At 42.2% G+C, this 144179-nt stretch overlaps 1 protein-coding gene across 1 annotated transcript; it reads right to left on the bottom strand.

Annotated features, from left to right (window-relative positions):
• Positions 1 to 24572: 24572 nt before the first annotated feature.
• Positions 24573 to 141597, bottom strand: LOC126336416 (allergen Cr-PI-like). Its single transcript, XM_050000107.1, has 10 exons — positions 141298 to 141597; positions 123516 to 123649; positions 123274 to 123432; positions 115578 to 115755; positions 103098 to 103408; positions 91966 to 92124; positions 73944 to 74105; positions 73726 to 73854; positions 44359 to 44674; positions 24573 to 25672 (listed from the first exon to the last, which is right to left on the bottom strand). The coding sequence occupies exons 1-10, from the start codon at positions 141539 to 141541 to the stop codon at positions 25269 to 25271; spliced, it is 2196 nt and encodes a 731-aa protein (XP_049856064.1). The 5' UTR covers positions 141542 to 141597; the 3' UTR covers positions 24573 to 25268.
• Positions 141598 to 144179: the final 2582 nt, after the last annotated feature.

The raw sequence follows: 144179 nt of genomic DNA, 5'->3' as shown, positions 1-144179 counted from the left end.
TTGAATATTGTTCGTCAGTCTTCGATCTGTACCATGTAGGTTGCATAGAGGAAATAGAGATGTTACAAACAAAAGCAGCGTGTTTCGATACAGACTCCCCTAACAAGTGCGAAAGCGTCACGGAGTCTCCAGTGGCAGATGCTAACAGGGAGGTGTGGTTTACTTTCTAGAAGAGTCAACTAATATATTGTTTCCTCCAACGTATATCTCACGAAACAACCGTGGAGGTGGAATTAGACAGGTATGGGTTCACACAGAGACTCTTCCTGTGAACCATTGGCGACTGGAGTAGAAATTTGGGAAAGTGACACTGTTAAATGAGGTACCCTCCGCCACACGCCTTAAGGGAGCTAGTGGAATTTAGAAATAAATGTAGATGTAGATGGAGGTACTTAAAAATAACCCCATGTCTTCTACATTGTCCAATCACATTAATGAAACCTCCTGTCAAAAGCCTCAACAGCCAACTTTTGCTGTGTGGACCAATGTGAGGCGGACAGAAAAAGACCCGTTGAGGTTCCAGAAGATACTGGAACAGATGTGGAGACATATTGACTCCAGTGCCGTGTCCAGCTGCGCTTGGTTTCTCAGGTGAGGATCCATTGCGCGAACAGCCCGACCGAGGTGGTGCCACCGATTCTCGACTGGGTTTAAATCCGTGAAGTTTGGTGACGTGTGTAGTGCGATGATTTTATCGTGGCATTCTTCGAACCACGCACGTTCACTGCGAATAGTTTGAAACGTTTCATTGTCCTACTGGTAGATGCTATTTTGCCGAGGAAAAACAAACAGCATGTGCTACGGCGTAAAGTGAAGCACCGGCTTGCCAATCGAAACGTGGGAGCGGACAGGGCTGTGAAGAAGACGTCAGCCAACCGCACGCTGACTGACCTCTCTCCAGGACGACAACGCGACGGTAGCGGCCTCTATACGAACAGGGCACAATCGCAACGCCGATTGGTCGCGGACCAGTTCTACAGCAGCGTCAAGACTAGGAAGTAGGACAGAAGCGTCGATAATCGTTACTTTGTTTGTACATTCTATGTAGCTCGAACATGGAAATGTTATACTGAAGAACCTTGCTTATTTTTTCTGCCGCCCTTTCTTGCGACACATCTGTTTAACACAAAGTATTTTTTATTGTTGTAATAGAACTCATTAATAGGGTTTTCTTGAATGTTGTCTAACGATCTGGGAAAGTGGGTTTCCTAGATTTCCAATAGTTGACGACTAGGCAGTATTCAACAGCCTGTAGTGGCAGTCAAGAAATGCAGGAATATATAAATGCGTGTGTCGATGCATTTAGCCTTCCAGAATGACGTGATCACACAGAAAATGCTACGAAAACATCCCTGAGACCATAGCGCTCCACATACGACTTGAACCGTGAAACGTCCCCTTAGAAAATTAAGAATGACAGTGCTGGAAAAACACTTACATTATTTGATTTTCAAACAGCTGAAAAAAACTCGACGTACTCAGACAGTTTTCTCTTTACTTGATCCAATGACTGGGCTGAAAATAGTCCTCACACTACAGTTGAAAGGGCTGTGAATTTGCTTGGTGTAAATGTGTGGTGTGGTTTGTCTGCAAGGGGACTCATTGGGCCTTTCCAGTTTAAAGGTACTGTTACTGGACACTTTGCCAGCTAGTGAAGGCACTAAATACTGATAGGCATAGTCGGTACATGAAAGATTTTGATATAGAAAAAACAATGTATTTACCTTAATAGTGTTCAAAAGTCATTATACATATAGGTTGCGTCAAAAAATGTATAAACACTTTGAACTGTCACACAATATATTTCCCTTTCTACAATGTTAAATATCTGTGAAAAAGTAATGTTTTGTTTCTTCAACAGGTGGCAGCAGTGGCAAGGAAGTAACATGGCGGACGTGCGTTTGAGCTTTGAAGCGCGGAAGCAGATAATTAAGTAGTACTGGAAGTTTGAGAATGTAGCTGCGGTTCGAAGACAGTGGAGAAGTGAGTATGGTGCAGAACTACCTTCAAGGTTGACAGTTACACGTCTACGAGGCAAATTCGAAATTCATGGAACACTGTGTGATGTGCATGAAGGTCGGTCAGGGCAACCTCGTACAGCTACAAGTGATGATTCCACAACTGCGGTCTTGGAACTGTTTCAGCGTTCGCCTCAAAAATCTTCAAGGCAAGCGGCACGTGAGAGTAACGTCAGTGGTTGCAGTGTGCTACGCATTCCAAAGAAAGGCAAGTTTCGTGTGTACATTCCAAGGCTGGTGCAACAGCTAAGTGACGATGATCCAGATCAAAGGTTACAATTTTGTGAATGGGTTCAGGAGATGGTGAGACGTGAACCAGGATTTACGGATAGCATAATTTGGCCGGCTGAAGCCCAATTCAAACTCACTGGAATTGTCAATAGGCACAATTGTGTGTGCTGGGCTGAAAATAGTCCTCACATTACAGTTGAAAAGGCTGTGAATTTGCCTGCTGTAAATGTGTGGTGTGGTTTGTCTGCAAGGCAACTCGTTGGGTCTTTCCAATTTGAAGGTACTATTACTGGACAAACGTACCTAACAATGCTTTCTGTCTCCATATTCCCTGCCATTTGTGCATTATACGGTAATGACGAGTTCTATTTCCAACAAGATGGCGCCCCGCCGCACTATCATAGGGACGTACGAGCATACCTGGATCACAATATGCCAGGCCAGTGGATAGGACGCAGGGGTCAATCGAGTTTACTGCACGCTCTCTAGACCTCACGCCGTTGGATTTCTTCATATGGGGCACAGATAAAGATGAGGTGTAAAAAACGTAAACCACGTAACCTGGGCACCCTTTGAAATGAGATTCAGGTGGTGTGCGCTGAACTCTCATTGGACACTTTGGTACGATGTACGGGATCAGTGGTGACTCGTACTCAGAAATGTATTGATGCTGAAGGCCACCAGTTTGAACATTAATCACATTTGCAAAGTACATTTATTTTTCCAATTGGACTTTACGCTTTCCATTTCCAGAAATTTGACATTGTATAACGGGAAATAAATTTTCTATGACGCTTCAGAGTGTGTATACATATGTTTGACGCACCATATATATATATATTGTGAAATCCAATTAAACAAATTTCCTTTTTGTGACGGACACACGTCCAGATAGTCCGCTCATAGTAACCTGGCATCTCTCTCCCCACATCCACCACTGCTGGCGGCTCACCTGCAACTGCCCAGCGCTCGCTACGCTAGCGAATATTCCAACAATGAGTCCAACCAGCCAAAGACTACACACAGCGCAGTCAGCGATTTTCATACAGAGCACCATGTGGCGTTACCAACATAAAAACTAAACAGCCTACTTACATCCTAATGATGATTGTTGCAGGCGGTATGCTTTCAGATGTTTCAGGCCACACATGCCAACGGCCATCTTTGCGATGGAGCCTCAAATGAGATCACCTGAAAATAAGAAGGAGAAAAGGAAAACACCTGTCGCCATCCAGTGGACGTTCAGTTACGGTACTGGCGTGTGGAATCCATTCTTCGCCTCTGATGAACAGCAGTCACCGTTAGTGTATGAGCGAGGTGCCTGCTGCCGAGGCCAGTACGCACCAACATTCGCTGACCGGTCGTTGAGGAATGCTGTTGGTGTCTCCTAGGTACACTACTGGCCATTACAATTGCTACACCACGAAGATGACGTGCTACAGGCGGGAAACTTAACCGACAGGGAAAAGATGCTGTGATATGCAAATTATTAGCTTTTCAGAGCATTCACACAAGGTTGGCGCGGGTGGCGACATCTACAACGTGCTGACATGAGGAAAGTTTCCAACCGATTTCTCATACACAAACAGCACTTGACCAGCGTTGCCTGGTGAAACGTTGTTTGATGACTCGTGTAAGGTGGAGAAATGGGTACCATCACGTTTCCGTCTCTGATAAAGGTCCCATTGTAGCCTACCGCGATTGCGATTTATCGTATCGCGACATTGCTGCTCGCGTTGGTCGAGATCCAATGAGTGTTAGCAGAATATGGAATCAGTGGGTTCAGGAGGGTAATACGGAACGCCGTGCTGGATCACAACGGCCTCGTATCACTAGCAGTCGAGATGACAGGCATCTTATCCACGTGGTTGTAACGGATCGTGCAGCCACGTCTCGATCCCTCAGTCAACAGATGAAGACGTTTGCAAGACAATAACCATCTGCACGAATAGTTCGACGACGTTTGCAGCAGCATGGACTATCAGCTCGGTGACCATGGCTGCGGTTACGACCCGTGGCTCTACCCTTCTTTCGATCCCTGCGAAACCCTACATTTCAGCAGGATAATGGACGACCGCATGTTGTAGGTCCGGTACGGGCCTTTCTGGATAAAGAAAATGTTCGATTGCTGCCCTGGCCTACACATTCTCAGATTTCTCACCAACTGAAAACGACTGGTCAATGGTGGCGGAACAACTGGTTCGTCACAATACGCCTGTCACTGCTCTTGATGGACTGTGGTATCGTGTTGAAGCTGCATGGGCAGCTGTGCCTGTACACGCCATCGAGGCTGTGTTTGACTCAATGCCCAGGCGTATCAAGGCCGTTATCACGGCCAGTGGTGATTGTTCTGTGTACTGATTTCTGAGGATCTATGCACCCAAATTGCGTGAAAAAGTAATCACATTTCAGTTATAGTATAATATACTTGCCCAATGAATACCCGTTTGTCATCTGCATTTCCTCTTGGTGTAGCAATTTTAATGACCAGTAGTGTACATCTGGGCAGTCAGTTGCTGAAGAAATTGCACGTTTATTCGCCAACACACATCCCTGCAGTCGTCATTCACCACTGCCATCTATGGCTAGTGGTGCACCAAAGTTGTCTCGGTGCTGATTTTAGTTGGCGCCCTTTTCCCTGCACAGTATACTTTACCTACGGTGACTCGTGAACAGTTTAGAAGCTTAGCCGTTTCTGAAGTGCTTTACACTTTGCCCTTCTGTACGTCAGATCAATTTCTCCGCATTACAAGGACTGCACTGTTTTCTGCATCACCCGAGACGCTTTATTTACCCTCCACTGCTGGTGCTGATTTTACCTGCCGTCTGTGAGTGGTTGCTGCACACTGACGTCAACATAAGTGGTGGTCAAATTAATGTGACACGACCGTGTATGTCTTGATGGAGAAGGCCTAGTTAGGTAGGCGCATCTACGTCTTTCAACGCATTTGAGAGGGAAAGCCAATAGTTTCTACCTTCCGCTACTTTGTAATTAATTTCTATTTTGTAGACACATAATACAAAGTTACCTCTAGATGCTGCTGTTGTACCGAACAGAGAGTCTCTTCATAGAAATCTACTCTGTAAGAATCAGCATGGGTTTCGAAAGAGACGATCGTGTGAAACTCAGATCGTGCTATTCGTCCACGAGACTCAGAGGGCCATACACACGGGTTCCTAGGTAGATGCCGAGTTTCTTGACTTCTGCAAGGCGTTCGATACAGTTCCCCACAGTCGTTTAATGAACAAAGTAAGAGGATATGGACTATCAGACCAATTGTGTGATTGGATTGAAGAGTTCCTAGATAACATAACGCAGCATGTCATGCTCAATGGAGAGAGGTCTTCCGAAGTAAGAGTCATTTCAGGTGTGCCGCAGGGGAGTGTCATAGGACCGTTGCTATTCACAATATACATAAATGACCTTGTGGATGACATCGGAAGTTCTGTGAGGCTTTTTGCAGATGATGCTGTGGTATATCGAGAGGTTGTAACAATGGAAAACGGTACTGAAATTCAGGAGGATATGCAGTGAATTGACGCATGGTGCAGGGAATGGCAATTGAATCTCAATGTAGACAAGCGTAATGTGCTGCGAATACATAGAAATAAAGATCCCCTATTATTTAGCTACAATATAGCAGGTCAGCCACTGGAAGTAGTTAATTCCATAAATTATCTGGGGGTAGGCATTATGAGTGATTTAAAATGGAATGATCATATAAAGTTGATCGTCGGTAAAGCAGATGCCAAACTGAGATCCATTGGAAGAATCCTAAAGAAATGCAATCCGAAAACAAAGGAAGTAGGTTCCAGTACGCTTGTTCACGCAGTGCTTGAATACTGCTCAGCAATGTGGGATCCGTACCAAATAGGGTTGATAGAAGAGAGAGAGAAGATCCAACGGAGAGCAGCGCGCTTCGTTACAGGATCATTTAGTCATCGCGAAAGCGTTACGGAGATGATAGATAAACTCCAGTGGAAGACTCTGCAGGACAGACGCTCAGTAGCTCGGTACGGGCTTTTGTTGAAGTTTCGAGAACATACCTTCACCGAAGAGTCAAGCAGTATATTGCTCCCTACTACGAATATCTCGCGAAGACACAATGAGGATAAAATCAGAGAGATTAGAGCCCACACAGAGGCTTACCGACAATCCTACTTTCCACGAACAATACGAGACTGGAATACAAGGGAGAACCGATAGAGGTACTCAAGGTACCCTCCGCCACAGACCGTCAGGTGGCTTGATGAGAATGGATGTAGATGTAGATCCAGATCTACAGTGACGTATGAAATTGGCTTCTTTGCCTTACTGTATTTCACGTGTGTTACGTGAAGTAACATAATCATTCCCCACTTATCTTCGACTGCTGGCACCTCTCTGTCTGACAATAGTGCTTCTAACCTTACCGTTGTAGTCTTTAAGTAATAGCTTTAGTTTCTTATTAGCTATATTTAAGTAACAGCTTCAATTTCTTATTAGCTGTATCTTGGATTATTAGTAGCTGGGAGCTGAGTCGAATTTGTCACTTCTTCTATGCGATTAGATTGCACATTATCTGTAGGCGTCTGTTTTACGTCTATATCACGTTGATCACTCCAAACTGTGTACCATAAATGGGTGTAAACTTTAAAAAGCAGAATTCAGCCGAAGTTTTCGAGTGACATCTGTTTCCAGAGGAAGCAAAGATTACTGGGTAACGTTAGCGAGAGGTGTCTTACGAATGCATCCAGGTGACGACGCATGAGTTCAGACGGCGACTTCCGCAATAAAGTTTAACGGAAGCGGCAGTGTGATGAAGGGTGGATATAAAAAGAAGGCTGACTCCGTATCCAGCAGCGAAGTGCTAAACCTGCCGCAGCCCCGTTCTTGCGAAACGCCGGGGGAAGAACCGCAGAATTTCATTAAAGGGTTCGGCCATCCGGAAACCTGCAGCCAGCAAAAACGCTGACGCTCCCATCCGAACCTCGCTGTCTCTCAGTTGTCACGGAGACGGGTTCCCGGAGAAGGGAGATGTCTGCACAGCTCCAGACTGGCAGGCGAAGAACCGCCTGGGTAAGCACCGCCCCGGGCACAGCGGTAATTGAGACTGGCGGTTTCTCAGAAATGAGTAGGTTGCAGAACTGCAGAAGGAAATGTAAAGACTATGCGACGCCTAGGCTACTGTTGGCAGCATTTTTAAGACTTCTGAAATTACATTGTCGAGTAGATTGGTACTTTAAGGGTGCTCTCATACAAAGAATTCAGCACTGAAATTATTCTCGGAAGGAAAATCAGTCTGTACGGACCCAGTGTCAACTATGCCTCATGAAATTCGTATCATACACTGAGAGGTCAAAGTCATGGGCCAGCGATATGCACATATAGAGACAGTGGTAGTATCGCGTACAGAAGGTATGAAAGTTCAGTGCACTAGCGAAACTGCCATTTGTTCTCAGATGATATCTGTCAAGAGGTTTCCGACGCTTTTACTGTCGCACGGCTGGAATTAAGAGACTTTCAGCGCGGACTGTAAGACGCATGGGACATTCCCCGCTATCAACAGTGCCAAGAGCGTGCCAACAATACCACATTTCAGGAATTACCTCCCACCCTGGAGAACGCAGTGGCTGACGGCCTTCACTTAACTCACGAGAGCAGCGGCGTTTGCGTATGTTTGTCAGTGCTAACAGACAAGCAAGACTGTGTGAAATAACCGTAGAAATTTGGTGTTAATGAGCTATGGCAGCAGATGACCAACACCTGCAGTGCCTCGCCATGGCTCGTAACCATATCGGTTGGATCCTACACGACTAGAAAACCTCCACGTATTCGGACGAGTCTCGATCTTGGCTGGTAAGAGCTGACGGTAAGGTATGAGTGTGGCACACATAACACGAAGCCATGGACCCAAGTCGTCAACAAGGCACTGTGCAAGCTGCTGGTGGTTCCATAATGGTGTGGACTGTGTTTACACCATAGACTGGGTCCTCTGATACAACTGAACCGATCATTAACTGGAAATGGTTATGTTCGGCTACTTGGATACCATTTGCACCCATTCGCGAACTTCTACATCTACATCTACATCTACATTTACACTCCGCAAGCCACCCAACGGTGTGTGGCGGAGGGCACTTTACATGTCACTGTCATTACCTCCATTTCCTCTTCCAGTCGCGTATGGTTCGCGGGAAGAACGACTGCCGGAAAGCCTCCGGCGCTCTCGAATCTCTCTGATTTTACATTCGTGATCTCCTCGGGAGGTATAAATAGGCGGAAGCAGTATATTCGATACCTCATCCAGAAACGCACCCTCTCGAAACCTGGACAGCAAGCTGCACGGCGATGCAGAGCGCCTCTCTTGCAGAGTCTGCCACTTGAGTTTGCTAAACATCTCCGTAGCGCTATCGCGCTTACCAAATAATCCTGTGACGAAACGCGCTGCTCTTCTTTGGATCTTCTCTATCTCCTCTGTTAACGCGACATGGTACGGATCCCTAACTGATGAGCAATACTCAAGTATAGGTTGAACGACTGTTTTCTAAGCCACCTCCATTGTTCATGGGGTTCGATTCCCGGCGGGGTCAGGGATTTTCTCTGCCTCGTGATGGCTGGGTGTTGTGTGTTGTCCTTACGTTAGTTAGGTTTAAGTAGTTCTAAGTTCTAGGGGACTGATGACCATAGATGTTAAGTCCCATAGTGCTCAGAGCCATTTGAGCCTCCTTTGTTCATGGACTACAGTTTCTAATGACTCTCCCAATGAATCTCAAACTGCCACCCACCTTACCAACAATTAATTTTATATGATCATTCCACTTCAAGTTACCAAACAACGTGCGATATGTCACTGGGCTGCAATTGGCCAAGACTGGTTTGATGAACTTTCTGGACAATTCTAGTGAATGATTTGGCCACCCCAATCGCCCGACATGAATCCCACTGAACATTTACGGGACATAATCAAGTGGTCAGTTCGTGCCAATCATCCTGCACCGGCAACACTTTTGGAATTAAGGGCGGCTAAAGCGGAAGCATGGCTGAATATTTCTGCAGGGAACTTCCGACGACTTGTTGGGTCCACGCCAAGCCGAGGTGCTACACGACGTCGCTAAAAGGTGGTATCCAGTGGTATATTAGGTGGTATCCCATGAATGTTGTTACCTTAGTGTATAGCAGTGTTCCCCTAATCCACGGATGTACCACGTGATAACGTCCATGATATGTTCTGCTGACGCCCTTCGTAAACAAATTTCCTTCATAAACGGTTTCTAATATTAAATCTAGTTGTTTCTTCACACATTTTTACAACATTTTTGATATATGAGCTGATTTACACATTGGCGCCACAAGCTTTCCTACGCTTCTGTGCACTGTGTAGCAGACAGTTTGTTTACCCTGTCACTATCGTACCTTTTCTGTTCGTAGTCATTTCCATACTGCTTTTCGCCCAAAACATCCTTGAATTTGCGAAAAAGATGATAATCACCAGCAGTTAAGTCCGGGGTATGCGGCGTATACTCTAACATTTCCGACTTTAGCTTCCGAAGAGAAGTACTTCATCAACGCAGGAGAATGCGGACAGGCGTTATCATGAAGGAGCATAATGCCAATAGGTAAAATTCTACGCTGTTTGTTTTGAAAGTGCGGAGTAGTAGACGAAGGGTCCGAAGATGGACCGCTGTATTCATGGTACTGCTCTAGGAGCTAAGTCGATGGTCAGGATACCCTTTCTACATCAAAAGACTGTGTCCATAACCGTTTTGGTACTCAGAATTTGTTTGGATTTTTTGATTTTGTTGCGAATCGTCAATAATGCCATTCCACTGATTGGTTCTTTGTTCGTGCACTTTTGTCAGAATCCCGTGTCTCGTCACCAGCAAGAATTTGTTTCAAACTCTTCTCGCCATTCATGACATATCGAATCACTTGTCAAAAGTCGAGGAACCCACTCGTTTTCTATAACGCATACCATCGCCAACAATTTGATAAACAGCAGTTTGTGAAATTTCAGGAAAACAGATGCTCTGTATATCAATAGTCAATCCCTATTTTGCCGAATTTTTCTCCTGAGTCCTCGATTTTAGTGTGTCTGTCACAGTTGAACAGTGAAAATGGAAAACTTTCAAAGTGCAATTTTTTCACAAAACACTTTTTCCGTGCTACTGCTCTATCGTACGTCCCTAGATTTGATATTCTTACCAACAATGGAGAATGTCTTTCAAACATGCGTTTGTAAGTGGCTAATAGACTTTGTGCCGAGCTGTACTGTCCTATATAGGTCCAAAGTTTTAAATAAATGATAACTGGTTTTTGTTGACTTTAATTCTACCAGTAAAAAATTTAGTGCAGTATTTCTGTACTTGCACTGTCACAAAGGAAAAGTAGTACCTTAATGTTAATGGTACTTGGAACACATACTTCCTTCCCGCTGTTGGGTCTACAACTGACATTACTGAGAACGTGGCTGTGTACAAAATACAAGTTGATGCCTACTAAGACGAAAACAACAAACAGCGTCGTTACCGGTTTCGAACACACGCGCATGTTATCAGGCGGCTGTTTACTTTTTAACTACACCTGTTCTTGTTTACGTTAGTTGTTGCACAAAAAGCAGTCAACAACTAGTCTAAAAAATAACAAATGTAACATAAGCGTTATAATACATTAAATTATGTCGCTTATTTAAATAATGTAATAAAAATTTTGTATATCATTGAACTCAAAATACTAAAGTCGGTGTAGCATTTTCGATCTTCTTTTGTAAAAATACTCAAGAATGCTCACTGAAAGTCCTTCTTCTTTTTCAGTTTCAACATCTTGTTGACAGGGAACCTGCCAGTTTATTAAATTTATTAATGCGTTTGCTAACGAACCTGTCAACAGTTGTACTGATGTTCGGCGACTAGTTTCGAAACTCACAGGTTCATTTTCAAGCTTGGCCTACTGAGTCTGATCTGACAGTGCCGTATCTCAATAATAAACATACTTTACAACACATACTTTACAAACGTTTTCTGAATGAGTGCCACTATCCACACGTGACTCATAGCAAGTAAAAATCACATTTGTGAAGCATGTGTTACCACTTTGACGTTTGTTATTAAGATTAGGCACTCTCAGTAGAGCCTCAGTAAACCCGGCTTCAAAATGAACCCGTGAGGGTCGAAAATATTCAAGTAAATACTGTAACTGTTGACAGAATCATCCTTCTGGTATCTAGACGCCTATAAGAGAAACATATTTGTAATTTTAAGTTAATTGTGGATAATGAATTTTCTGATGCATTAATGACGTATTGTTTGTTAAATATTTTCTTTATATATCACTAATTGTATGTACAAGCTTTTTACGTGTTTCGGCCGCAAAATTTCGCTGGGAAGCAAAAGTTTGGTGATGTGACGATTACGCACCATTTGCGATTTACCAGAGACGTATTTGCGTCCTCTCTTTCGAGATCTGCATTAGTCTAAGTGTTGGGCACTACGACGTATTTCATCCCATTGTATTACATTTTAACAACATACTTACTCCTCCCCTACAGTGCCCGTGTTTCACCAGAACGGAAAGATCTAAGGGACCACTGAGCATATTTCGGCAATGTGAGAAGTTTGATTTGAATCTCCCATTAACTTTGAATTAAGTTTGACCATTTTTAATCCCACTGTGGCGCTTGTGATAAGTCCTGTCTCAAAATAATTAACGTTTTATTTCGACTCTAGAACTGACTTTAGGCGAAGAATCACAACGTAAACAGCCGTCTGAAGGTGAATAAGCCCGTTATAAATCGGTATTGGCGCTATTTGTGTAAATAATTCGCATTATTAACAGTGGGTGGCTGGTTTCTGTTTTCTGCTTTGCAAGAATAAACTAGTGAAACCTTTCTCATTATTACTTACAATCAGTCAGTTTCCTGATAAGGCATTTAGAAAATTCTGAATGAGGAACTTATTTTCTAATTTGCCGCTCCACTTTTGGCGGTGGTGCGCTGGAAAGCATAATTCTGTGGTATCGGAATACTTTTTCAGTTTTTTGGATACAAATGACCTTTGTACAAATAGAGATACGTTGGTTTTTCATTCTTCTGACAAATATCGGATATCCACTTAGACTGTTTACAGTTCCCACTCTTCAACATTGAAGTTCATCCTAATAGTTCATCATCTTTATTTAAACCATTAAACATGATACACCATTTTCAAACTGGATCTTAATTCATCAGATTTCCATAAACTGTGAACGTCGACAGTGTGGACTTCAGAAACACTAATACAATACGAACCTAACACATGGCGGGATAGTTAAATTTGTCATAAATTTTAAAATCACACAAATAAACAGTAAACGACCATTCCTGACCGCTGTTACCGTCATACCGGCGCTAACGATTTGAAAGATTTGCGACACTATGACAGCTCGTCAGTTCAAAGCGTTCCTGTCTTTGGGGTAACCCTCGTAAATGACCTTTCACTTAATATTGAGTCATAGGGAACCACAATTCGTCCACAAGTTTTGATAATAAAGACTAGGTCCACAGACAGGCAGATGAACCTCAATAACGCCAACCGGAAAAAAATGTTTCACGATCAAGATCATCTGGGTTGTGGTTTACCTTTTCCTTTCTCCGATCTTACCTGTGCATTGGTAAATGTGTCTCTGTAGTGTGACGGGGCATCGTGAAGTATAGCGTTTTGACTGCGTCTTGTCGATGTGTTTGGTACTGAATAAAAGATACTCCTTAGGAACAGCATCAGGTATCTCCGACTTAAACGACTGTTGTTTTATCCTAGGACACTGGACCGAAGTGTTACGACGGGAAGCGGAACGCAGCTACAGTTTGTTTCGCCGATCACGTCCATTACAGTCAGACGAACAGCTAGTCTGTTAATATAAAACCTATAACAAATTAAACTCGCGCTGCTCTATCCCTGCACGTGTGAACTGGTTACGAGGGCCATGGTACTTAGCCCGATTGAAATGAAATGTGCCTTGGATCTTTGCACGTGTATTGTCGATTAAAATGGTACTTAACCCCTTTTATATCCAAGGCTTCAATTATACCTCCTCTAGCTTAAGTTTATTGAGAATCTCTCACTCTCACGGGATATACGTGACCTCGAGCTTACAATAATATTAAACATATAGTTTAATGAACAAGACTGTTTTTAAACAAATAAAAATGCTCAGCATGTTAATGAGCATCTAATACATTTTTTTTAATTTTAATCTAATCCGTTTGAACTTAAATAGTTTATTAGACACATTTTTTTCGCAGCAACTCCTGTGGGTGGTACGATTGTACCTTTACTAATACACAGATTGGCATTCATTTCCACACCCCCAAGCTCGATACCAAGAAGTAGTTTGCTTTCAAAAAGGGGTGTTAGGTTGCAAAGTGCCTGAAGAACTGAAGATTTACAACTCAATTCAACAATGAGAGTATTGATACACCAATAGATATCGGTCAGTTATGCATTATTCTGAAACAGTTTCTTAAGGAACATATTTTCCAAATTTGTGTTTTAGTGTGAGAAAAGGCATCATTCCACAACAAGAATATGTAGTAACGCCTGTAGTGGTACACATTTGCTGGTACGCTTGATGTTAGGCACTACGTCGCTCAAGATTCTAGTTATGAGCGTTACGTGCTGATGATCAGACAGTCATCGCTGAATGACATATAGCTTCGTCACACTGTACCAAAGCCATCAAGTGGATAACAGCCGCCACCCTGTTATGGTGCCGTGTTATGCAAGCACTCTGACATCTACTAGTTGCTCGTTTTCAAACCTCTGATCATGCATTCGCGTGTAATGAAATGTACTACGACAATAGAGCCAATGCCAAATTAATACCATGAATTGGTATTATTTTGTTTTAATTTTAGTGTGTGACGGAAAGATAATACTTGATTTCGTTTAAACTCTTCAGAGCAAGTAATTAAGCAGTTCTTCTAAGGGTAAATGAACCATTTTAGGTGTGGTAATTAGATAAATGGTTCAAATGGCTCTGAGCACTATGGGACTTAACTGCTGTCGTCATCAGTCCCCTAGAACTTAGAACTACTAAAAACCTTACTAACCTAAGGACGTCACACACATCCATGCCCGAGGCAGGATTTGAATCTGCGACCGTAGCGGTCACGCGGTTCCAGACTGTAGCGCCTAGAACCGCACGGCCAAAAGGCCGGCTGTCATTAGATAAATTTGCTTGCCAGTGTTAGCTGGTTAGCTGTATCTCTCATGGATAATTTGGTTTGAATTAGTAATAATGTGGAATGGGTCATTTAACATTCATATCAAAAATTCATTTGTAAATATAGCTACATGCTGAATTGTTATTATTGTGAAGAATACAAATGTGAGTTTGTAATTCCTGCTCAGCACCTTTTACACTTTACAATGCAAGAAACTCTTCTAAGGAATTAAATGAGTTGATAAGAAGAAACTCTTTTAGTTTTTTATTTTACTTTTGGTGCCTGTCATACATTTTATACTACTGGATGCGTGATCATAAATTTTAGCTGCAATACTGTGCACCCTTCTTTGTGCTGATGTCAAACTTAATGTGGATTGATCAATGCCATTTTTCCTTCAAATATTTTTTGTGTACGTCGTTGTTCCTTACAAACAGCAGTCGATTATTTGCAATAAAGTTCATCAGGGGAAAAAAATGTGCTCTGAAGCAGTGCTGAGAAGGCCCAACTCCTTAAACATATTTCGACAAGACGATTTTGAGTGAGCACCACATATGGTTCTTCCAGCACATTCTTGGGCAATGAAAACTGCCGTTCTTAAAAATGAGGTGCCCCAGAATATCATTCGACATAGTATTACTGAATGAATCTGTGCAAAATATGTCAGCTTGATGATTTCTCTTTCCCCAAGATTTGCAGTGATTCTAAGAGCAAATGTGGCTCATCTAAGTTGTTTTAGGAGTTCCAAAGTGTGCCCTTTCCGGCCTAAATTCTCATCAACATGGACAGCTAAAACGTTTGAAGTTTTCCACCCTGTTTATTATTTCCTCACCGTGTGATCATTTATCATTTGTATAGTATCTTTACATGTGCAGAACTGATTATGTTATGTCGTTTTAAAACGGAAAATAACATCATTCGCAGCAAACCAGTCAATGTCACTGGAAAGAAGATCGTTTACCATTTCTTCTGTTGCTGCATGTGTGCTTGCATTACAATAGTAGCCTCATCCGCAGTTTGAGACTAACAAAGAAAGATGACTGTGTTCTGCATATAGTTTATGTGTAAGACAGTTAGACAGCATTACTCGTTATATTTTTATTTGCAGGGCTGGTGAGAGTAATATAACTCCTACCTAAAACTCTGCTAATACAGCATTTTACCTTCCACATTTACATCTACATGTGTACTGCCGTTGGGCGTGTAAGCGAGGGTGATAATTGTACAGCGAGCACATTATGTTCGTCCCTTCCTATTCCATTTGCGGAAGGTATACCGGAACGAAATTATTTTTTCCCTGATGTATGATACTGAATTTCTATATTTTTCGTGTCGTGGTCAGAACGCGATACCCCTTGTAATACAAAGTTGGTATTCTCATGTTCCTGGACTCATTTTTCTACATGGACTCTTGTAATTTTGTGACTAAAGGTCTCATCGTTGCACAGGCACAACACCTTTCTTGTAATGTGTGTCACCATAGCTCACTGCGAATTTCTGTTACATACCATCTGACCTAACAAACCGAAAACTAATATCACTTCCTCTGCCATATATATTGAGAGCATGTACGAAGAAACTGGAAAGATCGTAATGTATTTCTGTTGGCTGACACACTGCGTTAAAGGTAAATGACTTCTTCAATAGGTAAAGGCCAACATGTTTTGAAAAAGTCTCGTTTCTTAGTTCCTTAACGGAAGTCATGTTTGGATGCTCGATTGATTGTCCAAACTTCAGTCTATTCAAACAAATTCTCATTCTTATACATAGTGTTCGTGCAGAATTCTTGTAAACGACTTTTTTTCGTGTATCTCATAACTTTTTTCTTCTTTCGTGCGAAACGGAAGTAATCTGAAATACGTATGCCATTGTAAAGTATATGACAGGTTATTTAAAATTTTGTGAATATTGAAAACGCTGAAAGCCACATAAACGGGATATAGTTATGAAAATGATATCTGTGTTATAAGAATGTTTTATCTGTGATAAAAACAAAAGAGGTGATATCAGTTCACAACTTAGAAGCGAAAACGGAAATCGCACTATTACAGAAGTCAGGGAGGTGCCAAAACTGACGCGATTCCAGGTAAAAGAAGTTCTTTAACTAACCATATTCATGTAAGCGACAGCTACAGGTACATCTTCCAAAACTGTACCATCTGTGGCCATCACAGTTGCCTGCCATTGGACTTAAATGTGCGAGAAAATAAAACATCAGCCAATTTCATGAGACTGAATCAGTGTATAGACTCCCTGCACGTTTATAAATTTCAGGTTTTTTATGTTTTATTAATTAAGTGTGGATCTGATGAAATGAATAGCATGGAACGTTATAGGGACTCTTAAACTGGGCAACGTTTTAAGCCACATGCTGCAGTGTAAGAATCTTAGATTTTCATTGTATGATGATATAGTGTAACGTTCCGCATAATTAATTATAAAGTACTTGAACGAAACTTAAAAATCAATATCGTCCGACACAGTTGATCCAGTCACGAGGTATGGTGGTCGACGGGGTTTTAACACTTCGTTATCGTAATTGCTTTACGGAAAAAAACGATACACTGAATCCTTGTAAATGACCTATTGTAGACTGTCGACTCAAATTCGACAAATATTTGACATGAACCAACTTAGAAATTTTCTCGTAGTTAGATTTCAGTTGGCGAGATTTAATTACATGTTGTGATTGAAAATCGGCAGTTATTTATCAGTAATAATGAGTATTCAAAACAACACGGACAATTGTTCTGTTGATTAATGTGTATATAATATCAATCCGATATCTGATTCTAAAGCAGCGTTCATCAAAACATAGTCACCTAGGATTATAAGTACAGAAGTAAGTATGACATTGAAAGAGCATTTTGTCAGTTCATTTCGTGAAATTTAATTCGCATTTGGACAATGACGGAAAACTGTCACATAAATAATGGTGTTGGTGTGTAGTACATGGAGAACAGTAGTGAATTCCGTAGAATTAGCAACGTAGAGCATAACAAAAGTAGAAATCACAACATGTATTCATTTAAAATTGCAGAAAACTTTCAGTCTCATCAGTGCAACTGTATGGTAATTCTGTTTATGTTTCTGAAGATAACGGTGGAAGGTGTTTGAGATTTGTTCCTGGAGCCCACATCCACTTGTCGAATGAGAGATATTGAATGTAAGTTATTGAAATTGGCTATAATTGATGGAACTGCTTAACAACAGCCACACGTGACTAGATCAGGAAGTCATTGGAAACCTACGTAATTTGAACACCTATAAAATAGACAGATTAAAAGGATATTGAATTTACATGTTTTCGATTTTTTCGATACTGAGTTTATTTTTTTTTAATTCTCTTCTCAGGCTGTGCCACGATGGTTTCTATGTTTTTGTTGTAGTCTATCCACATGTTATTTATATCGTCTAATGGAATGTGCTCTAGTTTTATATGCGTGACCATTGGGTGTTTTAGCGTTATTCTCGACTGCACTTCAATTATTCTGTGTTTTCTTAATTGTAGTGACCTTATAGAACCTGTATTCCCAAGTGTATCCCTGATGTAGTCATTTATTTTTACTCTGGTTGTAGCACCGTATCTGATGCGGTTTGTACAAAAAATGGACGTATTTGAGAAAATATGGCTATATTTATTACTGAAGCGTTTTCGTAATTGTCTTCAAATGCTATTATGCATTTCGTCATGTGGTGCAGGTACGTAGACATTGTTGCAGTCAATTAAACTGGCCAAGGGGCTTCAGACACAGTCTTTTACTGACTAACTACCATGAAATGTAGCATTTTATGTTTGTTTGGATGGCTGACCGCCATTTATGTGGTAGTTACTTTTCTGTGTACGTTTGTCATTTCGCTGTTACACTTATGGGATTCAGTGCCAGAAAAATGAACTGCGCTCTTAGCCTCATCACCAAACGTGACTGTTACCTAAAGCATTTTTTCCAATACTCCTGTATACATGTGTAATTTCTCTTATGAACAATGAAATGAAGCCGAGATCCAATTACACATATCTTACTATAAATATTGATCTATCAGCTATCTACTGTTTCTAAATAATTTCTATTTCGATTTGTTGATACATATGTTGGCTGAAGTCACCCTTTCATGAAGCACTATGTTCCTGCATGTAAATTGTGTTTTCGTAACTCTATGACATCTATGTGTGTAATTTGTGCTCAGTTGTAGCAATTGTGTCATTTATTGGCATAAGCTATTCTCTTGAAATGGTGTTATGCTGGTTACACGTACTACCTAAATGTCTTATGAAAGTAGAAAACTCATAGCTGTCGTATCAGAAATTTTCTGAACATTTGCATTAAATTTTGATAGAAATTAAGTTAATTTAGTGTTATTTCTTGAAGAATTTTGAAGGCTTCTTTCATCTCCACTCTGAATCATTATGATAATGACACGTGCCTGGTCTCAGTACTACCTCATTACTTTATTTGATTGCCATATTGTCAAAGAAAACCTATAAACGAAATATATTCACTGAAGTTATAATCTTTGGGCCATTAGGCCGTGTCACATTTCCTCTAAAATAATCAACGTTGTGAAGTGTTCTAGCAGTAGTGGACACCGGAAGATCCTCAACAAGATCTCAGGAGATGGGTCGAAACGTCGATTGTCTTAGAGGGAATATGACACAGCCTAACAACCCAGATTTTAGCTTGAGTGACAACTGCCAAGAAAGCCTGCAGACTTACATAAATGTATTCAGACTATATGATATTGGTGCTTTGTGACAGTACAGATAACGCCAGTAATAATGTTTTTCCTCCCCTCTTTCTTATCGTAATCAGAATTTAGAAGAATATGACACATTAGTCTAAGATATTCATTTGTGACTGCATGTCGTGCCGGTAACACTTGTAAAAAAATTGTATTATTAAATAAGGATGAAACAAAGAAAGCTGGGGTTCAACGTGTGGTCCACGGAAAGCTCATTACAAACAGAACACAAGTTCGGGTAGAACAAAGATCAAGGAAATCGTTCTTGTATTTCTCATAGGAACCGTCTCGACATTCCTTTCCGTCGATTCAGAAAATTCAGGAAAAACATTACATTGGATGGCTAGACCAGAATGTGGACATTATCCTCTCGACCGGGAGACCAGGCTGATAACCACATAAAAATGCTGTTCTTCAGATGACTAGTCATCGCACTGCCAGCCAAATAACAAACCTTAAATCAGCAAATTTTCATTTCGATGGGTGTATAAATTTGTTGATTTGTAGAAGTACGAAGCTAATTAACTGTTTACACTTACACTTATTGGCGTCCAATGAAATATCCTGGGAATATCGCAAGGAAAGTGGATAAATTATTTATTTAGCAAAAGTGACACGTTTTTTTGCTCTAAATAAAGGAGTAATAAGTCTTCCAGACGCATTCTCAAAAATCTCGAAATTCTTATAGCACTTTCAAATACTCTCACTACTGTGGCTAACGATAAAACTCAGTGTTAGATGATTGTAACGTACGCTGTTTCACTTCACAATACGAAAACTTCAGTGAAGAGTACATAATAGGATGTCACAGTGTAGGAAGTAGTATGGTACTGGTTACAATAATGTATAAGGGGCGATCAGAAAGTTTCAGTTTGAGGGCATTGCTGCAGCGTACATGCAGCATAGCGCGACTACGATGCGGGTATGTAAGCATCGACATGTAGGCAAGGGAATAGTGTGATACTCGCGTCTTTCCGGCAAGCGTGCGGTAAGCGCAGAAATGTTAACAATGGCGACGTCATTACCAGATGCTTCCCTACATGACCAATGTGCTGTTACTCTTTTCTTGACAGTCGAAGGACAAACAGTGGTAGGCATCCATAGGAGAATGAAGAAATTGTATGGAGCAGCATGTCTGTCTGTCGAAGATGACCGTTGCGGAATGGTGCGTGATAAGGGGAGCTGCTGCATCGTGGTATCGCGCGCGAATGTCAAACCGCAGAAGGTACGCCAAGTCAAGTCGGATGCTGATCTCTCCCCAGGTGATTATCACGCCATCCGTCCCTTAGAGAAGACCTTGAATGGTCGATGATTCCTGTCGGACGAGGATGTGAAAAAGACAGTTATGGAGTTTTCACTCAGCAGCATGCCGCTTTTTACCAGAGGCTTGTTTTCAACTTGGTGCGTCGGTGATATGATTCCCTCAGTGGTCACAGCGATCTTGCCTGATCGGCATATCGATTGTAGCCTGTACGGGCACAGAACGCAAGATTTTTGAGATTTTTGATCGCCCCTTACATAATATACCACTAGTAGCCGATATGTAGGTTAACTGGTAGTAATAATTTGTGTGAAAATGAAAACAGCTTGTATTTTGAATTATGTATAACAGGCTATAATGTTATAAATAAATAAAATAAACAGTAGGGGCCTGTACGTCCTCACAACAGACTGTAACAAGGTAGCTACAAACATAGTCCAAAAAGGTAATGGCACTAATTTCAAGATAATTTTTCGAGATATGAATGCTGAAATAGGAAAAGAAGATGAATATCAGTACTTTCAACATTGCAGTCCAGTCAGCAATCGTGATAATGTAATATGTAAGACTGCAGTAATGAAACCCACCTTAACCTACGTTTCAGCCCAAATAATTGAGCCTCCTTCAGAAGATATACCTGAATCTATAATTTGTGTAATAGGGCATGATCTAGAAGTAAATCTAAAACAGCCTGAATAGGCGAACTCACATTTTAAAAATGAGATACATAAGTACTAAGTCAACACCAAGAATTAAGCTCTTCCGTGCCCCTCGTCTCCAAGGACGCCGTAAGGTAGGCCTCGAGAGCTCACGTGAAACTCCCGGGGCCGACCGCACGGCGTCCATGGAGACGAGGCCCACTCCAGAGCTTAAGTCTTGGTGTTGACTTAGTAGTTATGTACTCCATTTTTAAAATGTGAGTACTCATATTCACGCTGTTTCAGTTTTATTTCTAGACGATGCCCTCTTAGACAAATTACATATTCAGGTATATCTTCTCAAGAAGGCTCTATTATTTGGGCTGAAATCTAGGTAAAGGTTGGTTTCGTTACCGCAATTGAGGCTGATACTTTCTTACATATGAATATGAGTCTTGCATTGGAAAATACAGCCTGCATGATGACTCATATGACAATGGGATTAGATTTGTCCATTGTGCTTTTCAAGAAATATGGTAGTGGGTAGTACAACTTTTAACCACAATGATATACATAAATGATACAGAAATCTTCAAATGTGAATACTTTTAATCAAACTTATCATCTCCTAATAGATCCAAGACATCTATACAATTTAATGTCTGTTAGAGGTTATAGGCGTGCTAATTTTGGTTCTGACCATTACCGCGTAATAGCAATAGCCAGATGTCGAATACATCAGAAGTCGAATATCTAATCCAAGGAAGGTACGTGGATTTCATGCAAGAAAATTCCTTGTTGATAAGGTCAAGAAGTCTGAGTCTGCTAAAAGATTCTCTGACTTACTCAAGGAAGAGTGGACCACTTTTCTGACACTGAGAGTAATGAGGAAGTATGGAAGAACCTAAAAGACGCCCTTACAAAAGCTACCGATGAAGGTGTAGAAAGAATGGATAGGACCATACACAATGGCTGATTTGAGGAAGAGTGTACACTAGTAACAGGAACTAAAAATGAAGCCTACAGAATAATACGTCAAATGAACCATACCCAAAGATCTATAAAAGATTATAGAAGAGCAGGAAGAGATAAAAAGAGACTGTACAAAAATAAAAAAAGAGAGCATGAAAGGAAAACACTGGAAGAAATGGAACAACTGAAACGGATGAATGAGGTAAGAACTTTTTACCAGAAGTGAAATAAGAGTCGGAAGTATTTCCAGCCAAAGATGAATTTATGTAGTTATACAGATGGTTCAGTTCTGAGTAATGATGAAGCAATATGTAGAAGATGGGCTCACCACTTTGATGAACTTTTGAATGATGGTACAGTTGGGAACTAAGGATCCTTGCCCTCTATAAATACAAGCAACTCGGATACAGAGAAAACCAGTACCAACTTAAAAAGAACCGGAGGCAACCATCAGGAAGCTGAAAGATAATAAGGCGCCAGAACTCATTAAAATGGCGGGAAAAGGAATTTGTCAAACATTTAAACAAGTATGTAGTTAAGGTATGGAAAGATGAAAGTATCACTGATGATTGCAACGCAGGTTTCATATGCCCGATGCAGAAGAACGGCGATAATGTGGAGTGCTCTATCTACAGGGGAGTTTGCATATTACCTATAGAACATAAAATATTCTCCAACATCCTTTTTAACAGGTTTACACCCTTTGTTGAAAATGCTGTTGGTGACTATCAGTGGTGATTTCGTGAGGGAAGATCTACCGTTGATCAGATCTTCACAATACGGCAACTACTAGAAAAATGCAAAGAATTTGGGATTGACACAAATCACCTCTTTATAGTCTTCAGATCAGTCTACTACGATATTGACAGATGGGAACTGTATAGAGAAATTGAAGAGATAGACATTCCTAATAAACTAATTGCCTTAGTGAAAGCTACTATGGTAAATACCGTGGAGGCAAATTAAAACACTGGATATGTTATTAGATTCTGTGATTACAAAAAATGGAGTAAGGCAGAGAGACGCATTACCTGTTTTTTGTTTAATGCAGCCGTGAAAAAGGTTATAAGAGATGTGGGCACCAGTGCAAGAGGGACTGTCCTGTATAAATCGCTTCAGATGGTGGTATATGCAGATGATATTAATATAATTGTAAGAACACTAAGAGCAATGAGAAAAGCTGCTAGAAACATGAATCTACAAATAAATGAAGGGAACTCTAAGTACATACCTGTAAATACAAAAATTATCCAAATGAGCCCCCAACTATAGATATTGGTTAATATAAGTTTGAAGTCGTGCTTAGTTTCACTTACCTCGGATCAGACGTAAGAACAGTATCAGCTCTGAAATTCGAAAACGGATATTGTCCACCAAAAAGCGCTACCATACCCTCAGAAAATATTTTAAACCTAAGGTGCTCTTCAAGAAAACTAAAGTTATTATGTATAAAGTGATACCAAATGATGCTAGAACGTGGACATTAACAAAGTTTTATGAAAGGCAACGGCAACTTTGAAAGAAAGATCTTCACACACATTCTTTCGCCAGTGGAAGAAAATCGTACCTGGAGGAGGAAATTCGACTATGGACTATATAATCCGTATACTGAACCAGACATTGTCGGGTAGGCCGGCCGCGGTGGCCGAGCGGTTCTAGGCGCTTCAGTCTGGTACTGCGCGACCGCTACTGTCGCAGGTTCGAATCCTGCCTCGGGCATGGATGTGTGGGATGTTCTTAGGTTAGTTAGGTTCAAGCATTTCCAAGTTCTAGGTGACTGATGACCTCATATGTTAAGTCCCATAGTGCTCAGAGCCATTTGAACCATTTGGAATTGTCGGGTAAATTACTATTGTAAGGATGGAATGGGTAGGACATGAACTGAGAGGAAACGACAGATAGATTAAGAAGATATTCAGCACATTGGTTGAAGGAATCAGAGGAGATAAGATAAATTGTAACTCAAAATTGGAGGACTTCAGCACTAAACAGGAAAGAATGGAATAAACTTCTACAGAAGGCCAAGGCTCACAGAGGGGTGGTGCCAATGATGATGGTGACTCCTTCCAAATTATTAAGTAATGTAATATCTTACTACACAGTCTGCCTTCTGATTATCTGATTACCAGCAGTGATATTATTATTATTACTACTATTTGTAGCACGATGAGTATAATGATTATTGTAAAAATGTGTCCAATTTTGTATCTTGCACTCAGGTATTATCCTTTGGCAGTTATCAGCCTCTTTTACAAACATGAAGTAAGTTTTAGCAGCTAAATAGCAGCTACATAGTTTTAAGTAGAGCAGGATTTTTATTTTTATTTTAATGTTATTGACACTCTGAACTACTCGTATTTAGCCTTCATAAGCACAAAGACAAACAACACTAGGTCATTGCACATCAAGCTGAGATACTGGCCGCTAATTGTCTCTGTGGATCCTTTAGGTTTTTCAATCGCTTTAGTTGTGTACTGAAAGCAGTACGTTAATTGTTATTAGCAAGAGAGATGATAATGAAAATAAGAAACACTAAGACACACAATATTGTTTATTTTTCAGGCTTGATAAAAAAATTGGTATATAAAATTTATTTTCGCTCAAATACAGTGAATGAATGCCAGTGAGACGAAAACCGTAGGAATACTGTAAATTCCATTTAAAAATGTAAAGAAAATAATAACAAACTTCTTTGTATTGTGATTATGAGTTGCGACAGAAGTTACAATGTGAGAAACTTTACTCGGTAAAGACTTTACGTACAGGGATTGGCTAGTAAAAAAATGTTCTAAACCAGCTAGCCAGTACGCTCGGTTGTGGATCCCATCGCTGCTAAACTTTGTTTCGGGAGGGGTTGAAACTGAACTGCGCAAAACAGTTTATGTAAACAGTGCCGGCCACAGCTCGGCCAAGTGAAGTGTGGGGTCACAGTGACAACGGTGCACTAGTCAACTGTGCTGAACAACCGCCGCACGTAAAGGATTAAAATTTTTTTGAATAAATTGCTGTATCGAATATTTGTTACTCCTTTCACATGCTGTTTGAAGGAGCGTAATGTCGACTGTGTTAGGTTTCGTTAGCGATTCGTGTCTTGGTCAGTACTTGGAAACCCCCCTCTGGTTATGGCACACGGGATACTGCAAGCCTCTCGAGTACTTACTCGAGAAGGTTGCTGTGCTGTACGTAGAATTGGTGCCTCGAATAATCTCGGGATGTACCGGTGTCGGCCCTACTTCTCCGCGCTCTTGCCGTCCTTGGTGGGGCGGTGGAATACGGTGACGGGCTCGAAGTGCGCGTTGGGGACGGTCTTGAGCTCCCAGAAGGGGACCCTCCTGTCGAAGGGGAAGAAGGGGTCGCGGCCGTCGCTGAAGACCTGCCCGGGCCACGCGGGCTCGCGGGCGTCGCTGAGGACGACGAAGAGGTGGAGCGGCAGGCCGGAGGGCCGGCCGCGCGGCAGCAGCAGGCGGTTCGGGTAGCCGTCGAGGCGCAGCCGCTCCTCGGTCGCCGACAGCCGCTCGCCGCCCCCGAGCGCCGCCTCCACACGCTGGTAAAGCTCCCGGAAGCCCGACGGGTCGCTGGACACGCTCAGCATCTCCCGCGACTTCCGCACGATCGTGTTGTCTCCGGGCTTCACTGCAAACAAAACGTCAGGTGTAGGGGATCACCATCACCCATACAAACTGAAGTCATATCAGGTGTTCCCCAGGGAAGCGTCCTGGGACCAATGCTGTTCCTGATCTACATAAATGACCTCGGTGACAATCTGAGCAGTTCTCTTAGGTTGTTCGCAGATGATGCTGTAATTTACCGTCTAGTAAGGTCATCCAAAGACCAGTATCAGTTGCAAAGCGATTTAGATAAGATTGCTGTATGGTGTGGCAGGTGGCAGCTGACGCTAAATAACGAAACGTCTGAGGTGATCCACATGAGTTCCAAAAGAAATCAGTTGGAATTCGATTACTCCATAAATAGTACAATTCTCAAGGCTGTCAATTCAACTAAGTACCTGGGTGTTAAAATTACAAACAACTTCAGTTGGAAAGACCACATAGATATTATTGTGGGGAAGGCGAGCCAAAGGTTACGTTTCATTGGCAGGACACTTATAAGATGCAACAAGTCCACTAAAGAGACAGCTTACACTACACTCGTGCGTCCTCTGTTAGAATATTGCTTCGCGGTGTGGGATCCTTACCAGGTGGGATTGACTGAGGACATCGAAAGGGTGCAAAAAATGGCAGCTCGTTTAGTATTATCACGTAATAGGGGAGAGAGTGTGGCAGATATGATACGCGAATTGGGATGGAAGTCATTACAGCAAAGACGTTTTTCGTCGCGGCGAGATCTTTTTACAGAATTTCAGTCACCAACTTTCCCTTCGAAGGCGAAAATATTTTGTTGAGTCCAACCTACATAGGTTGATTATGCATGCATAACGACGCATGCAAAACGAGGATATTGGAATGCAGTCGAATTAAGTCTGGTGATGCTGAGGTAAATAGATTAGGAAATGAGACACTTAAAGTGGTAAAGGAGGTTTGCTATTTTGGGAGCAAATAACTGATGATGGTCGAAGTAGAGAGGATATAAAATGTGGACTGGCAATGGCAAGGAAAGCGTTTCTGAAGAAGAGAAATTTGTTAACATCGAGTGTAGATTTAAGTGTTAGGAAGTCGTTTTTGAAAGTATTTGTATGGAGTGTAGCCATGTGCGGAACTGAAACATGGACGATAAATAGTTTGGACAGGAATAGAATAGAAGCTTTCGAAATGTGGTGTTACAGAAGAATGCTGAAGATTAGATTAGTAGATCACATAACTAATGAGGAGGTATTAAAAAGAATTGGGGAGAAGACGAGTTTGTGGCACAACTTGACCAGAAGAAGGGACGGGTTGGTAGGACATGTTCGGAGGCATCAAGGGATCACAAATTTAGCATTGGAGGGCAGCATGAAGAGTAAAAATCGTAGAGGGAGACCAAGAGATGAATACACTAAGCAGATTCAGAAGGACGTAGGTTGCAGTAAGTACTGGGAGATGAAGAAGCTTGCACAGGATAGAGTAGCATGAAGAGCTGCATCAAACCAGTCTCAGGGCTGAAGACAACAACAACATGCCTATACCAGTTTTTTATTTTTTATTTTGACGCTTCAGTGTAAAATTCAGTGAGACGAGAGTTTTGTAAAGGACATTGTGTGTGTGTGCAATCTTATGGGAATTTATATAACTCCTTAAGGTCATCGGTCTCTAAGCTTACACACTACATAACCTAAATTATCGTAGAACCCCTGCTGGGACCAGCCGCACAGTCCACGACTACAGCGAAAGGACATCGTATTATCAAGCTCACATGTATGGAGAAGTAATATAAATTATTGAACACGATGACAGTTGTAACAGAAAAGAAGAAAATTTGTAATCAGAAAAAATATGGATGTCGATTTTGTGCCACAATCGATTTTTAAATAGAGAATGATGACGCCATGAAAAGATAGTCATAGAGTCGATATAAGTGCAAGAGCCCTTAAGCCTTAATGACAGTACCCATTTTACCTCGGAAGATGTCTCCCGCAGTTGAAAAGTAGGGAAGCAGAAGAGGTAGAAAAATTAGCCAACCAGTTGCAATTACGGGTTTGTTAGCCCCTGACCGACAAATTTGTAAAAATTTGGTCTTCAGAAGTAGTGGCCTTATTGCATGACACTAAGGCTTAAGAGATCTTCCACTTATATCGATTCTATGGCTATCTTTGTATGGCGTCGTCATTCTCCATTAAAAATAATCGATTGTAGTGCCAAATCGACATTCATATTTAGTCTAATTTCAAATTTTCTTCTTTTCTGTTAAAACTGTCATGCTGTTCAATAATTTCTATTACATCTCCATATATGCGAGCACGATACAATACTGACCATTAAAATTGCTACAGCAAGAAGAAATGTAGATGATAAAAAGGTATTCATTGGACAAATATGTTATACTGGAACTGACAGATGATTACGTGTTCACCCAATTTGGGTGCATAGATCCTGAGAAACCTTTACCCAGAACAACCGCCTCTGGCCGTAATAACGGCCTTGATATGACTGCGCATTGAGTCAAACACAGCTTGGATGGCGTGTGCAGGCACAGCTGCCCACGCTGCTTCAAAACGATACCACAGTTCATCAAGAGTAGTGACTGGAATGTTGTGAAGAGAAAGTTGCTCGGTCACCATTGATCAGACGTTTTCAGTTGGTGAGAGATCTGGAGAATGTGCTGGCCAGTATCCAGAAAAGTCCGTCCAGGACCTGCAACATTCGGTCCTCCATGATCCTGCTGAAATGTAGGGTTTTGCAGGGATCGAATGAAGGGTAGAGCCACGGGTCGTAAGACATGTGAAATGTAACGTCCATTGTTCAAAGTGCCGTCAATGCGAACAAGAGGTGACCGAGACGTGTAACCAATGGCACCTCATACCATCACGCCGGGTGATACGCCAGTATGGCGATGACGAATAGACGCTTCCAATGTGCGTTCACCGTGATGTCACCAAACGCGGATGCGACCATCACGATGCTGTAAACAGAACCTAGATTCATCCGAAAAAATGCCGTTTTGCCATTCGTGCACCCAAGTTCGTCGTTACGTACACCATCGCACGCGCTCCTGCCTGTGATGCAGCGTCAAGGGTAACCACAGCCATGGTCTCCGAGCTGATAGTCCATGCTGCTACAAACGTCGTCGAACTGTTCATGCAGGTGGTTGTTATCTTGCAAACGTTCCCATCTGTTGACTCGGGGATCGAGGCGTGGCTGCACGATCCGTTACAGCCATGCGGATAAGATGCCTGTCATCTCGACTGCATGGCGTTCCGCATTACGCTCATGTACCCACCTATTCCATATTCTGCTAACAGTCATTGGATCTCGACCAATGCGAGCGGCAATGTCGCGATACGATAAACCTCAATCGCGATAGGCTACAATCCGACGTTTATCAAAGTCGGATACGTTATGGTACGCAGTTCTCCTCCTTACACGATGCATCACAACAACGTTTAACCAGGCAACGCCGGTCAACTGCGGTTTGTGTATGAGAAATCGGTTGGAAACCTTCCTCGTCTTAGCACGTTGTAGGTGCCAACCTTGTGTGAATGGTCTGAAAAGCTAATCATTTGCATATCACAGCATCTTCTTCCTGTCGGTTAAATTTCGCGTCTGTAGCACGTCATCTTCGTGGAGTAGCTATTTTAATGGCCAGTAGTGAACGATGCACCTGAGGACAAACAATGAGTGCTGCCTGAGTCAATCTACTTCTGCTGTTTACCTTACCTGGAAGTCGAGTGCAGTTCGTTTCCTAACAGGATTTTATTTCGTCTTCTGCTACTGTCTGTTCCCAGTTTTTACAAACTCGACATCTCAGTCTTAGTTGTGTGTCATTTACATAGCGGATGACTTCCCGTCAGTTACTATGAACTGTGACATTTGCGAAAGAAAACCGTGAATCCAGTAAGGTAGCTGAGCCGATACTCCAAGAGCACACTATCTGATTAGAAGCCTCTTCCGAGTAACGGAGCCAAAACCTCTTTGTAACTCTAGATATGTCTAATAATCCTGAGATCCGCTCCGATATCACTCATTTGATGTTATACCGGATTCCTGATATTCATGTTACACTCCTGAAATGGTCGTACGGGAAAATCTCCACTTCATCTCTAACTCACAGGTGCTGTGTCTCATCGCTCGTGAGCTGACTATAGCACCGCGTTCAGACTCACTTCTACTAAAAGCTTCCCAGATTTCCCAAGAAAGACAATACTATTATCGCAGATTTTCACTGCCACCTATTACACACACATCTATATTCCTGTTCTGAAAGACCGTTCTTCGCTGTACGATTGAAATAGGTGACACACTCGCTGTTTAGTAATATTATTTGGTAATCCGATGTCGACTGCCTACATTTTCAATTTCTCCATTTCCATTTCCTTTATATTTATATATTTTTCCAGTCATTCTTCTGTATTTACATGCCACAAAAATTAATCTTCATTGTATTGGATTTTGGACTAGTTAGTTCATTTTCGCTAAATTGTGTTGGAGTGTGCATGTACATATGAGTAGAATTTAGAGTCCAATGTATAGGGTGTATCAAAAAGAATCATCCGATTTGGCACGCCTTTATTTCTGATACTAAAAAACATATACAAGGAATTTTTTGTTTTTTGAACGGGAACTCAAAAAAGCTTTTTTTCATACTTTTTCATAGGATTTTAATATGCCCCCCTTGAGATGCACGGCATATGTATGTCAATGTGGTATTCAAAATGTTCCCGCCCTGCAGCGAGCACGTTTTGATTTATAGCTTCCACATCTGCTGTTATGCGATGTCCCCCCCAAGAAATAACCATGTACAGTCAGGACTGGTGACCTTGGAGACTGGTATTAGTAAAGCCGAACCATTTGGCCCAGTGCCACCTATCCATCGTTCAGTAATCCTTTGATTTAACGATTCCAGCACTTTCAGATGCCAGTGTGGCGGTGCTGCATCCTGTTGGTAAATGCAGTCGTTCGAATCAGTCTCCAACTGTGGGAAAAGGAAGTTCTCAAGCATATCGAGATATCTGCTTCATGTAGCAGTGTTCTCGACAAAGAAAAATGGACCATACACCTTTTCCCGTTATATTGTACAAAACACATTGAATTTTGGAGAGTCCGTTTCATGTTGTACAACTTCATGCGGTTGTTCCATATCCCATAATCTCACGTTATGACGGCTGACCTTTCCATTTACATGGAATGTTGCCTCGTCACTAAACACTAAGCGCGGGAGAAAACTGTCATGTCCCACCTTGCCAAGAACGAAATTACAGAACTCCACACGTTGTTGTTTGTCACCTTCACGAAGAGCTTGAGTAAAATATTTTTTGCATTATTGATTAATATTAATTATTTGCTATTTTGACATATTAATGCGTTGAATTTAGAATTCATTTGTGCAGATTTTTCTACAGATCTTGACGTAACACACGTCAGACGGACCTCGTAGGAGTGTTGGGCTGTGAACTGCACGACGAACGAATTTCTGCGAACTTCTTGTGAAACTATAGCGAAAGCGTTCGACGTCTGTGTCAGACACTCGGGAACTGCCTTGTGATTTGCCTTTGCACGAACAACCTATTTCTCGAAATTGTTGTGGCCATCGTCTAATGCTCTGTGCTCTAGGAGGATCCACACCGAACCTAGTACGAAAGTCGCGCTGAAAGGTTATTACTGACCCGCACTGCAGGAAACGTAGAACCCAAAATGCTTTCTGATGTCCAGACACCATTCTAACTAGTACTGCACTGGGCGCACACTGCTGTTACCTAGTGGAAACCATGTAAAACTCGAGTGTGTGCTATTTCCAACAGTGCGTCGTTCACGCACATACCTCATATAACATAATAATCGGATGGTTCTTCTTGATGCACCCTGTATGTCCTTAACATCAACATCATCATCGTAGTCTTCAACGATTAGACACTTGGCCTGTTCTGTCTCAGAAATATTCACGCCATTTGTTTAAGGGACGTCCAAAGTTCTTCGTTAACATACGTCTCATTTTATATGCAGACTTAAGCAACGAAAGAAAATTTGTGCTAAGGCTGGGATTCGAACCCGGGTCTCATGCTCACTAAGGACATGCGCTAACCACTACGCCACCACGACTGCAAGGAGTACCCTCCCCTGTACAAACTTCCATTGACGCCTCATCCAGCCGGCCGCGGTGGTCTCGCGGTTCTAGACGCGCAGTCCGGAACCGTGCGACTGCTACGGTCGCAGGTTCGAATCCTGCCTCGGGCATGGATGTGTGTGATGTCCTTAGGTTAGTTAGGTTTAAGTAGTTCTAAGTTCTACGGGACTGATAACCACAGCAGTTGAGTCCCATAGTGCTCAGAGCCATTTGAACCATTTTGAACGCCTCAGCCCAATGATACACCCCCTAAACTAGGACATCATCGCAGAGCCTCTCCAGCTGCACTGGAACAGAACGTCAGCACCGGCCTTGGTACAAAATTTCATTTGCCGCTTCAGTCTGTATATGTGCAGCACAGGTATTTGAGACTTGAAAAGGTCTCTCGAACCGTATACTTTCATTTGATTAACACGTTGAAGAGTCTCTGCAATGCTGTTACAGTTTAGGGGGAATACCATGTGGACAGAGGTGTGAATGGGAGCTTCGATTGAGGAGGGAGGTGTGCTGTGGTGGTGCGTCCAGTTTTGCACGACCACTGTGCCAGATTGGAGTAGTCGTTAGCGCACTTCCCTAGTAAGTAGCAGACACAGGCTGTTCAAATCCTAGTCTTGGTAAAAACTTTCATTCATCGTTTCAATCTGCATATATACATCATATAGATGTCTGAGACTTGAGAAGGTCTCTCGAATCCGGGAATCATATAGTTTCATTTGATATGTCTCATTACTGGAGTTATCTTATAGTTTACCTTATCTTACCTTATTTTACGCATGTTGTGACTAGTTGAAACACATCATTTATCTAGAAAACGGTTTTTCTCTTAATGAATGTAAGATTAAACTATGAACTCAGAAATTTTTATATCTGCCGTACAACTGGAGAAAATATGTCATTATCATGGGAGAACCTACAAGTATTGGTCAGTTCCAGTACTGACCGCGAAGACGAAACTGCACGAAAAACAAGCCGGCCGTTGTGCCAGAGAGGTTCTAGGCGCTCCAGTCCGGAACCGTGCTGCTCCTTCGGCCGCAGGTTCGAATCCTGCCTTGGACATCTACATCTACATCTACATGATTACTCTGCAATTCACATTTAAGTGCTTGGCAGGTGCATCTAACCACAATCATACTATCTCCCTACCATTCCACTCCCGAACAGTGCGCGGGAAAAACGAACACTAAAGCCTTTCTGTTCGAGTTCTGATTTCTCTTATTTTATTTTGATGATCGTTCCTACCGATGTAGGTTGGGCTCAACAAAATATTTTCGCATTCGAAAGAGAAAGTTGGTGATTGAAATTTCGTAAATAGATCTCGCTGCGACGAAAAACGTCTTTGCTTTAATGACTCCCATCCCAACTCGCGTATCATGTGTGCCACACTCTCTCCCCTATTACGTGATAATACAAAACGAGCTGCCCATTTTTGCACCCTTTCGATGTCCTCAGTCAGTCCCACCTGGTAAGGATCCCACACAGCGCAGCAATATTCTAACAGAGGGAGAACGAGTGTAATGTAAGCTGTCTCCATAGTGAGCTTGTTGCATCTTCTAAGTGTGCTGCCAATGAAACGCAACCTTTGGCTCGCCTTCCCTACAATAATATCTATGTGGTCTTTCCAGCTGAAGTTGGTCGTAATTTTTACACCCAGGTACTTAATTGAATTAACAGCCTTGAGAATTGTGCTATTCATCGAGTAATCGAATTCCAACGGATTTCTTTTGGAACGCATGTGGATCACCTCACACTTTTCGTTATTTAGCGTCAACTTCCACCTGCCACACCATACAGCAATCTTTTCTAAATCGCTTTTCAACTGATACTGGTCTTCGGATGACCTTACTAGATGGTATATTACAGTATCGATGTGTGTGATGTCCTTAAGTTAGTTCGGTTTAAGAAGTTCTAAGTCTAGGGCGCTGACGACCTCATATGCTAAGTCCCACAGTGCTCAGTGCCATTTGAAGCATTTTGCACGGGAAACAACTGCTTCAGAGGCATATAAGCAGTTATTTTTGTCCGTCCGTGATTAGCACAAGAACAAATCTTAAGTTTTGGTACAATGAAAAGCTGCCTTTATCATCAGCTTTATACTCGTGAATGTATGAATGTGGATGTAGATTCCGATTTCACATGGCTATCATTAGTGCATTAATTTCTCAATTCTCTCCACAAATTGTGATTACTTTTCAATTGTCCTTCAACAATAGAGCGTGTGAATCTTCTCTTCAGTGGTTGATGTCAACTTTGATCAGACCTGTTTAGGTAATAAGGGATTTTGTTCTACATACTGTCTCACTCTATTGTACGATGTCCGTCACTCCTGACTTTAACATATTTCTTTTATCGAATTTTGAAGCAGCTTAGTAAGTAAAAGTCTATGCTTTAAGCCAGAATTCCTGTCCAGTAAACAGGTTACATTGACTATAAAGCGCCTTACTTCTCACTGTTCTTCATTTTCATTTAGGTGAAGTCGAGCGGAGCGTTTATTACTTTAGTGCCGTAGGGAATTCGTACAAGTGTTCATGATAAAATGACAAATTTATCAACCGAACAGAACGGAGAACAGACGGTAAAAACGAATGTGGCACTGGAATACTCGAACGCAGGTTCTCAAAGGACCCGCCTGCGTAGCTTTGTGAAGAACTCACGTCCCACACTAGAAACCGAGTACAATTCCTGGTACTGGCAAAGACTTTTCCGAACTTGATGTGCGCCATTGCCCGTGCATCACGAAGCAAACTGATTTCAACAGTGATAATAACTCTTTCGCTTTATCTCTCAAACGTTACTTCGTCTCTTCTTCCTTGTTGAACTATCGCGAGTCAAATGTGTTCGAATGTTTCAGTGGTAGAGCATAGCCAGTAAAACGCACTAACTTAGCTTAGAACCATTGGATTATTAGACAGTTTTACATTCTGCCCACGTTCCACTGCAGGCCAAAAATTTCAGAATGGAACTAATCTTAGTGCTGTGTCTGAGCCACTCTTCGTCATCCTTTCATTCCTAGAGTGTTGAAAATCTCATTTGTCCCATTTTCTTGGTGTCGTGGTAACGTCACCGTTACTTTAAAGCGGAGATCGTGGGCTAGACTCGTTCTTATGGGCATCGTTGTGTGTTTTAAATGTGACGCTGCTGCGTTGCATAGAATGCGATAGATGGGTACCACTACAGCCACAGGTGCGATAACTATATTGTCAAGTAGCCAAAGGTACATACTTGTTCAAAGAATCTGATTTTTTTAAATCTCCATACGTTTTGTGTTGCCATATTACAAATTCATGCTGTTACTGCAGTAACCATAGAGTTCTCTGCGTCTGTAGATTCGTTTCCTTACATCCTGCAAGAGATAGCCCCATGATGATCGCCTCTACATAGTGGGAGTTGTATGTTGTACGTAGTGGCCGGTTAATATACCAATGATCGTTCGTAAATTACAAAACTGTATTAAGCAAAATATCATCCCTGTATGCACTAAATGGTACACTATTTATTACAGTGCGCTTTTTTATGGACGTTCTTAGTTGTTTGAGATACGCCAAAGTCATATCTTCGCAGTTACACATTCAGTTACATGTAGCTGTTGATCTTTTAAATGACTGACATCATACTTTTTCTGTGTATGCAATTGACTTAGTAAAATACCAGAAGAAGAAGTCTAGAGGTGTAAGGTCGGGCTTAGCGCAGGTCATGACACAAGAGCATACCGTCCGGTGTCATTTGAAGTTTCAAGCAAAGATATGGAGAAGTGCGGGTGAAACTGGTCTTGTATTAAAGCACCCTAATCTCCTGTGACAGCTTTAAATCTCCTATCCATGGAAAAACATGTTTTGCCAGAAAAATCGAGATACAAGTTGATTATGGTGTTTGCTAGAGAGGAAAGACATAACAACGTCATTGTAGAGCAGACTGAGTTTCCAATTTGTGGAAGCAACGGATGGGTAACGTTGGTTTCTCTGATCCAAAAATGCGGCAATTATGTCAACAGGCACACCTATTAATACTAAAAGTCTCGTCGGTTGCGGAAAGAATACGTTGTGTAAAGTTTTTCTCATCAGTTTTCACCAGCAACCAACTTACAATAAGCAAAAAAAATCAGAATGCTGTCCAAAGACAAATTTGATATGTAGCCTGTATAGGTGGCAATGAACATTGATCACAGCTTCATCATGCTTCAGGTTCTATTTCGGCCTTCAGCAGACGGAATACCTACTGAAGCAAAAATACTCTCTCACTCTCGATATTTCTGGATCGGGAAACTTAATGCGAGCAAGAAACACATGCGACTTGGTTAATATACACTCCTGGAAATTGAAATAAGAACACCGTGAATTCATTGTACCAGGAAGGGGAAACTTTATTGACATATTCCTGGGGTCTGATACATCACATGATCACACTGACAGAACCACAGGCACACAGACACAGGCAACAGAACATGCACAATGTCGGCACTAGTACAGTGTATATCCACCTTTCGCAGCAATGCAGGCTGCTATTCTCCCATGGAGACGATCGTAGAGATGCTGGATGTAGTCCTGTGGAACGGCTTGCCATGCCATTTCCACCTGGCGCCTCAGTTGGACCAGCGTTCGTGCTGGACGTGCAGACCGCGTGAGACGACGCTTCATCCAGGCCCAAACATGCTCAATGGGGGACAGATCCGGAGATCTTGCTGGCCACGGTAGTTGACTTACACCTTCTAGAGCACGTTGGGTGGCACGGGATACATGCGGACGTGCATTGTCCTGTTGGAACAGCAAGTTCCCTTTCCGGTCTAGGAATGGTAGAACGATGGGTTCGATGACGGTTTGGATGTACCGTGCACTATTCAGTGTCCCCTCGACGATCACCAGAGGTGTACGGCCAGTGTAGGAGATCGCTCCCCACACCATGATGCCGGGTGTTGGCCCTGTGTGCCTCGGTCGTATGCAGTCCTGATTGTGGCGCTCACCTTCACGGCACCAAACACGCATACGACCATCATTGGCACCAAGGCAGAAGCGACTCTCATCGCTGAAGACGACACGTCTCCATTCGTCCCTCCATTCACGCCTGTCGCGACACCACTGGAGGCGGGCTGCACGATGTTGTGGCGTGAGCGGAAGACGGCCTAACGGTGTGCGGGACCGTAGCCCAGCTTCATGGAGACGGTTGCGAATGGTCCTCGCCGATACCCCAGGAGCAACAGTGTCCCTAATTTGCTGGGAAGTGGCGGTGCGGTCCCCTACGGCACTGCGTAGGATCCTACGGTCTTGGCGTGCATCCGTGCGTCGCTGGGGTCCGGTCCCAGGTCGACGGGCACGTGCACCTTCCGCCGACCACTGGCGACAACATCGATGTACTGTGGAGACCTCACGCCCCACGCGTTGAGCAATTCGGCGGTACGTCCACCCGGCCTCCCGCATGCCCACTATACGCCCTCGCTCAAAGTCCGTCAACTGCACATACGGTTCACGTCCACGCTGTCGCGGCATGCTACCAGTGTTAAAGACTGCGATGGAGCTCCGTATGCCACGGCAAACTGGCTGACACTGACGGCGGCGGTGCACAAATGCTGCGCAGCTAGCGCCATTCGACGGCCAACACCGCGGTTCCTGGTGTGTCCGTTGTGCCGTGCGTGTGATCATTGCTTGTACAGACCTCTCGCAGTGTCCGGAGCAAGTATGGTGGGTCTGACACACCGGTGTCAATGTGTTCTTTTTTCCATTTCCAGGAGCGTATTTACAGAATATTCGCAAACTTCCGGTTGCGAGGGAACGACGATATAATTCTTTGAGCCAGCCTTTACTTCCCTCCAGAACGTGGGAAACAGAGGAGCTATACCAGAAGGACTGCAGTGCAAGCTGTGGGTATCGAAACCTACGTTATTCTTATACATGTTTTGACAAAGGTTTTTTATTAGAGTTCTCAGTCAAAATTAAGGTAACAGTCTAGTCGTATTACAGTTCAGAATTTCGATTAGTGGGTTACGGGAATGTTAATGTACACACATAAAAAAAAATTTCCATCACGTAGGTTCCGAGAGTTCCGGAACCTGTGCAGCAATCTGGATTAGAGACCAACATAAACATCAAAATGTTCAAATGTGTGTGAATTCCTAAGGGACCAAACTGCTTAGGTCATTGGTCCCTAGAATTACACACTACTGAAACTAAATTACGCTAAGAACAATACAAACACCCGTGCCTGAGGGAGGACTCGAACCTCCAGCGGAAGTGGCCCACAAACATCATTTCGGCACATTTCATTGCTCATGAAAACCACACATTCCATGTTGTACCACCATACAGCGAGACCTACAGATGTAGTGGTCCAGATTTCTGTACACACCGGTGTCTCTAATAGTTAGTAGCACCTGATTCAAATGGTTCAAATAGCTCTGAGCACTATGGGACTTAAAATCGGAGATCATCAGTCCCCTATAAATTAGAACTACTTAAACCTAACTAACCTAAGGACATGACACACATTCATGCCGAGGCAGGATTCGCACCTGCGACCATAGCAGTAGCGCGGTTCCGGACTGTAGCGCCTAGAACCGCTCGGCCACAGAGCTGGCCAGTAGCACGTACTGTGCCATTGACGCATTCCTGTATTCCTGTATTTGTCGTGGCATACTATCCAAAAGTTCATCAAGACACTGTTGGTCCAGATTCTCCCACTCCTCAACGGCGATTCGGCGTAGATCCCTCAGAGTGGTTGGTAACTCACATCGTTCATAAGCAACCCTTTTCAATCTATCTCAGGCATGTTCGATAGGATTCATGTCTGGAGAACATTGTGGCCACTCTAGTCGACCAGTCATTATCCTTAAGGAACTCATTCACAAAATGTGCATGATGGGGGCGCAAACTATCGTTTATGGAGAATGGCTCACAAATATGTTGCCAATATGGTTGCATTGTTGGTCGAAGGATGGCTTTCACAAATGGTCCAGCAGTTACAGAGCCTTCCATGACCACCAGCGGCTTACGTCGGCCTCACATAATGCCAGCCCAAAACAGTAGGGAACCTCATCCTAGCTGTACTCGCTCGACAGTGTGTCTAAGGCGTTCAGCCTGACCGAGTTGCCTCCAAATACTCTCCGACCATTGTCTGGTTGAAGGCATATGCGGCACTCATCTGTGAAGAGGACGTGCTGCCAATCCTGAGCGGTCCAGGTGGTATGTTGTTGGGCCCATCTGTACCGCGCCGCATGGTGTCGTGGTTGCAAAGATGGACCTCGCCATGGAGGTCGCGCGGTTTCAGACTGAAGCGCCTAGGACCGCTCGGCCACACCGGCCGGGAGGTCGGGAGTGAAGTTGCGCATCGTCCAGCCTATTGCGCACAGTTTGATTCGTAACACGATGTCATGTGGCTGCACGAAAAGCATTATTCAACATGGTGTCGTTGCTGTCAGGGTTCCTCCGAGCCATAATCCGTAGGTAGCGGTCATCCACTGCAGTATTAGCCCTTGGGCGGCCTGGGCGAGGCGTGTCACCGACAGTTCCTGTGTCTCCGTATCTCCTCCATGTCCGAACAACATCGATATGGTTCACACCGAGACGCCTGGACACTTCCCTTGTTGAGAGGTCTTCCTGGCACAAATTAACAATTCGGACGTGATCTAAGCGCGGTATTAACCGTTTAGGTGTGATCGAACAACAGACAACACGAGCTGTGTACCTTCTTCCTGGTGGAATGACTGGAACTGATAGGCTGTCGGACCCCCTCCGTCTAATAGGCGCTGCTCATGCATGGTTATTTACATCTTTGGGCGGGTTTAATATCGTCTCTGAACAGTCGAATGAACAGTGTCTGTGATATAATATACATAGTCAATGTCTATCTTCAGGAGTTCTGGAACCGGGGTTATGCACACCTTTTTTAGTTGTGTGTGCATAACGGCCAAATGGTAACTTAACACGATTTCTATATCACATAGAAATTGTTACTTACAATATTCTTTCTTTATATTCTCTAATGCAATCCTCAATGAATTGTTCACTGCTTTTTTATAACCATAATAATTGTATGAGTTCGTGAGACTTGCACTTTTACGCTAAAGCGTTGTACACTGAAGAACCAAAGAAACTGGTACACTTGCCGAATATCGTATAGGGCCCAAGCGAGCACCCAGAAGTGCCGCAAGACGACGTGGCATGGACTCGACTAATGTCTGAAGCAGTGCTGGAGAGAACTGACACCATGAATCCGTAAACCTGTAGGAGTACGAGGGGGTGGATGTCTCTTCGGAAGAGCACGTTGCAAAGGATCCCAGATATGCTTACTAATGTCCATGTCTGGGAAGTTTGGTGGCCAGTGGAAGTGTTTAAACTCAAAAGTGTTTCCTGGAGGCATTCTGTATCAATTACGGACGTATGGGGTGTCGCTTTTTCGTTTTGGAGTTGCCCAACGGACATGAATGGATGCAAGTGATCAGACAGGATGATTAGGTACGTGTCACCCGTCAGAGTCGTATCTAGACGTATCAGGGATCCCATATCACTCGAACATCACACGCCCCACACCGTTACATAGCCTGCAGCAGCTTGAACAGTCCCCTGCTGACATGCAGGGTCTATGGATTCATAAGGCTGTCTCCGTACCAGTACACGTCCATTCTCTCGATACAATTTGAAACAGACTCGTCCGACCAGGCAACATGTTTCCAATCATCGACAGTTCATTGTCGGTGTTGACGGGCCCAGGAGAGGCTTGAAGACTTTTTTCGTGCAGTCATCAAGGGTACACGACTGGGCCTTTTGCTCCGAAAGCCAATGTCGTTGATGTTTCGTTGAATGGTACGCACGCTGACACTTGTTAATGGCCCAGCATTGAAATGTGCAGCAATCCTCGGGAAGGGTTACACTTCTGTCACGTTGAACGAGTCTCTTCCGTCGTAGTTGGTCCCGTTCTTGTAGAGTCTTTCCACGGCCTCAGCGATTTCGGAGATTTGATGTTTTACGGGATCCCTGATATTCACAGTACACTGGTGAAGTGGTTGTACGGTAAAATCCCCACTTCATCTCTACCTCTGAGATGCAGTGTCCCATCGCTCGTGCGCCGACTATAACAGCACGTTCTAACACATCTGAAACTTAATAAGCTGTCATGTAGCAGTAGTAACCGATCTAACTATTGCACCAGATACTTGCTGTCTTGTAAAGGCATTGCCGATCGGAGCCCCGTATTCTGCCTGTTCACGTATATCTGTATCTCAATATACACTCCTGGAAATGGAAAAAAGAACACATTGACACCGGTGTGTCAGACCCACCATACTTGCTCCGGACACTGCGAGAGGTCTGTACAAGCAACGATCACACGCACGGCACAGCGGACACACCAGGAACCGCGGTGTTGGCCGTCGAATGGCGCTAGCTGCGCAGCATTTGTGCACCGCCGCCGTCAGTGTCAGCCAGTTTGCCGAGGCATACGGAGCTCCATCGCAGTCATTAACACTGGTAGCATGCCGCGACAGCGTGGACGTGAACCGTATGTGTAGTTGACAGACATTGAGCGAGGGCGTATAGTGGGCATGCGGGAGGCCGGGTGGACGTACCGCCGAATTGCTCAACACGTGGGGCGTGAGGTCTCCACAGTGCATCGATGTTTTCGCCAGTGGTCGGCGGAAGGTGCACGTGCCCGTCGACCTGGCACCGGACCGCAGCGACGCACGGATGCACGCCAAGACCGTAGGATCCTACGCAGTGCCGTAGGGGACCGCACCGCCACTTCCCAGCAAATTAGGGACACTGTTGCTCCTGGGGTATCGGCGAGGACCATTCGCAACCGTCTCCATGAAGCTGGGCTACGGTCCCACACATCGTTAGGCCGTCTTCCGCTCACGCCCCAACATCGTGCAGCCCGCCTCCAGTGGTGTCGCGACAGGCGTGAATGGAGGGACGAATGGAGACGTGTCGTCTTCAGCGATGAGAGTCGCTTCTGCCTTGGTGCCAATGATGGTAGTATGCGTGTTTGGCGCCGTGCAGGTGAGCGTCACAATCAGGACTGCATACGACCGAGGCACACAGGGCCAACACTCGGCATCATGGTGTGGGGAGCCATCTCCTACACTGGCCGTACACCTCTGGTGATCGTCGAGGGGACACTGAATAGTGCACAGTACATCCAAACCGTCATCGAACCCATCGTTCTACCATTCGTAGACCGGAAAGGGAACTTGCTGTTCCAACAGGACAATGCACGTCCGCATGTATCCCGTGCCACCCAACGTGCTCTAGAAGGTGTAAGTCAACTACCCTGGCCAGCAAGATCTCCGCATCTGTCCCCCATTGAGCATGTTTGGGACTGGATGAAGCGTCGTCTCACGCGGTCTGCACGTCCAGCACGAACGCTGGTCCAACTGAGGCGCCAGGTGGAAATGGCATGGCAAGCCGTTCCGCAGGACTACATCCAGCATCTCTACGATCGTCTCCATGGGAGAATAGCAGCCTGCATTGCTGTGAAAGGTGGATATATACTGTACTAGTGGCGACATTGTGCATGCTCTGTTGCCTGTGTCTATGTGCCTGTGGTTCTGCCAGTGTGATCATGTGATGTATCTGACCCCAGGAATGTGTCAATAAAGTTTCCCCTTCCTGGGACAATGAATTCACGGTGTCCTTATTTCAATTTCCAGGAGTGTAGTTTCTTTGGAGCTTCAGTGTAGAACACGGTGTGCCTTTAGTATTACGCGACGTGTATGCTTACACTGAGATGTCACGAGTGACGGATGTGGCAGTAAAAAATAATGCGAAGGCCGTCTTGACAGTAGAGATTGGTTTAAATGACTCTAAACATTGTGGGACTTAACATCTGAGGTCATCAGTCCCCTAGACTCAGAACTACGTAAACCTAACTAACCTAAGGACATCAGACACATCCATGCTCGAGGCAGGACTTGAACCTGAGACCGTGGCAGCCACGTGGTTCCGGAGTGAAGCTCCGAGAAGCACTCGACCACAGCGGCCGGCTGGCAGTAGAGAGTAACAGCAAAAAGGGCCAATCATGAGATCCGATTAACTTAAAAAGTGCACTATACTTTGGATGTCACCTGAATAACAAATCCGCCAGTGGCATTTCAACCCTTCTAAAGCTTCACAAGTCAGCTGTTTATAGTGTGATTGTCCAACACGATAGATTAACCACAACCACAGCTAAATCAATTCAAGGCAGACTTCGTGTTCTGACGGACAGGAACTGTCGAACATTGAGGAGGGTTGCTGTACGAAACTGCATGAAAGCTGCGGGAGGAATCACTACTGAGTTATAAAGTTTTACAACAGTCCAGATAACATAAAAATTGTGCCTTGGAAGCTAAAAAGAAGGGGTTAGAAAGGTGAACAGCTCCTCATAAGTCAAACATTTGTGCAGTCCACGCTAAGCGACACTCGAGGTGGTACAAAGACCGATGCCACTTTATGGTGCATAGCTGGAAATGAGTGATTGGGAGTGATGAATCTCGCTAGATACTGCGTTGATCTGATGAAAGGATTTGGATCAGGCGACTGCTTAAATAACTTTACCTACCACCGCATGGTGTTTCAACGCTGAATTACGGTGATGTGTTATGGGTATGAGTGTGTTTTTAATCATTAGGGTGTCTGCTTCCTATTGTGATTCAGAGAACTTTAATTGCGGAAGGGTATGAAAAAATTTCTCAACACTTACAGTAAAGGAAAAGTCCGGAGACGATAATTTTATCAGACTCTCAGTGCACCCTGCCATAAAGCATCGTCTGTGACTGTGGACAGTAACATTTCTGAAATGGACTTAACTGACCATAGTCGAAGCCCAAAAACAATGGAGCAACGCTGAGATGATTTAGAACGTCGACTTCGCCCCAGACCGTGGAGTCCAAATCACCACATTCTCTGGTTTCAGCGCTTGAGGAAGAATGCATTACCATTTCTATGTGGGTTACCATTACTACACAGACATTGTGGCATCTCATTAAAAGTGTTCTCAGCAGAGCTCAAGTCGTGATAAAGGGGCACTTCACACTTCCCATAATAATGGCCATTGATAGCCACCCAGATATTTTTGATCTGATAGTATACAGGTAGACTGGCAATGGCGAGTACAGCGTTTCTGAAGAAGAGAAATTTGTTAACTTCGAGTATAGATATAAACGTCAGGAAGCCGTTTCTGAAAGTATTTCTATGGAGTGTAGCCATGTACAGAAGTGAAACATGGACAAGAAGAGAATAGAACATTTCGAAATGTGGTGCAATAGAAGAATGCTGAAGATTAGATGGGTGGGTCACATAACTAACGATGAGGTATTGAATAGAACTGGGAAGAAGATAAAATTGTGGCGCAACTTGACTAGAAGAAGGGATCGGTTGGTAGGACTTGTTCTGAGGTACCAAGGGATCACCAATTTAGTATTGGAGGGCGGAGTGGAGGGTAAAAATCGTAGAGGGAGACGAAGAGATGAATACACTAAGCAGATTCAGAAGGATGTAGGTTGCAGTAGGTACTGGGAGATGAAGAAGCTTGCACACGATAGAGTAGCATGGAGAGCTGCATCAAACCAGTCTCTGGACTGAAGACCACAACCACAACAACAGTGTACAAGTGAGAAACAAGAGTGCGGCGAGCCCAAGTGTACTCACGCTTGATGTGGAAGCCGTCGATGACGAGGAACTGGTGGCGCATGTCGTCCAGCGACAGCGAGTCGCCCTCCCACGCCCCGGAGGGCCCCAGGAAGACCCGCAGCAGGCCCAGCTGCTCCTTGTCGCTGGACACCTTCAGGGAGTACGAGAAGGGCTTGTGGTTGAGCCGGTGCTGGCGCGCCACCACATTCGTCTTCCTGATGTCCTCGATCTTCGCCACGTCAATGGCGTTGTCCAGTCGGATGTCGAAATCGTCGAAGAATGTGACCAATTTCTCCACCTTCACTTCCGTTATTTTCACTCCTTCCCATGTCAGCTGAAAACGTGAAAAGCGGATTAGTAGAGCCTTATGATTTAAAATACATCCGCAAGTAAACACGTTTCAACCGTAACAAGAGTCATATTATCAATAAGGTATCCTGAAGTTTTCATGAAACTGCTTCATTTGCAGATACATGTCAGCAACAGGAGATAATATAATATTTAAATTTAAGTGATTAGCTGACAGTGGCAGTAATTCACAGAAAATCGTCTGGTGACATACAAGTGACATCTGGTGTTCCTAAGTGAAGTGTTATAGTATCTCTGTTCTTCTTAATCGATATAAAATGCCAAAACGATTTGTAAAACGATTCAGGTAAGGTATATGTGTGGTGGACAAACGGTTATTGACTCTAGATAATAAAAATTACGTGATTCTCCACATGAGCGCTTAAAAATTCAATAAATTTTGTGTACAAGAGAAATCATACAAATTTAAAGATAATCGCTTCAACTAATCACCTAGGGTATAGAAGTACAGTCATTTTATTTTGGGACGATCACAAAGAAAATTTTGTGCAGGAAGGAGAATCAAAGTTTGTGTTCATAAGCAATACACTTAGATATGCACGACTATGCTATTAAAGAGACTGTCTACTCTAAAATTGTTCAAACCTCTTTTGCAGGATTCCTTTTCGATATGGGATTCTTACTATATAGGATTGATGGAGTTCACTGAAAAAGTACAAGGAAAGGCAGCGTGTTTTATATTATCGTGACACACGTTGGCTTCATATACATATCATACATATCAAACTTTTTCATGAGCACAAGCAGTGTCTGTACGCTCAGCTATTATGTATATAAAATATTATGAAATACAGCAGTCATACCGGCTCTTTTCAGTGTTCCATGTATCCAGAAATGCAATTAGAATCGAACAAAGTGTATTAAACAAGCCAAAAGATCGGAAATTTTAAGGAAACATAAACTCTGAATATTGCTAACAACTACGAATTTAGTAGCAACTTTGTGACACATATGACATATAACTGTCCGCTTGTCTACATGTATGATCAGAGGCACTCATGCGATGGCATCATGCCGCACGCCTCTGCCTCTCCCCTCCACCTCGTCCCACCACACATCCCCCTCCCTTTCCCACCCCTCCCCTCCCCTCTTGTAAGTCACACCCACATACATTTTGCTCACACACATACACATTTTGTTCTCCCAATCTCATCCCATTATTTTAATGGACATTACTCTGAAACAGCAACTCACAGCACACCATTTTCCGGCCACCCAGAGTTGGCCATCTTCTTCTCTGTATCACACTTGGTAGCAACCAGATTCAATCTTTGTACCCCATATTGTTCAAGGCACGATGGACTATCAAATGTTATTTTCACAACGTTATCCCCACTTCTAAATAGTCTGTTATCTTTAAAAACAGTACAAAACATAAATGGCTCACTTTATTGAAAGTACTGATGTAACTTACGGTGAAAGTAAACTTAAAACAGGACTGTGCACTCCACGTTGATATTTCCGGGTAGAAATTGCTTGTGTTAATGCTCTGTAACCCTACAAAGCACATATGTATATAAGAAAATAAAATGCAAAACATGCAAGACAGAGATAGCGAACAGTTCCTCTTAGTCCTACTTGAGACTATCGGTAGAACTATAGATAGAACTTTCATCAGCTAACGTTTTCAGAAGTTTTTCACCCCATCAAAATCTTTGGGAGCAAGAAATTAATAGATCATGCTCTACATTGTTGTTGTTGTGGTCATGAGTCCGAGTACTGTTTTGATGTAGATCTCCATGCCATACAGTAGAGCTGCTTGCCCTCGAGAAAAATTACGACTGTAGTTTCTCCTTGCTTTCAGCCATTCGCCGTACCAGCACAGCAAGGCCGTTTTGGTTGATGTTACAAGGCCAGACCAGTCAATGATATAGACCGTTGCCCCTGCAGCTACTTAAATGGCTGCTGGCCTCCTCTAGCACCACCTGTTTGTCTGGCCTCTGAACAGATGTCTGTACTGGTGAGGGACAAAAGTCACTCCACCGACAGCAAGGTCCAAGGGGCAAGAAAGATGTTTCTACACTAGGAAAGTATAATTGCTGTTTCTGACTGGCTGCCATAGCTTTTTCATTATTTCAGATCTTAGGCCTACTTGAGAATACGTCTCACTGGTAGGAATGAAACAAACTGCGACATTTACTGCTTTGAACTATGGTACCAACGCTCTCTAAAGAGCTTGCTATCTCCTTTCCTTTCCTCTTCAAAGGCAACTACTAAATAATACCAATAGCTAATTCCAAGATAAGGTCTACAGGATATTTGGCGTCTGGCGCGCATTCTCCGACACTTAATCACAATCAGCTCTACTAACGATTACGTGTTTCGGACAGATCTTTTACATAGTGCATTACTTGAACTGAATGTTTCCATAATACCTATTTATGACTATATAAAACACCATATTCGACAATATAGCTCTCTCACCAGTACAGACAGCTGTTCAGAGGCCAGACAAACGGGTGGTGCTTGCAGAGGCCAGCAGCCATTTCAGTAGCTGCCGGGGCAACAGTCTATACCACTCACTCTTAGATCAACACGATTTCTGTTCGGTTTCCTTGAAAAGAGTAGCTATCAAGTGTATTCATCCCTTTAGACAATGTTCCATTCAATGAAAAGTTCGATCTGTGGTCGTGGACGAAAATTCGATCTTTCCGTAGAATAGTGAGTAGCACATTAAAGAAACAAAAAATGCTTGTGTTTTTTTTAGAAATATGAAATGATTTCTTCTGTAACAGTACCAAACATGCAATGGTCGCTTATTGGGATTACTGTCGACGACTGACTTTTGATGCCGTTTGAATAGTAAAAATGGCAGTATAAAGTCTTTGAACAAGATTCTGAATGTGGGCTTTCCACGACAGCTTATTATCTATCTGGACACCTCGAAATCTGAACTGTTCAGTTTCACTAATCATATGACCGTTCTGAGAAATTGCAATTGTGAAACTGAATTGTGTGTTAGGAACCGCAAAAACTGAGTCTTAATGTGATTTAGAGTTAGTTTATTTTCTACAAGCCATGAACTTAGGTCATGTACTGCACTATTTGAAACCGAGCGAATGTTGCACGCAACATTCTTTACTACCAAGCTAGTGTCATCAGCAAACAGAAATATTTTGGAGTTACCCGTTGTAGTTTATATAAATAAGGAACAGGAGTGGCCCCAACACTGACCCCTGGGGCACCCACCACTTGACAGTAGCCTATTCAGACCCCACATCACAGCCGTTATCAACATTATGAATAATAACCTTTTGCTGCCTCTTGCTAAAGTAAGAGGTGAACCAATTGCCAGCCACTCCCCATATTCCATAATGATCCAACTTCTGGAGCAATATTTTGTGATCAACACAATCAAATGCCTTAGTTAAATCAAAAAATATACCAAGCATTCGAAACCTTTTGATTAGCCCATCCATTACCTGACAGAGAAAAGAGAATATAATTTCAGTTGTTAAACGAATTCTAAAGCCGAACTTTACATTTGATATAAAATGATCAATCATCCTTACATACACAGCCTTTTCAATAACATTAGCAAACACTGATGGCTTAGAAATAGGTCTAAAATTATCGACATTATCCCTTCCTCACTTTTTATGAATCGGCTTTACCACTGAGTACTTTAATCGCTCAGGAAGCTGACCATTCCTAAAGGAAAAATTACAGATATGGCTAAATACAGGGCTAGGATGCGGAGCAGAGTACATGAACATCCTGCTAGACACTTCATAATAACCACGAGAGTCCTTCTGGAACAGCAACAACGCTGTACTATTCTACAAATAAGTAACTATTTTTCTTCTGATTTTTCGAAAAACTTGTGTAATTAATGTTCTGCTTTCATTTCTTTTTTGTTTCACGCCATTATGTTTAGAAAACTGTAAACGAGTTTCAACGTGAAAATTAATGTTTATGTCAAATGTCAAGCAATATTGTAATAGAATTGAAATGTAACAAATGTTGAAACTGTTGTAAGATGTTTAAAATTTTAACTGTGCGTCTGGTCCATAAGTAGGCAACGTAGTAGGATATGTAGAATGCAAAACCTCGGGTGGATACCCTGTCTGTAAGGGAGCGGTAAAAGGTGGATGGCAGGCGAGCGCGGGAAAAAGCGCACCGGCACTGCACGGCACAACGGACTCAGAAGCAGTAGTTGGAGTCTGGCACTGGTTTGAGCAGCACGTTCTGGAGCGGGGAGGTTCTCCTGGAAGACGTAGCTTCACAGAGCCTCGGGTATGCCGTTCCAACGCCCACACAGCATGGCAAAAGTCCATAGGCACTAAATGGAAAAGTACTGCGACGCTAAGAAGAATTAAAGTGCCGATACGTCAAGAGCCATAGCTGTGGTTGTATGTGTGCTCTGTGCCTATCCATCTCGCCGCTCGCCAACCGCCGCATCGATACAAGCAGGTTGAAACTTTTAGTACTGTATTCGTATTTACCATAGAGTGAACTGTTCAATAATAACCTAAATTTTACCAGAACTTTCCCATCATTTAATTATCTTCACAACTAACCTAGACAGGGCCCTTTCCAAATGATGTGCAATCCGAGTGTCCCGACATGAAAAATTAAATTTGGTGTTACCAATAATTACTTGCAGACCTAGTTATGTTAGAATGTTGTTTAAAGAACTGTTTTGTTAATGAACCAGTAAATGAATAACGAAGGTCTATCGAAGTTGAAATATAACATTAATTTTGATATAGTAATGAAGTTTAATTATTTCGAGACAGATATAAAGGTATTTAAATGAGAAGTAAATAAGATAAAAAGAGTAGTAACTCATATACTGGAGATCTTGGACGCATGATAATTTTAGTAATCAATTTTATTAATATAGTGATCACAACAGTTTCAGCCCCCCCCCCCCCCCCTTTTTATTCATTTGAATTCTGAAGTGTTCCACATTTGTTTGACCAGCAAAACTTAAAGTCAATATATAAGTCAAAATTTATCAGTGTTTTATATTTATCAAAATTGACATTTTGTGTGTGGCTCAAAAGTGCTATTTCTAGGGTAACCTGTGCCCAATTTTAATTAGATCAATAGACAATACGAAGTTTTGTAGTATACATTATAGTGTAGTGTTATGTATTCATGGTTTTTCCATATCAGTACAGAGCGTGAAACATCAGTTCAATAGATTTTCTGGTTCTAAAATTTTCCTATATTATGCAGTGTTACTACGTGTTGTTTTGCATTAATATACACCAACTTGTACAGGGAAGAAACTCAGTTAATGCCTAATTAGGCTGGCGACCGTATTATTATTAAATTGGTAGCATCTTCAGTGTTGCTTTGGTCCATCCTGACGTGTAGTTGCATTTTTAACTTACTTGACGGATCATTGTTATTACAGAGTGGGTGTAAGTCTGATTTGACACCATTCAGGTACACGCGGTCGATGACTATATGAAAATCCTGTCTCATAAGGTGAATCCCACTCACTTAGCATAGTACAGGCTTTAATGAATATTGTGTGCCCCACGCGCACGTTACACTTAGTCTTCAGTGATTTAATTATTGACTCAATCTTCCTCTTGTCTGTATCACAGAGGAGTATTTCAGACATCAATCTCGGAAAGGCATTTGCCAAGAACGTTATATGATTTCCTTTACAAACTAAATTTTGTTTTTCATTCACCAGCAATACTCTCTATATCTGATTTATCAGTAACAGAAATATTTTTACTGCGAACTGACTTTATATCGTCAGGCTTGTGCTGCTGACCAGACACTTCCTTCACAACTGACCATACGGTTTTAATTTTATCCTCTGAATTAACTATCTATTTGCATACCAAATACTCTTTGCCTTCCCAATAACATTTTTAAGTACCTTACAAAACTGTTTGTAATGGCCTACTGTAACTTCATTGTGACTACTTCTAACATTTTGATATAATTCCCGCTTTTTTCTACAAGATGTCCTTAACCCACTAGTCAGCCACCCAGGCTGTCTATTACTGCTAGTACCCCGTTTACAACGTCTTAATGAAAAGCAACTCTCAAAGAGCATGAAAAATGTGTGAAGGATAAGCATTGTATTTATCGTGTATGTTATAAGCACTGTAAACATTATGCCACTCTTATTCCTTGACAAGGTTTAAAAAACTCTCTAATGCTGTTGGAGTAACTTTCCTACATAGTTTTTAATTAAATATGACACTGGTTTGAGTATAGAAGCTTTTTAGTGTTAAAATATGTGCATCATGGTCTGAAAGGCGATCCACGCTTTCACCAACAGAATGCCCATCTAGTAATGAAGAATGAATAAAAATATGGTCTATGGCTGTGCTACTATCCCCTTGCACGCTTGTTGGAAGAACCACAGTCTGCATCAGATCATATGAATTTAGGAGATCTACCATCATCCTTTTTCTTGCACCATAATATACAAAATTTATACTGAAGTCACCGCATATAGCTAGTTTCTGTTACATCTTACAAAGTGAATCAAGGACCCCCTCTAGCTTGAGCAGAAATGCTCTGATGTCGCAGTTAGGTTAACTATAAACAACAACAATTAGAAGTTTAGTTTCATTAAATTCAACTGACCGTGCCCAGCATTCAAATATCTGTTCAGTGCAGTCTCATGATATGTCTATGGACTCAATGGAATACTGTTTTTTACATACATAGCCCATAGCCCCCCCCTCCCCCCCGTGAACCACGAACCTTGCCCTTGCCGTTGGTGGGGAGGCTTACGTGCATCAGTGATACAGATGGATGTACCGTAGGTGCAACCACAACGGAAGGGGTATCTGTTGAGAGGCCAGACAAATGCGTGTTCATGAATAGGGGCAGCAGCCTTTTCAGTAGTTGCAGGGGCAACAGCCTGGATGATAGACTGACCTGGCCTTGTAACACTAACCAAAACGGCCTTGCTGTGCTGGTACCGCGAACGGCTAAAAGCAAGCTGAAACTACAGCCATAATTTTTTCCGAGGATATGCAGCTTTACAGTATCGTTTAATGATGATGGAGACCTCTTGGGTAAAATATTCTGGAGGTAAAATAGTCCCCCATTCGGATCTCCGGGCGGGAACTACTCAAGAGGCCGTCGTTATCAGGAAAAAGAAAACTGGCGTTCTACGGATCGGAGCGAGAAATGTCAGATCCCTTAATTGGGCAGGTAGGTTAGAAAATTTAAAAAGGGAAATGGATAGGTTAAGGTTAGATATAGTGGGAATTAGTGAAGTTCGGTGGCAGGAGGAGCAAGACTTTTGGTCGGGCGAGTAAAGGATTATAAATACAAAATCTAATAGGGGTAATGCAGGAGTAGATTTATAATGAAAAAGAAAACAGTAGGAGTCCGGGTAATCTACTACAAACAGAATGTTGAACGCATTATTGTGGCCAAGATAGACACGAAGCCCACGCCTGCTACAGCAGTACAAGTTTATACGCCAACTAGCTCTGCAGATGACGAAGAAATTGAAGAAATGTATGATGAAATTAAAGAAATTATTGAGATAGTGAAGGGAAATGAAAATTTTATAGTCATGGCTGACTGGAATTCGGTAGTAGGAAAAGGAAGAGAAGGAAACGCAGTAGGTGAATATGGATTGGAGCTAAGAAATGAAAGAGGAACCCGGCTGGTAGATTTTTGCACAGAGCACAACATGATCATAGCTAACACTTGGTTCAAGAATCATAAAAGAAGGCTGTATACATGGAAGGAGCCTGGAGATACTGACAGGTTTCAGATTTCATAATGCTAAGATAGATATTTAGGAACCACATTTTAAATTGTAAAACATTTCCAGGGGCAGATGTGGACTCTGACCACAATCTATTGGTTATGAACTATAGATTAAAACTGAAGAAACTGCAAAAACGTGGGACTTTAAGGAGATGGGACCTGGATAAACTGACGAAACCACAGGTTGTACAGAGTTTCAGGGAGAGCATCAGGGAATAATTGACAGGAATGGGGGCACGAAATTCAGTAGAAGATGAATTGGTAGCTTTGAGGGATGAAGTAGTGAAAGCAGCAGAGGATCAAGTAGGTAAAAGATGAGGGCTAGTAGAACTCCTTGGGTAACAGAAGAAACACTGAATGTAATTGATGAAAGGAGAAAATATAAAAATGCAGTAAATGAAGCAGGCAAAAAGGAAGACAAACGTTTCAAAATTGAGATCGACAGGAAGTGCGAAATGGCTAAGCAGGGATGGCTAGAGGACAAATGTAAGGATGTAGAGGCTTATCTCACTAGGGTAAGATAGATACTGCCTACAGGAAAAGAGAACCATTTGTATGAATATCAAGAGCTTTATGGAAACCCAGTTCCAAGCAAAGAAGGGAAAGCAGAAAGGTGCAAGGAGTATACAGAGGGTCTATACAAGGGTGATGTACTTGAAGACACTATTATGGAAATGGAAAAGGATGTAGATGAAGATGAAATGGGAGATATGATACTGCTTGAAGAGTTTGACAAAGCACTGAAAGACCTGAGTCGAAACAAGGCCCCCGGAGTAGACGATATTCCATTGGAACTACTGAAGGCCTTGGGAGAGCCAGTATTGACAAAGTTTTACCATCGGGTGAGCAAGATGTATGAGACAGGCCAAATACCCTCAGACTTCAGGAAGAATATAATAATTCCATTCCCAAAGAAAGCAAGTGTTGACAGATGTGAAAATAACGAAACAATCAGTTTAATAAGCTACAGCTGCAAAATACTAATGCGAATTCTTTACAGACAAATGGAAAAACTAGTTGAAGCCGACCTCAGGGAAAATCAGTTTCGATTCCGTAGCAATATTGGAACATGTGAGGCAATACTGACCCTACGAATTATCTTAGAAGCTAGATTAAGGAAAACAAACCAACGTTTCTAGCATTTGTAGACTTAGAGAAAGCTATTGACAGTGTTGACTGGAATACCCTCTTTCACATTCTAAAGGTGGTAGGTGAAAAATGCAGGGGGCGAATGGCTATTTACAATTTGTACAGAAACCAGATGGCACATATAAGAGTCGAGGGGCATGAAAGGGAAGCAGTGGTTGGGAAGGGAGTGAGACAGGATTGTAGCCTGTCTCCACTGTTATTCAATCTGTATATTGAGCAGGCAGTGAAGGAAACAAAAGAAAAAGTAGGTATAGGTATTAAAATCCATGGAGAAGAAATAAAAACTTTGAGGTTTGCCGATGACATTGTAATTCTGTCAGTGACAGCAAAGGACTTGGGAGAACAGTTGAATGGAATGGACAGTGTCTTGAAAGGAGGATTTAAGATGAACATCAACAAAAGCAAAACGAGGATAATGGAATGTAGTCGAATTAAGTCGGGTGATGCTGAAGGAATTAGATTAGGAAATGAGACACTTAAATTCGTAAAGGAATTTTGCTATTTGGGGAGCTAAATAACTGATGATGGTCGAAGTAGAGAGGATATAAAATGTAGACTGGCAATGGTAAATAAAGCGTTTCTGAAGAAGAGAAATTTGTTAACATCGAGTATAGATTTAAGTGTCAGGAAGTCATCTCTGAAAGTATTAGTATGGAGTGTAGCCATGTATGGAAGTGAAACATGGACGATAAATAGTTTGGACAAGAAGACAATAGAAGCTTTGGAAATGTGGTGCTACAGAAGAATGCTGAAGATTAGATGGGTAGATCACATAACTAATGAGGAGATATTGAATATGATTGGGGAGAAGAGAAGTTTGTGGCACAACTTGACTAGAAGTCGAGATCGGTTGGTAGGACATGTTCTGAGGCATCAAGCGATCACCAATTTAGTATTGGAGGGCAGCGTAGAGGGTAAAAATCGTAGAGGGAGATGAATACACTAAGCAGATTCAGAAATATGTAGGTTGCAGTAGGTACTGGGAGATGAAGAAGCTTGAACAGGATAAAGTAGCATGGAAAGCTGCATCAAACCAGTCTCAGGACTGAAGACCACAACAAAAACAGTAACGTACATAGCCACTCCCCAACCTGCAAGGAACTACTTGAGAAACAGTCACCTAACCTGTATCCTGGTAAAGGAAGTCCCTGAATTAACAAATTATTTATATGGAGCTCTTATATACCAATAATTTCAGAATCAACATCTATAGGCAGTTCACTAACTTTATCTCTAATACCTCTTTTATTTTGATGATATATCCTAATCCCTTCTCTACTTGGAAACATTACATCCTCAGAAGGTGAGCCCTTAGTTAGAGGGACTTCCTTTAATCAGCTATACCTCTCAGCTGACTTCAATCTAAAAAAGGTGCAGCTCTTACACCAACTACATCAGGAATTTTTCGATTAGGGACTCTACCACCACGACTACGAACCACTACACTGTCACCTATAAGCTTAGCCAGCCTCCCCATCCCATACCTATTGGGGTGCAGGGACCCTATCCTACGGTATGATGTTGCAGTATAAAACGTTTGTCATCTTCTGCTGATAATATTTACTTATGCTATTGCACAGTGGTTCAAATGGCGCTGAGCACGATGGGACTTAACATCTTAGGTCATCAGTCCCCTAGAACTTAGAACTACTTAAACCTAACTAACCTAAGGACATCACACACATCCATGCCCGAGACAGGATTCGAACCTGCGACCGTAGCAGTCCCGCAGTTCCGGACTGCAGCGCCTAGAACCGCACGGCCACTGCGGCCGGCTGTGGCACAGTGGATGTAGGTTGGGGAGTGGCTATGTACGTTGTTGTTGTTGTGGTCTTCAGTCCTGAGACTGGTTTGATGCAGCTCTCAATGCTACTCTAGCCTGTGCAAGCTTCTTCATCTCCTGGTACCTATTGCCACCTGCATCCTTTTGATCCTGCTCAGTGTATTCGTGAGTAGTGGATTGCGGTGTGAGACCTGTTCGAAGTATTTTCACTGGGGGGAATGCAGCGGGGAAGCCAGTGGGCATTCTGGTGAGATCCTCTTCTGGAACTGCAGGTAATGCAGCAAGAGTAAGTTGATAGAGGAGCAGGAGTGTAAGATCTGTGCTCTTCAGGTGGAGTTGAAAAGCGCACAAGAGGAGCTTAATAGGATGAGGAGCGAGAAGGGAGTTGGGGAATGGGAGCTGGCTGTTGGCAAGAGATCTTCGAGGAGAATAATATTTTCAGATAGTTTTACTATTGGTGTTTACAATAGATATGACCAACTGTCAGAGTCTAGTGGAGAGGAATCTCTAGTAGCTGTAGATGTAGGAAGTATGCAGCAGACCTCAGTAGTTATGGTGGCGAGAACAGTTGCCAACTGGAAGAGGAAGAAGAAGGCTCTGCTGTTGGGTAGTTCTCATGGCAGAGGTGTAGGCCAGCAGTTGCAGTAAGTGCTGGCGAGTGAGTACCAGGTCACCAGCATTGTCAAGCCCAATGCAGGATTGGCTCAGGTGACTGTTAACATAGGGGGGTTATGTAGGGGTTTTACTAAAGAGGATCAGTTAGTGATTGTTGGTGGGGCTGGTAATAGTATTGATAGGGATGGGGAGTATGACATGGATGGTGACCTGGAAACGATAGCCAATCAGACTGGCAACACGAATGTGCATTTCATGGAACTGTTTCAGCGTCACGATCGGCCTCATCTTAATACAGCCGTCAGGCGTAATAACATGAGACTTGGGGGTCCGCTGATGACGGAAAGCATGGGTCACATTTCAGTGGTGTCGTTGGAATCTATCAGCAGGACGGGTTTCACTAGACATGGCATGCACCTCAACAGGTATAGGAAGGGGAGGTTGGCAAAGCTTATAGATGACAGCATAGGTGGGGTTGGTGTGATCACTCATGGGAATATTCCAGCAGTAGTGGGTGTTAGAGCTACACCTTTTTTAGGTTGAAGTCAGCTGATAGGTATTCTTGCTTAAAGGAAGTCTCTCTAGCAAAGGAACCACTTTTGACAAAGCTTAGGTATCCGAGTAATGAGGGAATTAGTATATTTCATCAAAATACACAAGCTATTAGAGATAAAGTTAGTGAACTGCTTATAGATGTTGACTCTGAAATTATTGGTATATCTGAACACTTCATAAACAAGGAGATAATTCAGAGGATTCCTTTACCAGGATACAGGTTGGCTGGCAGCTTTTAGAGGAACTCTTTGCGGTGTGGGGGAGTAGCCATGTATGTGAAAAACGGCATCCTGTTTCTGTCAATTGATGTTTCGAAGTACTGCACTGAAAAGGTGTTTCAATGTTGTGCAGGTGTGGTTAAATTTAATGGAGCTAAACACTCCGATTTCACAACAATGTTGCTCAAGCTAGAGGAGGTTCTTGGTTCACTTTATAGGAAATACAAAAAGTTAGTTATATGTGGTGACTTCAATATTAATTGTATAAGTGATTGTGCAAGAAAGAGGATGCTGGTAGACCTCCATAATTCATATAATCTTATGCAAACCGTATTCTTTCCAACGAGAGTGCAAGGCAACAGTTGAACAACCATAGACAACATTTTTGTTCATTGCTCATTACTAGAAGAGCATTCTGTTAGCAAAAAGGTGAAGTGGCCTTTCAGATCATGATGCACTAATTACAACTCTAAAAGATTTTTGTGCTGCAGCACGTGTTAAATATAGTCACCAGCTGTTTAGGAAAGATGATCCAGTTGCTGTAGAGACCTTTGTAAACCTTATCAAGGAACAAGAGTGGCAAGATATTTATAGCGCTGATACAGTAGACGATAAATATAATGTTTTTCTCAAGACTTTTCTCGTGCTCTTTGAATGTTGCTTTCCTTTAGAACGCTCAAAACAGGGTACTAGCACAAACAGGCAGCCTGGGTAGCTGACTAGAGGGATAAGAATATCTTGTAGAACAAAGCGGCAATTATATCAAAACGTTAGAAACAGTCAAAATCTAAATGCCGGAGCCCATTACAAACAATATTGTAAGGTGCTTAAAAATGTTATTAGGAAGGCAAAAAGTATGTGGTATGCAGATGGAATAGCTAAGTGTAGGGATAAAATTAAAACCATATGGTCAGTTGTAAAGGAAGTGACTGGTCTGCTGAGACAGGTCGTGCGTAGTGGGAATGTCCGTGTTACTGATAGTCGCATATATGTACAATATTTAAAAATCACTTTCTGAATATAGCAGGCGAACTAAATAGAAACCTAGTCCCAACAGGGAATCATATGGCGCTCTTAGAAAAATGTGTTCCGAGACTGTTACCTGAAATACTCCTCCATGATACTGACAAGAGGGAGATTGAGTTAATAATTAATTCACTAATGACGAAGAACTCTAATGGATATGACGGGTATCTAGCAGAATACTGAAGTATTGTTCTATTTATGTTAGCCCAGTACTTAACCATATCTGTAACTTTACTTTGCGAGTGGTCGGTTTCCTGACCGATTGAAGTTCTTGGTAGTGAAGCCACTTTATAAAAAGGGTGACATTGATAATGTTGACAATTTTAGACCTATATCTATGCCATCGGTGTTTGATAAAGTTATCGAGAAGGTTGTTCAAATGGTTCAAATGGCTCTTAGCACTATGGGAGTTAACATCTGTGGTCATCAGTCCCCTAGAACGTAGAACTACTTAAACCTAACCTAAGGACATCACACACTTCCATGAACGAGGCAGGATTCGAACCTGCGTCCGTAGCGCTCACGCGGTTCGAGACTGAAGCGCCTAGAACCACATGGCCACACCGGCTGGCGAGAAGGTTGTATATACAAGGTTACTGGAGCATTTAAATTCACATAATTTGCTGTCAAATGTTCAGTTTGGTTTTAGAAATGGTTTAACAACTGAAAATGCTACATTCTCTTTTCTCTGTGAGGTTTTGGACGGATTAAATAAAAGGTTGCGAGCGCTGGCTGTTTTCTTTGATTTATTGAAGGCTTTTGACTGTGTTGACCACAAAATATTACTGCAGAAGTTGGACCATTATGGATTAAGGGCAATAGCTTACAATTGGTTCGCCTCTTACTTTAAGAACAGAAAGCAGAAGGTAATTCTCCGCAATATTGAGAGTGGTAGTGATGTTCAGTCCCAATGGGGCACTGTTAAGTGGGGCGTTCCCTAAGGGTCGGTGCTGGTGCCAGTGCTGTTTCTTATTTATATAAATGATATGCCTTCTAGTATTACAGATGATTCAAAAATATTTCTGTTTGCTGATGACACCAGCTTGATACTGAAGGATCTTGTGTGTAATATTGAAATAGTATCAAATAATATAGTTCATGAAATAAGTCTGTGGCTTGTGGAAAATAATTTGATGCTAAATCACAGTAAGATTCAGTTTTTACAGTTTCTAACTCACAATTCAACACGAACCGATATTTTGATCAGACAGATGGGGCATATTATAAGCGAGACGGAACAGTTCAAGTCCCTAGGCCTTCAGATAGATAGTAAGCTGTTGTGGTCAGCCCATGTCCAGGATCTTGTTCAGAAACTAAATGCTGCTTTATTTATCATTAGAACAGTATCTGAAATATGTGACACTTCAACACGAAAAGTATCTACTTCGCATATTTTCATACGCTGACGTCTTATGGTATTATTTTTTGGGGTAAGTCTTCTGATTCAAAAAGGGTATTTTTGGCTCAAAAACGGGCTGTTCGAGCTATATGTGGTTTAAGTTCGAAAACCTATTGTCGACCCCTATTCAATATTCTGAAAATTCTGACATTGCCCTCGTAGTATATATTTTCTTTAATGTCGTTTGTTGTTAGCAATATTAGCCTATTCCCAAGAGTTAGCAGCTTTCACTCAGTTAATACTAGGCATAAATCCAATCTGCGTGTGGATTGCACTTCCTTGACTCTTAAGCAGAAAGAAGTGCAGTATTCTGCTGCATCCATTTTCAATAAGCTACCACAAGAGCTGAAGAGTTTCCTCATGGCTGACTCCTTCTAGTCGAGGAGCTGCTGGAAGAGCTAAAAAATTAAGCAAATTCCAGTGCTACATTGTTGATTTTCTTTATTTAAACTTACGACTTGTCAACTGAATATGTTTTTTATATTTAGTTTTATCTGTTTCTAATATCGTGTTATAGTTTCATGTATTGACTCGTCCCATGACCATGGAGACTTCTCCTTAATTTGGTCCCACGGAACAATAAATAAATGTAGGTGTTTAATACACATAGATAATCTTCTACAGAGTCAAACGTACCATCTGTTCTGTCGTTATAGATCATAGCTTCTAGTCTGCTAACAGCATGTCGTTTAGATAAGGAAGAAACAAATGTTTCTCTTAAACTCCCTCCGGAACTCTTTACGAAGACGATAAGATTGTTATCCATAGTATTATTCACTCCTGGGCTAGTGTGTGACGTAGGAACTTCTTACGCATATTTATTCTGCAAATGAAGTTCCTCCACATTAAACTGTCTATTCATACTATCTTATCGTTGTTCACAATCATAATATATATATCGTTAGTAGTCAATTTGCATGCTGAAATTCATATTTGATGTTAGGTTTCGTATCTTCATATTGATGAAAATCCTAGCAAAATTCTGCGTTAGGTCCATGTCCATGAGGTGATAGTTATCTACACATAACTGCTGCCACTTCGCAGGCATTTGATCCTGGAGAATTGACCAATTAGATAACTGTTAAACGCACGAAGCATATGTTTTTTGAATATTACAGATTATTCCTCCCCCAACTGTGCTTGGCACTCCACTAGGACAACGGTGTCCCCTCTGCCCAATACCTCACACTTTTGCCGCCGACATCTCTGTAATATGGGTCATATGACATTTGTAAATTTGAACGTATCACAAGTCTGAGCTTGTCAGAGATCTCGCTGATTAAGCATTACTACACAACTTAGGCCAGTCTCCCTGAAATGATACCAACAATGTTGTGCTCCATCTGCCTTGCTACATGTGTGTTATGCCCAGTGGAACTGTGCTTTGGTTTGTACATATGCTTATTCAGCAAAGTCTCAGACATGTCACGACTTACTGGATGTTCTCAGACTTGTACATGTCTTATTTAACGTCTTACTAACGTGCAGGCTGCACATGTATGAGGTCGTCGAGACACTTGAGTGCTAGTGGACTGCCAAACACAATTATAGAATGGGCAGCTTATAATGTTAAAGAAGGAAACGTGCGGTATGTTAAACAGTTAAGTACATGGTAATGCTCCAGGACGAGCTGCCTAGAATACTGCGATAATTTTGTATACATTTCTATTGCCATTTGGGTCTACAATAATTATTTCGCTGGGATTTAAGAAAAGTGGCAGGGCGTGATTACCTAACATCAACCCTTGACTTCTATATGCAAGAAGGCTACTAATGTAGCGACATTATGAGTGAAACAATGGTAACACAGTTGGAATAGGTTAATGTGAAAGAGCTCCAGCTGCAGTATAAATATATACAGATTTAACAAATTCATATATAAAATTACAAGTCGAGGAGCGCACGCTAATATCGGTAACCATCTTAGAGATTTTATAAAGTGTCTCTGAGGAGTGCCTTTGAGAAATTTTTATTTCTTTCGTAGCTAAAGAACATGCTATAACCAGACTCTAAACTGTGATTCATAATTTCGGAATGGATGGTGTAGTTTGATACTGTAGGGGGCTGTCCAGGCTTCTTAAACACCAACTTCCACTGTATGACGGCGTAAGTTAGCATCATCAGTAGAAGATAAAAATATTTTGTACTGCAGTATAAAGGAAATACCCTAGAGTGGGGTCGGTACAATGCTTGTCTGACTTTGAGGAACTAGCTGAAAGCATAGGAAGTCTCCCTTTTTGCTTCTACGAATGCACATTAAATTTAAATGTTAAAACTACCGGTCAGTATTTTCTTTTCATCAGAGTCATGCAGTTGCCAGTGCAGAGTGGTATAAGTCAGTCATCGCCACCCATGCTCATATGAGATTACTTTTGTTTTGTAACGCCATAGAAGATATCTTTATGTATTGTGATAAATAATACAGAATTTTGTTTACTTCTTTCAACTGCAATTCTAAATTAGATGCTAAGATATAATTTTCGTCTGTGATCAGAGATTGAACTTTATGTGTGAAACTGTGTTCGAAGACATTACAACTTCCCAGAGCTACTCTTTTCAATCAATCTGAGCTGGCACTATGTGGATCTAAGCGTTTTCAGAATTAATATATTGTATTTGTGCTTTCTGTAGCTACTCACGCGTATTAGAAAACGCTGCAGCTTGGACGACACACTACATTAAAGACCTCTCCAAGATGCGTGATTTTTGGTATGGTTTGTGGTACAAAAGCTTCAGAAAAAGTGACATCTGCTATTAAACATTCTATGGATTCTTTCTTCACGTTAGCTATTAGTGTTATTCAGCAGCTGATTATCAACAGGAAAGGAGACTTTAAACTTTATACACAGCTTTCGCATTATAGTGTGAGTGATAAGTGTCTCAGTGTTTCTCGAAACGTTTTTTGTATCACGTTGATTGGACATAAATTCAAGTAGGCCTAAGAAAAACTGTCAGGTATCGCTATTTGCCTGCTTAGCTTATTATTTCAGCCATAAGTGTTTCTACTGTTACACTACCGTAATACAGACCTTTTGGTCATGGAAAAAGGTCGTGTCAGTTAAATTTAGTCTCCGGCAGAATTTAGGCCTGTTACAAGAGTAGTGTCAAATATTTGTACATTTCGATAAGTAATTCAGAGAGTATGAGATGTGGAAATAACATGGGGATATGTAATTTGAGGGTCCATTGTGCCTTGCACCAAATGTGGTTCAATATCGAAATTCAGTTGATACCAAGAGGAGTGCAGAGAACAAGACATAGTGATAAATTGTGCGTGTTTTTGCATGTGTTTGTGTTTGTGTGTGTGTGTGTGTGTGTGTGTGTGTGTGTGTGTGTGTTTGCGCACGAGCGTGCGCTGCTGACGATATTTTGTGGATTCTGTGGATGCCGCTGAAGCTGTTTGGATCTTGTTGACAAAAGATCCCGCTGTCGCTCTCCTCGCCTCCACCTGCGGTAGGTAGCTTTGGGAGATTCACGTGCAAAGACTTGCCTCTGAACAGTCAAGTAAAGTAGATGCATTGCAGATAACCAAATGCAGATGTTACACAGTTGCCATGCCACTAGACTAGAACGACATTATGCCCCTCGCCCATCTCTGACGTAACTATACTCATATTAAGTCGCCACGTGGTTCACGAGAACAAGATGTCCCACTCTGGGGTGCATAATGACTATTTGTTTCATTTTATATGACTCCAAAATACTGGGCTGTGATTGGGAGAAGCAGAGCGGGCAGTTCATTGCTCATATTTGTCCCAAACTCGTCATTTCATTAATACTCTAAAACCCGTTTCCTTAGAACTGGCTTGGTCCCTTCTGCCTTCTCTGGATATTTGTATATGAGTGTAATTTATTAACTGCATTGTTAGCACACACTTTAATTCCTGTTAATTGTTTTCGCTGCTAGTGGTCCGATGAAAACCACTAACCAGCGAAAAGTGTTACTAAAAATATCATCTAAAACATAGTTTGTAATTCAGAAATCCCACAGGGAGCTATGACAGTGACTTCCTCTCCTCGTAAAAGTCAATATTCAATGTGACACATAGATGTGGCAGAGCAAACACGTGTGGTGAAACATTAGGACAAACTAATTGCGATCAAAGCTCCGCTGGAACAGGTAACTACTGAATTATACGTAATCACTAATAAATGCTGTACAAGGATGTGTGATTGCATGATAGGGCAGTAATTGCAGTGACTGCGTTGGATTAATGGTGAATGCACATTTAAAGTTAAATGTGCTGTGAAGTAATTTAGTCTGAAATAGCAGTTGCAAAATTGTATTATCTTCTACATTTCTAGCAGCGAACAGTTTAAATTACAAAGCTGTGGGAAATTAGTTTGTTATAGGTTTTATATTAATTGGGAAAATAAAATATCCATTGAGACATAAGTACCATCTGTACTGAGTATGTGGTACATGTCACAAATTCGGAAAGCTGACTAACCGCTCACTTGGCTGTGGTATCGCCACCTCAGAGGCAATTGTGTTTAGACGTTGACATAAAACGTGACAGGTGTGTAGTAGTACAAAGAAGGTAGCAGAAAGTTATAGCTTCTCAGACGCTTGGATACCATTCGTTTTTACCTTCACGCTTTAATTTTTTAAATTGTTCACTTAATTCCACCGATACAGGGAGTGTAACCATTAACTACACTGGAGTTCTTAAACCTATCTGGTATTTGTAAACAAGTTTTTATAACATAGCGGTTTTTTATACATAAATTGGAATCACGTAGCTGTTATGGTGTACACAGTGGGTTGTGGCTGTGTTTACACTGATAATTGAGTAACTGCCTCTAATAAAAGGAGATTATTGATGTTTCTTACACGTCTAGTGTGCACTCCGGACAACAAATTGTTTTATCTGTGTTCTCACGTGGTCTGACAACATTATTTCCTGTGCACAGTGCATTGACGTTCTCGTAATTCAAATACTTTTCCGAGATACTGCAGGTGTTATTACACAAGTGTAATAACACATGAGCTATTGAAGGGTATCTGATAGACCTTGTCATTTTATCTATGTCATACTCTGATTCCTTCATTGATTCATCTCCCTAAGCTACCAATCCGTCTTTTATCGTATTTCGTTCCCCTGATTCAGTCTATTTTTTCCCCGTTCTCCCTCTGAATCTCTCACCAACCTGTGGTTCCTTATGTTCGTCCAGGTCCTATATCTATAATTTCCTACTTTTCTGCATTTTCTCCTCATTTAGCCCGCAGTTTACAACCAATAAATTATGGTCAGAATCTTCATCTGTCCTAGGAAACGTCTTACAATTTATAAATCCGGTTTCTAAATTATAATTAATGTGAAGCTTTCCATTGTCCCCAGGGCTTTTCCACCTGCACAATTTTCCTTCATGATTCTTAAACCAAATGGACTAAATTACACTCTGTGAAAAAATACCAGGCTGTTTCCGCTTTCGTTCCTTTCCGCAAGTCCATGCTCTCTTACTATTTACCTTCTCTTCGTTTTCCTGCAGTCGAATTCCAGTCACCCATCACAGTTCAATTTTCATCTCATTTATCTCCATAATTTTCTTTAAGCTCATTATGTACTCTTACAATTTCTTCTTCATCTGCGAAACTATTCGACACATGAATTGTACTGCTATGGTGGATGTTGGATTCGTGTCTATCTTGGTTACGATAATGGTTTCAATATTCTGTTTGTAGCAGCTTTACTGCATTCCTATTTTCTTATTCATTTTTAGCTCTAATGCTGCGTTACTCCTAATCGGTTTTGTGTTTATAACTCTCTGATCACCTGACCAGAGGACCTGTTCATGCTGCTGCCTAACTTCATCAATTTTTACTACATCTATTTTTAACCTACTCATTTCCCTTTTTAAATTCTCTTACCTACTTACCCGAATCCACTCTCCGAATTGTGGTATGTCACTTTTGTTTTTCCCTGATAAGGCCACTTTGGCTGTACTGCCCGTGCAACTACTGAAAAGGCTACGCCTCTCTTTAGGAACCACACTTTTTCTGGCATATCAACAGATAATCCTCCGTTATGGTTTCACCCACGTTACGGCTATGTGTATCATTGAGGCCCGCAAACCACCCCACCTCGGCAAGGTGCATGGTTCAAAGGGGGCACAGGAGTGCATTTAAATAAATTTCTGAATAGATTATTGGCTATATTATTACTGATTGGGGCCTTTACTTTGTTTAATATAAACAGCAGGCACTTTGATGGAAGTCTGCAAAGGAGGGCATCTACCTTTTCGCCAGATAGGCTCATGTTGTTCAACGTTTTACGAGTAAAAACTTGTGTATATTAAGAGATTCATCCTTTATGATTTAAAAGAACGGGTATTAACACCAATTGTCCCTCTTAATAACATCCTTTTTTATTCTGAGCTTTATTATTTCCCATATGTAGCACAGTTTGTAGTATTAGGTACGAAATTTCCCAGTATAGCAGCATCGCAGTGGACAGATATACGCTAAAGGTAAAGTGTTTAACCTACCGTCGGCAACGGGGCCACTACAGATGGAGGCATACTAGGACAGGGGAAGTACGTGGACAGAAACCTTCTGTGCATTTACAGAAGAAAAATCTTAGAACTCCCTTTAAGATATTTAGCGAATTTACGGAAAGTGTAGAATGAATTACCGGAAGGCGATGTGTAAACCATAGACCACTCTCCAATTCGCACGTTCAATCACTTTATGGTGCACAAAACAAGGAGTACCTAGCTGATGAAGGTAACTTAGTAACGGAAGAAGACTGTCACACAAGATGATGGGAACAATACTGGAAGAAACCATGTAGTCACTAGCAAGAATTAGGCGAATTGAAAACAAGGACACAGTGCAAGATGCTGATAAGGGATAATCAGCCCTTATCCCTGAATTTCTGAAATACATTAGTGAACTCATAATCACTAAATATCTAGCTATTCATGCAACACAGGTTGAAGTCATAGAGCTAAAGACAAACGTAACATCATGAAAATTATTGAATGGAGTTGTTTGACACTTGGGAAGTTCCGTCACATTCATTTTGGAAACAGAGGTAGTTATCACACGCCCCTCCCCCAAGTAGTGTGTGTGTGTGTGTGTGTGTGTGTGTGTGTGTGTGTGTGTGTTTCGATGTTTCAGGATGATAAATGGATGGTTATCAGGGAACGTGCATGAAATAAATAGAGATGAGGATGGTGAGAATGTATTGAAAGAACAGTAAATTCTAAAATCAGGCTGTTGCATCAGCAAATAGTGCACAGTAAACAAGAATTTAAAGCAACCTATTGACATATGGAGGGTCATAAAACGCAATCCATGAAATGCAGATAAAATGTAGCAGAATAACTGCAGATCAAATCAACTATAAAACACCAATACAAAACCATTAAAGGAGGCCAAATTGGTGTGGCGGGGTGATTAATTAAAATGATGGATGACTTTGCCACTGTGTAACGTACTAAAATCCCACACAGAAACTGACTCAACAGATTGGAAGGATAGCTTTCGAAAGTCTGCGAAAAGAAATAAATACAAAGTAAAAAGCGAACATAATATTAGGAATGAGGAATTAAATTACGCTGTTCAACAGAAAAAAGATCTATATTTACTGGGGTTTACGAGAAAACTCCTCAGATATTGGAAGACTATAAAACACAAAGACAAGAAACAAAAAGGTTAGCAAGAGCTGCACGCATAAGCAACTGGGAAATATATACAGTTAATAAAGAAATACATGCGCATAGCTGTGATTTCCAAATAATGAAACATTTAAACAAAGAAGAAAAGGCAAATTTAAACTTTCTAAACAGAAAAGACTGGATTAAGTTCGGTAAAAATATGTGGTCGGTAGAAGAGGAGAATGACAAAGTAGAAGAAATAAACGCATGGTTTTCGGAAATCATTAAAATAGATATTAAGGATTTTCAAGAAGCCTGTAAGAACCGAAAACTCCTGAACGTGAGAAACTAAATGTAGAACTTTTCAAATATCTTCCACAAGTGGCCAAGTATAGGCTTTTACATTCCGTAACTCAGCTTTGGCAGCAAAGAATAATACCAATGGATACAGCAATAGTAATACTCGTTTCAAACGGGATCAAGATCGGGCTGTGGATATTATAGAAGTATAAATCTCTTAAATATGGCGCACAAAGTAAATGGAAGATATATTAAACGGAATATGAAACGTGATAGACAACATACCACCAAATAAATTGCAGCGAACTGTCAAACATGCAATATTAATTTTCTTTATTATTTGATAAATCGTTTTGAGCCTCAGCTTATCATCACACCATCCGGTAATGAGCTTGGGCTCGAATCTAGTCATCCACTAATAACGAAAATTAATATTGGAACTTCAACCGTTCTCTGCATCTTACTGCATAATTTAGTTACCAATACAATTTTTGACGTCATGCATTTCACGGTGCTGGAAATTAGTTAGACTAAGAGCAAACACAGTTTCAGAAAGTAATATCCTGTTCAGATAACAATTTTTCTTTAGAACAAATAACATAAAATATACAATGGAGAAAATACAACATAAAAACCTGCATGCTCATAGTCCTTACAGACAAAATAAAGCTTTTGGTAATGTGCATAGAACAGAATTATGGAATATTATGGAAAAAAGAGGAATACCATTACATCCAATCCAAGTTATCCTGAGTAAATATACAGGGCACAAATAAATGAACAGCTAATTAATTTGTTAATGTTGTCCTAAGAAATATTAGTAATACGTCAGAAAAGACTGCTATATCTCACTGGTGCTTTCTCAAGTTACACGTAAACGACATTTTGAGGGAATGCAAGTAACGGATTATTAAAGTGCAAGAAGTAACGAAAACGAAAAGGAACGGATAAAAAAAACCATCTGGAAGAATGTAGGAATTTAAAACTTAAATGAAGAGATTAATGAATACGGACAAGAATGGAAAGGACATAAGAAAAAAATGGGCTATGAACTTATTCCCAAACACTGTTACAGTACTTCAGTAAAGGAAGAAGGAACACTGATATTCCCAAAGGAAGATGGTTAGTTCAAGAAGTCGCCAAGGACCAATCGATCTAATTCTTGAGGGAGAAGAGGACGGACTCTAACAAAAAAGCAAGTGCATGTAGATGTGAACATTATCGCACAATTATTCTAGTAGTATCACATCATTATCAGTACTCACTTAGAAAGAAATGCTGATAATTTGTTAGGAGAAGACCAGTTTGGCTTTAGACGAACTAAGGGCACCCGAGGAGCAATTATATCGCTGAGCCTAACGATAGAGGACAGATTTAGAAAAAACGAACATACATTTTACTCGTAGATCTGGAGAAATCTTTTTATTCTTCAGACAGAATAAAATGCTTCATTCTGAGGCAGTGTGTTTCAAACTACAAACAGCGAAAAAATTTTTTGTATTGAAAGAAATAGCTGTAAGCTGACAGCTTAATACAATGTCTGGAGAAAATTTCCGTAAAGGTGTGAAAAGTTGATAGGGGAAAGACATAAATCAGGTGATTAGAATACACTGAAATGTGATTTTACAGAAGACTGCTGAGAATCCCATGTATTGATATATCGATAAAAGACCACGTCATGTGACATGTAAATAAAAGATAATTGCTAATAAGAATATAATAAACAAGGAAGTTTAATTAGAACATATCATCACAACTATAAGGTTGATGATCAAAGAGCAACATAGTATGCCTCTCTTACTACGTTAATGTATCGACTATGAGTTTCGGAAAATATGGCCTCGTCTGTGCAGTGTTTTATTTATCTAACAACTGGAATTAAGAGTAAATAATACCAGGTAACATATGTGAGAAATGTCGTAAACTTTTAACTGAAATGACCCATTGATCGTTTCAGTAGATGCTCCATGGAATATCTCAGTCCGACCACTACAAGTAGCTTTACGAAAATGAACATGGCTCTCAGTAAACCAGTGCAAGAAAATTACACCAGAAAATCTTTAAAATCTAAAAGACCTAGTGGTGACGATAAAATATTAACATAGTTATTTGATGAATGCTATTTTGAGTGTGAGTTTTGGAACATATCGATGGTAGGCAATCAAAACGTCGTAACTCCATCTGTCCGTGAAAACTCCTAATTGCTGCAACCAGTAACTCCATAAACAGAGAGAGAGACTTGTAAGTGCATGGATCTCTCTTATCTGTCAATAAGGAGGCTTCTACTGCACAGTTACAAATTTAGCAACTTTCTGTGTCACTTCATATTTCTCTTTAAGAAATTGCTTTAGTTTCACGTGCAAAATTTAACAAAATGGGGTTACGAGGTTTTCATTGCCGGCCATCGATATTAAGTTTTGTTATATGTGGAACCAGTCATTTATCAGTGGAACTTTTCCCTAATGGCTGAAATATGCAACCCTTAAGCCTTTGTACAGAAAAGGAGATGTAGCAGTAGCATCAAATTTCCGTCCTATTTCACTTTGGTCAACATTCTAGAAAATTTTAGAAAATTTTGTATAAATCGCCTTCTTAACCAAATCACTACAAATATATTGTCTGACAAAGAAAGTGAAGCACCTAGAAGACATGTTCGGATGACAATATTACTTGGTGCAAGTACACATCATTGGTGGGTGTGTCAATTACTGCAGTATGGTACAGTTATACACTTTCACTGCAGTTACCATGCCTGGTATGATATATAAAGGGCGCGAAAAGTGTCACATGTGAAACTTCCTGGCGGATTAAAACTGTGTGCCGAACCAAGAGTCGAACTCGGGACTTTTGCCTTTCGTGGGCAAGTGTTCAACCAACTGAACTGCGCCAAGCACGATTCACTACCCGTCCTCACAGCCTCACTTCCGCCATTACCTCGTCTCCTATCTTCCAAAGGTCACCGAAGCTCTCCTGCAGAGAGTCATGCTTGGGTGGTTCAGATGGTAGAGCACTCGCCCGCGATAGGCAAGGGTCCCGAGTTCGAATCTCGGTTTTGAATACAGTTTTAATCTGCCAGGAAGTTTCATATCAGCACACACTCCGCTGCAGAGTGAAAATTTGGTTCCAGATGTTATCGCAGTGAAGGAGACGGAGATGCCGCACAGTCGTCTGAGACAGCGTTATCAGAACTTGACAGAATTTGAAAGCGGCCTCATTGTGGATCTCCATTTGGTCGGGTGGTCGAATAGTGAGATGAGATAATGACACTGTGTGCGAGTGCATGGGAACACGGGGGCAAACATTTAATAACGGTTTCACTCGACTTCGTCTGATCAGTACAAAGTTGGATCGCCATATTGTGCACCAAGCACGTAATAACCACTTTACATCTGCACCTGTCATACGAAAACAAGTGATGGACTCCTTGTAACATTTGGCATCATCCTACATCGTCGGTCGGAGACTAACAGTTGCCGGACTATGGAATTGCTGTCCCACGCGTAGGCTACCCCTTTAATACGGTAACGGCTACGTTTGGGGTTGTGCGGTGGCCGGAGAAACGATGCTTGTGGATAAATAGAATGTCAAATCAAACACCTTTCAGCCGTCTACTGTCCAACCCGTTATTTTATTTGGCTACCAGTTTCGGCGATTTATTACGCCATCTTCAAGCCCCCTGACCGAAGTGTAGGAAGATTCCAACCTCCGGTCAGAATCTTACTACACGTCTGTCACGGGCTTGAAGACAGCCTAATCAATCTCCGAAATTGATAGCCCAATAAAATAACTGTTTGGAAATTAGGCGGCTGAAAGGTGCTTGATTTGAAATTTTGTACTGAACAGCCGAGTCCCGCAACGATCTCTGAAAAGATGGATATACAGAGAACGAATGAACAGCGTGTCACTCTGCTCAGAGAAGAATCAGTGTTGTGAGCTGCCCCGGACGTAAGGGGGAAACTGGGAAGAAGTCCATTTCTTCCAATATTCTGAAGAGGCATAGAGGTGGTACTCTGGAGTCATGGCTTCGGTGCCATCGGATATGATTTCAGGTCACTGCTGGTAGTGGTTGAAGGAAATGCGAGGACACAACGGGAAGACACGGACTTGCTGCGTCCTCATATGTTACCTTACATGCGACAGTATCGTGGTGTCACTTATCAACAGGACAATACTCGACAACATTTGCCACTTGCCTGTATAAACTTCCTGCGTGATGGTGAGGTACTCCCGTGGCCAACATATCTATCCCCTATAGAACACATGTGAGACCAGCCCGGAAGTCAACTGTATCGGGAAAAGCATCAGTTACAGCAGCTGTGGGTCAGCTTGCCTCTCACGATAATACCCATTATACTGTTGCAAGTAATGAGCTATCGATCCAACTTCTACTCATGCAACTGGACAATTTTCCATATGACTGTCAACTTTCGGAGTGCGGCCTACAACCTGGCTTGCGGACAGTCACGTTTTCAACTGTTTACTGTCATTGTTTTGGTACTTATGAATGCATGTTGTTACATGATTGCTGCTAACGATGGTTTCCAGAGTAGATTCACCGTCCCTTCAAATTTTGAACGATCTGAAGATGACTGCAGATAGCAACCGAAACTAGTTATCGAACTTTAATTATGATAGAAAAATCGTGGTCTAGGCATTAAAAGTTTAACTTTTGAAATTTTTTATTTAATAAGATACAAAGCTTTTTGGATACCCTTCCCAACTGAATCAGTGCATACATTTAGTCCACAGGGAGTGGAAGATCACGCTAATAAGTGCGCAGATACTTCCAAGTTCTTTGTAAATTTGACTCGACTTTTTAATCACTGCAATAACATTACAAATCATCCCCGTGTTTGTTACTTAAATTAGGAAAGGTAATATATTACCAAACCCACAGCTCGAATTTCTAGAGGATTCCTAATTTCGGAAAGCTATTTTCACATACTGCCAACGGCCTTGCCGCAGTGGTAACACCGGTTCCCATGAGATCACCGAAGTTAAGCGCTTTCGGGCTGGGCTAGTACTTGGATGGGAGGCCATCCGGTCTGTCGAGCGCTGTTAGCAAGCGGGGTGAACTCTGCCCTTATGATGCAAACTCAGGAGCTTCTTGATTGAGGAAGTAGCGACTCCGGTCTCGTAAACTGATATAGGTCCAGGAGAGCTGTGTGATCGCCACAAGCCCCATCATATCCGCGTCCGGCGACGCCTGTGGGCTGAGGATGACACAGCGGCCGGACGAGCCTTGATGGCCTGTTAGGGCGGAGTTTCGTTTTATTTGCACATATAGCGAGAATGTACTTAATTCAGTGAACAGTTCAGTAGACATTAGCTGGTATCCTCTGCCATCTTCCAAAGACTTTTTATTGTGAGAATCACAACGTACTTTAAAGCGAATGAATATCACGGTTCAACAGGAAACGCAGCAAAATTTTACAAATTATATCTCTCAGACAGGAAGGAAACGGTTTCAGTAGGAAAGAGTCCTGTGTTAAGGTATCAGGCATCATCCAACTGGGAACTAATTACATGTGATATCCCACAAAATCGCCATGTTAAGTCACACAGTTTTTATTCTGTATATTAATGACGTTTCATCAGTAACATTATCAGACGCCGAGGTTGTACTGTTAGGAGACGGTTAGAAACACCGCAATGAATAGCGAATCAAAGATAGTTTTCGAAAAATCTATAAATGATGTCTTCATTGACAGTAACAAATTATTAACAGTATCAGATAATGTATCACGCAAAATTTGACTTCCGTACTTCTGCAGCATAGTAATGTGATGACTTAAAATAAGTGTAGTAAACAGAATTTGTCTCTGACTCCTCGAGGCTACAGTGGGTAAGGAAGTACCATACGCACATCAGTGTACTGTATATTTAAACAGTTTATGACACGTTTTTATTGCTTTTTAGATGTGAATATGTTTAGAACTATTTTTACTTATTTCACATCCACAGGACAGTTTTACTTGGAATGTATGGACGGTACATTAGCATTTTTTTCTTTATTAATATGAATTGTGTATTCTCGTTTTCTGACATATTCTACATCTTTTGGCATCTCCTCATTGTGGATGTGTGGAACAAAAAGTACTTATAATCTATTCTGATTTAATCTAAGTGGTTACTTCTTTGCCACTACCTATCAAACATTTGGAGTGCTATCACGGATAATAGCACACTTGTAACGGAAAAATATTTTGTGCTACTAAGTGCCATTCATCGTCACCTGAGAGTTTTTAACGCAAGAGAGTGAAGAATAAACGGATCACGATGAAACATGCCGCGCACTTACGTCTGATCGTCGTGAAGATGTCGCGTGTTTCATTAAGAATATGTAGCAGAATAGGTACTGCATTTGTTGCTATGCAACCACGATATGTGTTAACATTCTTGTTGCTTTTTGTTAAAGCTGAAACTTATCGACAGCTTTAGTGGAATGGCATGAAGGTGTGAGGAAGAAATTTTAGCAACGAACTGATGATGTAAATGTTGATAGGAACTTTTTTTAATTCAGTGGCTTTCGCGTCGTGCCATACAGCCATCTTAGTAGTGTAATATCAGTTATAACGATACGAACGTAAGTACAATACCCAGTCGCTGAGCGGCGAAAATCTGCGATCCAAGAGGGAATCTAACAGATAGAAACTTACGTCCTGGATGCGGTACGGTGGCAGGTTATTCTTGTAGACCTCGAAGATGCCGTAGACGCGCTTGATGATCCGGTAGTAGAGCGGGTCGCGGTACATGGTGAGGTGATGGTCGAGTGCGCTGGGCGCCATCTGCGGGCAGAAGGCAGAGGCGAGGCGTTCAGTGGGGGTGTGAGAGCAGTCGGGCAGCGGCAGCGGCAGCACGCCAGCCGGCCACTCACCCCGTACTCGTGCAGCGGGTCCGCGATGTGGCCGTAGAGAGCCCGCAGGCCCCACGACACCGAGCGGTAGTAGTTGGGCGACGGCGAGCTGGGACCGCCCATCACGATCGACGCCAGCCTGTTGACCGCGTCGCCCTCCTCCAGGTCCTCCAGCTTCTTCTCCTGTTGGACCAGCCCCCAAGTTAGAGTTAACAGTAAGTCTCGTCATTTGTTGCTTCACCGCCGTTTAATACAGGGTGTTACAAAAAGGTACGGCCAAACTTTCAGGAAACATTCCTGACACACAAAAAAAGAAAATATGTTATGTGGACATGTTTCCGGAAACGCTTACTTTCCATGTTAGGGCTCATTTTATTACTTCTCTTCAAATCACATTAATCGTGGAACGGAAACACACAGCAACAGAACGCACCAGCGTGACTTCAAACACATTGTTACAGGAAATGTTCAAAATGTCCTCCGTTAGCGAGGATACATGCATCCACCCTCCATCGCATGGAATCCCTGATGCGCTGATGCAGCCCTGGAGAATGGCGTATTGTATCACAGCCGTCCACAATACGAGCACGAAGAGTCTCTACATTTGGTACCGGGGTTGCGTAGACAAAAGCTTTCAAATACCCCATAAATGAAAGTCAAGACGGTTGAGGTCATGGAATTGGTCCGCCTCTACCATTCCATTGGTCACCGAATCTGTTGTTGAGAAGCGTACGAACACTTCGACTAAAATGTGCAGGAGCTCCAGCGTGCATGAACCACATTGTAAAGGAACATGTTCTAGCAGCACATGTACAATATCCCGTATGAAATCATGATAACATTCTCCATTGAGCGTAGGTAGAAGAACATGGGGCCAAATCAAGTCATCACAAACAATGCCTGCCCAAACGTTCACAGAAAATCTGTGTTGATCACGTGATTGCACAATTGCGTGCGGATTCTCGTCAGCCCACACATGTTGATTGTGAAAATTTACAGTTTGATCACGTTCCAACGAAACCTCATCCGTAAAGAGAGCATTTGCACTGAAATGAGGATTGATACATTGTTGGATGAACCATTCGCAGAAGTGTAACCGTGGAGGCCAATCAGCTGCTGATAGTGCCCGCACACGCTGTACATGATACGCAAACAACTGGTTCTTCCGTAGCACTCTCCATACAGTGACGAGCTCAACGTTACCTTGTACAGCAGCAACTTCTCTGACGCTGACATTAGGGTTATCGTCAACTGCACGAAGAATTGCCTCGTCCATTTCAGGGGTCCTCGTCGTTCGAGGTCTTCCCGAGTTGCGAGTCATGTGTTGGAATGTTCCGTGCTCTCTAAGACGCCGATCAATTGCTTCGAACGTCTTCCTGTCGGGACACCTTCGTTCTGGAAATCTGTGTCGATAGAAACGTACCGCGCCACTGCTTTTGCCCCATGCTTATCCATACATCAAATGGGCATCTGCCACTCCGCATTTGTCAACATTGCACTTACTGCAAAACCACGTTCGTGATGAACGCTAACCTGTTGCCGCTACGTACTGATGTGCTTGATGCTTGTACTGTAGAGCAATGAGTCGCATGTCAACACAAGCACCGAAGTCAACATTATCTTCCTTCAATTCGGCCAACTGGCGGTGAATCGAGGAAGTACAGTACATACTGACGAAACTAAAATGAGCTCTAACATGGGAATTAAGCGTTTCCGGACACATGTCCACATAACATCTTTTCGTTATTTGTGTGTGAAGAATGTTTCCTGAAAGTTTGGCAGTACCTTTTTGTAACACCCTGTATATCAGGCGGTATCAATAAGTAGGTTGGGGATGGTTATGAAAAGATGAAGTCTTCCGAGGCATGGCAAACAGAACACTGCAGAAGTAAACAGAACAAAACAAACTCAGGAGTAGTCATAGTGTGGCCAATTATACTTAACAGTGCAGCAACACAAGGGTACTGTTCCTAATACAGTTCATTAAATACAGATATTCACGAAACATTATACACCACTGGCCATTAAAATTGCTACACCACGAAGATGACGTGCTACAGACGCGAAATTTAACCGACAGGAATAAGATGCTGTGATTCGCAAATAAATAGCTTTTCAGAGCATTCACGTACGGTTGGCGACGGTGGCGACACCTACAACGTGCTGACTTGCGGGAAGTTTCCAAACGATTTCTCATACACAAACAGCAGTTGACCGGCGTTGCCTGGTCAAACGTTGTTGTGATGCCTCGTGTAAGGAGGAGAAATGCGTACCATCACGTTTCCGACTTTGATAAAGGTCGGATTGTTGTCTATCGCGATTGCGGTTTATCGTATAGCGACATTGCTGCTCGCATTGGTCGAGATCCAAAGACTGTTAGCAGAATATAGAATCGGTGGGTTCAGGAGGGTAATACGGAACGCCGTGCTGGATCCCAACGGCCTCATATCACTAGCAGTCTAGATGACAGGCATCTTATCCGCATGGTTGTAACGGATCGTGCACCCACGTCCCGATCCCTGAGTCAACAGATGGGGACGTTTGAAAGACAACAACCATCTGCACTTACAGTTCCACGACGTTTGCAACAGCATGGACTACCAGCTCGGAGACCATGGCTGTGGTTACCCTTGACGCTAAATCACAGACAGGAGTTCCTGCGATGGTGTACTCAACGACGACCCTGGGTGCACGAATGGCAAAACGTCATTTTTCCGGATGAATCCAGGTTCTGTTTACAGTATAATGATGGTCGCATCCGTATTTGGCGACATCGCGGTGAACGCACATTGGAAGCGTGTATTCGTCATCGCCATACTAGCGTATCACCCGGCGTGATGGTATGGGGTGCTATTGGTTACACGTCTCGGTCACCTCTTCTTCGCACTGACGGCACTTTGAACAGTGGACGTTACATTTCAGATGTGTTACGACCCATGGCTCTACCCTTCATTGGATCCCTGCGAAACCCTACTTTTCAGCAGGATAATGCACGACCGCATGTTGCAGCTCCTGTACGGGCTTTTCTGGATACAGAAAATGTTCGACTGCTGCCCTGACCAACACATTTTCGAGATCTCTCACCAATTGAAAACGTCTGGTAAATGGTGGCCGAGCAACTTTCTCGTCACAAGACGCCAGTCACTAATCTTGATGAACTGTGGTATCGTGTTGAACTGCATGGGCAGCTGTACCTGTACGCGCCAACCAAGCTCTGTTTGAATCAATGGTCAGGGGTATCAAGGCCGTTATTACGGCCAGAGGTGGTTGTTTTGGATACTGTTTTCTCAGGATCTATGCACCCAAATTGCGTGAAAATGTAATCACATGTCAGTTCTACTATAATATATTTGTCCAATGAACACTCGTTTATCATCTGCATTTCTTCTTAGTGTAGCAATTTTAATGGCCAGTAGTGCAATTCAAGGAAGATATTATCTTTGAGTTAAGAATAATTTTAGCAACACATATCAGCGATAAACTGTCGATTGCTGAATATGAAATAATTATAGATAAGACTAAACCAACTAAAAATGTTCAGTACATCGCTTCCTTCTTCTACATACACTGAGGTGACAAAAGTCATGAGACAGCGATATGCACATATACAGATAGCGGCAGTATCGCTTTGGCGGGAATTAACATGCCACGAACGCGGAATGGTAATTTGAGCTAGACGCTTGGAACATTCCATCTAGTAGATAGTTAAGTATTTCAGTAATCCGACACCCACAGTGTCAAGGCTGTGCAGAGAATACCAAATATCAGGCATTCAGCGCAGAGGGTGCCGGCCACCACAAGGATGACTACACCGTGGTTCAGATCGAAAAAAATCGATTTTCGGTTTTCATCATATTTCCATAGATTAAGGTTTTATTTAAGTTCTCTGAAAAGGATTTTGCTGAAAAAAAATTTTTTTTCGAACGTTTAAAGAGCATTTTTCTGCCACGTGTGTTTATGTGCCGCGCCAATTTTTCTGTCACCCACTTTCCTGCATATATTTTAGATCTTTATATTCCCTACATTGCACCTTACGGATTCTTTTTTACTCCCGATTGTGCTGGCTATCCTTCGAATGCAACGATCGGTATTGTTTTGTTTCTGCTGTCTGTAAACAACACGCTTTCAAAGACGCGGTTATTTCGTTCAAGTGTGATCGCGAGTAGTTGTTACAGAAAACTTGCAGGACATTAGAAGGAGTAAAGAAAATCTGGAGGCAATGAAGAGACATGTTTGGCACATATTCTTCCAAAAGTCCTCTACTGAAGCCGTCTCATGGATTGTGTCCATCACCAGACAATTCGTGGTGCAAATACAATAGGGCTCAGGCAACTGGAGAATCTTATTCTCACCAGCATTCTCTTTCTGCTGCTGTTATTACAGCAATCAAACGTATTTTCAGAGACTTGGCTCATCTTGACGCTCTAAGGAAATGTCTGCATGGGCAGACACAGCACCCAAATGAAGTTTTAACAGCATAATTTGGCACTGCCTTCCTAAATCTGAATTTGAAGGCATGCATACAATGAAACTAGGAGTTCACGATGCTGTTAGTATATTCAGTTTGGTAAAACTGGATAGTGTTGTGTTTTGAAAAATGTGGGAATTAATCCTGGTGAAAATATGATCACTGGGCTGCTACACTGCGATAAAATGAGGATAGCCGATGCAGATGGGTCTGCATCTAATATGGCCAAGAAAGCAAGACAAACATCCAAAAAGGTTGAATAGAAGCTGGAAGACCTCCTAGATGCCAAAGAAGGGCCACCATATGCAGCAGGACAGTTTTAATTACCTGTAAGTAACAGATTTCTGATGTTTTTTCTTTAAAGTCAATTTCCTGCAAACTAAAATTTTCAGTACATATGCCTCATTATATCAGAAACTATCATATATAAATGAATGAAATTTTCAGAAAGTCTGCATAACATAAAAAGCAACCTGTGGTACTGCTATTATTAATATTCCTCGGTTAGGAGGGGTTGTGTGGCGTGGACTGGGCGGTTTTCTAGGTTAGATGGCCTCGGGCAAATACAGAAAGGGCAACAGCCTCAAAGGGTGCGGGGCAAAGTCAGGACATGAGGGACCAAGCACCAATCGGTATTGTAATTGTAAACTGTCGAATCTGCATTGGTAAAGTACCGCAACTTCAAGCGCTGATAGAAAGCACCGAAGCTGAAATCGTTATAGGTACAGAAAGCTGGTTGAAGTCACAGCTAAATTCAGCCGAAATTTTTACAAAAACACAGACGGTGTTTAGAAAGGATAGACTGCATGCAACCGGTGGTGGCGTGTTTGTCGCTGTTAGTAGTAGTTTATCCTGTAGTCAAGTATAAGTGGATAGTTTCTGTGAAATATTATGGGTGGAGGTTACACTCAACAACCGAGCTAGGTTGATAATTGGCTCCTTTTACAGACCACCCGACTCAGCAGCATTAGTGGCAGAACAACTGAGAGAAAATATGGAATACATTTCACATATATTTTCTCAACATATTATAGTCTTGGTGGAGATTTCAATTTACCAGATATAGACTGGGACACTCACATGTTTAGGACTGGTGGTAGGGACAGAGCAGCGAGTGACATTATAGTGACTATACTATTCGAAAATATTCCTGCAATCTATTGGTTATGACCTGTAGATTAAAACTGAAGAAACTGCAAAAAGGTGGGAATTTAAGGAGATGGGACCTGGGTAAACTAAAAGAACCAGAGGTTGTACAGAGTTACAAGGAGAGCATAAGGGAGCAATTGACAGGATTGGGGGAAAGAAATACAATAGAAGAAGAATGGGTAGGTTTGAGGGATGAAGTAGTGAAGGCAGCAGATGATCAAGTAGGTAACAAGACGAGGGCTAGTAGAAATCCTTGGGTAACAGAAGAAATAATGAATTTAATTGATGAAAGGAGAAAATATAAAAATGCAGTAAATGAAGCAGGCAAAAAGGAATACAAACGTCTCAAAAATTCGATCGACAGGAAGTGCAAAATGGCTAAGCAGGGATGGCTAGAGGACAAATGTAAGGATGTAGAGGCTTATCTCACTAGGGGTAAGATAGATACTGCCTACAGGAAAATTAACCCTAGCATTACCAACGGGGGGGGGGGGGGGGGGGGCTCGTAGGCCCACTGACTCAGTTTTTCTATGTTGTATCCACACCCTTTGATATATGAACTTGAAAGCAAAGGTAATTGTTCGTTATTGAATGTACTATTGAGTCATTGCAGAATTTCGGAATAAAAATGTAATTAAAATTCATTTACTTGATTTAATTCTCTGTGGGCCTTAGGAGCCCACCCGTTGGTAATAGCAAGGGAAGATTTACGAGGTTGAGTCTTTCGTTTCAAATTCTTACCATGAAATGAATTTTGGCATTGTTGCCTTCAGACATATTATAATGAAGCGGACCATTGTTATTTTCAGTGTTTCTGCTGCTGTTGAACCAGCAACATGAGTAGACAACGTTTACGTGATAGTTCCATTGAAAGAGTGCTAGAAGAAGTTCTGAACGAATCAGATTTAGAGGAAAGTGAAGTGGATGATGATGTGGAAGAAATTAGAACTGATTCATCGTCTGAGAATGAAGATGAGGTTGAAGCCAATCCACCAGATGATAATGATACGGAATGTGATAAGTTCATTGCAAAAAGTGGACGAGAGTATATTACGAAGCCATCTCGACAATATCGGCGTTCTGTACAAAATATAGTGCGAGAAAGAATGGGGCTAGGACAACAAGGAAGAATAGCGTCTCCGAAAGAGGCTATAGAGCTCTTTTTTACACCTCAAATTATGAATCTAATAAAACTACACTCAAATGAAGAGGCTTCTCGACTAGGTATTCAGCACACAGATGAAAATGAGTTATTTTGTTATATAGGACTCTTGCTAATCATGGGTTCTAATCATGACTATTAGATACCTGTCCAAGATTTATGGTCTTTCTTCAGGGCCGACAAGTGTACTGATCAATGAGTCGGACCCGATTTTTCGAATTGACTAAAATATTGAGGTTTGATGATAAGAACACAAGAGAAATTCGTCGCCAGACTGACAAGTTTGCTCCAATGAGGGAAATTTTTGAAAGCTTCAATTCTTCACTTCCATTGTATTTCATTCCTGGTCTACATACAACAGTGGATGAGATGTTGTCTTTGTTCCGTGGTCGCTGTCCATTCAAGGTGTTTCTAAAAGAAAAACCTGGAAAATACGGCATTCTAATTCGAATGCTGTCTGATTCTGAGACTAGATATGTGATCAGCATGGACATCTATACAGGCAAGTCAGGAAACACACAGCATTCAAATGGACCGATGGAAATTGTAAAGAGACTAATAAAACCTATTGAAAAATCTGGCCGTAATGTTACCACAGATCGGTACTATACTTCAGTGGAGCTTGCTGAGACTCTATGGAATGATTTTCACCTCACACTTGTTGGCACCCTACAGTCTAACAGACGACACATACCTGAAGAGCTGAAGACTACAACTGGCTGCAGTTTACACTCTTCCATCTTTGCTTATACTGACCCTCAGACACAGAGGCCACCAGTCACTCTTGCATCAACGCTAGTCCGCGAGAAGCCAAAGCGACTGCTGTTGATGCTTTCAACTTATCACTCAGAAGGGGTGTTGAATGAAGACTCAAAAAAGACTAACATAAATCTTTTTTATAATTCTACGAAGGGAGGCGTGGACATCATAGACCAGATGGCATGACATTACAGCACAAAGAGAGGAACAAGAAGATGGCCTTTGTCCCTCTTCTACTCACTCATTGACATAGCAGCAATAAATGCATATTCACTCTTCCTCCTCACCTTCCCGAATTGGAAAAAGAATTTGCTAAACCACAGAAGGGTTTTTATCACTAACTTAGGTCTCGAACTAATAAGATCTCAAGTAGATAAACGGGCACAAAATTTGTATGGACTTCAGAAGCCAGTAATAATGGCAATGGAAAGCATCACACAACGGAAGCTCAGCTGCTCTGTAGAACCATCATCCTCAACAGCAGAACCAGGAACACGTGGACGGTGCCACCTATGCTGCCAAGAAGGTGCATCTAAAAAGATCAAGTACAACAAGCTGGGAAAGTCAACTGTTACCTGCTCTCAGTGCCACAAACACGTCTGTGGGAAACACTGCAGGAAGACAGTGTTGTGTGAAAAATGCGTTGCAGAATGAGACAGTAAATTTTGTTTGCTTCATGTAGTGTATCGAATTAAAAAAGTCGTTTTTATAAGAAAACACAATTTCGAAACATTACTCCAAAAAATATATAAACTGAATCTCGTGATTTGTTCATTTTATTCCTATTATAATAACATCTTTTATTATCCAGTATACAAAAACAATGTCTAAGCATTTTGAATTGTTATTAGAGGTATCAGAAGTAAATAAACTTGATTTATGATAAAATAAATTGTGGTATTCTTTATGGGCCTTTGAGGCCCCCCCGTTGGTATTACATGTAACAAAAAATACGTTGGTAATGCTAGGGTTAAAGGGACCTTTCGATAAGAGAGGAACACTTGTATGAATATCAAGTGCTCAGATGGAAACCCAGTCGTAAGCAAAGAAGGGAAAGCAGAAAGGTGGAAGAAGTATATAGAGGGTCTATACAAGGGCGATATACTTAAGGGCAATATTATGGAAATGGAAGAGGATGTAGATGAAGATGAAATGGGAGATACGATATTGCGTGAAGAGTTTGACACAGCATTGAAAGACCTGAGACGAAATAGGGCCCCCGGAGTAGACAAATTCCACTGGAACTACTGACGGCCTTGGGAGAGCCAGTCATGACAAAACTCTACCACCTGGTGAACAAGATGTATGAGACAGGCGAAATACCCTCAGACTTCAAGAAGAATATAATAATTCCAATCCCAAGGAAAGGAGGTGTTGACAGATGTGAAAATTACCGAGCAATCAGTTTAATAAGTCACAGATTCAAAATACTAACGCGAATTCTTTACAGACGAATGGAAAAACTAGTAGAAGCCGACCTCGGGGAAGATCAATTTGGATTCCGTAGAAATGTTGGAACACGTGAGGCAATACTGACCCTATGACTTATCTTAGAAACTAGATTAATGAAGGGCAAACTTACGTTTCTAGCATTTGTAGACTTAGAGAAAGCTTTTGACAATGTTGACTGGAATACTCTCTTTCAAATTCTGAAGGTTGTAGGGGCAAAATACAGGGAGCGAAAGGCTATTTACAATTTTACAGAAAGCAGATGGCAGTTATAAGAGTCGAAGGACATGAAAGGGAAGCAGTGGTTGGGAAGGGAGTGAGACAGGGTTGTAGCCTGTCTCCGATGTTATTCAATCTGTATATTGAGCAAGCAGTGAAGGGAACAAATGAAAAATTCGAAGTAGGTATTGAAGTCCATGGAGAAGAAATAAATACGATGAGGTTCGCCGATGACATCGTAATTCTGTCAGAGACAGCTAAGGACTCGGAAGAGCAGTTGAACGGAATAGATAGTGTCTTGAAAGGAAGATATAAGATGATCATCAACAAAAGAAAAACGAGGATAATGGAATGTAGTCGAATTAAGTCGGGTGATACTGAGGGAATTAGATTAGGAAGTGAGACACTTAAAGTAGTAAGGGAGTTTTGCTATTTGGGGAGCAAAATAACTGATGATGGTCGAAGTAGAGAGGATATAAACCGTAGACTGGCAATGGGAAGGAAAGCGTTTCTGAAGAATAGAAATTTGTTAACATCGAGTATAGATTTAAGTGTCAGGAAGTCATCTCTGAAAGTATTTGTATGGAGTGTAGCCATGTATGGAAGTGAATCATGGACTATAAATAGTTTGGACAAGAAGAGAATACAAGCTTTCGAAATGTGGTGCTACAGAAGAATGCTGAAGATTTGATAGGTAGATCACATAACTAATGAGGAAGTACTGAATCGGATTGGGGAGAAGAGAAGTTTGTGGCACAACTTGACCAGAAGAAGGGATCGGTTGGTAGGACATGTTCTGAGGCATCAAGGGAGGGCAGCGTGGATGGTAAAAATCGTAGAGTGTGACCTATAGATCACTACACTAAGCAGATTCAGAAGAATGTAGGTTGCAGTAGGTACTGGGAGATGAAGAAGCCTGCACAGGATAGAGTAGCATGGAGAGCTGCATCAAACCAATCTCAGGACTGAAGACCACAACAACAACAACAAATAGGCATGGTGTGGTCCCCTTAACGGCCGAAGAACAGAGGCGGTTGCCTTGAGTTGTCACTACTAACAGACGAGCAACACTCTGTGATGTAACCATAGAAATCAATATGGGTCGTACGACGAACGTATATGTTAGGACAGTACGACGAAATTTTGTGTTGATGGGCTATGGCAACAGAAGATCGACGGGACAGCCTTTGCTAATAGGACGACATCGCCTGCAGCACCCGTGCTGGGCTTGTGAAAATATCGGTTCGACCCTAGGGCTAAAAAACCGTGGCCTAGTCAGATGAGTCCTGTTTTCAACTGGTAATACCTGACGGTAGGCTGCTAGTGTAGATTCGAGTTGTCAAAAAGGCACTGTACAAGCTGGTGGTGGCTCCATGATTGTGTGGGCTCTGTTTGCATGGGATTGACTGGCTCGTCTGGTTCAGCTGAAGCGATCACTGACTGGAAATGGTTATGTTCGGCTATCTGCAGACCATTTACATGCCTTCATTGACTTCAGTTTCCCCCCAATCACGATGGAGAGTTTATGGATGACAATGCAACACGTCACCGGGCCACAATTATTCATGATAGGTTTGAAGAACGTTTTGACAAATTAAAGAGAATACTTTGGCCATTCAGATTGCGATACATGAATCCAATCCAATATTTATGGGACATAAGCAAGAGGCCAGTTCGTGCACAAAATTATGCACCAGCAACACTTTCGGAATTGTGGATGGCTGTAAAGGCAGAACAGCTAAATATTTCTGCAGCAGCCTTCCAACGACCTGTTCAGTCCATGCAGCGTCGAGCTGTCGTACTACACCGGGCAAAACGAGGTCCCTCATGACATTTGTGACTTCAGTGTAAAATGTCCTATACTCTGCTCCTATATACACAGGTGGGAAATTAAAAAAAAGTATCTTAAATGCCTGACCCAGAAACTTCGTATTGATCTAGGGCATTCATTCGAAACGCTGTGGACAGACCAGCGTCTGATCAAGGTGACGCCAGGCCACAACAAACAGAATACCTTACCAAAGCAGGGGTTCATTACTTCGAGCATCGTTTTTGTTATTATGTATTTGGTAATACATTGTTTCAGTTAACTATGCTTTTGTGTGACGACCGTTCCGAAGAATAAGCAATCTGAATGGTGGTTTTAGCATTGTCACTTTTCCATAATCGCTCTGATGAATCATGTTTGGCAGATGTGATTCCTTTTAACTTGGACATGTATACTTAATAGTGACTTTAGTTGCTCCTGAAGATGGGTCAGAGACCCCAAAAGCGGGTTGTACAAGAGTTCAGTAATAAAAATTTTGTTCGACTGTAGCCGAAGTTGCAGTTATAAGCAATACCCAACTACGTTTGGCGTAAAGTACCCCGAGACACCTGATGCCAGTGGTCCAATGAAGATGGAGCTGTTTGCAATTCTTAATCAATTCAGTAGCAGCGTACACTGTCTCACTTTGTTAATACTATGGTGACTTCAACATGGTGTTATTACGTCCCTCTAGACTCGTTTACTGGGAGCTCAGCTATGAACAAGATGATCAATCGTTGACCTTCCCCATATAACTCAGCAGAGTGAATCAAATCACATAAGGTTTAGTTAAAGATGCAATAGACGATTGAACGGCTCAGAGCTGAGTTCATACGTAAGACGAGATTCTGCCTTGGTGCAATTAGGGCACCAGAGTTGGAGGCAATATACTGAAATATAGATACAATTTCAGGATCATGAGGTGAAAATGTCTATATGAATACTAATGCTGTGCAAATATTTAGCAGAGCGGAGGCTTTGATGACATTACTAATTCATTCGGCACCCGATCTCCCAAAAGAGTAGTATTTCTCGCATTACCTAAAGTTGTTCCTGCTGTGCCAACACATTTACCAGACATGCTAATTAAATAGGGGGTGTAGTAAATGATCGGGCGGCTAGTCTCTTCTTCATTAGCATCAACATCCCTTGGTTACCACCAATGATAGTTCAACTCTGCAGGACTAAGCAGGGATTCTGCAAACAGAGATCGTGAGAAACTCAGCTTTCTCTGTTCATTTACCAACTGGCTATAATTAAAGTGCAACTACGGACAGAGGACAAGTGTGGCTGTAATTATCGTATGTGAGTGAAATTTGGTAGATACTGTACTGTGTCAATGCGGAACCTATTTACGATCGCCAGGTGCAAACCTGGTGCGTTACAGCAACTCGTCGAGGTCTCCGGCGCTCATATTGAACAAACTGGGTAAGCGGCGGTTAGTAATAAAATCAACATTAGACCTTTCTCACTTGTTTGACCTTTTCTGCCCACGTCCAGATTCTAATCCGTTAGATATGGAACAATTGCTGTGCGTCTTTCTTGCATTTCACAGTACCACATTTGCACCTGGTGGAAAAAATTGGAATTTTTTTTCCAGAGTAAATCGGTTCCCCATTAACTCATTAGAATATCTACCATGTGTCACTTCCATGTGATAGTTACTGGACCTCTGTGAGTAGATGCACTTTAATTATAACCAGCCTGTACAAGACCTTTCATATCTGACAGTGATTCGGATTCTTGGCCCAGCCCGAGTATTCATATGGAGGGAAAGTCAGGGGTAGTTGGGCTTCATACCACTGGCGCAGCTTGCCCCTGCAAGGGGCGCTACCAGCGCTGCACGCATGTCGCATGGGCTCGTCCGTAATGCGGCCCAGCTATTCCTCAAGAATTTGATGCACGAAGTCTGCAGTTGATTGACCTTGCCTGTGTTCACTTTCTTATATTCATTTCGTTCCCTGGACTGTTTGCGCTTGCTTACTATGGCTTTCTGGACCTTGGTTCGGGCTAGTTATTCACATCGAGACGACTCCGCTACACAGGTCTTCGCATCGCCAACAGTGCGATTGATGATAAACTGTGTTTGATCTACACCGAGTACGATAAGAAAAGACTCAACAGACACTAAATACCTGAATCATACTTGATGCAGTCTTCATGAATTCCGGAATGCATTTGATACAGTTCTGAATCGTCGCCTAATGTACTAAATACTAGGATATGGAATACAAGATCATCTTTGTGGCTGCGGAGTTCCTCGTAAATAGAACAAGCGTGTGATTCGAGTTGTGAGAAACCAGTAGGCGGAAAGTAATTTCAGACATACCCCCAGCGAATAACACCGTTATTATTAACATTACGTACAAACACCCTTGTGGCGAATATTGGAGGCTGCGGTCGGGTGAGGCTGCTATATATATATATATATATATATATATATATATATATATATATATATATATATATATATATATATATATATATATGTCGCAATGCTAGAAAATTGTAGTGAGGTCCAGAAAGACGAACAGAGAATCGACAACAGGTGCAAGGATTGGCAGTGAACCATCAACACAAAAAATATAATGTTATGCCCATATATAGTTTAAAAGAGATGTTACTGTATGGTAACACGATTGCCAAACATTCACTGGAAGCAGTCACGTTCATAAAATATCTGGCTGTACGCGTTCCCGACCATTTAACTTAGAGAGACCACATTAAATTAGTCGTACAATCTGCCGGAGTGAAATCCTTTGGAAGAACTTTCAATTGAAGTATAGTCCACCACATAAATAGGTGGCTTTCAGAATCCAAGTTTTACGGAGTCTTTAGTTTGATCGTCAGTTTGAGACCTTTAGCAGATGTGACTCATAGACGAAACGCAGAAGATCCAAAGGGGAGCAACACATTTCGTTACAGGTTCTATTAGTAAGTGCGGAATTATCATGAGGATGCTCTTTCAACCCAATGGGCAGAGTCTACAAGAGAGGTGTTGCGTATCACAGTGTGATTTGCTGTCGAAGTTTCGAGAGCTTACATTCCTGGGAGAGTCTCCCGAGCTATTGGTTGCTATGTATATCTCCTGGAAAGACCATTAAGGTAATATTAGAGATATTGTTTGCTATGTGTATCTCCTGGGAAGACCGTTACGGTAATGTTAGAGATAGTGAAGAGGCTTACCAACAACCATTCTTCCCACTCTATCATTCGCAACTGGAACTGGAAAATCGGCATTGTGACAGCGGTACACAAAGGACCCACTGTCACATACTATACGAAGAGTTGCCGGGTGTAGTTGTAGGTACAGGTGTAGGAGTAATGGTGCAGTGTCTTTGGCAAAAGGAAACAGCAAAAAGATACATGCAACGCGATCTCTCACCTTACGTAACTCAGACCCTAAAATCAAAACACGGACTGTAAAACAGCGAATGCAACCGGTGCTGCACAAAATACTAGGGAAACACCAATATGATGCGGTACCTGGACGCAGTGAAATATCAGCTGCCTGCGATCTACGAGATGTCATCTGTAGTCTGACGGGCAATAAAGATCCCGGTGCGCTGCTATATTTAGACATTGAAAAGGAAATCGCAAAACCCATGAATGACTGATTAAGGTACTGACGAAGATCGGTTTTCTGCCGATGTTTCGTCTGACTATTGCATTAATGGCCACCTGTCCGACAAAATTCTAATTAGGAGATATATCAGGCAGGGCTGTCCTCTATCATTGGCGTTGTTACGCCATAGCGGAACAACCCTTACTTGTACGCATAACCTAATGATCACTAGGAATCAACATCGGAACGGAGAATGTGGCTTGCATTGCTTATGCTGACGACGTCTGCTCAGCAGTACGATCCATAGCAAATTGACGGAAGTGGAGAACATTGTCAGCGACTACACCACGGTCATCGATACAAAACTAAACAAGAGACAGACGACGTTGCTCCACATAGGAGCAGGCATGAAGCGAGGGGCCAACATAAATCTCTCGGAGTCTACTGGGCTGCAGTACCAGAAGTGATGGCGACACAAAACTGGACAGACATGCTGCGCAAGATCAGACCCATAACATGCATTCATTCTGACAGGAAACAAAATCTTCAGCAAAGAGTACACACAGTCACAATATCTATAGCGAGCAGAATGTACTACATGGGCCAAATCCTACGAGTCTCAAAATACCTAGCAGACAGCATACGGAAGGCGTTCAGTTGATACGTCCTAAGAGGGTACATTTACAAATTAAGCTTCGAAACGTTGACCTTACCATCTCAAGAGGAGGTATTGGTCTCATCAGTGCCAGACATAAGTGTCCGACATTACTAATCAACCGTACACTCATAACTATCACTAATGACACACCGAGTTTAATTAAGAACTTAACGCTAAACTGGAAGCCATGCAGTATAATGCCAACAATTAATGAGGCTATGATACCAATAACCTTTCGCCATATTAGATTCTACTACTACGAGTTCAGTTAGATACGTCAAGAAGACAACACTCATCCACTTTGTACCAACGCGAAAATCTACAGTTTTCTCACGACAGATGTTATAGAAAACCAAGTCTTTCCAAAATACCTGCAATCTAAATGGAATAGCATCTGGCGAAATATCCATAGCTCTGTACGGACATCATGTGTGCGGTCTACAAGGTATCTAATCATCGACGACAAAGTTCCAGCCGGCCGGAGTGGCCGAGCGGTTCTAGGCGCTACAGTCTGGAATTGCGTGACCGCTACGGTCGCAGGTTCGAATCCAGCCTCGGGCATGCGTGTGTGTGATGTCCTTAGATTAGTTAGGTTTAAGTAGTTCTAAGTTCTAGGGGACTGATGATCTCAGAAGTTAAGTCCCATAGTGCTCAGAGCCATTTGAACCATTTTTGAACAAAGTTCCAACCAATGAGAAACTGCACAACATCCACCTGAGCCCGTTAACCCCCTGTACGATATGCGGTCACGTGGACCCCTTAATGCACAGGTTCACCTGTGGTATAGCTGATCACGGCACACATGCGAAGTTGACTGGTGAAAATCGACCGCACGGTTCCACACAACGTCGACATCATGGAATTAACTAGACAAGAAAAAATAAGATACTACCACAGGAAGCAAAATGCCGCCAATCGGATTTTAATTCACACCGCTGCTTATATTATCAACCATCCTCAAACAAAGCTTGAAGGATACTGTGCATATAAGGAATACGAACATACAGAGACAAGAGGACAAAGAGATTACGTTGACACGTATGGTAACATGTCGAAAATTGTGCGTTCAGGTAGATGAAAGTAATCTTCTGATGATTGTGATCTAAAATGTTTTCTTACAGAAAGTAATATTGACTCCTCTAAAAATACAGTTACCATACTAACGTGGCACTGTTCTTTTTAGTTACGGAAAAGGTTAACGAAAACACAATAAGACAGGAAAGAAAATTTCTGCTTCACAACTATCCAGAAGAAGGCTATTTTGTGAACAATAGCAGGGTATTTCTTGAAATTTTATAACTCCTGTTCCAACCATTACAAATATCAACATCTTATGTCTACGTGTAGGGCTAAAATAAGTTTCACCAATAATATTTTGAAGATTTGAAATTTAACCAGCCGATTGTGGATTAGAGCACTGGCGTGAGGAATATTAAAAATTCTAAAAGACTGTTTCTTAAGATCTATGTGTTGCCATCTGTATAGAAGTGATTAATTTATTCTGTGGGTCAGTGATGGAAATGGAACAGCTGCTAAAAGGAAAGCAATGCTTTACTTAAAGTACTGTTTGAACATAAAAATTGGATACAGCGCAAATGTTATTTTGATGAATGCTGTAATTAATTCTTATAAACTGTTAATTGTATTTACATTAAGTGCATATTTATGTGTTCAGATATAAAGAAAAGTTTCATATAAAGTAAACTTAACGTACAGTTTGGACATTCAACTATTGGATACAGTACAAAAATAGTTCCTTTATGTGGAAAAAGAAGCCAATACAGAAGCGAATTCCACATCTGAGTTTGAAAGTCTTTTCGAACACAGCAGCGAGGATGTTATCTCCAGTGGCAGTAGTGATGTGTATGATCCAGATTAAAACACAAATGACCATAGCTGTAACAACAACACGGTAGGGGATGACGAAGTTGATGTGGGAGTAAAATGTACTAAGCAGCGCCTTAAAAGGAAAATCAATCAATCACTTCAAACGTGTGATGGGACAGGATTATTTAGGAATGCAAAAATATGAGTTTGGGAAAAAGAGACCAACAATGAGCAGAAGTAGGACGGAAGTGAAACCACGATGTGATTGTAAACACTCTTCCTTAAATCGGAACATGAATTGCAAGGATATTACAGAAGAGCAGAGACAGCTAATATTTAATCAATTCTGGCAGGATATGTCTTGGGGTGAAAGAAAACTTTTTGTTAGAAGCCGTGTCTAGTACGTTCCAGTGCCTAATAAAGTCTTATGACCGGATCCATATTGTGTAGCAGAAACCACTACACTTGACTAATCAGGTCCCCATGTGATTTATATAGTTATATTTTTGTTTCTCCTGTAAAATTTACGAGGTTTTCATTGCCTAGGGACGAAATAGTGTTGTAGTGTGTCATTATTTAGTCTCTGCATTATGTGAGGGCCTGTGATACTTATAGCTCCTTTCCTTTATAACTGTAAAAGTAGGGACAGAGGGTGGAACTTGAAATTTTGTCATCATGTGTGTCATCGTTAGTTAAGCACTGTCGATATGTTTGAGATTAACCCGAGTACATTGGCGCAGAGTCTTATCATCAGGAAGCGTACGTTTCCTACTTTCCAATCCTTTCTGGCCTCAAGTATTCTGAGTAATTATCTCAGCGCTGTAGACAGCTTCTCAAGCACGTCTTAAGGGCGCCGATTGCGGACGTTCGGATAATAGAAGAGCTGGCGAAACACGATCAGTCGTGAAGCAACACAGAACGTCGAACTGCAGTGCGAGTACTGTGTACAGGGCGAGCTGTACCGGGCAGTTGGGACTCACTTTCAGGAAGAGCGCGGTGGCGGCAGCGTCGCGCACGCGCCGCTCCCATGAGATGACGTCATCCACGGAGACGACGTCAGTGTGGCTGGGCCGCAGGCCTTCCGGGCGCGCCGCCGCCTCCCGGCCGCTAAGCAGCCGCAGCTGCGGGTCGTAGCCCTCCTGCAACAGCGGAGGGGGTAAGTAGCAGCCAGTCCTCCACCTACTGCGTGCAAAACACTTTGTAGTTGGAGACAGACATTGCTTTACATTTACTAAGCGCTTTCCAGAAATATTCGACAAACTTACACAAGGATTCGACGATCTGTAGAAACAAAGAATACTATTAACACTCAAATACGAAGTTTTACATTTATAAACAGTGCACCCTGGAATACTCGAGTGAAATACAAGTACAAGGACACAGATTATTCCCCGGTCCTGCTTTTATTGGAACAATGATACATAAATAATGATACATCGAAAACATCAGCAATCGGTTGCATACAAAAAATGTAATTTTCTTAACCTGTTTTAGGGACTTACAAGCCTTCTTCTATAGTATTACTTGCGAGTGTCAACACTATTGCATTATTTGCGAGTTTCAACAATAAGACGCTTGCAGCATATTGCTGTGTTCATGTGCTTCATAGCTGCTGTACAAAATGCGATGGTTATAACCTTGTGAGGAAGTGCACTGAAACCAATTAAGAAAACTTAATTTCCTTTATGCAGCTGTTTGCTGATTATTTCCATGTATGAAACTGATGTTGCTGAATATGGATAAAATATTACAAATAAATGATGATAATTGACCCCATTGAAAGTGGCGACGAAAAACATCGACGACTTTAGGTGTTTTTGATAAAATAATTATTGTGTGGTACAGGGAGAGTCTTCAACTATGACAACTAGAATATATTATTCAAAATCTTGACTTACTCACAAAAAATAAACAGACACAGAATAATCTACGTTTAAAGCTGTGACTGAAGGTAAGAAATCTGAAAAATCAACAAACAAGTGATGTAAGACATGCACACACTTGCCATTAAGTACAAACAAAACAAGTGGAAAAGCTGCAAAAGCTGGTGCGAGTAGTGAAATCATCAACACAAAATCTGCGAGAGACAACACCGGCGGAAGTGTAGTATACACTGAAGCGCCAAAGAAACTAGTATAGGCATGCGTATTCAAACACAGAGATTTGTAAGCAGGCAGAATACGGCGCTGCGGTCGGCAACGCCAATATAAAACAGGTGGCTGACGCAGTTGTTAGACAGGTTACTGCTGCTACAGTCCCAGGTTAACAGGATTTAAGTGAGTCTGAGCGTAGTGCTACAGTCGGCGCACGAGCGATGGGAGATAGTATCTCTGAGGTAGCGATGAAGTAGAGATTTTCCAGTACGACCATTTCACGATTGTACGGTGATTATCAGGAATCCGTAAAATATCAAATCTGCGACATCGCTGTTGCCCGAAAAGGATCCTGCAAGAAGGGGACCAACGACAACTGAAGACAATCGTTCGACGTAACGGAAGTGCTACCTTTCGCAATCTGCTTCACATTTCAATGCTGGGGCCTGAAAAAGTGTCAGCGTGCGAACCATCCAACGAAACATCATCGATATGGGCTTTCAGAGCCGCAGACCCACTCGTGTTCCCTTGATGACTACACATCACAAAGCTATACGCCTCGCCTGGGCCCGTCAACACAGTCAATGGACTGTTGGTGACTGGATACATGTTTCTTGGTTGGAGGAGTCTCGTTTTAAAATGTATCGAGCGGCTGGACTTGTTGGAGACAACCTCATGAATCCATGGACCTCGCACGTCACAGAAGACTGTTCAAGCTGGTGGAGGCTGTATCATAGTGTGTGACGTGTGCAGTTGAAATGATATGGGACCCTTGATGCATCTAGATACCACTCTCACCGGTGACACCTACGTAAGCATCCTCTCTGATCACCTGCATCCATTCGTGTCGATTGTACATTCTGACGGTCTTGGGCAATTCCAGGAGCACAATGCGACACCCCATACGTCCAGAATTGCTACAGAGGGGCTCCAGAAACACTCTTCTGAGTTTAAACACTTCCGCTGGCCACCAAACGCCCCAGACATGAACAGTATTGAGAATATGTGGGATGCCTTGTAACGTCCTGTTAAGAAGAGATCTCGACCCCCTCGTACTCTTACGGATTTATGAACAACCCTGCAAGGTTCATGGTGTCAGTTCCCTCGATTACTGCTTCAGATATTAGTCGAGTCCATGCCAAGTCGTGTTCCGGCACTTCTGCGTGCCCTCGGAGGGACCCTACACGATATGGGGCAGGTGAACCGGTTTCTTTGCCTCTTCAGTATGTACCATCGCAGAGTGAACGGGGAACACAACGTGAAGCTATCGAGGTAGGAGGAATGCTTGTTTAATGGATAGTGAGAGACCACCCCACCAAGGCGCATGATAATAAGGTGGTTACCGCAGGTTTCTCGAAGAGCGTGACTTATGATATGCCCCATACGCATGAAAATAGTGGTGTGGACACAATTGCGTTCTTGCAAACCTCGAATAATGTGTTGCACAAGGAGGTCGTTATAGGATGTAGATGTCACTATAGATCTGTGGTGTCACCGCCAGACACCACAATTGCTAGGTGGTAGCCTTTAAATCGGCCGGGGGCCGTTAGAATACGTCGGACCCACGTGTCGCCACTGTCAGTGATTGCAGACCAAGCGCCGCCACACGGCAGGTCTAGAGATACTCCCTAGTACTCGCCCCAGCGATGGTTCACTGACTACAGACGGCCTCATTTGCAGGGACGACAGTTTAGCTTAGCCTTCAGCTACGTCATTTGCTACGACCTAGCAAGGCGCCATATTCAGTTACTATTGATACTGATATTGTGATTCGTGTACCGTCAAGAGCGACGTTCATCATTAATGGATTAAAGTTAAGTATCAAACTACTTACGTCAGCTTTCTGAATTCTCATTCCTTGTCATGTTCCAGACCTCACGTCAGTACAGTTCTTCCCTCCTCACGCCAGCCTGCGTGAGCTAAAACGAGTGCATTTCGGCCTCCTCTAGTAACACGGTGTTGGCTCTTCTGCCAACACAACAAGATCTAACATGACCACGAAGTGTCATCTTCTCGAAGAAGAAAACACATCACACAGTCAGATAAGCTGAGTGCAGCGATGTTTCTGCACGATGTGCTGCGGTAACAAACCTCATGTGCGACAGTGCATTCATTGGGCCGTCGAGAATAAAATGTGCCTCGCCGTCCAAAGAGTATTCCCTAACCACATTTTCATGCTTGCCGGAAAACTAAGTGATAATTAATGGCATTGTAGCCCATCTTTGCAGGCAAACACCACTTGAGCGGTGTCGAAGCGGTTGTCTAACACTCAGGCGCTAGAGCAGCCATGAGGCTGAACGTGTGTCGAGGTTTCTCACAGTTACATTTGTAATACGATTTGCATCGATGGCACCGAGGGTGTTGTCGAATTGGGGGATCTTAAAGGGACACTTTGACGTTTTATTCACACACATCTTAATGTTGCAACATCTCCAGCACTGGCTCTGAGCACTATGAGACTTAACATTTGAGGTCCTGAGGTCATCAGTCCCCTAGAAATTAGAAGTACTTAAACCTAACTAACTTAAGGACATCACACACATCCATGCCCGAGGAAGGATTCGAACCTTCGACCGTAGCGGTCGCGTGGTTCCAGACCGTAGCGCCTAGAAACGCTCAGCCATAGAGGCCGGAATTTGCGTTGATTCTGTCTGAAATGTTTTCCTCGGCCACTCACAAAAAACCGCGTGATTTCAGTGATGATTGCAGCGTTTCTGATCCCTATCGCTGAAGCGTCAGGCGAAATGTGGGTAAGAGGTGGTGTGACGGCTTCCCATCGTGTGACGTGTCTGGTGGATTAGGACAGATTTGTGGTGATGTTTAGTGCCCATCATTAACCCAACTTAGTGAACTTCTGATCTGAGACCTTTTTCTTGCATGTGTAGACACCTTGCTGCTTGAAGGGTGGCCGTACCTGATAGTGACCACTGTGCGCCACACTTTTTCACTGCTAGAGAGGAAGGTTATAGGTATCATTGATCCGATTTTCAGATTTCTGCGTCTGAATGGGAGACATTTATGTTGTTCCGTAAATGTGAGCCTTTAATTTTGTAGCTTAGAGCAGACGTGGTGTACCTCCTACATGAGAGCCACCTGCAACCGTGCAAAACACTCGCGTGTGGGGGGTGGCCACGCTTCAGGCGTCGGCCACAGTGACAGGAACACGCACCTGCATGCCGAATAAGGATCCGTGCTCGTCCTTCGTGTTGCTGAATATTCCGGACAACAACATCAACAACGATTATTTGCCCCGTTATCTCTTGCAGCCGCCATTAGAGGTGCGAAGTCCACCGCCGGCACAGATCGGTGCCGCCACAGCGGGCTCTGTTTTCCAGCAACGCGTCAAGTGCTAACCAACAGCTCGTCTTGTATCCGTGCATTGTGACAGGATTTAAGCCGGCTCTCAACCACGAATCGGTAGTTCGGTGTCAGCTACTGAATCAGTTAATCAGTTGAGTTCTCTGCCCGAGGCGCCGGCTGCATCTGCAGTTCACAAATCGGAATCTCACCAAGGAATCATCGTCGAACAGCCGCCGTGTAATGCACAACTTCTAATCTCCACCTAGCTAAGGCAAGGGACTATACTTCTGGAGAATTTTGCCTTATTCCTCCTAAGTACTGAGATCTGTGATTAGGATCCGAACATCCAAAGTGGTATTTGTTCCTGCGTAAACACAAGCGCCTGTACGAAGATGAAGAGCGCAAGAGCAGAGAAGGCTGTGAGACGACGTCAGCCAATAGTTCGCTGACTAGCACGGCACCACGACAGGAGCGGCTTCTAGGCGAAGAGAATATAAGCGCCGCTAATGCCAGACCCGGTCGGACGGTAATAGACCGGCACTAGCAGAACCGCAGAGTAGAAGAGGCGGACACTAGAACAGTCATTCTAACTGCTATACTGAGACTTGTGCATCGTATTAATCACTTGCATGGACATTGAATATAGCAAAGGACACAGGTTCTCCATCGTGTGTGACACGTTCTTGTAAGCCGCAGTTAAGTATTGTCATAAAAACTATTACTGCGATTTGCTTGAATTGTTGTGTAGCTATCCGAGAAAGCACCATCCATTAGGCATCACATAAGAGACGAATTGGCAGGAACCGACACTAGTCTGTACGGGATTTCCACAAGCTTGTATTTGGCGGATCTAGACCTGAATAATTTGTTATTCGTTTTGACTTTCCGCCACTGAATGATTATTCCCGTTCCTAGTGTATAACTCAATACTCCGCAAAGAGACTTATGTTCTTTAATGTTTCAATAAAACCATTCTACGTTATTTACCTGGGCAGTGTTCTCATTGCGCGTCCACCAGCGCACGACGAATAACTAGATTTATGTATCGACTGCATTCCACTAAAACTGTTTTGGTGACCGTGAGGTTTCTAGTAACGATGTTTCGGCTTTCATACCCCTTCTACAAAATATGCTTGCCAGTCCACGTCGTAATAACGCCATTATGTACTCCATGCCGCTGTCCGCCCAAGCACTTCTTCATCTGCAGAGAAAAGTAAGAGGCATCTAATGCTACGTCTGGACTCCCGATAAACCACTGAAGTTGTTAATTGTGTACAGCAGCTTTCGGTGAGCAGGAGTGCGGGTAATCAGCATAGCCTCTTAGTTTGCTTACGCAGCTGCGTCAATTGTCGCTGGTGTCGGGGTGGATCTCTGTAGGATGCCTGCAGTTCAGTGGAAATTATGAGAGAAGAGTCTGCGAGGAAGCAGGATATCAGATGTTACGTAATGGAATAACATAACAGTCGTGTCCGGATAGTAGGCAAGGCCAGAGTATTGTATGTGGTCATGATTTGGGTTTCTTTGTATGTAAATTGGTAGGCACGTTCGTTTCTGTATCCAGACCAGCTGATGCTTTGGAACCTGTTCGCAACAAGCCTTTTTTTAGGCTACTAAAATTTATGTTATAACATAAACTAGATCTACTGCATGCGACAGAGTAAAATAATGTAAACCAACATGTCAAAGAAAACAGTATGAAGTTTACGCGGAGGCGTTCAAGAGTAATTTCAATTACGGAAAGTGAATCCAAGCGTTCGATGGAAAGGAAAGGAAACGAACAGAGTGTGTCCTGGAGTCATTCGGAGAAACTAAATAGGATTTCCATATGTAAGTGTGCTTGAATGTGAGAAGGATAGGTTACAGTGTGCATCAGCAGTTTTCAGTTATAGCAATGTTACTTCGACTTTAATGCAAAATCAGTTCGAAAACTAAGACATGATCAGTGCGCAATGGACAGATGGGTGTTAGACATTTACTAGGAGGGACCATAAAAAGAAGAAATTCACCGGGAAATGAGAGGAAGAAATAATGATGACTATGATGAAATTGGAATGGAAATGGGCGGAATATGAAAGCGAGATGAAACAATAAGAGATGCTAAGAAGTTCTTTGCCGGTTTCAGAGAGATAAGGCAAGGAAAAGAAGAAGAAAGTTAGTGTTTAATATATCGTTGACAGCTAGGTCATCAGAGACGGAGAGCCAGTTCGGATTAGGAAAGGATGGAGAAGAAAATCGGCCGTGCCCATTTTGAAGGAACTATTCCGGCTTGTGTCTTAAGCGAATTGGGGTAATTACGGAAAACCTAACTATGGAAAACCTAAATCAGGATGGGTGGCCTGGAATTTGAACCGATGTCCTCTCGAAAGCGAGTAAATGACATCATGTCACAGGCAGGAGCAACGTGGATGTGTACAACTGATTAATAAAATAGCCAGGCGAAGGAGCACAATGATCTCTGTGGACCAGTGTATGTGGTGTCTATCTTGTACCATGCAGCCACACTATCCTCCGTCGATGGTGTAAATAATGGCAATGGAGTGGCCTGCTTGTGCCAGTTGTTTGTGTGCATTCAGTGCAGCAACACGGATCTACACTGTCTGATCAAAAGAACGTAGGCACCTAGTAGTGGACACTGATATGGCGTATAGCCGCTCGTCGCCTTTATGACGGATGGAACTCTGCTAGGGCCACCTTCGGTGAACTGACATATCTGTGGAGAAATGAACCGACGCAAAAGAAGATAATGATGGTGCACGCTGGCGTATGGAGAAAAGTGGACGTTCTCACTGATCTCAAAGGTGTTCCACTATATTCGGGTCCGGGATCTAAGCAGAGTAGTTCATTCCAGAAATGTTGCTGTCCACAAATGCTTGCCTCGTAGATGCTGTTTCATGACAGCGTGCACAGTTGTCGTCTCCCAGCTGATCCTCAACTACACGCAGTGCACAAGACTTTAAAATGAGGTCGAATCGTTCAGAATTTAGCGTTCTTAAGCGTATTAAGGGGACCACAACTGATGATAAAGATAAGGTCCCATACGCCTCGACAGAGCGAAGGGGCGATTTGTGAGAACCGCACCGCCATACTAGGCAAGGCCATTGCCTTCCTCCGACCGTAAAGGGGATGAACGTTGATGATGAGGACGACACAGCAACATCCAGTCATCTCGAGGCAGGTGAAACTCCTTGATCCCTCCGGGAATCGAACCCGGGACCCCGTACTTGGGAAGCGAGAGCGCTACCGCGAGACCACGAGCTGCGGAATAATCGCTAAATGTACCCCCATACCATACCACCATGTCCTCCGTGCTTCGGTGTTAGTACTGCACATGACGGAGGATAACGTTCTGCAGGCGTTCACCAAACCCAAAACCTTAAATCGGAGTGCAGCAACATGTAGCGTGATTCATTTCGCAAACTTACTCGTCTCCAGTCACCCAGTGCCTAGTTTCGTCGCTAACACCATCTCGAGCGTCGCTTACCATTGACTATGGAAGTACAATGAAGAACTAAAGAAACTGGTACACTGCCTGATATCGTGTGGGGCTCCCGCGAGGACGCAGAAGTGCCGCAACACGACGTAGCATGAACTCGACATATGTCTCAAGTAGTGTTGGAGAGAATTGACACCACGAATCCTGCACGGCTGTGCATAAATCCGTAGCACGTTTCAAGGCAATAATGTCATTTCCGGTGCGTTTAAACTCAGAAGAGTGTTCCTGATGCCGCGTGGGGTGTGGTGTTCTCCTGCTGGAATTATCAAGTCCGTCGGAATGCACAATGGCCATGAATGGATGGCAGGTGATCAGACAGGATTATTACATACGTGTCACCTGTAAGAGTTGTATCTAGACGTATTCGCACGCAGACACTTATTGACGACTCAGCATTGAAATCTGCAGCAGTCTACGAAAGGGTTGCACTTCTATCACGCTAAACGATTCTCTTCAGTCGTTGTTGGTCCCGTTCTTGCAGGATCTTATTCCGCAGCGATGTGGTAAATTTGTGTCAATGTTTTAAAGTTGCCTTCCTAAAAAGTCATCCAAAAGTCCCACAAAAAAATAAAAAAACTACATGTAGATGGTGGATAACTAAGGGCGTTACAATCTCATGTAAGAAGAAAAGGAAAAATCTTTGTAAAGCTAGAGTAAGTCAACATCTGACATTACTTTCACAATCCAAAAATACTGTAATATTGTAAGAAAAGTCCCTAAAATGCCCAGAAGTATGCTTGTCCTGACGGAAATAAATAATGCAGGCAATAAGATTTAAACTACATGTGGATTTATCGAATTGGAAGATAGGACAACCAGTCAGTGTAGTACAATATTCCATAACAATTAAACTAAATGACAATGCTCTGACTGTTACCCCACAAGCTGCCAGTACTTTTAACCATCACTTTCTAAACGTAGCAGCAAACACATGATTAAATAGTTCAATTGAAGAAAGAAGAGACATTAAGCAACTAGAAGTAGCACCAAAATCATTCAATGACATTGATACAGCTATAAAAATTCTAAAACGTAAAAGCCTTTATTTGGTTGATGGATTTCCAAACACAAGTATGAAAACTAGTATCAACTTAATAAGTAATGTCCTTACTGATACATGTAATGCATCATTGGTACAGGGAATTTTTACAGACAGTTTAAATTATGCTGTTATTAAACCACTTCATAAGACAGGTGACAAGATGACCTAAACAATTATCGAGCAATTTCTGTGCTCACATATTTTTCGAAAATATTCGAAAAAGTAATGTACTCAAATAGTTCCACCCTTAAGTGGTACAAATTTCTTAGCATATCACGGTTTGGATTCCAGAAAAGTTGCTTAACTGAGATTTGTACTTACACATTCACTCATCAGACAGTACAAACATTAAATAGTAATACATCGCCAGTTCGTATTTTTTGTGATGTCTCCAAGGTATTTGACTGTGTAGAGCATGATACTCTCTTAGAAAATCTCAGGTTTTATGGAACTGGTGGCTTCTCACAGAGCTAGTTTGAATCATACTTGACCAAAGAATAATTCAGACATTTCCGGAAAGGCAGAAAATTTTAGTGACTGGGGCACCATCACAATGGGAGTCCCACAGGGTTCAATTTTGGGTCCACTCCTATTCCTTATATAAATGAGTGGTCTTCCACTTAACATTCAACAAGCACAATTTGTACTTCCTTGCAGGTTTTACTGGCATTATAATAAATCTCATTAGAGGGGAAGCAACAGATGAGTTAGTAAATGATGTTTTCCAAAGAATTATTAAGTTGTTACCTGGAAATGGTTTCTCCCTAAGTTTTGGAAAAGAACACTTTATTCAGTTCTGTGTAACAAGTGGTGTTATACTAACAAGTGATGTAGCACATCAGCAGGAGTCAGTAACAGGGATAGAATGGTCCAAATTTTTGAGTGTACATATTAACGAAACCTGTAACAGAAAGAAGCATATTAATGAGCTTCTCAAACCGTTAAGTTCATCCACTTTTGCTCTTCATATAATTGCTAATCTTGGAAACAAATGCATCAGCCTTCTGAAAGATTTGCATATTTCCACTCAATAATACAGAATGATTTTCTGGGTGACCCATCACTCAAATGAAAGTTTCCATTGAACAAAAGCCAGCAGCAAGAATAATAAGTCATGTTCGAATGATGTAGGTACCTCTTCAAGGTGCTATGATTTTAACTGTGCCGTCACAATACATATTTCGCTTAGATCCATCAAAATTTGAGAACAGTGATGTCAATACCTACAACTAGAGGAAAATATGACCTTTATTAACCAGTGTTAATGGTGTCAATTACTGAGATAAGAGTGCAATATTCAGCAAACAAAATGTTTTGATCAGTTACTCAATAACTAAGCAAAGAAGGGAAAGCAGAAAGGTGAAAGGAGTATATAGACGGTCTATACAAGGGCGATGTACTTGAGGACAGTATTATGATAATGGAAGAGGATGTAGATGAAAATGAAATGGGAGATATGATACTGCGTGAAGAGTTTGACAAAGCACTGAAAGACCTGAGTCGAAACAAGGCCCCTAGAGTAGACAAAATTCCATTAGAGCTACTGACAGCCTTGGGAGAGCCATTCCTGACAAAACTCTATCACCTGGTAAGCACGATGTATGAGATAGGCGAAATACCCTCAGACTTCAAGAAGAATACAATAATTCCAGTCCCAAAGAAAGCAGGTGTTGACAGATGTGAAAATTAGCGAACCATCAGTTTAATGAGACACAGCTGCAAAATACTAACGCGAATTCTTTACAGGCGACTGGGAAAACTGGTAGAAGCGGACCTCGGGGAAGATCAGTTTGGATTCCGTAGAAATATTGGAATACGTGAGGGAATAATGACCTTACGACTCACCTTAGAAGAAAGATGAAGGAAAGGCAAACCTACGTTCCTAGCATTTGTAGACTTAGAGAAAGCTTTTGACAATGTTGACTGGAATACTCTCTTTCAAATTCTGAAGGTGGCAGAGGTAAAATACAAGGAGCGGAAGCCTATTTACAATTTGTACAGAAACCAGATGGCAGATGTAAGTGTCTGACAGGTAGTAAAGCAAGTTGTAAATGTAATTTAACAGCATTTCTCCTGTACAACTCCTTCCATACCATTGACGAATTTCTACTTAACAAGTGGTAGCCAGTAAAAAAATGTGTAAATTTTAAGTGTAGTTGCACGAGTAAGTTGCTGCGAGCTTACCGCGACCGGCTCCCACAGCTCCACTGGCCTGACGGGTAGCAGGTGATGCGACAGCCTCTCCAGGTCGTAGCGCGCCAGCAGGTTGCGCAGCAGGAAGTAGTAGAGGTCTCCGCGCATCCGAAGCGCGGGCCACGGGCACTCGGTGGCGTTCACCCAGGGCACGATGTACTGCAGGCCCATGAACGCCATGTACGACGCCAGCCCCACGTCCTCTCTGAAGTAGGACAGCCGCGCCTCGGGGTTGCGAGACGCGTGCGACCCCGTGTAGCTGGCCCTGATCACGTACGGGTGGTCCTCTTCAGCGCACAGTCCTGTGGCAGCCGAGAGGATGCAGGTGTTGGCAGAAGAGAATACTAGGGCTGTGTTGTAACACGACTTGAACTGTTCGGACAGTGTACGTAAGAGTTCGGGCAATCTCGGACTCTGTTCCATCTTTTGGTCCGCCTGCGATCTAGTGACTTCGTAAGTAGGTTGTTTAGGTTTTTATCTATGTAACGCCACGTAGTGCTCCGTATGAAAATCGCTGACTGCGCTGTGTGCAGTCTGTGGCTGGTTGGACTCATTGTTGGAATACTCGCTTGTGTAGTGTTGGGCAGTAGGACGTGAACAGTCCGTAGCGTTGGAGGTGAGCCGCCAGCAGTGGTGGATGTGGGGAGAGAGATGCCAGAGATTTAGAGCGGACGATCTGGACGCATGTCCGTCAGAAAAAGGAAATTTGTAAGAACTGGTAAATAAGGTAAATAATTTGTCTGTTCACTATCAAAATCTTTCATTTACTAACTATGCCTGACAGTAGTTAGTGCCTTAAGTAGTTAGAATCTTTTATTTAGCTGGCAGTATTAGCGCTCACTGTACTGCAGTAGTGAGAGCAACGAAGATTCTTGTGAGGTAAGTGATTCACAAAAGATATAGGTTATTGTTAGTTAGGGCCATTCTTTTGTAGGGCTTATTGAAAATCAGATTGCGTTGCGCTAAAAAATATTGTGTTTCAGTTTAGTGATGATCAGAACAAGTAAAGAGAATTGTTTGAGTACGTTTAGTTTTACTCAAATGTCACATAACATAGAAGTTTACGCACAGTCATTCTTAATTTTTGAAGGGGAAAGTTTCAACTTCTATAGGTACTGTCACAACGACTTGTTTGAGTGTTTTTAATGAAGAATTGATTTTAAAAATGAAAATAACTATGAAAACCGGACTAAAAGAACCTTCCAGGGTGCAGGTAATGCGATAAAAAGGCAACTAATAAGTACATAAAAGATTGCAATGAGCTTTCGGTCGTCCCTCGATCTAATGACGTCTTTTAGTACAATCTCCAAGACGCGTCTTGCCGTTTAACACATTCTCGCTATTAAAATATCAGTCACTATGTTACGACGTATTTCGCTTGTCCAGCAATTAATTCTTGTGGGATTCATCTGAATTTTGACGTCTTGCTTTCAAACTTATTAAAATCTGGTAACTTTTTAACCTGTTATTCTAATATGTCAACAAGGATTGAATCACTGATTTGCAGTCTACTTGGAAAATCGTTACAATCTCTCATAAACAAGCAAAATATTTACTGGGTTCAGTCAAGTAATATTTTTTGGAGGACGACATTTTCGTCTTTGTCACCTTTACTCAAAAACCAGCATAAGTGTTCATATATCCATACATACCGCTACTGTGTGAGAGCTCGTTCTGACAATACGTTCAAAGACAATAGGAGTTTGTGCAGTGGTAGGATCTAATGCTACTTCCTCCTGTGTTTCACAAAACTGTAAAATTTTAAACAGAGCCATAGCTTATTGTTGTTGCTAGTTAGTTATTTCTTGCACATCCCTGTCCCTTGTACTCGATGAGCGTGAATCAACTGTCACGTGGTTGTTCGGACATGATAGATACTGTATCGAACAGTGTGGTTTATCAGGAAATATCTAGTATCGTGTGCCTAGACATAGTCAATACTATCGACCCATCAGTTTAATGAACCACGACTGCACTATGTTAAAACGAATTATTTAAAGAAGAATCGAGGAAAATCAGTTAGAAGTTGACGTCAGAGTAGATCAGTTTGGGTTCCGATGAGATTTAGGAACATGCGGGGAAATGCTAAACCCTCTGAGTTATCTTAAAAATATAGGTTAAAACAAAGTTAAACCTACTTTTATGAGATAATAGAAAGGTGCTGCCAATGCTGATTTGACTAGAACCTTTGAAATGCTGAAGCTAAACAAAACTCCGTCTGAACAGGTCCTGAAACCCCTATGTTACTGACCTATCGCATTGTCGTCCTCAGGCGGTAGGCATCTCTGGTTACGGATATGGAGGCGTAAGTGATCAGCACACCCCTCTCCCGGCCGTTGTTAGTTTTCATGACTGCAGACGCTACTTCTCAGGCAAGTGGTTCCCCGACTGACTTTACAAAGGCTGAGTTCACGCCACTTGCCAACAGCGCTCGCCAGACGCTAATGCTTATCTACCGAAGTGCTAGCCAAATCACTTAACTTCAATCATCTGTCGAAAACTCGCGTTACAATTGCGGCTAGGCCGTTGGCATATTCTGAGGCAATTTCTGAAGCTAGTGAGAGTAAACTGCAGGGGGCGAATGATTATTTGCAGCTCCTTCAGAGACCATACTACATTACAGTAAGAGTCCAAGGAGCTGAGCAGACTGCAGCAGTAAGGAAGGGAGTGATAAAATGTTGTAGCGTCCCTCTGGTGTTATTGAGTCTGTGTATTGGTAAGGAAGTGAAGGAAACCAAAGAAAAATTTGGAGAGGGAACTGAAGTTCAGAGAAGAAATAAAGATTTTTAAGGCTAGCCGATGACATTGCAATTCCCCCTCACACCGCACTGGATTTGGAAGAGCAGCTGAACTGAATGTACAGTGTCTTGAAAAGAGGTTATAAGATGAGTTCCAGCAAAAGTACAATAGAGGTAATGGAATGTAGTCATATCAAATCAGGCGACGCTGGCGGAATTAGATTGGGAGCTGAGACAATAAAAGTACTAGACGAGTTTCCCTATATAGGCGGTGATATAACTGATGGTGAAAGAATTAGAGAGGATACAAAATGCACAATAGGAACAACTAGGAAATCATTTCTGAAAGCGACAAATTTCGTAACATCGAATGTTAGGCACTCTTTTCTGAAGGTATTTTTCGGGACTGTAGTTTTTTATGGAAGTGAAATGCGAACGGTAAACGGTTGAGATAAGAAGAAATACACTCCTGGAAATGGAGAAAAGAACACATTGACACCGGTGTGTCAGACCCACCATACTTGCTCCGGACACTGCGAGAGGGCTGTACAAACAATGATCACACGCACGGCACAGCGGACACACCAGGAAACGTGGTGTCGGCCGTCGAATGGCGCTAGCTGCGCAGCATTTGTGCACAGCCGCCGTCAGTGTCAGCCAGTTTGCCGTGGCATACGGAGCTCCATCGCAGTCTTTAACACTGGTAGCATGCCGCAACAGCGTGGACGTGAACCGTATGTGCATTTGACGGACTTTGAGCGAGGGCGTATAGTGGGCATGCGGGAGGCCGGGTGGACGTACCGCCAAATTGCTCAACACGTTGGGCGTGAGGTCTCCACAGTACATCGATGTTGTCGCCAGTGGTCGGCGGAAGGTGCACGTGCCCGTCGACCTGGGACCGGACCGCAGCGACGCATGGATGCACGCCATGACCGTAGGGTCCTACGCAGTGCCGTAGGGAACCGCACCGCCACTTCCCAGCAAATTAGGGACACTGTTGCTCCTGGGGTATCGGCGAGGACTATTCACAACCGTCTCCATGAAGCTGGGCTACGGTCCCGCACACCGTTAGGCCGTCTTCCGCTCACGCCCCAACATCGTGCAGCTCGCCTCCAGTGGTGTCGCGACAGGCGTGAATGAAGGGACGAATGGAGACGTGTCGTCTTAAGCGATGAGAGTCGCTTCTGCCTTGGTGCCAATAAAGGTCGTATGCGTGTTTGGCGCCGTGCAGGTGAGCGCCACAATCAGGACTGCATACGACCCAGGCACACAGGGCCAACACCCGGCATCATGGTGTGGGGAGCGATCTCCTACACTGGCCGTACACCTCTGGTGATCGTCGAGAGGACACTGAATAGTGCACAGTACATCCACACCGTCATCGAACCCATAGTTCTACCATTCCTAGACCGGCAAGGGAACTTGCTGTTCCAACAGGACAATGCACGTCCGCATGTATCCCGTGCCACCCAACGTGCTCTAGAAGGTGTAAGTCAACTACCCTGGCCAGCAAGATCTCCGGTTCTGTCCCCCATTGACCATGTTTGGGACTGGATGAAGCGTCGTCTCACGCGGTCTGCACATCCAGCACGAACGCTGGTCCAACTGAGGCGCCAGGTGGAAATGGCATGGCAAGCCGTTCCACAGGACTACATCCAGCATCTCTACGATCGTCTCCATGGGAGAATAGCAGCCTGCATTGCTGCGAAAGGTGGATATACACTGTACTAGTGCCGACATTGTGCATGCCTTGTTGCCTGTGTCTATGTGCCTGTGGTTCTGTCAGTGTGATCATGTGATGTATCTGACCCCAGGAATGTGTCAATAAAGTTTCCCCTTCCTGGGACAATGAATTCACGGTGTTTTTATTTCAGTTTCCAGGAGTGTAGAAGCTTTTCAATTGTTGTGATAGAGACGAATGGCGACAAGATAGGTAGAGCGAGTAACAAATGACGGAAGTATTGAATCGAATTCGAGGGAAAGAAATTGTGGTACACCTTACTAAAAATAGGGATCTTTGGATACGATACATCCTGAGGCATCAAGGAATCCTCAGTTTGGTAGTGGAGGGAAGTATTTGGGGCAAGAATTGTAGAATGAGGCCTAGACAGGAATACAGAAACAAATTTCAAATCAATATAGGTTGTGACAGGTATTCAGAGACGAAGTGATTTGCACAGGATAGACTGGTGTGGAGTCCAATACCTATCCAATTTTCTGCCTGAGGCCTGTAGCGACGACAGCAACAACAACAATGTGACCGTCATCAAATGATTTATCAGTAGCTGGCCGTTCTGGCCGAGCGTTCCTAGGCCCTTCAGTCCGCAACCGCGCTGCTGCAACGGTCGCAAGTTCGAATTCTGCCTCGGGAATGGATGTGTATGACGTCTTTAGGATAGTTAAGTTTAAGTAGTTCTAAGTCTAGGGGACTGATGACCTCAGATGTTAAGTCCTATAGTGCTTACAGTGCTTCATCACTGAAAACGACAAAAAGGCATATACACCATCCAACTCTTCTCCAACATGACACTTCTGACAAGTTGTCAATTACAATTTGGGGGTCCCACGAACACTCATAAGACAGAAAACACTTACTGTATTGGTCACAGCATTATTTAATTTGCACCGTAATGGACACGGCACCGTTTAACACGACTTTCCCGGTGATGCTGCCGATCAAAATAATTCACCGAAATGGTGGGTACTCTTGAGCTCAATTTGGTCAAGGTGGACGAATATGTGCGTCCACGGAAATTCAACACGTAGTTAAGGGCGTCATGTCACGGATTGCGCGTCCGCTCCCGCCGTGTTCAAGTCCTCTCTCGGGAATAGGTGTTTGTGTTGTTCTTAGCATAAGTTAGTTTAAGTTAGTCTCAGTAGTGTGTAAGTCTAGGGACCGATGAGCACAGCAGTTTGGTCCTTCAGGAAAACACGAACAAAACACACACACACACACACACACACACACACACACACACACACACACTCACACACACACAGACACACGGAAGTCATGAAAGGCAAGCCTAATCTTTAAGACAAGGGTATCTTTCCGTATTTTTGTGTTTTAAATGTTACAAAGTTAATTTTGTTTTTCAGAATTGTTTTACTGTTACTGAGTTTATTGTTGTTGAATGCAATTTACCATTTTCTCAGGATTAGAGATTTCGATTTGCTGGAGTGCTGAACTTTCAGTTTGAAGAAAATAACACTGATTGGCATGCACATTTTATAAAGTTTAACGTTTAATTAATCTATTTTGAAATATCGTAAAATATACTTCACACAATTAGCCCAGTTATTCCATTCCTCTTCGTATCATTCTTTTATTCTCTTCTACATTACTAATAGTTTCACTTAACATACTTCATTTATTTAAACTAATTTGCAGTTTCTATTTTCTATTTTTTTATCTGTAACTCATTATTATTATTAATATAATTATAATACAATATATTATAACGTAATATACCATACGATGGAGACTTCTTTAAAACAGCAGCAGCTTTCCAGGGTGGTAGCACTTATCAGCAGAAAGTCAATAACTTCCAATTATTTTTAGAAGGAGTCATTAGGTAATATGCAATTCCTTTGGGTTATTTTTGAACAGTCAGTTACCTTAATTGCAATACCCAAGACAAGGTGGCATTTGTGTCTGTACGACAAGAAAGTAATAAAAAATTTTGAACACAGAGAAGAATGGAGTGACTTTTTGGATCAATTTATGAAAGTATAGTTCCCATTTTAGTATGTTGCCGATTTGGAAGCCAAGACATTTTAGCATTGAATTTCAGGTAGTCAATCAATTCTTTTTCAAACACGTATCTCTAATATTTTTTTATAGTTGTGTAGCATTACAGACATTCTGTCAGGCTTTTTTTCAAGGTTATATCACCTCTTGGCCAGCTGCTCTTTTGCTGTATAACGTATTTTCATAAGAGAAAAAGGAACCTGAGAAATATGATTCATCCAATATCCCCTATATTTCTAGGATGAACCAAAATTCACGCACTCGGACACCATAGCGCGATTCCTTTCATGCCGACAACACAAGAATTACTCTTACAACAGTTCGTCCCGTGGGCATTTTATGTAGAGAATGGACGCACATGACACGCTGTTATCGTTGCTGTTAACTGAAAATACGCACAGGACGAAATTTTGTTACATACTTATTTGCAATGTTGGTATGGAAGGAATCGAATGGTGGCGTGCGAATTTTGTTTCGTCCTGTGTATTATGAGAGTATTATTAGGTGAGGACCAAACTAGTACACTGCCAGGCAGTTGTAGGGCCAGAGGTTGTGTACGCATCGAGAAGAAGATGAGCATGGAAGTCAAGAATTCAAAGAGAGGACTTAAAAAATCTAATAAAGAATTGAAAATCTATTCCCAATAATTAATATGAAAGTTTGAGAAGAAATAAACACATAATATGATGGAGCAGAAGAAAATACATACATAACATACGAAGAAAGGAGAGTAATACACAACACCATTCATTTAAGTACTGGTAATGTATGACAGCTATCAAAATGAAGAACTGGACGATACGACACCGTCTGTCAAACAGAGTTCCCTCAACAATGGAAAGAAAAGAGGCTTACATATGGAACAGTATTAATATATATGTAAGTGTGTGTATACAAACACATTTGAAACCTTGGTTCAAATGGTTCAAATGGCTCTAAGCACGATGGGACTTAACATCTGAGGTCATCAGTCCCTAGACTTACAACTACTTAAATGGTTCAAATGGCTCTGAGCACGATGGGACTTAACATCTGAGGTCATCTGTCCCCTAGAACTTAGAGTTACTTAAACCTAACTAACCTAACGACATCACACACATCTATTTCCGGCCCCGGCAGGATTCGAGCTTGCGACCGTAGGTTCCGGACTGAAGTGTCTAGAACCGCTGGACCAAAGTGGCCGGCGAAACCTTGGTAAAAATGATAAAAATGAAGATCCAAATGAATTCCTAAATTGAAAGTATAATCTTGAAGCGAAAATTGACTTTTGGTGAAGCGATGGTGATGTGAAGATTGACCCTGGAAGTGGAAATGATCATGAGACTCTTGTTTTTGATCAAAAGACTGACTAGTGATGCAACAGTTCTGTGTGTGTCGATGAGACAAGTTCAGAGGCATATGGGATGGATATAATGATAGTCTGAATGGTAGAAGTTAAAGGTTAAACAAGAAGGGTGAACCTCAGTCACACAAAAGGAAATTGTGGAGTCTCGTGACGATGTGTCTGGATGGAAATATCGAAGATTTTTTTATTATTTTGCTTTAGCGACAGGGTTTGGTACCCTGTCATTAGAAGCTTTGTGCTTATGTTGAAAAACTTTACTACAGAAATGAAGAATTTGTGCATAACCAATTTCGAATACTCACTTTTGTTTTATTTTCCCTCCCTACAAGAGGCTGAAGAAATAGAGGCTCGTCGTCCTTGCCGTTATGTAGTGCAACGTAAATCTAGAAATTTTGTATGTAATTAAGGCAATGAAGATGCAAGTAATCGTTTCATTAATGGCAGAACAAAACTCATTTTGCTGCACTGCTTTACACCAGTTATAGTGAACATGGTCTGTACCGCCCGTTATTAGGCGTTCCAGCTTTTATGGTGGGCGATAATCAGTTGACATTTTAAGAACATTTTCAGTAGGTTTTTAAAAAATTGTGACATAGAGTACTTGATACGTAGTTATTTTTACAAGGTTTCATTTGTTGTGACTCAGCTTTATAAATTTAGTACAGTAAAGTAATTTCCCTTTTTTATAAATCGCCATTACTGTGGAAGCAGTAGGTGGTTGGGAAGTTTTCTGTTAACAGAGATACAAAAATGGGCAGCAGGCAAAAGAGGTTGACTACCCCTACTCCAGTACAAAGCAAATTAAAATAAAATCCAACCTCTCGCTGCAACAGAAACGTGGTCCCTTGCTTTATCTCATTCGCAAAACTTTTAATTGATATTCATGAAGTTCTGTCTCTCACATTCGACAATGTGTTCTAACGGTGGTTGTAATAGGAATAGTTATATGTAATTAATGAATGCTTGGATACCACTAAAAGTTCAGCAGATTGTATATTCCCCGAACTACAGTATTTAATGGAGAAAAGTTAGAAAGTATTGTTTTTCTTACTTTCTATCAGGGAATTAAACTGTTTGGTTAACTTATATACCAAATCAACATCATTAACTTTATTTCAGACCATTTAACTGTAACTAACCGAAAGTTATAATTAGTTTGAAACATGATGTTATGAATCAACACACGTCGTAAATTTGAGCAAAATTTATAGTTTCAGTCTCGTGATTGAGTTATTACATTTCCATAGAAATGTTGGGAGAATTATCTACGTAGTAATAAAACCAACTATTAATTAACAAAATTCGTAAATATCAACTTACCTAAAAAAACAGCCTTTTGGGACGTTTTTCAGTCTATGATATATTACATATGACTCGCGCACGTTCTGTGTCATGTTAGTAACGAAAATACCATTAGATCAGTTGTAATTAACTTGTTTACTAACGATTCTCGAACCTTCTGATGTAAACACTATTCATTATCAGTCAATCTGATACTAGGAAATTATCATACAGAACATTAACCTGAAATTCCGCTTTGGCATTTTGTACTGTGCGTCAGTTAATTTTAGGAATGAAATTCAACATGAAATCAAGATATAACTGATTATTTTACCATAGGTATTGTTATCGTAACCTCATAAACAAATTTCTACACAAAAGTCAAAAGAACAATGTTTAGAAATGTATTCAGGGTGAATCATCATTTATTACCTTTCAAACCGTACTAACGGTTTGTTGTAAATCATTAACATTTCATTGTAGATCAGTAAACGTAGTTTGTTTTTTACAGTAGGCCAAAGAACGTACATTGTCAAGATATGATATGTACTGAGCGGTGCAAAGAACGTGCTTTTTGGCCAATGTAATGACGCAGAGCTTGTACCAGTTGCTGTTTTGTCAATCATTTTGGTAGGAAGCAGTTTATATGTGAAAATTTTCGTAAATACTTACGAAAAATACATCTGTTGTTAAAATGATGAATGAGTGTGTTGAAAAATATTTGTTTAACCTCCATGTTTTCATCACTTCCGAAATCTATGATATAAGTCCGTAATGGGCATTATTGGTCGAGGAGATTCAGATTCGGCGGTTCAAAGCTAAGTATCCCCCTGAAAAAATTACTCACTTTCATGCTAACATGAATCTCTTGTAATGAGAAGTATTTTATCTAGAACTGCAGTTGGAGTAACATTAGACGATCCAAAAGTTGATGAACGATTAACCTCAATCATTTACATATAGACAACATTTTTTTTAAGGCCAGCAGCATAGTATATGTCTGATAGCGACGTGATTATTAGAATAGATGCACCCTACAGCTGCTTTTAATAAGTAATATTTATTCAAGATAGACTGTTTCGGCGTTTATCATCATTGTCATGTACCTGCAATTACGATTCTTTTGAGAACATGTATTAATGTGGATGTCATTTATATTGAAATAGCTGTATTGTACTCACGTGTATATTGATGTGCTGTCCATATTACATCGTTATTTATCTGTCTTATAACAGATACGATCGAAAATACACTCCAGATTCCGGACATAATATCAAAAAGTTTTGCAGTTAACATTCTTGAAGAATTAGAAATCTATATATACAGAACAAAATATCGACAAGAAATATTAATCGAACATACAGAATTTAGACGTAAGTGCTATCTCAAAAACTTTATTGAACTTTTAGGACACGAAATTGGATAAATTGGAAGTAACATATGCAACAACCGAAGAGAGTGGTAACAAATTTTCGTTGATAAAATAATATCGCTGTTGATCAGCAGAATGTTTGTAAACATATAGCGTCGTAAAAGTGGAACTGTCAAACTACTGTCACACCATAATTAACATTTCTTTTTCAATATATTTACATCATTTACCACATGATCGACAGTTAATTAACGACGTAATATGGACGTCACATCAATATAGACGTGAGTACATTATAGCCAGCTTAATATAAATCACATTCACATTTATATAAAATTGTAATCGCAAATGATTGACAATACCGATAAAGACCGAAACAGTCTGATGTGAATAAAGATTACTTATTACGAGGGTCACTCCAAAGGAAATGCACATTATATCTTTTTAAATCCATCTTATATTCTACATGTTTGAAAGTTTTACAGTGTGTAGATAAATCCTTTAGGAACAGTATTTTCAATTCTCCATATAATTTCCATCTTTCTCGATCGCCTTACGCCATATTGGAACCAGCGCCTGGATACCCGCGTGGTATAATTATGGACCAACCTGTTGGAGCCACTGTTTGGTAGCGTGCACTAGGGAGTCATCAACTTCAAACGTTGTTCCACAAAGAGAGTCTTTCAGTTTCCCAAAGAGATAATAGTCACATGGAGCCAAGTCAGGACTGTACGGCGGGTGTTTCAGTGTTGTCTATCCGAGTTTTGTGATCGCTTCCACGGTTTTATGACTGACATGTGGCCTTGCATTGTCGTGCAACAGCAAAACGACCTGGTTTTGCCGATGTTGTCGAACACGACTCAGTCGAGCTTGAAGTTTCTTCAGTGTCGTCACATATGCATCAGAAATTATGGTGGCTTCACTTGGCATGATTTCCACAAACAAGAGTCCTTCGGAATCGATAAACACCGTAGGCATAACTTTTACAGCTGAAGTTGTGGTTTTGAAATTTTTTTCTTGGGTGGATTTGTATGATGCCAGTACATTGATTGCCTCTTCGTCTCTGGTGAAAAATGATCACCTGTCACAATTCTTCCAAGAACATCATCTCCACCATTCTCATACTGCTCAAATAGTTCGCTGCATACCGTTTTTCTTGTTTCTTTGTGAGCCACTGTCAACATCCTGGGAAGTCACCTGACACAAACCTTTTTTGACGCCAACACTTTCAGTGTTCTCCAAACACTTCATTCCCATGTACCAACGTAGCGTGACGATTCATTCACTGTGATGCGTCTGTGAGCAGTAACCATTTCGTTAACTCTCATCACAATGTCTTGAGTGCGTGCAGTACGATGCCTGCCGCTGTGAGGACGTTCCTCATTACTGCCGTGCCCGCTTACATCACGTAACCTGCTTGCCCACCGACTAACTGTACTGCAATCGACAACAGCATCTCCATACACCTTTTTCAACCTCTTGTGGATGTTTCCCAGTGTCTCGTTTACACAGCCCAGGAATTCTATGACAGCACGTTGCTTCTGACGAACGACAAGTGTAGCAGCCATCTTGAAGACATGCTGTGACGGCGCCACTCACGGGAACAGGTTGAACTAAGTTTGAAAACAAGCGGGAAGGATGTATCTACACACTAAAAAACTTCCACACATGTGGAATGAAAACTGTATTTTTACAAAAATAGTGCACATTTCTTTTGGAGTGACCCTCGTATAAGCAGGTATTTTTTGCACCTATTCTAATAATCTTTGTATGTATGTTTAAATAAAGCGTAAGAAAGTATTGACTGCTGTTTTCTTACTTCATAGCGTTACCAGAGCATAGGAGGCAGCCAATGCAGAGTCAGTGGACAGACGGGCTTGCAGTGCTTACTGAGCAGAGTTCTTCCAAATTATATTAGCTCTTGATTGCAAACCGGCTGCCATTTCACGGGAAGGTTATTTGGAGTCGCGAGGGCGCACTGTACCTCTGAGGCAGGCCTCGTAGGCCTCCTGCAGGACGTCTGCGGTGACGAAGAGCTGCGGCAGCACCTCGTACGGCGGCGGCAGTAGCAAGTCCTTGGTGTCGTCGCGGTGCAGCAACACCACGCGCACCACATACTCGTACAGGCCCTCGTTCACGTTGTACCGCAGCCACACGGCCACCTGCGCAACGGGACAAGTGCTGCCATCAAGGCCGAATGCAGGAAACGTACTCATACATTACAAGTTATCGCCACTGCTCGATAGAGCCTCCATCAACATAGTTAACCGTACGTCACAGTCCGTTTCGCATACAAAAACACGAGAGAGTACAGATCTGTAGGTACGTTATCTGCATTGGGGCCGCACGTTGTGCAGAGTGTTCGGAAATTCCCATTACCGACTTCTAGGATATGTAGAGGGGAAAGGAGTACATAACATACCACGTCCACGCCTCACGCATTTGCTCGTGCATTTGTTGACAGACTCTTTACAACATGACCCAGTACGACCTCTTCCATTTCTAGTAAGAGGCGTCTCCTTCGAGCACCACAGCAACACCTGCTGTCGGTGAAGTATTCCTTTCTGGAAGCCGTTGCGTATTCATGGCGAAAAGGAGTGTTGCTCTAACGCTCACAGATACGTGAATCATGCACAAATCAGGTTAGATAGGTGGGACAGATATGGTGAGGGATGCTTACGTCGGATTGACTGATGTCATGTGATATCCGTCCCATCTCTCTAACCTGGTTTGTGTATCATTCACGTATCTCTGAGCGTTAGACCAACACGCCTTTTCGCCACAATTACGCAACGCCTTCGAGAAAGGAATACTTCAGCGACAGCAGGCATAACTACCCTATTGCAAACATGCCTAGCAGGCATGCTTTCAAACGACTGTAGCATGGAAACGGTAGTTTCCGGAAATGGGTTCCTATTCAATATATCATGTACTCACTGTACAAGTACTAGAAGTTTGTAATGGGAATTTCCGGCTATCCTGTGTTCACATTGAGTCCAGATTCTGTAGGTGCTATGACGCCCACAACAGCTTATCCCCGATTTCAATTTACACGGTGTGGATGTAATTAAATTGAAGATGTTCCGAGTGCTCTAGTGCCGGCTATGTACATCGTAGCACACTGGAACACTATATGTGTGTTAATTATTACGTACCCCCGCTGAGATGCTGTGCGTGTATGGCGCCGTACAGAGTAAAATGTGCCTCTTCCGCCCATGAGTATCAGAAAACGCAGGCAAAAGCCACGGCGGTGTAGTCTATCCTAGGGCTTCACTTGTGCACATCTTGTAAGGATACCAATGCAAAATTCTCTGCAAAATCTTTTGAAACGTTGAACATGGGAGAGACAACTGCCAAGACCCAGTTCAAGCACTGGCTGAAGACTCTGAGACATGTGCTGTACGGTCGGCTATAGCTACAGCAACTTTATCAACAAGTACCATAGGAATGGACCGCCTTCCTCTCCCTTCTGCATTGCAGCGCTGCAGCTGCTGCCGTCCTCGCAAAAACAGCATCACCAGCAGTGCACGGTCTTTCTTATTAATAGCGATTGCATTTACTAGGAATAAGTTCAACTTTGTTAACCCTTTAAGCCACGAGTTACTGCACTAAAGAAATCAACATCAGTTGCCCAGAGACAAACAAAAACTGACGTCAAAACTGGAGACACTTCACATCCCGACTACTTACAGCGCCATACTTTCACCTGGTGGCAGGCTGTGAAACTATTATTTTCAGCACGCTCCGTGAGCACACCGATCAATGAACATACCTACAATGTTTCAGTACCCTGCGATGTATGCAGCCGGCACTGCAGCAGTCGGAATTGTCAGTTTAAGTTTAACGAAAGGGCATACACGGTTCAAGTTAGGATGTACTGTAAATAATACATCGCTAATATAAGTCGTCGTCGTTTCCCTCTCTCTCTCTCTCTCTCTCTTTTTAGTATTTACCCGTCTGACCTGATATGTTGTTTTTGTGATCTGACAAATGTTAATTATTTTATCTTTGTGACCGGATGCCCTTTGTGTCTGTGAATCGTGTAAACTTTGTTCTGTGTATTATGGTATTTTAACAGCTTCTGTATTGTATTTTATGACGCGCACATTGGGAATCGTCCCAATTTGTCTAGAGAAACTTTAAAAGCCGCCTAAAAATGTCAGGCTGGCTGGTATATCAGTCTAACGGTCGGTAATCCACCGGGATGGTTCGTTTGAAAGGGTGCGGCCGATTTCCTTCCCCGTCCTTGACACAGTTCGAGCTTGCGCTCCGTTTCCAATGACCTCGACGTCGACGGGACATGAATTTCATCAGCCTTTGGCTCACCTTACTCTCACAGAAGCTAAGTGCAAATTTTTATTAGTTTAAATTGTATACAATAAAATGTAGCAACAAGAATTAATGAAGCACAGAACGGTGTATCGCTTTATCGGGCAGTCACTACATACTGAGCACTACTTGAGTTGTCCTGCTAAAACTTAAATTGTAGTACACTATAAAATAATTGAACCGAAATTGTCGTATCTAATTCCATTTATGATCTCTGTATGCAAAAGACAGAGAAATAGATGTCGATAACGCCAACATTAATGTCCTACTTTGTTCGTGGTATTACGGATAGTTATCTTCGGTGGACAAGTGGCATTGCTTGTTTACTATTCTACAAAAGTTCATAACCTAATATACTCATGCGTTCATATTACCTCTCTGTTCATGTTATGTAGCAATGAGTACTGTCTGCTTAGCCTTCTTTTTTCCTTTTCCGAATTATTAGGCTGTGGGCCATCTCTATTTCTGCTTTTTTATTCCTAATTGCTCGTAAAATTGTGAATTCTAAATCACAATATTTATCGAGTTTATCTGATTCACCCTAGTCTTCTGTCTTTTGCAGTTTTCCTCCGTATATATAGGGTGTTCAAATAGAGCCTGTGATGGTTGTAAGATTGTGCTGAGAGATAGTCGTTAAGAACGAAATCGATACCGTGTGGCCATTTCTGAATTATTTATCATTGAAGTTAGGCAATTAGATCGTAGCACTACCAACTCAGGCGGCACGGGATCATCTGGGGTGGAGAGAGTATCAGTGGAAACGTGTTTGCCTGGTCAGCTGAATCACGTTTCTTATTACACCAGGTCGATGTCCTCCCCGGATACGCAGTCATCCAGGAGAACGGCTCCTCGGAACTTGCTCCGTGCGACGTACGCTGGCCATTGGCGCCAGCATTATGCTGTGGACGACTTTCATCTCACGTTCCGCGGGACATCTCATTAATCGGAAGCACTATGACAGCTGTGGACTAAGCGAAAGCTATTGCGGACTAACTGGATCTCTTCGTGTTTGAAATATTCCCTGAAGGAGATTTCATATGCTAGCAGAACAGCTGTCCACGTCACAAGGCCAGTAATGTGCTACAGTGGTTTGAAAAAGACGATAGTCAACTCCAGAAACCCCAGCAGTTCTATTGTGAGAAAAAAGATTTTATATCATGCAACAAAATAAAAACTGTATAGGGTATAGTGAAGACAGAGGCACGTGGGGCCAAAAAGGAAGATGAACAGATAGTTTTAAAAATAAATGAGACGTTAGTAACAAGCGCATGTAGTGTTGTGAACCTCTTGAACAAGAACTTTGTTACTGTTACTGACGGCATGGGGTTATCAGGTTCGGTGAACAGTGCAACCTGAGTCCAGTCTGTAAAAATAAATTCAGTAAAATGGAAATGGCCCTCACGTCCCCCAAAGAAGTAGCATCCATCATAAAATCCTTAAAATCTAAGTATTCCAGGGGGTATCACAATATATTATAAAAGTTAACCAAAGAGTGCTCATGCGAGTTCAGTTCTGTCTTACGTTATTCGTGTAGTCAATCTATTACCAGCGGAACATTTCCACAGAGGTTAAATATGCTGAAGTTAAGCCTCTTTACACTCTTTACAAGAAAGGGGATACGATACCATCAAACTGTCGAGTTTTGTCGGCTTTTACAAAAATATTTGAAAAGGTTGTGTTCAAGCGTCTCCTTAAGCATCTAACTGCAAATAATATATTGTCCAAGTTACAGTGAGAATATACTTAATTCATTAACTAATAAATTAGAGGCTACTGACATTTTCTGTGACCTGTCGAAAGCCTTTGACTTTTGTGAATCACAGACTTCTCTTAAGTAAATTACTGTCATTGGCAATGCTGCAAAACGGCTTGCGTCTTATCTGATTAACAGGAAACAAAGGGCGTCAATGTGAAATATCTGTGCAGTAATCAGTCAGTCTTCATCTAATTGAGAATTACTTAAATGTGGTGTTCCTCAAAATTACATCTTGGGTCCGTTGCTTTTTCTTGTGTACTTAATGACCTGTCCACTGTTATTTTGCCAGATGCTAAGTTTGTTTTGTTTGTAGATGATATAAACATTGCAATGAGTAGCAAGTCAAGTACAGATTTAGAAATAGCTGTAATACAATTTTCACTAACTTTAGTAAATGATTTAAAGCTAATTCACTGTTATTAAACTGTGAAATGACCAACTGTATGAAGTTCTGGATCTGTAAGAGATTTCCTTCTATCATGTGTATAACATATGAAGACATGCAGATCGAAGAGATTGAAACAATTAAATTTATGGAATTGCAGTTAGATAAAAAATTCGTTTGGGAAGGGCATACCATAGAATTACTGAAGCGCCTAAGCAAGTGCATATTTGCAGTGAGAATCATGTCAGATGAAGGAGATAAAAATATAAAAAAAACTTGGATACTTGGATTCATTTTATTCTATTATGTCATACGGGGTCATATTGTGGGGTAATTCATCAAACTGAGCAAAAGTTTTTAACTTGCAAAAGCGTGTAACCAGAATCATTTGCGCTGTTTATTCGAGAACATCCTGTAGAAACCTATACAAGGAACTTTGTATTCTAACCACTGTTCCTCAGTATATTTAATCCCTAATGTAATTTGTTGCAAGTAATATATATATATATATATATATATATATATATATATATATATATATATATATATATATTATTTCCAGCCAATAGCTCAGACATAGTATCAATCCTAGGAATAATAACAATCTACAAAAGACCTAACATTACTTACTGTGGTTCGAATATGGGTCCAACATTCAGAAAACACAAATTACCAGGAGCCATTAAAAACTTGGTTTTAGATAAAGCACGGTTTAAGCAGAGTTTGAAAGACTTTTTGATAGACAACTCCTACTACTCTATAGATGAATATCTTAAAATGGACTATTAGAAAAGCTTAAGTTAAAATGTCTATTAGATTTCAGTTGTGACAGCACTTGATCACAACAGTCAAGATTAGGTATTTTGTATGTGATAAATTTATTAAAAGTGCATAAAAATGTTTCATTCTGGCAGTGTATTAATTAGGTAAACATTAGACTTTTCCAGTTACTGTAATGTATTCGCCTATTTCGACAATCTCCTGACAAATAATTAGGGTAGTAAGTATTACATTCAAATGTTTTATGTTTTTTATTTTATACTTTCTGACATGTTCCACGTCTGCGAGAATCATCTCATTTTTGCGTCTATGGAACGAAAACTGAATCTAATCTAATCTCATGTTGATGTCCTTGGCACGAAATTCGCCACGTGTGAGCCTGATGGAACATATCTGGAAAGCTGCCGTGCGACATCTCCGCATCCCAAACCACCACTTAGTAATTTTCGAGAATTGTGTGAACTGTACATAGACATGTGACTTCACACACCTCCAAAAACCTGCCTAAGACTTTTCGAGCCTATGCCACCCATAATGTATAGTGCTCCAAAGACCTATCAACACACTATTATAACACCAGTCAACAGCCATTTTGCATCTGGGACCATTGGAACTCTTCGATGATGGGTGACTATTGCTGGGGTCTTGTTAGGGAGAGTAATGAAACGGAAAACAAAAGAAGAGCTCTGTCGTCACATTTTTCAAAAACCAAAGACTATTAAAGGTGAAAATATCTACCGAACTAATTTGGACCTTTTATTGGCATCAGCCCCAATATGCATACAGAACGGTATTGATTTCAAACATTCAGAATGTGTATTTTTGTTTGGCTTCATTGTGTCAATTTTCGCTATTACAATTTTTTGCTCTGCTGTATATCTAGGAAATGTGACTTTATAGAGAAAAACTGATTTTAGCAGTGTATTCAGCACCCCAAAATTAGGTAAATCCACTCATTTACAAATCAGATGCAGAAAAAAAGTTTAAATTTGTTAACTAGTGAATTCTGATGGTCATACTGCTTTAGCTCATCAGTGTATTCAGGCTTTTTCAGGAGGAATAGTACATATTTGAGGTGTGAACGAATTATTTAGTGACAGCACGGTTGTAAAAGCACTCTCGGACTTGTTGCCGCGTCAGTTAAGGGCAAAACCTGCAGCTTTCGACGATTACATCTATCTCCTTCGTCAGGTGCAACTCTCTGTCTAAACTGCTCCTATGGTGGTTTAATGTAGGACGGAATCGTAAAAATGTTGAACTTTCACGTGATGAGCAATCGATTTTATTCCTCCTGCGGTGCTACAGCCAGAAAAATATGCAGGGTCCTGAGAAGGCGGGATATAATGCCTATTTTCCGTCCTCCTAAAAAGATAAAAATGCTACACCCTGTTAAGGACGTCTCGGCCTCAGGATCCCTGAGATTAACAACATCTCTCGTGAGTGTGGAAGCAGTTTCATCCGTCAGTCCATCCATACCGTTTCCGACCGCGGTACATTACAAATCGAGAACTGGAGAAGTCTGCAGTTGCTGAACACAGCCTCACAAACAAACACAAAATATTTTTTGACGAAGCAAAACTTTTGTTCCAGGCTCCTAAATACTGGGATTCGGTAATTAAAGAGGATGACACAGCGGCCAGTCGGTACCGTTGGACTTCCATGGCCTGTTCGACCGGAGTTTAGTTTTAGACTAATCAGAAGCCGTCTGCAGGGTATATAATTTGTAGATCCATCAGCCAACTGACAATTAGAGTATGCAGGGGCACTTTCATACTGGAAGAACACACCCATGAAGTTGTCTCCTACATTACTGCTGGGAGCTCGTTTAGGAGAAAATGTAATGCTTAAACTATACTGTAGAGCTCATCAATAATTCACATTTCTAATCCCAATGACATTTGAAAAATTCATGTGTGTAAATTCAAACACAACTTGAATAATTGTAGGTTGTAAGGTCTGCCACACATGCTACAGTTTTAACTGCAAACACGGTCAACACAAGGAGCTGCAAATCCAAATGATGAACAAACTGAATACTTCAATTTCAAAACAAGAATGATAGTCGACAAATAAACCCTTAGCAATGGAGGGCCAACATGCGAAATGATGTATTAACCAGCGGCGACTCTGTAATAATAGACACACGTTTCATGGAATGTTTCATTCGGATTAGTCTGTACTACCATGTCCTAAAACATTAACTGTTGCTCCTTCTCACGCTGTATAGAGAAACGTTCCAATTATTTTGTCGAAAACAAAATCTTGAAGTTGACGTCAAATTGTTAAAACGGCCGAACATTTTTACACATTAAGAGCACAAATCTATTTCAGAGGCAGGTGCAGGCGCCCAACTTTCAACCGATTTTCATAGCATAGCTTAGCGTTGAAGTTATAAGCAATATGCTAGAAGAAGCTCAACGTTTCTCTTACCTTGTGGAAAGTGTCGTAGTCTGGGATGTGGTAGAGGACCTTGAACAGCTGTACGGCCTGCCACAGGTGCTTGCCGTACAGGATGGAGAAGTCCTCTTTACGTGGCAGCAGGACCTTTTCTTTGCGCAGCTGCAAGAAGCGCTCCACTGGTGCTTTATCCTTTGGAATAAGGACACCAACTCTCAGCGATCTTCTGTCAAACTTAAGATATTCGTCCAATAGTTTTATGAAATGTTTCATACCTGAAGTTTTGGTATGATTTCTTCCCATTTGAATGACTTGATGATCTCGATGTGTTCTGGGATAATAGCAGGCTGCTGTACCTTAACAAATAATCTCAAGATGTCCCTCTGGCGTGTCAAAAATGCTTTTTCACCTGCAAAATAACACATCATACTAATAGGCTTACATTATGAATGTGTATAAATATTACCCGAATGCTATTACAGTAACATACAACTGAAATTGCCGTTATAAAAATGTAATTTTTGTTCCTTCTGACAAATATGCCCCTCTCAAAACTACATGTGACAATATCGTTCAGAATAACTCCATATTTGCGAATTATCTTCTGCTGTAAGAAGTCGTTTCCAGTAACCGCAATGTATCTATAGGTTTCTACACAACAAGCTTGAATGTTTCGGCTTAAAATGCCATTTGAAAGTGCACCTGAGAGTATCTTATTTACTTCTTATTTATGATCAATACTGTCATTTTTATAATTTACGTTCTACTTATGTCTAGGCTCAGTTGACGACGACATGGCATCCAGCAGCAACTGTGAGCTGTCTGTTATAAAATAATATTACAAAAATCACGTGGGTTTTATAGCATGAAATTATCTTGGTAGTTGTTTGACAGCTAGTTGACAGATGTCATCCTTGAATGTTATACGTTTACAGATTTTGTGTCTTTGAAAGTAAGAAGTGGTGTGTTTGTTACACAGATATTATTTGGTTAAAAATTTTTATGTTTGTGTTATCAGTTATTTCATATGTTCATCCTTTCTTGTGGAAGAAAATTTCGATAAAATTGTCTAATTAGGGGCTATGTTTGTGCGTTGAAAAAGTCCTTCGCGAAATTTCCTGTATGTGCGTGTATCTCTAACTCTTCGAAATATGTACCTATAACTTAAAAATGAAAGCTGCCCTGTACCAATTTTGCACTAGATATCTAAAGGACGTATTGTGAATATTTTGGAAGCATTAGAGATATACATACATATGAAAAATTTGCCGGACGGCTTACTCGATGAAGAAAGTAACCTTAAACACAAGCCCTATTTAGAATACCTTACTGAAAACATTGAAAGGATGAACATTTGAAACCACAGATAACACATACACAAACAATTTCAACCAAATAATATCTATGTAACAAACACAACATCCCTGACTCTAAAAGATGGGAAATCTGTAAACATCTATCTAAGGATCCCAGATCTGAAATAGCTGTCAATTACCACGAAAAATTAGGTGTTGTAAAAACTACTTTTTTATAGTAATATTATTTCATAACAGACAGCTCACAGTTGGCCCTGGATGCCATATGCTTGGCCCTGGATGCCATATGCATGTCAACGTAATGTAGACGCAAATAACAATGTAGTTTATAAAAATGACGTTATTCAATATAATTAAGACAGATGAACTTCCAAATGGCATTGTAAGGTGAAACAGGTAATACTGTTGTGCAGAAATCTCTAAATACAAGCAAATAAAGATTATATTGCAGCTGCTGGACTTTTCACTTAATTCACACGCTGCAAGCCCAACTGAAAAAAAAAGTAGGCTGTTGTATTTCAAACACAGATGTGCAGTATACACAGAGCCATTCAAATAATGCTCTATCACAGCAACTTATAGATAGACTGAAAATGCTTTTTCTGAAGAGGCAATTTTGAGACAATTTTGAGATCGTTCCGCATTGACTTTGTGTAAGTATGCTATTTGACTTTTTCTGGGCGAATTCTATTACACAGACTAAAAAGGACAATCATACACCAAGTCTGCAAGAACACATTAATTTATGCCCCTTAATTGCCATATAAAGTTTGTGGATTGTCAGAAAAAAACTATCTGCCCACCATCATTCAAAATTGTCTCAGAATAATCCACAAAATTAGAAATGGAGGTGAGACAGATCTGATAAAATTCAAACTTAAAGCAATGTTTATAAAACATTGGTGAAGCGACGAATGAGTTTTTGCAAAAATTTCCACTCATTTCTGATTTTATTCCAGCGTAAAACATTGCAAGTGCACATAAAATGTTTTTTCAGGGCAGGTTCTACTAATCTACTTCGTGTTCAAGGAGAAATAAAAATGTTGGAAAACTGACGTTGTGATGATATGTACGAAAATACGTACTATACTTCGTGATGATTTCTAGTGTCCACGCTAAACTTCCGCTGCCGAAGGAAGTGTGAAGGGGTAAAAATCGTAGAGGGAGACCAAGAGATGAATACAGTTAGCACATTCAGAATTATGTACGTTATAGTAGTTATTGGGAGATGAAGAGGGTTGCACGGGATAGAGTAGCATGGAGAGCTGAATCAAACCAGTCTTAGGACTGGAGACCACAACAGTAACATTTACGTGACCTGGTTCTTCACTAGGAGGCAAGTCAAATAACTTACCTTGATCGTCAGAGTTCACCTCTTTGTTTTGTAATAATAAATGGTATGCAGAGGTGCTAAAATGACACCCACTCACGGGTACCAGTAGTTCGAACTTCTCTGGTGCCAACTTCCCTAGAAGTAGTCGTCATCGTTGTGTTCTATGGTCAGTTGATGTCAGCCGATCATCATACTATTTACTGTGGGAAGGGGGATGCAGTAGTTGGAACAGTAGTTAAAGGTTCACCGACCTCATCGTTGGTAGGAGCTCGCAAACAGAGAGATTGTGCGTCTCTCGAGGGTCCCAGCGCGAGTGGAAACGAATAAAAAAGTTTACTCCAAATCTTTGTCAAAGCGTCCGAGAAAAGTTAGCACAGTCAAACGCGTACAAAAACAGTACGTTGTTCGCCATTCGTGTGTTGCAAATGCGAGCAGAAGCTGATAAATTAGTTTCCTCTACCTCGTTGTCAAGGATTCCCACAAAAGGTGTAATGAAACTGTGTACACATCGCGGCCCAAGGCATCAACAACGTCAGTGCCTGTCCCGTGATTTCACCTGTTTTGCACGCCGCAAAGCGGGGCCTGGAACAGGAGTGTGGCCCGGCTGACGAGCGACAGCGACACCCACCATCTCCCAGTACGCTGCCTTGGCAGTGGGAACAGCGGCACCAGACGGGATGCAGGAGCTCACGTTTCTGCTGCAAATTAATGGAACAACGGCGGAATTCCAGTTGGACACAGGCGCGGCCGTGTCTCTGATTAATGCGAACACGTACCAGCGTATTGGCTCCCCACTACTGCGGTGGCCTCTGCACAGACTGTTGACGTACAGTGGACAGTCCATCTCGTAGCAGTTTGAAATTGAGCACTCGCAGGCTTCGCCTTGTTTGCTTGCGTGGAGTTGGAAGTGAGTTACTTAGTGTTTCACTTCGAGTGTTTACCGTGTTAAAATCCGCCTTCATAGTTTTTCCCCATTTAATGGGAAATCTATTTGTTTGAAGCGCATATATATTTAAAATGTTTTCACAATTCTCGTGTGGAAAAATTCTGTATTTGCAAGTCCAGTCACGCCTACAGCTCTATGTTTCTGCCTGACAAGCCATGTCAAGAAAACTCAAAGGTAAGGAGATACTCGAGTCACTCCAGAAGGACTTTCCATGTGGTATTGATAAACTAAATGCCGAAACGGCAATTCTGAAACGAAACACATCGCTAAAGAACTCCAACTCAACAACTTATAGGCCAAACCAATGAAAAGTGACACCAGGCCATATACACTACTGGCCATTAAAATTGCTACACGAAGAAAGAAATGTAGATGATGAACAGGTATTCATTGCACAATTATATTAAACTAGAAATGACATGTGATTACATTTTCACGGAATTTGGGTACATAGATATTGAGATATCAGTACCCAGAACAACCACCTCTGGCCGTAATAACGGCCTTGATACGCCTGGGCATGGAGTCAAAGCTTGGATGGCGTGTACAGGAACAGCTGACCATGCAGCTTCAACACGATAACACAGTTCATCAAGAGTGGTGACTGGCGTATTGTGACGAGCCAGTTGCTCGGCCACTAGTGACCAGACGTTTTCAATTGGTGAGAGATCTGGAGAATGTGCTGGCCAGGGGAGCAGTCGAACATTTTCTGTACCCAGATTGGCCCGTAAACGACCTGCAACAAGCGGTCGTGCATTATCCTGCTAAAATGTAGCGTTTCGCAGGGATCGAATGAAGGATAGAGCCACGGGTCGTAACAAATCTGAAATGTAACGTCCACTGTTCAAAGTGCCGTCAATACGAACAAGAGGTGACCAGGACGTGTAACCAACGGCTCCCCATACCTTCACGCCGGGTGATACTTCAGTATGGCCACGGCGAATACACTCTTCCAATGTGTGTTCGCCGCGATGTCGCCAAATACGGATGCGACCACGATGATGATTGTAAACAGAACCTGGATTGATCCGAAAAAATGACGTTTTGCCATTCGTACACCGAGGTTCGTCGTTGAGTACACCATCGCAGGTGCTCCTGTCTGTGATGCAGCGTCAAGGGTAACCGCAGGTGGTAGTCCTTGATGTTGCAAATGTCGTCGAACTGTTCGTGCATATGGTTGTTGTCTTGCAAACGCCCCCATCTATTAACTCATTTCGTCTGCTAGTGGTATGAGGCCGTTGAGATCAAGAACTGCGTTCCGTATTACCCTCCTGAACCCACCGATTACGTATTCCGCTAACAGTCATTGGATCTCGACCAACGCGAGCAGCAATGTCGCAATACGATAAACCGCAATGGCGATAGGCTACAATACGACCCCAATGAAGGTCGGAAACGTGATGGTACGCATTTCTCCTCCTTACACGAGGCATCACAACGACGTTTCACCAGGCATCGCCGGTCAACTCCTGTTTGTGTATGAGAAATCGGTTGGAAACTTTCCTCATATCAGCACGTTGTAGGTGTCGCCAACGCCGCCTACCTCGTGTGAATGCTCTGAAACGCTAATAATTTGCACGTCATAGCATCTTCTTCCTGTCGGTTAAATTTCGTGTCTGTAGCACGTCATCTTCATGGTTTACCAATTTTAATAGCCAGTAGTGTATACACTTATCTTCGACAAGCTGTAGAAGCAGTGATAAGAAGAAGCAAAATTTATGATAACATTTTTGCAAAACACCGATCTTGTGAGGTATGTAAAAACAGCGAAAATACAATCCGAATCTCGATGGTCGTTTATGTTAAAATCAACGGTTTTGGCCTCTTCTTAGGCCATCTGCAGAATAGTACCATCAGCTGAAGTTGGCGTACTCTAGAACAGTCAGTTCACCTGAGCCGCTGAAACTACAGATCGATTTTCCATAGCAAAACAAACGTCTGCCAACTTCTTTCAGAAACAAAGAAAAAAGAAAGTATATTCATTTTCAAATGAAATTAAAACCGAATATATTGTCACTTGACGGTAGTAGAAGATGCTATTAATAATTTACAATCAGAACTCATTTAAAGTTTACCCCGCTTAACTCTGAAGTTTCTTCTGGAAAGAAATGCAAGAAACGTAAAAAAATTATTTCTCTGGTTTTCTCTTTTCAGAAGGAATTTGCAACCTACGATTACGACAAAGAAATCTAGAACTGTCAAACTGAAAGAACAAAAATGCGGGCTATAATTAATGGCTCAGGCTCATTGAAAGATGTCGGTTATCTGTTGGCACTGCAGGCTTGTAAGTTTTGATACCACAACAAAGACGTCCTTTTCCGAGGAAAGGAGCTGCGCGTGTCGTGCCACGTTCCCTTCAGAGCGAGACGGTTAACGACCTGATGATAATGAAGTCATCATCAACTCCGTGCGTGACCTGCAAGTGGGCTGACACGTAACCTCTGGCATCGGGTCGATAATTCTCCGGTTATAACCAGCAGATCTATTTTCGGGTTCTGCGCTGCCAAAATTAGGCTGGATTAAGATAGCCGTTTTCCTTTGCAATCCCTTATCGCCTTCGTAGGAATGTACATCTTTGTAGTTACACTCAAGAATTCCAGCTAGAAAGACATGCGTCGCTTGCGACACAAAACGAGGATAGCAGAATTCAAGGAGACATTAAACCTTATTTTAAGACTTATGGAACGTGCTATTCAATTATTGTATTACGGGGAGGCAGCGATTAATGATTGGCCTTTCGTAATGAAATTGCCATTTGTAGGTTACAAAGGAAGCACGTTGAGACGATAAGCTATCGCAGAAATTTATGCAGCGTATCCTAATATAGCAAAGGGACTGTGAGTCACAAATAGAAAGAAAATAAATTGGGGATTGTGATAAATTACAACATTAACATTACCCGAGCCGTCTTTTTTAACCATAGGAACTCTCCAGTAAAACACCCTCCCCCAACCCACACAAATTGCTTTCTCCTAGTCCCCTTTTTAATTGTGGTGAACAACACCTTTGGAAACTCTCATACAGATAGGCTACCACGTAAAGACCACTTCCCTTACAAGAAAAACTAAATTTCTGATATCGCACACAAAAGACAGAGAAGTAAATTTAAAAAAAAATATCAGCCACTAGTTTTTCTGAAAACAAAATGGAACTGAAGAATCAAATTAGGTTCTTGTTATACCTACAGAACTACAGTTACAACAAGTGAAGAATGCTTCTAGGTGAATAGTAGTGCATTTCATCACCACTGTCTATCAAGCACACATAGGGCTTATGGGACCTAACTCCAAAACAGAAGATTTTTCTTCGGTTGTAATGCAATCTCTGTCTTCCTCTACAGGTTTTGCAATCTAACTCTCTCTCTAGTACCATGGAAGTCATTACCCAGTGCCTTCCTATCATCTTGTCCCTTCTGTTAGTTTCTCTGGCTCGTGATGGCTAGGTGTTGTGTGTTGTCCTTAGGTTAGTTAGGTTTAAGTAGTTCTAAGTTCTATGGGACTGATGACCATAGATGTTAAGTCCCATAGTGCTCAGAGCCATTTTTTGAACCTTCTGTCAGTGTTTTCCACGTATTCCTTTCCTCTCCCATTCTGCGCAATACATCCTCATTCCTTACCTAATCAGTCCACCTAATTTTCAACATTTGTCTGTAGCACCACATCTCAAATGCTTCCATTCTCTTCAGTTCCGGTTTTCCCACAGATCTTTCACTACCATACAATGCTGTGCCCCAGACGTACATTCTCATAAATTTTTTTCTCAAATTAAAGCGTATGTTCGATACTAGTAGACTTCTCTTAGCAAGGAATGCTCTTTTTGCCAGTGCTAGTCTGCTTTTGATGTCCTCCTTGCTCCGTCCGTCATCGGCTATTTGCTGCGTAGCTTGTACACTCCTGGAAATTGAAATAAGAACACCGTGAATTCATTGTCCCAGGAAGGGGAAACTTTATTGACACATTCCTGGGGTCAGATACATCACATGATCATATGACAGAACCACAGGCACATAGACACAGGCAACAGAGCACGCACAATGTCGGCACTAGTACAGTGTATATCCACCTTTCGCAGCAATGCAGGCTGCTATTCTCCCATGGAGACGATCGTAGAGATGCTGGATGTAGTCCTGTGGAACGGCTTGCCATGCCATTTCCACCTGGCGCCTCAGTTGGACCAGCGTTCGTGCTGGACGTGCAGACCGCATGAGACGACGCTTCATCCAGTCCCAAACATGCTCAATGGGGGACAGATCCGGAGATCTTGCTGGCCAGAGTAGTTGACTTACACCTTCTAGAGCATGTTGGGTGGCACGGGATACATGCGGACGTGCATTGTCCTGTTTGAATAGCAAGTTCCCTTGCCGGTCTAGGAATGGTAGAACGATGGGTTCGATGATGGTTTGGATGTACCGTGCACTATTCAGAGTCCCCTCGACGATCACCAGAGGTGTACGGCCAGTGTAGGAGATCGCTCCCCACACCATGATGCCGGGTGTTGGCCCTGTGTGCCTCGGTCGTATGCAGTCCTGATTGTGGCGCTCACCTGCACGGTGCCAAACACGCATACGACCATCATTGGCACCAAGGCAGAAGCGACTCTCATCGCTGAAGACGACACGTCTCCATTCGTCCCTCCATTCACGCATGTCGTGACACCACTGGAGGCGCGCTGCACGATGTTGGGGTGTGAGCGGAAGATGGCGTAACGGTGTGCGGGACCGTAGCCCAGCTTCATGGAGACGGTTGCGAATGGTCCTCGCCGATACCCCAGGAGCAACCGTGTCCCTAATTTGCTGGGAAGTGGCGGTGCGGTCCCCTACGGCACTGCGTAGGATCCTACGGTCTTGACGTGCATCCGTGCGTCGCTGCGGTCCGGTCCCAGGTCGACGGGCACGTGCACCTTCCGTCCACCACTGGCGACAACATCGATGTACTGTGGAGACCTCACGCCCTACGTGTTGAGCAATTCGGCGGTACGTCCACCCGGCCTCCCGCATGCCCACTATACGCCCTCGCTCAAAGTCCGTCAACTGCACATACGGTTCACGTCCACGCTGTCGTGGCATGCTACCAGTGTTAAAGACTGCGATGGAGCTCCGTATGCCACGGCAAACTGGCTGACACTGATGGTGGCGGTGCACAAATGCTGCGCAGCTAGCGCCATTCGACGGCCAACACCGCGGTTCCTGGTGTGTCCGCTGTGCCGTACGTGTGATCATTGCTTGTACAGCCCTCTCGCAGTGTCCGGAGCAAGTATGGTGGGTCTGACACATCGGTGTCAGTGTGTTCTTTTTTCCATTTCCAGGAGTGTAGAATTCCTTAACTTCATCTACTTCGTGACCATCAACTTCCCGCTGTTTTATTTCTGATGATACTCATTGCTCTCGTCTTTCTTTAATATAGTCTCAATGCATTTACTCTCAATGCATGTTCATTCACTACAGCTGATCATGTTACCCTTCTTCACTTCCACTCAGGATAGAAAGATCGTTAGCAAATCGTATCATTAATATCCTTTCATCTTGAATTTTAATTCCACTGGTGAACGTTTCTTTTATTTCCATCATTGCTTCTACGATGTGCAGATTGAACAATAGAGGCGAAAGACTACATCCCTGTCTTACATCCTCTTTAATCAAGAGCATTTCATGCTTGATCTTCCACTCTTATAATTCGTTCTTGGCTCTTGTACATATTGTATATTACCAGTCTCTCACTATAGAATTTTTCTCAAAATTTCGAGCATCTTGCACCCTTTTGCATTGTGAAAGCTTTTTTCATGTCAAGTCCTATGAACGTGTCTTGATTTTTTTGGCTTACTTCCATGATCAGCCAATACGTCAGAATTGCCCCTCTCGTGCCTTTATCTTTCCTAAAGCTAAACTTATTGTCGTCTAACAAATCCTCAATTTTCTTTTCCATTCTACTGCATATTATTCTCGTCAGTAACTTGGATGCATGAGATGCTTATTGTGCGGTAATTCTTGCACTTGTCACCCCTTGCTGACTTTGGAGTTGTCTGGACGGTAATTTGCGAATGGCAGATGGTATGTCACCATTCCACATACCAACGAGAATAGTCCTTTTGTCGTCACTTCCCAAATGATTTTAGAAATTCTGATGGAATGTTATCCCTTCTGCCTTATTTCATCTTAAATCCTCCAAAGATCTTTTAAAATCTGATTGTAAAACTGGATCCCCCATCTCTTCTAAATCGACTCTTATTTCTTCTTCTATCACGTCGGAGAAATCTTCCCCCTTACAGAGGTCCTCTATGTGTTCTTTCCAGCTATCCGCTCTCTATTCTGCATTTAATGTGGATTCCCTGTTAAACCCTTAAAGTTGCCACCCGTGCTTTTAATTTCATTGAAGATTGTTTTGGCATTCTTATACGCTGAATCAGTCCTTCCTACAATCAATTTTTTTTCGATTTCTGCACATTTTTCATGCAGCCATTTCGTCTTAGCTTCCCTGCACTTCCTATTTATTTCATTTTTAGCGACTTGTATTTCTGTATTCCTTAATTTCCCTGAACATTTTTATACTTCCTTCTCTCACCGATCAGCTGAAGTATTTCGTCTGTTACCCATGATTTCTTCGCAGGTACCTTTCTTGTACCTGTGATTTACTTTCCAACTTTTGTTATTGCCAATTCTGTGAGTGCCCTTTTTATAAATGTCCATTCCTCTTGAACTATACTACGTACTATCCCTTTTAGAAATGTCCGTTCCTCTTCAACAATACTACGTACTATTCCTTATGGCTGTATTTGTAGGCTTAGAGACCTTCATGCGTATCTCGTCATTCCTTAGTACTTCCGTACCCAGCCTCTTAGGGTACTGATTCTTTCTGACCAATCTCTTAAACTTCATTCTACTCTTCATCACCACTACATTGTGATCTGAGTCTGTATCCACTCCTGGGTACGCTTTACAAGACAGTATCTGATTTCGGAATCTCTGCGTGACTACGATGTAGTCTAACTGAAATCTTCCCGTATCATCTGGCGTTTTCCACATGGTGATTAGGATGAAATGATGATGAGGACAACACAACACCTAGTCCACTAACGGAGAAAATCTCCAATCCGGCGGCCGGGAATATTTTCCAATTGACCGAAACATCTCAAATTAAATACACCTATGGCAGTCGCGAAGGATATCTTTACCCTACTACTCTTACCCTCTACAACTCCCGCTGGTAACATGGAGATTATTCTCTGAAGTCTTCAAACATGTGCTATCATTCTGTCTCTTCTTGTCAGTGATTCCCATGTGTTCCTTCCTCCGTCGGTTCTTCGGAGTACCTACTTATTCCTTATCTTATCAGTGGCCCTAATTTTTTTAATATCTTTCCTAGCGTCACATCTAAAACGCTTCGATTCTCTTCTGAATCGAATTTCCCACAGTCTATGTTTCACTACCATGCTGTGTTCCAAACGTACATTCTCAGAACTTTGGCCCAAATTGAGACCTATGTTTTGATATTAACAGATTTCTTTTGGCCAGGACCGCCACATTGAATGTGCTAATCTGCTTGTTATGTCCTACTTGCTTCCTCCGTCATGGTTTATTTAGCTGCCTAGATATCAGAATTTCTTAACTTTGACTATTTCATGAACCCCAGTTTTGATGTTACGCCCAGTTCTCATTTTCTGGTTAATTCTCAAGCCAGATTTTGTAGTAGGTAGACTGTTCATTCTATTCAGCAAATTCCATAATTCCTCTTCACTTTCACTGAGATTAGCACGGTCATCAGCGAGTCTTATAATTGACTTTGATATCCATCTCGTGTTTTCATCCCGCCTCCGAAATTTTCTTTTATTTCGTCTTTGCTATTTCGATGTGTAGATTGAACAGTAGGAGAAATAGACTGTATCCCTGTCTTACACAATTTCGTGAGCATGATTCTTGACCCTCTCTCTTATTGTTTCTCTTACATATTGTATATTATCCGTCTTTCCCTGGCAGTTTAACCCTACTTCTCTGAGAATTTCGAACATCTCACATCGTGGAACTCTTCTTCTGGGTCTACAATTAATCACTTTGATTTTTCTTCGTTCTTGCTTCCATTATCAAACTTAACGTGAGACCTGCCTGTCTGTTGTCTTTACCTTTTCCACAGACAAACTAATCGGCATCTAACTGATAACCAGTTCTCTTTTCCATTCTTATGCAGAAGCTTGGATGCATGAGGTGTGATTCTTATTGTGCTATAGGTTTCACACTTATTTGCCCTTGCTATCTTCGCATTGTATGGACGATATTTCTTCAAAAATCTGGTTGTATATCGCTAGTATCATACATTCTACAAACCAAGGTGAATATCGTTTTGTTGATGCTTCCCCCAATGGGTTCAGAAATTCCTATGTAGTTTTATGTATCCTCGCTGTATTATTTGATCTGAAGTCTTCCAAAGCTGTTTTAAATTCTGACTGTAGTACTAGAGCCCTCTTACTACCATGTCGACTCTAATGTCTTCATCTGTAATTTCATCAAACAAGTCTTCCTCCTCAAAGTGACCTCCTGTGCACTCTTTCCACCTATCAGCTCTCTCTTCTGCCTTTAAAAGCGGAACTACTATTGCACTCGTAATGGTACCACTTTAACTATCGCAGTATCTACACCGTTAGCGAACTTCAAAAGCGTCGCATCAGGTTTCAGTAGTTCATTATGCCACTCCCTCCCACAGTGATTTTTTTCGGAATAGTCTAGTAAACTCAGTGCACTCCTTATTGTTGTTGTGGTCTTCAGTCCTGAGACTGGTTTGATGCACCTCTCCATGCTACTCTATCGTATGCAAGTTTCATCATCTCCCAGTACCTACTGCAACCTGCATCCTTCTGAATCTGCTTAGTGTATTCATCTCTTGGTCTCCCTCTACGATTTTTACCCCCCACGCTGCCCTCCAATACTAAATTGGTGATCCCTTGATGCCTCAGAACATGTCCTACCAACCGACCCCTTCTTCTAGTGAAGTTGTGCCACAAACTCCTCCCCAATTCTGTTCAATACCTCCTCATTAGTTATGTGATGTACCCATCTAATCTTCAGCATTCTTCTGTAGCACCACATTTCGGAAGCTTCTATTCTCTTCTTGACCAAACTATTCGTCGTCCATGTTACACTTCCATACATCCACTCCTTATTGTTGTTAAACTGTCATTTGATTCTCTACCTGCCCCTGCATACGCCTTATAGTCCAATATTTGATTTCGAAATCTCTGTATGACAATGATGTAATGCAGTTTGAATCTTCCAGTGGCAATAATTTATTCTAAAAAACCTCTTTCGAAATTCAGACACAAAATAATATTGTGCATGATACTGTTGAGTGTCTGAATTATTTGGAATATGTCAACAGCATTTTTCGTGCCAGGTTTGGGTTCCAAGTTCGAGTCGAAGTGAGGCACGCCACTTTAATGTAGCAATGTGTGTCGAAAGAAGCAGCATACCACTGTCTCTTATGATCCTATGTAATTGCAGTGATTGTATTATTCCGAGTTACGCTGCATTTATTCATCCCCGAAGGAACAGGCATTGCGGCGACTACAGCCGTTATGAAATGCATGACACGTATTCGCAGTTGTGAATATAGACAACCATCAGGTGTATAATGGAATAACGAAAGTCAAAAATTTGTGCCTGACCAGGGTGCGAATCCGGATTTACCGCTTATCAAGAGCCGTGGCCTTACCACGTGGCTATCCGCCCACGTCTCGCGGACAGACCCAAACTTGCACACGTCGTCTACCATGTGTCTACAACCTGCCCTCGTACATCTGTTATGTATATTCTCGTTCAGGTCAGTCGTTGTACTTGAAAGACGCTTGCCCGGTGTCGGCGGATAAATACGATACTGAAGCACCTGCGGTATTCCGGATTACGACGCATGCTGGTAATTTTTAGTTGGTACGGAAGTTAAACTAAGTACTTCTAACAAATTAAATGATGAAACTACAAAAAGTGCAGTTTTACGAAGATTATAAGCAGCAGTTGCAATTCGAAATGCAACTTTGGAAAAATTCGTTGGCGAGCGAGGTACTTTGATAAACAACGAAAAACCAAAAAGGTATTTCAGTGAGTTCAATAATTTTCGATATATCGCGAAATAAGTTTATTTCCAGACGAGGGATTTTCAGACTTTTAAAAATAAAAACCTGTGCCTCTAATTAAAGTGGAGAACATATTTTTCGCGTTATACATGAATATCACAATATTGTGCAGTATTAACTCTAGAGCATTAACCCTAGTGTTATCTACGGGTGCGGTGGGGAGGGAGCCTTCGTAGACCAAATATAAATATTATTTTACATCCACGTCCTTCAATATATGAACCGGAAATCAAATCTAATTGTTCATTACTGCATTTACAATTGAGTCATTATAGAATTTTTAATTACAATATCGTTTATTTGATTTTATTCTCCATGAGTCTTCGAAGACCCCTTCCCCCCTTCCTCCCGCCCGTCGGTAATACCAAGGAGAGATTTCATGTGACTGAGATCTCGGTTTAAAATATTTAAAGGGAACTTAGCATTATTGTCTTCAAACATATTTTTATGAAGTCGACGGTTTCAATTTTCCCTGTTTTTGCTGCTGTTGAACAAGTAACATGAATAGACACAGTTTACGTGATAGTTCTATTAAAAGGGTGCTTGAAGAACTCTTGAAGGAATCAGATACAGATGAAAGTGAAGTGGGTGATAATGTGGCAGAAATTGGAGCGGACTCACTGTCTGAGGATGACGGTCGGGTTGAGCCCAACCCTCCAGATGGGAATGACACCACCTGTGTAAAGTCATTGCCAAAAGTGGACACGAGTATGTTACGGAGCCATCTCAAGAATATCGGCGTTCTGTACGAAATATACACCGGGAAAGAGAGCAGCTAAGACAACAAGGGAAAACTGAGTCTGCGAAAGAGGCTTTCTTTTACACCTCATGTTATGAATCTTATAAAATTACACTCAAATGAAGTGGCTTCTGGACTAGATATTCAGCACATCGATGAACGTGGGTTATTTTGTTATGTATGGCTCTTACTAACCAAGTGTTCAAATCATTACGATAAGATACCTGCCCAAGATTAATGGTCTATGCTTCAGGTGCGGTAGGTGTACTATGGTTCAATTAGTCGGATTCGATTTATGGAATTGACTAGAATATGGAGGGTTGGTGACAAGAATATAACAGAAATTCGTCGCCAGACTGACAAGTCTCGTCTTTAACTTTTAGAAAGCTTGATTTCTTCGTTTCCACTGTATTTCATTCCCGGTTTACACACCACTGTGGATGAGGTCTTTCTTTCGTGCTGGCTCCCCAGTCAAGATATTTCTCAAAGAAAATTTCAAATTAGAATGCTGTCTGATTCTGAGGGTAGAAACGTGATATGCACTGACTTCTACACAGAGAAGTCTGGAAACGCGCAGCATCTAAATCGACCAATGGATATCGCAAGTCTGTTGAGAAATGAGGCAGCAATGTTACCACGGATCGGTACTACACTTCAGTGGAGCTTTCTGGGACTCTATGGAACGACTAACAGCTCACATTTATTGACATTCTGGAGTCGAATAGACAAGACATACCTAAAGAGCTGAAGACTACAGTTGGCCGCAGCGTACGCTCATCAGTCTATGCATATATTGACTCTGGGACACAGAGTCCATCAGCTATTCGCGCATAAACTCTAGTCCGTGAGAAACCAGAGCGACTGCTGTTGACGCTTTCGACTTCTCACTCAGAAGTGGTGATTAGTCAAAAAAGACCAAAACAAACGTTATTTTATAATACTACAAAGGGAGCCGTAGACACCGTAGAACAGACTTTACAGCACAAAGACAGGTTCAAGATGACCTATGTAAGTCTCCTACACCAACGCTGATATATCAGCAATAAATGCATATTCCATCTTCCTTATCTGCTTTCCTAATTGGAAAAAGCTTGCTAGTTTTTCTGATTAAGCTTTGTCTTGAACTAATAAAGCCTCATGTAGGTAAACGGACCCGAAATTTGTTCGGGCTTCGAAAGTCAGTAATAATTGCAATGGAAAGCGTCACGCAACGGAAGCTTAGCTGCACTATGGAAGCTTCACCATTAACAAAGGTCAGGAACGCTTGAATGGTTGCACCTAATCTGCCAAGGAACTGCATCTAAAACGATCAACTATAACAACTTGCGAATATCAACTGTTGCCTGCTCTCAGTGTTGCAATCACGTCTGTGGAAAACCCAGCAAGAAGACAGTGTTGTGTGAATAATATGTTTCAGAGTGAGACAGTAAATTCTGTTTGCTTCATGTAGTGAACTGAAATAAAATAGCTGTTTCTTTATAAGAAAACACAGTTATGAACGTTACTGAAAATAAATTCTACAACGTGAATATTATGATTTCCGATTTTGTTCGAATTATAATTTAATTTTTCATTATGCAGTACACAATAACAATTTCTAAGCAGTTGTAAGTGTACTCAGTGGTACCAAAAGTAAATGAACTTTCATTTCGAAAAATTAAATTGACACTTTGCTTCTTGGTCTGGGGCCCCATTGGTATTACCTTGATAATGCTATGGTCAATAACTTTCGTTGAGAGGGTTTCGGCTTACTAGGCCATCAGTCGACATTAAAGGACTATCTTCGTCAAAAATAGGACAGTACTGGTGAACAAAAATGAATGACGTACAAAAGCTGAATAAATGTCATCGTTGACGGTGCAGTGGTAACGTAATTGGAAATGATAAAGCTACACAGTAAATAAATATAAAGGGGACAAAGTAGAATTAAATAAGACTGAACTTCGTGGAACAGTGTGAGTGTATGTGGGGGAGGGCAGGGAGGCGGGGGCGAAGATTAATGGAACATTCAACCTAGGAGAGGATGTAATATGGTGAAAGAATATAACAGCCTGTATAAGAAGAGCCGAATTAAATCAGGTGATGCTAAGGGAATTAGATTAGGAAATGAGTTAAAGTAGTAGATGAGTTTTGTTATTTGGGGAGCAATGGCAAGGGAAAGCGTTCCTGAAGAAGAGAAATTTGTTAACATCGAGTATAGATTTAAGTGTCAGGAAGTCTTTGATTCGTATAAGTATTTGTATCGAAGTGAAACATGGGCAACAAATAGTTAATACAAGAAGAGAATAGAAGCTTTCAAAATATGGTGCTACAGAAGAATACTTAAGATTAGATGGGTAGATCACGTAACTAAAGAGGAGGTACTGAATAGAAATGGGGAGAAGAGTGCTTGTGGCACAACTTGACTAGGAGAAAGGATTAACTGGTAGTATCCCTTTTCAGGCATCAAGGGATCATCAGCTTTGTATTGGAGGGAAGCGCAGAGGGTAAAAATTGAAGAGGGAGATCAGGCATGAATACGCCAAACAGATTCAGAAGGATGTAGCTTGCAGTAGTTACTCGGAGATGAAGGAGCTTGCAGAGGATAGAGTAGCACGTAGAGCTGCATCAAACCATTCTCTGGACTCATCATCACAACAACACTTAAGAATTTAAATTGAATTGACATTGACAACAAAATAAAATTAATACAAGACAAGACTACTGAAGAATAGCATGGAAAAATATTTCATTGGCAAAGTGATGCAGAAACAAGTTAAAAAGTAAAATAATTGACAATTGTTACATGAAATACGTAAGTTGAATTATGTATCAGTACTATTAGGATGTATTGAATAGGATTGGGGAGAAGAGCAGTTTGTGGCACACCTTGACTAGAAGAAGGGATCGGTTGGTAGGACACGTTCTGAGGCATCAAGGGATCATCAATTTAGTATTGGATGGCAGCGTGGAGGGTAAAAATCGTAGAGGGAGATGAATACATTAAGCAGATTGAGAAAGATGTAGGTTGCAGTAGGTACTGGGAGATGAAGAATCTTGCACAGGATAAAGTAGCATGGAGAGCTGCATCAAACCAGTCTCAGGACTGAAGACGACAACAACAGTATGAGGAAGTTTTCGTACTGTAGGGAAGAGGTGAACTTTATATAAAACAGAATGTGCGGGTCACACAGACAACCACAATAAAATAAATAAAGTCTGATGCTGGCCTTGTAACCGAAAACTAGATATATAAATGAATACTATAGAACATTCATAATGTTGTGATTTTAGTTAATAATTGTGAGGTTATTCTACCAGCAACCGACCGACGAACCAGTTAAAGTGATTTTTATCATGCCTGTACCATAAATGAATGTTGATTTTTTGTTCCCTGGTGTAGTACAAGGCAGGGACTTTCAACAGATTTCGTATCCCGCAGAGAAGGTAGCGGTGTGGCGCCTGCCTCCAGACGACAACCTACTTGTCACGACAGTGTCGCAACTTGTGACGTCAGAAGCCAGTTATCGAACTGCAGACCACGGGAGCAAAACAGCCGGACGATGGCGGCCACTGATAGTGGAGGTGGTGACAGCAGGGTACGGGTACGGAGGAAGAGACAGAGACTCACCTTCCGGGTTGGGCGCCGCAGCTGCGGCGGCCACGACGGCCAGCAGGATGCACAGCGACGCCGCGGTCCTCATGTCTGCGCGTGGCCGGACGTGAGGGAGTGACGCGCTGCGTTGCAGCCTTAAGTAGGCGAGGGCACGAGATAAACCGCTGGCGTCAGCCGCTCGCGCGCAACGTCTGGGCGCTAGTGCGGGCTCGCCGGCGTCGCGACGAGCCAGCTGCTGCCTCCCCACCACTCCCCTCATCCCGCGCCTCACGCTGATCCTGTCCCTGACCCATCAGCTGCGGGCTGCGGGCCACTGCACGCCCGAACGCCCACCACTCTGCGACCGAGCTCCGCTGTATTAACTGCTCCCTCTGACGAGACACCCGGCGCAGTAGCTGACCGATATTCACTTGTTTCCGGTCGCTGCTAACGTTAGGTTTTGCAAGCACACGACAGAAAACGATCGATCAGCACGGATTCAGATAATACACATTGCATCCCGTTTCCAGTAAATCTGTGGCTGTAAAAAATAAATGTCATTGATTATGTGCACAAAATACCTCTATTAGTCTCTTCCTGAGCCAATACGTAAATAAAATGGTTTTAACACTCTTTTGGAGCAGTCACCACAGCCCATTTATACAACTGCATTTAGTACTGCAGTATAATTTCGTTGTTTGTCCTCAGGTGCATCGTACACTACTGGCCATTAAAATTGCTACACCACGAAGATGACGCGGTACAGACGCGAAATTTAACCGACAGGATGAAGATGCTGTGATATGCAAATGATTAGCTTTTCAGAGCATTCACGCAAGGTTGGCGCCGGTGCCGACACCTACAACGTGCTGACATGAGGAAAGTTTCCAACCGATTTCTCATACACAAACAGCACAGTTGACCGGCATTGCCTGGTGAAACGTTATTGTAATGCCTCGTGGTGGGAGGAGAAATGCGTACCATTACGTTTCCGACTTTGATAAAGGTCGGATTGTATGTACCCTATCGCGATTGCGGTTTATCGTATCGCGACATTGCTGCTCGCGTTCGTCGAGATCCTTTGATGGTAGCATAATATGGAGCCTGTGGGTTCAAGAGTGTAATACGAAACGCCGTGTTGGATCCCAACGGCCTCGTATCACTATCAGTCCAGATAACAGGCATCTTATCCCCATGGCTGTAACGGATCTTGCAGCCACCTCTCGATCGATGAGTCAACAGACGAGGACGTTTGCAAGACAACAACCATCTGCACCAACAGTTCGACGACGTTTGCAGCAGCATGGACCATCAGCTCGGAGACCATGGCTGCGGTTTGCCCTGACGCTGCGTCACAGACAGGAGCGCCTGCGATGGTGTACTCAACGACGAACCTCGGTGTACGAATGGCAAAACGTCATTTTTTCTGATCAATCCAGGTTCTGTTTACAATCATCATCCTGGTCGCATCCGTATTTGGCGACATCGCGGTGAACACACATTGGAAGCGTGTATTCGCCGTCGCCATACTGACGTATCACCCGGCGTGATGGTATGGGGTGCCACTGGTTACACGTCTTGCCTCTAGTTCGCACTGACGGCACTTTGAACAGTGGGCATTACATTTCAGATGTGTTACGACCCTTGTCTCTACCCTTCATTCGATCTCTGAGAAACCCTACATTTCAGCAGGATAATGCAAGACTGCATGTTGCAGGTCCTGTACGGGCCTTTCTGGATACAGAAAATGTCCGACTGTTGCCCTGACAAGCACATTCTCCAGATCTCTCACCAATTGTAAACGTCTGGTCAATGGTGGCCGAGCAACTGGCTCGTCACAATACGCCAGTCACTACTCTTGATGAACTGTGGTATCGTGTTGAAGCTGCATGGGCAGCTATACCTGTACACGCTCTGTTGACTCAATGCCCAGGCGTATCAATGCCGTTATTACGGCGTGAGGTGGTTGTTTTGGGTACCGATTTCTCAGGATCTATGAACCCAAATTGCGTGAATATGTAACCACGTGTCAGTTCTAGTATAATATACACTCCTGGAAATGGACAAAAGAACACATTGACACCGGTGTGTCAGACCCACCATACTTGCTCCGGACACTGCGAGAGGGCTGTACAAGCAATGATCACACGCACGGCACAGCGGACACACCAGGAACCGCGGTGTTGGCCGTCGAATGGCGCTAGCTGCGCAGCATTTGTGCACCGCCGCCGTCAGTGTCAGCCAGTTTGCCGTGGCATACGGAGCTCCATCGCAGTCTTTAACACTGGTAGCATGCCGCGACAGCGTGGACGTGAACCGTATGTGCAGTTGACGGACTTTGAGCGAGGACGTATAGTGGGCATGCGGGAGGACGGGTGGACGTACCGCCGAATTGCTCAACACGTGGGGCGTGAGGTCTCCACAGTACATCGATGTTGTCGCCAGTGGTCGGCGGAAGGTGCACGTGCCCGTCGACCTGGGACCGGACCGCAGCGACGCACGGATTCACGCCAAGACCGTAGGATCCTACGCAGTGCCGTAGGGGACCGCACCGCCACTTCCCAGCAAATTGGGGACACTGTTGCTCCTGGGGTATCGGCGAGGACCATTCGCAACCGTCTCCATGAAGCTGGGCTACGGTCCCGCACACCGTTAGGCCGTCTTCCGCTCACGCCCCAACATCGTGCAACCTGCCTCCAGTGGTGTCGCGACAGGCGTGAATGGAGGGACGAATGGAGACGTGTCGTCTTCAGCGATGAAAGTCGCTTCTGCCTTGGTGCCAATGATGGTCGTATGCGTGTTTGGCGCCGTGCAGGTGAGCGCCACAATCAGGACTGCATACGACCGAGGCACACAGGGCCAACACCCGGCATCATGGTGTGGGGAGCGATCTCCTACACTGGCCGTACACCTCTGGT

Source organism: Schistocerca gregaria, chromosome 2, assembly GCF_023897955.1.
Source record: "Schistocerca gregaria isolate iqSchGreg1 chromosome 2, iqSchGreg1.2, whole genome shotgun sequence".
NCBI classification, from domain to species: Eukaryota; Metazoa; Arthropoda; class Insecta; order Orthoptera; family Acrididae; genus Schistocerca; species Schistocerca gregaria.
The sequence above is the reverse complement of the archived record's forward strand: the minus strand, read 5'-3'. Positions and strand labels throughout refer to the sequence as shown.

Coding starts and splice junctions, on each gene's coding strand:
- LOC126336416 (XM_050000107.1), bottom strand. CDS start 141,541: ATGAGGGGAGTGGTGGGGAGGCAGCAGCTGGCTCGTCGCGACGCCGGC. Junction 103,409..115,577: donor CTACGAGGCCTGCCTCAGAG/GTACAGTGCGCC, acceptor CGGCTGCCACAG/GACTGTGCGCTGAAGAGGAC. Junction 44,675..73,725: donor CACCGTACCGCATCCAGGAC/GTAAGTTTCTAT, acceptor TCACGTTTTCAG/CTGACATGGGAAGGAGTGAA.